At 44.5% G+C, this 121,896-nt stretch overlaps 2 protein-coding genes across 5 annotated transcripts; one reads left to right on the top strand and one right to left on the bottom strand.

Annotated features, from left to right (window-relative positions):
* Positions 1-415: 415 nt before the first annotated feature.
* Positions 416-34,400, bottom strand: KLHL36 (kelch like family member 36). 4 transcript variants are annotated; one of them, XM_073308082.1, is made up of 6 exons: positions 30,500-30,857; positions 22,872-23,066; positions 20,949-21,030; positions 13,510-14,583; positions 12,211-12,368; positions 416-3,886 (listed from the first exon to the last, which is right to left on the bottom strand). In XM_073308082.1, the coding sequence occupies exons 3-6, from the start codon at positions 21,006-21,008 to the stop codon at positions 3,331-3,333; spliced, it is 1,848 nt and encodes a 615-aa protein (XP_073164183.1). In that variant the 5' UTR covers positions 21,009-21,030; positions 22,872-23,066; positions 30,500-30,857; the 3' UTR covers positions 416-3,330. The 4 variants fall into 4 exon arrangements, with proteins under 4 accessions (XP_073164183.1, XP_073164186.1, XP_073164184.1 ...); XM_073308085.1 differs by lacking the exons at positions 22,872-23,066; positions 30,500-30,857 and adding an exon at positions 34,279-34,400; XM_073308083.1 differs by lacking the exon at positions 22,872-23,066.
* COTL1 (coactosin like F-actin binding protein 1) lies at positions 31,032-64,205 on the top strand. The gene is made up of 4 exons (XM_073308087.2): positions 31,032-31,442; positions 31,988-32,070; positions 46,587-46,744; positions 62,650-64,205. The coding sequence occupies exons 1-4, from the start codon at positions 31,366-31,368 to the stop codon at positions 62,758-62,760; spliced, it is 429 nt and encodes a 142-aa protein (XP_073164188.1). The 5' UTR covers positions 31,032-31,365; the 3' UTR covers positions 62,761-64,205.
* The last annotated feature ends 57,691 nt before the right edge of the window (positions 64,206-121,896 follow it).

The raw sequence follows: 121,896 nt of genomic DNA, 5'->3' as shown, positions 1-121,896 counted from the left end.
TACTATGGATTCACTAGGGCTTGATCCAACTCAGTGAAATATTCTTTTTGACTCCATTGGAAACTGAACTGGGTCCTCTACGTTTCGGCTATCAAATGCTTTGCTGAGAAGGGGGGCAAGATCAACTGTTTTTTGGTGTGTTTGGAGTCGCCAGATACAAATTAGTGTGCTTCTACTCCCTCAAAAATGTAATTAATTGAGCCACAGTAGGACTAGCTATACCTTGTCCAATTTAAAAAGTTTGTGCTCACACTATTGAGACCACCTCTGAAATAGTTACAAAAAGAATTGCTTCCTTTCAGGTGATCAATAAAGAGAAAAAACAGTTAGGGTGTAAAACAATTCACACGAAGAGGAATAAAGTCTGAAATTCTTAACATGTTTTATTTTTCAAATTGTAAACACATCAAGAATGTAACACACAAGCATATATAATTAAAACAAAAACCAAAAAATATTAAAAGCAGCCAATTATTAGAAACAAAGAAGCGTCTTGGGGCACCTTTGTTGTGTATTTACACATGAAAAGGGTTGTACAAAGATGAAGTAGGAGTTGCCAGTCAACAAACAAGTTTGCAGATACCTAAATCAGCTATTCGGTTTGTTCTAACTAAAACGTTCCCTTATCTCTTTTTAGGAACAATTAAAAATAACTATTTCCTCATGCAAAGTAAAAGGTATCATTACTGCACACAGAGGACTTTTTGTAACTTGTTAAATGTAATAGTTTCTATTGTTTAAGAAAAACACCCAAAGATATCCAGAGGGTTTTTACACCTTATATACCTCAAGCCAATTTTCTTCAATCTTTTTGTGTCACAAGGCATCATTTGTTTCCTTTCTTTCACTCCAGCTATTCACAAGGTGCCACTTTCAATACAAAAAAAAAAAAAAAAAAATTAAATTGGATTCCTATCAACGGATAAAGAGGACCCAAAATTCCCCAAACTCCAAATGATGTTGAAAATGATTTTTCTTTTATAGTGCAAACAACATTTTCTGAGAAGAATTTTCACATTAATGAGGCAAATACACCCCAGTAGCAAAAAGTAGGCAGGACATCCCTTATACTTGGGATAAAGGGAAAAAGGCAGATCTGAAGTACACAGTTATGTTGCACACTGATGGAGTTGTGGATGGAGGGGTACTTGGAAGGAATTTAGAGAAAATGGATCAATAGCACCAAAGCAGAACTTTAAATCAAGGCTCTTGAAATCCACTCAGTGGATCACCGAATGACAATAAAAGAGCGTTTATCAGCATGTCTGACTATCTGAACTGCCAGTCAAAGCCTTACAATAGTCACAATTATAGACCTGACAATGCTGAGAATGTAAATGCTGCTTTAACAGCTGCATTGCATCACAACTGACTATACACAAAGCCTGAAAGAGCCAACAAATTATGAGTTCCTGACTATAACAATAGGACCACAATTCTAGGGCAGGAACTTCAATAGTAAACAACATAATATGGCAAACTAGAGACTAGGTATTAGCAAAATGTGTTATAAAAGTACAAAAGTTTCAAAAATTTCTAAAAAATTGCTTTGTGTTGGGATGAGAAATAGTAATCTGTGGCACGGAATTATTATTAATTGTTGTTATAAAAATTACAGAGACTGTATGAGATGGCTGGTTCTTAACTTCTTGCAAATCAAACAAAAGGCCCATTTGTAAACTGTTCTGGAGTGAATGCTTGAAGGGTGGCCAGACAGTTGGCAAATTTAAAATACTTGCAGTAGACACAACCCTGCCAGTGGGAGAAGGAATGACAGAAGGATTGTACACGGTGGGTAATGCACTCTACAGGGATCAGAGTAGCAGCCGTGTTAGTCTGTATTCACAAAAAGAAAAGGAGGACTTGTGGCACCTTAGAGACTAAGGTGCCACAAGGACTCTTTTTCTTTCTACAGGGATGTGATTTCTAAACCGCACAAACATGTTGTGCATTAATTAGTCTGTGTTAATCTTGCTGGTGAACTTTAACCCTGTGCCGTTTTAAACAGTCTTGTGTGAAAGTGCACTGGCAGGGTCTACAATCAAAATTTCTTCAGTGTGATGGGCATAAGTCAGATTCCCTTGATATTACTCCAATATATGATTCTCCTACCAGTTCAGTCATCTGTGCCCCAAACGGCATCCCAAGAATCCACCACAACTTTTCCCCATGCTAAGCCCATTCTTCCAAGAGGAACAGTGTTGCAGCCACCTGACCAAGTACTGTGGGGTTAGATTCTCATCCAGAGTCTGTTAATGGCCCCTTGTGCTGACTGGTAGAGGTCATCACTGCTAGACCCATGCTAAATTCAGCAGTTCCCAGCTCCTGCAAACTTTTTTTCCCCCATCCCATTGCCCTTTGTAGGATGGGTTTGCTGTTTATCTCAAGTTCATTTTGAGCTTTTGATTTCAACACCTTCACTTCCCCACCCCCAATAACTCATAGGGAAGTCTACTTGTCTCACCTGGTTTAAAGTAAGGAGCAAGTTCTATGTAACTTCTGCCTAAAATCCATTCAGATTCTCTGAAAGGTTTAAAAAGCCTGGTCCTGAACTAGGAGAAATCAACAAAACCAAACTTGGTATTGGGTTTTGTCATGAAAGTTTTGCACAGTTCTAGTCATTAACAAGTGACGTAAACGTTATGTCACCTCCCCTGCATCTTGTAGACCATTGCACCACTGGAAAGACTGGTGGAGCTCACAAACTGAGCACAGATCAGTTACATGGCCATGTCTGGACCAGAGCACTCACACTTTGGTCACTTAATAATATCCTCTGAAACTTAAGAGTACAGAAGTGTCATTTGCTTACCAAGATGCCTTGGTATATGTATACTTTGAATGGTTACTCATGCATACCAGAAATCTGATACTCACAACTCTAGAACGTATTGTAAATTAAAATTTAATGAAAAAAAAAAATCAGGATTTACAACAAGATCCATATCCGTTTTCAACAGCAACTGCTTCTAGACTTCTCTTTGTAACTTCAAACCGATGTTTGGTCCTCTTTTCCCTCCCCATCATTTAATTTTCTAAGCCAAAAGAAGTTTTCAATTTTTTTAAGTTTTTACCTTTATTACTATTAGTGTGTAAAAGCGAAGAACCAAAGAAGTAACAGACTACACCTAAATGTATGGGATGGGTGGCATAGCACCCTTTGCAACCTCACCACCATTTAGTAGTAGTAGTAACCTTCACGTGACCCTCACCCAAAGATGTTCGACCACATGTTCTCTAAGGTTTCAGAAACGGTTTTCTTTTTTTTCCTTTTCTTAAAAAAAATGAAGATTAGAAAGAGATGATTAGTTACAAGGTTCCCAAGCTGTGTCATCTTCCTCGATCCTGATGCTTCTTCGTTTTTGTCTTTTTCTTTTTGTCCTCCTTTCTGGGTTTCAATGCACAGACGCCCGCAGACACACCAGCAATAGCTTTGGGAAGGTCAGTTCCTCTGTACCACTTGTTTTTCTCCTTGTCATACACCTGGACGGTTTTGGAGAAGACAGTGTCTTCCCAGCTATAACCTCCAAGAATATAAATCTTGCCTTCCCAGACTGCCACTCCAGATTCACTGTTTGCTTGAAACAAGGGAGAGACTCTGGTCCACTGGTTACACTGAGGGCTGTAAGACTCCACGCTCAGAATGTCAAAGCGTGCCATGGTTTCTATGTTGTCATCACTACCGCCAATGGAATAGATATTGTCCTCCAAGGTGCACATGCTGTGCCACCCTCGAGCAGTGATCATTGGCCGCTTTTCCTCCCAGACATCTGTGCGGTAATCATAGCAAAGGAGATTTTTTCTATAGGGACCGATTTGGTAATCGTGGCCCCCTGAGATATAAACAAATTCCTTGTAGACTGTGCCAGCGTGCCCATAGGTAAACCTAGGATAGGCAAACAACAACAACTTAGTGGTTTTGCAGACTAGTGCAAATATTTAACAGTGATTGTTAAATATCAGTGCAGCCCATACAGTGAAAAGGCGAGTTATTTCATATCTGTTACATTTAAAAGTGATATTTAAAATTGAACTAAATTATAATAAAAGTTAGTTAGTTATTCAACAGGGGTCCACTAAAGAGTAGTTTGGGCATATGCTTTTGTGGGTAAAAAACCCACTTCTTCAGATGCATGGAGTGAAAATTACAGATGCAGGCATTAATATACTGACACATGAAGTCAGTATATTTATGCCTGCAGCTGTAATTTTCACTCCATTTATCTGAGGAAGTGGGGCTTTTTACCCACAAAAGCTTATGCCCAAATAAATCTGTGTTAGTCTTTAAGGTGCCACTGGACTCCTCGTTGTTTTTGTGGATACAGACTAACACGGTTACCCCCTCTGATACTAAAGAGTAGTGTTTGTTCAACTTTCTCAGCAGCCTGAAAAAGCTTCAGGCAACAGCAGAAGTAGCATTGCTCTCGCTCGTATTATTAAGTAAGTAAAGTAAAGTGTTTGGGTCTATTAAAGTCCCAAGGAAAGTGTGGAGGGAAAATAAGAAAGGAAGATTTGCTGGGCAAGGAGTAGTTATTAAGGTTTTATGGGAGCAGTGGTATCATCTGAGAGTGTCGTTCCTTTGGCTTCCAGGAGATGGAGTGTAACTCATGGAGAGTCTAGCCTGTGCTAAATTTAGGATTGGTAAAGTGGCGTTATATGAAAATAAAGACAACTCACTAACTGAGTGGTTTTGAAAATCCCACAATCAGCTTTGAATTAACTTGACTTCCATTGACATCAACTCCCATTGACTTCAACAGAAGCAGAGTTAGACCACGATGAGCGTTTTTGAAAATCTCACCCTAAATCTCTATGCCAGAGAGGACTTGCTAACCATAGCATGGGCCAGGTAACATCATCATCCATAGAAAAACAACTCCAAACAACGCCTTAAACTGCTTTATCGCCCTTTTTAAAAAAGGGGATTGGATTCTGACAGAAGCCAGTCACCTCAGAGAGAAGTACCCACAACCGCAAACAACAACTGTAACTTTTTTCTGGGGATTTTTGGTTAGTTTGAGAGTCCTCGATGATAGTCCACAAACTCAATCCTCAGAACTCCCATTCCCAAAATTTAGAAAAACATTGGTTTAGATTTGCCAATCAGAGAAATATTCAAGTTTAAGATCAATCGGGGGGCGGGGGGGGGGGGGGGTTTGTAAGGTTACAGAATAGTTGCAACTAAATAGTGGGTTAAATAAAAAACTGAACTGAAGATGGATAGAAGTATCAGATTATTAGAATTCTCTCACTCACCACCCCCTAAAAAGACAAAACAACCCCCCTACACACACACACACCCCTGCATGCATCTAGTTCAGAAGCAGCTAATTCTTAGACAGTTATATTTCCCCCCATTCTTGCCATATAAGAATTCAACATTTCTATAAGTTCTGCTATAGCAGAAATAGATGATAGTTAAAAACACTTCCCTCCTACCAGAAATCTGGGATTGCCATAAAGGAATTGGCAGAGGATGCGATGATTAGCTCTCTCTACTCTCTCATTTGAGCCCAACATATATCTCTGTAACAAAGACATGGACAGCTGGTAAACTCAGTCTAAAACCAGAAGCGCATGCTTCTTTCTACAGGGTGACGTGCACCCCTCCAGTCCCATCTATTCTTGTAATACAGCCATTAAAAACCATCATTCCTGAAGCAGTTATTTTAGTTATTTTAAACAGTGTTTTATTAGTTATTTTAAACAGTGTTAGGCCTAACCCTATCACAGCTGAATCCATACTAAATCAGTTTAGCGTGAAATGATTTAAAACCATGCTTAAACATGCTCAGGACTCAATATGGACAGAACCTAAGAGTTGTTTTTATTTCACACAGCAAGATTCTCTCTCAGCTACAGACTGCAAACTCTTTGGGCCCACTACCTTGGCACTATACAGATGTGGAAGAAGCTAAGACCAAAGAAACCACGTCCTCTCTACACATGTCCCCCCCTCACAAAACTAACTGACGATGCTGAGCATCCGCTGCCCTCATTTAATACAACGGGAGCTGGAGGTGCTCAGTAGCTTTGAAAAGGAAAACAAAACAAAACAAACCCCATACAGGCCAAATGAGCTGCCCTTACACCCAGTGTTGCATTCTGTGGTTCTGCTGACGTGGACAGGATCAACAATGATCAGCGCCCATCACAGCAAATCAGTCCACCATGGTTTTTTGATTGTTTTTAAGAGACCATTCTACTGACACTGAGTGAACTCAGCTGACTTTTACCTAAACCAACATGTTGGATCATGTTAAAGAAGTTCTATATTAAAATCACAAATGAGTGATTCCCCATAGTTTAAATTCCAAGGTATTACTAATTAAGAGGTCTCTTGGTTTTTGGTGCTGTTTCTCTCCCCCTATGTGTGAAACTTGCAAGCTGCTAATTATGTTAGTACATTCGAAGACAGAGTCTGTTCTCAAAGCAATTCTTTGTAACAACAACTACTCACAGAGAGAGAGGCTCAAAGCAATGCTCTGTAACAAAAGAAACAGCACCCAGAGATTCCCTGTCCTTTTGTTGTATTCATCTCGCTTTGTTAACAATCGTGATTAAAATAGAGATAGAGGATGTATGTGGATGGATGCTTGGTGTGGATAATAACTGAATGATCAGGGAGGTGCCAGCCTAAGAATCCAGTGTCCATCGGCTGAAGAAAGCGTCAAGTGGAAATAACCAGAGGACACCCCCCCCGCCCCCCTGGAGGGCAGACTGGAATCCACCCAACAGCCTCAAGAATAGGAGAACAAAAGAACAAGATAACATCTGGCAGCACGGAGCCGTCAGGAATGTGACATCTGCTGATCGATATAGCAACAGCATGATGAAGCAATTCCCATAGACTGGCATAGGAAGAAATTCCAATAAAAATGGACTCTAGAAAGTGAGAACTTTGGGGTCTGATTCTGGAAACCAACTTCCAGGAGCATCAGATGAGCATCTGACAAGGCCCTGCTCCCTCCTCACGTCCTCTAAGGCTGGTAAGTATGATAACAACCTTGCAGAACATGTGTGTGTGTGTGTGTGAGAATATGAAATTGAATGGAATGTTATAGCTATAACTAACTGCTTACTAGGATTCTTTCTGAATTCACAATAAATGTGGCATTTTGCCTTTTCCCCTTTAATAAGACCCTGCTGGTTTTTATTTCATTGGTATAACAAACAGGACAGCAGAGCTTAGTAATGGCTGAGCAAGGAACCACATTTGACAGCCCCCTTCAGTCACAGCTGGAAAATCTAGCATAGACACAGCCATGGAAAATGCCCTGAGATTTCTCCTTTCTGCCTTCTGACTGCTGAACAACTTCACTGGATAGCATGAGTTCTACTGTAGGCAGATTCCTGTGAAGCATCAAGTTGTCCATCACATCATTACCTTCCAACACAGCAGACAATCTGCCGAAACAGTCTAGTCACGTTTCAGCTAACCTGACTTAAACTGTGCTTGTCCACAGTCACACAAACCAAGCAGACTTTGAAATCATAGCAAATGGCTCAAAACATAGTGTGCACACACTTAGCTTTTGTCACCTTGAATTCTGCGCAAACACCATTGCTTAAGCCTTTGAAACGGACGTGGGGTACAACAGGACTGCAGCTGTTTTAGCAGAACAGGCCCAGTCATGCTCCCACTGAAGGCACCAGGCATTTTGCCATACAGTGTCTAAGGGAATGTGGTCAGACCTGCTGAGCAGAGGTGTTAAGGAGGAAACGGTTTCAAGCCACACTGTCAATCAGAGATGCCATGCCAGTTTCAAAGAACCTTCTCCTGATGCAATGCAGCATGAATTACAGCTTCTACTGCAGTAGAGCCATCTAGCGACTCCGAGAAAACCTCAGGATTTCTCTTAAAAAAAAAAAAAATAATAATAACAGGAAGAGCAGCACACTCTTCACTTGATTTTCTGAGGGCACACAACTCCAAGTCAATGGCAGCTGCAGGTGCTCATTATTCAATGTTAGACGGTGCAGGTCCTGCAAAAATATTCCTGATATTATTAAGGTGGCCTGACACTTCCCATTATAAGATCCTGTTTTCAGCTGCTTATAATTTTGCCAAACTTTAACAATTTGGGCCGAAATTTTCCATGCCAAGTGTCTGCCTCAGGTGAAATTTAAAAATCAGGCAAAAAGGTTTAGCCATTTTCAAGTACCAGGCTGAGGTTTTGTTTTGCTCATGTCAAAAATTCTAGCAACCTTTTCTTTCAACAGCGTGAGCACAACCATACTTTAGATCTGGGACCTAAAATATGGCGGGGGGGAGGGAAGTAGGCCTTTGTATCAAGGTTTCGCAGTATCTAGGAAAATCTTTCCAAATTTGGCAAAAATGTAATATAATTTGCACCTGTCCAGGAGACACTTCTTCAATTTCAGCAGCTATAATCTTCAATGATTCTGCCTCGCTGAGCATGCTCCAAGCCCTCACAGCTCCTACTGCTGATCAGACCACGCATGTGCCACCCACACCGAGTGACTGAGCATGGGCCCTCTAATAGAGGCCTACAGGGGTGAAGCTTTCCTTGCAATTACTGCTCCAGTCCAAGGTGGGGCCAGGCTGGAGGGGGTGTGGGAAACTGACAGAGCAGGAGGGTGTGTGCAAAAATTGAAACTGGCTGAACACGGATACTGGGATTAGGAACCAGGGGAGTATGGGACAGGGGAGACTGGGACTGGTTGGGCAAAGAAACTGGGAGCTAGTCTGTTGTGGGGATGGGTGGGAACAGGACACAGATTGGTGAGGAGCTGGGGGAGAGACTGGAACTGGCTGACAAGAAGACTGGAAGTAAGAACCAGTGTGTGTGTGCTGGGGGAGAAATGGGGCTTGGAGGACGGGAAACCGATCTGACAAAGAAACAGGGAGAACTACCACTGAGTCAGTAAAGAAACAGAGAAGGAACTGGGGGTGGAGGTTGGAGACTGAGTGGGGAGGGAGCGGAGAGACAAATCGGACAAGGAACGTGGAGGAGGAAAACTAGAACTGGCTGGGCAAGGGCAATGGGACTGGTACAAGGAGCCGGAAAGGCAAAGAGAGGACTGGGACAGGGTCAGATTGGAGGGGATGGGACAGACAGGGTCATGGTTGGGGGGGTGGGAGTGGGAGAGGAGATGCAATGATCTGTAACTACTAGAAAACACTCCCCTCCAGAGCCTATAATGGAACTCAAGATTACAGATCCTCACCATTCCTCTGCTGTCAGCAAATAGCTGTGAATCCCACTGGCAAAGCGTGCGTCTGATCCCCCTCTAGTGTTGGTACAAAGAGGATGACGACCTACTACTGCTATCAGTTACTCCTTTAGCTCAAGTGGCAGAAGTCTGTGCAGAAGATCTAAAGGTTCAAATCCTGCTGATGAGCCCATGCGGGTGTCAATATGATGCCACATAATGCAATTTCTATTTTTTTCAGTTTACTTTAAAAACACCCCACAAACCAGGAAATTATACACACAAAAAAACATGTGATCAAATAGTACGTGGACATGTAATTAGCTACTATCATAATGAATATCCACAAGGGGGCCAAATTAAGGCTGAATGAACCCACACATTTGCTAACTTTTGAGTGCTTGACGAGGCTATCTTAATAATGTTCTTTCAATGTAGTGTTTGTGCATGTCTGCAAAATGCTATCCAGTCCCTATTAGTAACTTCTTATCTGAAGGACAAGTTCTCACACGGTGGAGAGAAAGCCAGCTGGTTGAAAGCAGGTGACTCCTCTTCCTTATTCCTAGGCTAGGCAGAATTCAATTTTTGTTTTTGGCCGTTTCAATGATTAATATAGGATTTCTTTTATTTTAAGTTTTACAGTTGTGGGAAAATAAGAGTGGGGGAAGAGTTAAGGTGGCGATGACAGCAAGGCTGCAAGGGGCTCCCTGCACAGCTGTGGGGCCCAGAATATCCAGCTGCAAGGTGTGGGGAAGGCTGTGGTCCTGACCCAGCCGTGTGGAGACCCCCGGCTTGGACTGTGAGGAGGACGACAAGCCCTCAGTGATGAGGCAGACCACCCCACTGCTGAATGGCTCCATCCCCAGGCAGGAGCCATTCAACAGCAGGGTGACTTCCCCTACAGCTGGAGGCTCCTCCTCCTCCTCCTCACAGCCCTAGCCGCCAGTCTCTGCCCTGCCCCACCAGGACCGCAGTCTTCCCCTCATCTTGTGCTTACAGGGATCCAGTTTCACCAGCCCCAAGGCTGTACATGGAGCCGTCTGTAAGCACAAGGTGCAGGGCAAGGAAAGGGGTGGGAGGCTTCACTCAGGCTGACTGTTACTGATGGATTTTTGTTGATTTCAGCACCAGCTGAAATCAAGGTTTACCAACAGCCATTGATTTATATTGAATCCTGCCAGACCTCCTTATTTTCCAGCTGCTAAATTTCCATTAAGACACAGATACAAATATATTGTTCTGAGCTGGATGGAACCTTGTTATGGGTTGAGTTAAAACCCTCCCATAAGGCAAAAACTGCATGGGAACCTGTCCAGGAGCTTTTGGCTGAGTATTGTTTTGGGTGTGGGGGGGAGTGTGGGAAGTCAGAACAGAAAAACTGGGAAAGACAGAGGGAAGGAGAGAGAGCGCGCTCACCTAAAAAGCAGCTGAGAGCCTAGTGGGTGACCCTGAGGAAAGGTTTTCTGGGCCAGAGGGGCAGACTAAAAAGAGCGCTCTTGGTGCTGAGCAAAAGAAGCTGTTTCCTGCTATTTGTTTCCTTCTGCATTCAGAGAGACCTCACTTTGTTCATTCTTTTTGTAATGTAACAAAACCGCAAAGAAAACACCAGACTCCACCAATTTCTACTTCCACCTGGAACATTCCCAAGCCTGCAAAACTTTGACTAGCCACTCAGGTCAAAAAGAGACAGCAATATTAACGTACTTGCAGAACGTCACTTACACATAACAGTAATTGCTGTTGTTGCCACAGGAACATTATTTGACCGTAAAGGGGAGGGTGTGGGTAGGACTGTCCACAACTGTATTAAAATGTCATCCACATGTGCTCTAGGGGGTGGCTTTCCATAGCACAAATGGCAGTTAGGCCGTTAACTCTCACTTGTGCAGAAACCTCTCCCCCATACCCAGGAGGCTGGGGGATTTGATGGTGTTTAATCTCAATGGCCAGACCCGCATACACGTGCAGAAGAATCTCTGCCTCTTCCTTCTCAGGAGCACTGAGCCCTGTGGTTGGTCCAGGTTATATTCACATAGCTACACTTATTCACATATTTACTTATTTACATATTCACATGTCCCACACAGAACTGGAAAAAGGAGTCCTCTCTGCCATCCATGTCCACACTAGCTGTCTAGGACTCTGAAATTTGGCTGAACGGTTAGCATCAGAGAATAAGAAACACACCACGAATTCTAGGCAAAGTAGACTCTGAAGCGTTCTATTGGAGATACCACCTAACAACCACCAAGCAAACGTGACCGCTGCAATCACAGGCTGCTGTGTCCTCTGGTAGCACAACATGAGCAGCAGCTACCTTTACGAACCTCAAAGACTCATGCAGTATCATGACAACATCTGAACGGGCATTTGCCAACGCATATCCAAATGAACGGCCACCACACCAGTGGGAAAGATCTCACTACCACCGCCTCCAAAAGGTCACCACCCTGAAGTTCTAGGTATCGGTTTGGGATATAAGTAAAAGCGAGTGTTAATGGTGCTTACGGTACAATTAAAGCATCCTCGAAAGTGAAACAGCTAAGTTTTAACTTGGACTGCACACCTGTGGCACATCATCTATGCCTGGATCTCTCCATATTGGTACGTGTCCAAGCAGCCGGCATAAAAATACCTGCAAGGAAGAGCAGGTGGCAAAAAGCCCAAAATAGAGGACACAAAATACATGGTGCTAAAGGTACCCACACAAATAACGCCTTGCACAAAGATCTAAACAATCTGAAGGGATTCCACTGAGACCAACCTCAGGAAAGAGTCTACAAACACAGAACATGAAAGGAGAAGGCCCTTTTCCTTGCCCTGTTACAGCAGTAACCTCAAGCTGGAGGCCAAAGACAACCCCAGTGGATCTCAAATTCATGGCCTTGAGGAGACAGCTGCTTGGATATCATGGGCTAAGATTATTCCTCTTTTTCCCCTCCCAGGATACTCACATATAGGACTGAACACAGTGGATCTTGGAGAGTTCTTTTCTTTAAGGAAAACATGGTTTTCTAAACAGACCATTGTTACCTTGGCAAACCTGCTATATAAGACCAGGTGTCTTTTTGAGGGCTATAGGTCTCAGCTGAAGAAAGAGCCCCATTTTCATTCCTCCCACCAACAGCTACCAGCATATCTGCAATGGCTGCAAGGTAGAAATCTACTCGTCGTTGTCTCATGGAGGCAACCTGCAAAATAAAATAAAATAAAATACCGACATCCTCAAACAATCAGTAAGTAAGTTTGAGAAGATTTGTTTCCTCCAATGAGTTTTAAAAAGGGCTGCTATTTGTGTTTGCCATACATATTAAGACAACAATAAAACTTTGCTCTTCTGAGGCACGATACATTAGCATTGAAGTTAAAGGTCACAGAGGGATAATGGAAAGCATCTAAAGCTGTAGCTACCCTTGGAGCTAAGGGTGCGATTCCCAGCTTGCGTAGACATACTCACGCTAGCTCTCTTCGAGCTTGCATGCTAAAAATAGTAGCATAGCTGTGGCAGCACGGGCAACGGCATGGCCTAGCTGCCTTGGGTGCAAACCCACCTGGACTGCATGGATGTGCACTTGGGGCAACTAGTTGCTGCCCGTGCTACTGCGGCTACACGACTATTTTTAGCTAGCTTGATAAAAGCTAGCACAAGTATGTCTACGCAAGCTGGAAATCACACCCCTAGCTCCAAGTGCAGATAAGCCAAAGAGACAAACCACTCTATACCTTAGTGACACACGGCTCATCTCGCAATAGCCTGTGCGCCCAGAGATCAGCTCAAACTGCGATCAGCTCAAACACTGAACCCCAGGGGGTTCTGAGTATACAAAGAATGGGAAGATCAGTCCAAAATGTAGTATCGGTTTAATATTGGGAGGGAGGGGGTTCTCTACTCAGACATGGAAGGGGAAAGACTCGATCCAATAGATGTTTTCCATCTTTAATTATTCTGATCCCTGTATGGCATTAAAATCTTGCATAGTGGTCCTTGCACAGCACTTTGGGCCAGATTTTCATAGGTGCTTTGGCACCTAAAGATGTGGATGGGTGCCAAATGAAATTTTCAAAAGGGTCTAAGCAGGTTAGGTGTGGAAAATCTGGCCCCCCCATCCCTACCAATTTTTGAAATGTCATAATCTTTCACTACCGGTGTAACTACAATATTCACAGCAGTTATCCAATTAGCTGTTTCTACTGAGAGGGGTGTTTGACGATTTCAAACATAAATATGGGGGTATATTTTAGTGCCCACCACGAGTGTTCTTCCACCAACAAAGATAAAAATAAACATTAAGAACTTTAAAAGAATGAGATGTAATACAGCTTGAGTCTCACCTTTATCCACTGGTTACAGCGGGGATCATACCTATATAGAAGATTTGAAGCTGCATCCCCTCCATTGTCTCTTGAAAAGCTGCCTCCAGCTATGAAGATGAAACCTCCCAGCACTGCAACACAGTGATGACTTCGCCTGGCTGGGAGTGGCGTTTCTGTTATCCATTGCCCCTTGTTGGTGTCCAGGAAGCAGGTATCATCACTTAACTCCAGGCACCGTTCCGAAACCTCCCCACCCACAAAGAGGAGCCTCTCTTCGTTTGTACGCAAAGCCGTCCGCTTGTTCTGGAGCACTGGCTGGGCTGTGACGTTGTTATGATAGTTCACCGCTTCTTCTATAAACCCCTCACAGTTTGCTTCCTTTGGGAGAAGAGAGCAGACAGCAGGCTTGACTCGATGGAGGAGGTCACTCTTCGGTATCAAGGGAAAATGAATGTTGTCCAGTACCTGGTAAGCCTCGTTTTCTCTTTCCGGGTATTGTGTCAGCCACTGCAAGGCAGCCTGCAGCAAGTCATGCTCACATTCCTGCTGCACGTTGCTGCTCCCCAGATACTGGCAGAGTTTTTGAATGGAAATGTTCTGCAGGAAGTTAGGCGTGAAAGAGAGCGTGCCAAAGTTCTGCAGGATAAAAGAGTCGATGTAGGAGTCCAGGCGTTTCAGGTTGTAAATAGAGGCCAGCTCTTGAAGGTACAGGTAGTTCTCCTCGCTGACCTCATTTTCGAGATACTCACAACAGAAGTCAACCACCTTCCAGATCTGCAGCAGGTGAGCTGTTTCCAGCACATAATCAATGTTGCCACCATCTAAGGACAGCTCACTTCCATATAGGAAATCCACCACAGCTTTGAGACCAATGTAAGAGGCTCCAAATAGTTCAACCTCTTTTTGATAGGCCTCTCGCATGCCAATGGTGAACATGGAATTGAAGTAGTCACTGCAAACAGCCAGAAGATTCCGGTGGGCAGGGACTCTTTGTTCATCCACCACCAGAATAATATCACAGAAAAGTCCTTGGTGTCTCTGCTCATTCAGACTCTGAAGGACTAGACTAGAGTGGTCAGCCCATCTGTACACCTGAAATAAAGAATTTCACTATATAAATCCATGTAGGCTCACACCTTGAATACTGCATGCAGTTCTGGCCATCCTATCTCAAAAAAGATGTATTAGAAATGGAAAAGGTCAGAGAAGGGCAACAAATGATTAGGGGTATAGAACAGCTTCCATCTGAGGAGAGATTAAAAAGACTAGGACTGTTCATCTTAGAAAAGAGATGAGTGTGGGGGGTGTAATAGAGGTCTATAAAATCATAAACGGTGTGGAGAAAGTGAAAAAGGAAGTCTTATTTACCCCTTCACATAAACGAATGATGGGTCACTCAATGAGATTAATAGGCAGCAGCTTTAAAACAAACATAAGTACTTCATACAATGCACGGTCAGCCTGTGGTGCTGATTACTAGGGGATGCTGTGAAGGCCAAAATTATCACTGGGTTAAAAAAAAAAAAAAATTAGAAAAGTTCATGGCGGATAGGTCCATCAATGGCTATTAGCCAAGATGGTCAGGGATACGACCCCATGCTCCAGGTGTCCCTAAACCTCAAACTGCCAGAAGCTGGGACTGCATGACAGAAGACAGATCACTTGATAATTGCACTGTTCTGTTCAGTCCATCTGAAGCACCGGTCATTGGCTATTGCCAGAAGACAGGATACTGGGCTATATGGACCATTTGTCTGATGCTATATGGCCATTCTTATGTCCTTAGAAATGATATCAGACAGCAGCTTCCTTCAGTAGATGAAGTGTTCATCCTCACAGAAGAGCAGATACTCTTTCACCAGGTATAGTATATAAGGAAAGAAAACATTTTTTTACTCTGGGTTCAATTTACATGCCAATTTGGCGTAGTCAGCCCTGGCAAAAAACGTGAACTTGAAGCACAAGCTTCTTCTTACTTTCAAGAAACTACATAACTTCACCTTTTCCTACGGTACATTTCTGCCATCATTTCCTCCTACTCGGCCAATGCTGTATCTAAACCTTCTTCTTGAATGAAACATTTATAGGGCCAGGTTCCCATTACTGGTACAACTATACCAGAAAAGTACTCTTATAGTATACCAACAGAACACTACTCATGTGGACAGCTTACTCCAGCCACCCCGAGTGAAATACGCTGAATTGCTGGTATAACTGTGTCTACACTAAGCACATTTACCAGCACAGTTCTGTTAGTCACAAATCGCATCTCATCATACCCTGACCAACAGATCTATGCTGGCAAAAGTCTGTAGTATAGACCCGGCCTAACTGACTCCCACTCTGCTCTTCCCACTTTCTTCCAAACATCTGCTTATGTCTGGAACCCCCCCCTCCTGATTCGTGCCCCAAAGTAACCTACGAGGTATATAATATATATTGGGAGTAGACAATGTTCATACAGCAATGCCTGCAGTTGGTCATTCAACCCATGTATAATAATTGTCATGCTGGGTTTGTGTCCGATTTCAGCAGTCACCTGCCAAGACTTACGTAAAGCTATTGCTATGGTAAATCTTGGCAGGATGGCTCATTTGTAAACTCCTTGAGGCACCGATTGTGTCTTCCTCTCCATACAGGTCCAACGCACACCATCTGCACTCAAATAATAATACTGTTCATCCATGTTTAGAGTCACCTAGCATGATGGTAACCCATTCCCAACTGACTGTTGCGATCATCCAGAAGCTAAGGTAGTTTTCATTTTTAATTGTTCCATATTATATATCAGAAGTCTAGAATGTGGTACATGGTCTGTCAAATGCTAGACCAATATAAACCATTATAGATGTAGAGACGGTTACATCAAGGTTGTGAAAGCTTCTATGGATGGGATTCTGCCCCGTGACCATGCCCCTACCTACACTGTAGCACTATATCGGAGATGGAACTGTGCTGCAACGGATTAGAGAAAATTCAAATAAGCATCCCTAAATTGGGGAAGTTTTACCAGTTATATTGATAAGTTTATAGCTATAAACTTGTCATGTGGACACACATTTTCTGGTGTAAGAGTGGCTTTTTTAGGTTTATCTTCAAACCTTTCTTAGGCAACATAAAAAAATACACTGTTCTATTGGAATAAGAGTGTTCACACAGGGAATGAGGGGATTATACCAATAGAACCCTGTCGGTTTAAATTTGCATCTTAAATTATTAAAATTGTCCCCCATGTAGACATGGTCTACGAATTTAAGTTCCTCGGGGCAGGAATTATGTGTTTGCACAGGACCCAGCATCATGGGGCCCTGATCTCAGTCAAGGTCTTCAGGCACTACTATAATACCAGTAATAAATAACAAAAATAGCACTGAAAGGGTCTCATTAATGATAGAAATGTTAAAATGCTGTCAGCAGACTTCAAGGTTAACCCCCAATGACAAATGGAATGTATTTAAAACTTTAAGAAGTTTTTATCTTTGTTAAAGATAATGAGATGTTAAGAGTAACAAGAAGGGTTTCTTCAGGTATGTTAGCAACAAGAAGACAATCAAGGAAAGTGTGGGCCCCTTACTGAATGAGGGAGGCAACCTAGTGACAGAGGATATGGAAAAAGCTAATGTACTCAATGCTTTTTTTGCCTCTGTCTTCACGAACAAGGTCAGCTCCCAGACTACTGCACTGGGCAGCATAGCATGGAGAGGAGGTGAACAGCCCTCTGTGGAGAAAGAAGTGGTTTGGGACTATTTAGAAAAGCTGGATGTGCACAAGTCCATGGGGCCGGATGCGTTGCATCCGAGAGTGCTAAAGGAGTTGGCGGATGTGATTGCAGAGCCATTGGCCATTATCTTTGAAAACTCATGGTGATCGGGGGAAGTCCCGGACGACTGGAAAAAGGCTAATGTAGTGCCCATCTTTAAAAAAAGGGGAGAAGGAGGATCCTGGGAACTACAGGCCAGTCAGCTTCACCTCAGTCGCTGGAAAAATCATGGAGCAGGTCCTCAAGGAATCAATCCTGAAGCACTTAGAGGAGAGGAAAGTGATCAGGAACAGTCAGCATGGATTCACCAAGAGCAAGTCATGCCTGACTAATCTAATTGCCTTCTATGACGAGATAACTGGTTCTGTGGATGAAGGGAAAGCAGTGGACGTGTTGTTCCTTGACTTTAGCAAAGCTTTTGACACTGTCTCCCACAGTATTCTTGCCAGCAAGTTAAAGAAGTATGGGCTGGATGAATGGACGATAAGGTGGATAGAAAGCTGGCTAGATTGTCAGGCTCAACGGGTAGTGATCAATGGCTCCATGTCTAGTTGGCAGCTGGTATCAAGCGGAGTGCCCCAAGGGTCGGTCCTGGGGCCGGTTTTGTTCAATATCTTCATAAATGATCTGGAGGATGGTGTGGATTGCACCCTCAGCAAATTTGCTGATGACACTAAACTGGGAGGAGAGGTAGATACACTGGAGGGTAGGGATAGGATATAGAGGGACCTAGACAAATTGGAGGATTGGGCCAAAAGAAATCTGATGAGGTTCAACAAGGACAAGTGCAGAATCCTGTACTTAGGGTGGAAGAATCCAATGCACCGCTACAGACTAGGGACCGAATGGCTCAGCAGCAGTTCTGCAGAAAAGGACCTAGAATCATAGAATCATAGAATATCAGGGTTGGAAGGGACCTCTGAAGGTCATCTAGTCCAACCCCCTGCTCGAAGCAGGACCAATTCCCAGTTAAATCATCCCAGCCAGGGCTTTGTCAAGCCTGACCTTAAAAACCTCTAAGGAAGGAGATTCTACCACCTCCCTAGGTAACGCATTCCAGTGTTTCACCACCCTCTTAGTGAAAAAGTTTTTCCTAATATCCAACCTAAACCTCCCCCACTGCAACTTGAGACCATTACTCCTCGTTCTGTCATCTGCTACCATTGAGAACAGTCTAGAGCCATCCTCTTTGGAACCCCCTTTCAGGTAGTTGAAAGCAGCTATCAAATCCCCCCTCATTCTTCTCTTCTGCAGGCTAAACAATGCCAGCTCCCTCAGCCTCTCCTCATAACTCATGTGTTCCAGTAACCTAGGGGTTACAGTGGACGAGAAACTGGATATGAGTCAACAGTGTGCCCTTGTTGTCAAGAAGGCCAATGGCATTTTGGGATGTATAAGTAGGGGCATTGCCAGCAGATTGAGGGACGTGATCGTTCCCCTCTATTCGACACTGGTGAGGCCTCATCTGGAGTACTGTGTCCAGTTTTGGGCCCCATACTACAAGAAGGATGTGGAAAAATTGGAAAGAGTCCAGCGGAGGGCAACAAAAATGGTTAGGGGTCTGGAACACATGACTTATGAGGAGAGGCTGAGGGAACTGGGGATGTTTAGTCTACGGAAGAGAAGAATGAGGGGGGATTTGATAGCTGCTTTCAACTACCTGAAAGGGGGTTCCAAAGAGGATGGATCTAGACTGTTCTCCGTGGTAGCAGATGACAGAACGAGGAGTAATGGTCTCAAGTTGCAGTGCGGGAGATTTAGGTTGGATATTAGGAAAAACTTTTTCACTAGGAGGGTGGTGAAACACTGGAATGCGTTACCTAGGGAGGTGGTGGAATCTCCTTCCTTCGAAGTTTTTAAGGTCAGGCTTGACAAAGCCCTGGCTGGGATGATTTAATTGGGGATAGGTCCTGCTTTGAGCAGGGGGTTGGACTAGATGACCTCCTGAGGTCCCTTCCAACCCTGATATTCTATGATTCTATGAAAGCATTTTTCAAAAGCAGACATAAGTAATGTCAAATAAATAAGAGAGCATGCAATGACACGAGTGTGCTATATGGAGTCTCCAAAAGGTAAACCAGTAATTTTGGGCTGGTTCTGCAAGACAAACTTTCATTAGACAACGACCAGATAATAGCAGACAGCTTGTAACACCCTATTCTGAAGTCCTCAGACGTATAGATATTGGATTAAACTAAAAATAATATATGCTCTCTTCCCTTTGTAACGGGAGTATCATCTCTCTCTCTCTAATGTTCTTTAATACCATCGTCTTGCATAAGGAGATTACAGCAGAATTTACAAATTACCAAAGGCTCCTATTTATTGAACATGCTGCAGAGTCATCCGGTAATCCGGAATGCCACTTATGACAATTTGTATTCCCTGACTTCTTGTCTCAGTGGAGAAGTTCTGCCACTTTGAACACTGAGCATAAACTGAGCACACACACGGGACTATGCAGTAATGACGCAGAGTATGTTAATACACTTCACCCGCTTACCAAGGCAGCTAGTCACTCTTAGACCACTGAGAAAAATGGATAGCTGCAAAAGTCAAGACCAAGATGACTTTGACATTAAAAATTAACAGTTTACCCATGCTATTTATATTCTGTATAAGAGGTTTAATATTAACTAGTAATTCTAAAGTTAACAAACAATAATAGCAACGGCATACGCAAAAAGACAAAACAATGCTGTTGAGATTATAGATTTGTAAAGCAATTATTATGCTACAGTTTTTAAATGCTACATGCGATCTGTGCAGTGGTAAAGGGACAAGATTGAAAGTCATGTATTTTAAAAATATTTATCTGTTTCTCAACACTTGTAGTTATTATAGTTGAGAAAAGTTTAAAGATCCATTTTACTCTGGACTATTATTAATGCTTTACTCTTTGGTTTTCATTCAACTTTGACAACAAAGATATTGAAACTGACGAATTTAGCTTTTCTGGCTCCCTTGTACTAGTATAAGGGCATAGTGTTCAGATTGCAAAAACCGCAGAGCAATATTGAAATACAACCCTCCCCCATTTTCACGAAGATTAAATAAAATTAATGGAATCATTGACAACATTATGGATTTACAACATTTAGTCTCCATTTCTGCATCAGAATCTACTAGTATGGACTACCGTGGGATCCCAACTGAAGTCAGTGCAGCCGCGCATAGGTGCAGAAACAGATCCCAACAGTACCCTTAGCCCTTACACAGAAAGTGAACGTTATGCAGGCGAGCAGTCCCACTGAGTTCACAGAGAGTGCTCACACATGTAAGCATTTGCAGGATCAGGGTTCGAGTTCATACAAAACCTAAGCCTGCGCGTAAAATTTAACTTGTCTCTTTAACAAGTCTTAACAAATTTCAATCCAGCAACAAAATTAAATACACCCTCTTTGAATTACTGGAGAAAGACCTCTAGATACAGAGAAGGATTACGTGTTGCCAGTATGTGCCAGTTTTAAAAATCATGAGTCACTCTGAGCAGATGGCCTATTTGCTGCAGGTATTTTTAAATTGGAGACAATGGAACAAACTTGCATTTTAAAATCAGCTTGTTACATGCTACAGTATATACCTAGGAACTAAATATCCAGTTGTTTCATCACCGTTATCTCATCCCCCCCCCCGCCTTTCAAAGTAATCATAATTTTAATTACAAGTTTTAGCCAGCAATGTAGAATTCACTAACCTTGGAGGATTCGCTTATCTTGTGCGGCCGAGAAATTCTCGTTTGTCTGGTTGCCTCCATTATAGGCTGATTTGTGATACTTCTAGAACAGAAAACAGAAAATAAGTTCTCAGCATATGAGCCTAACATCAGCCCCTCAGTGATGGGGTCACATAGTGATAAAAACAGTCACATAGTGATAAAAATAGACAATAGGAACACTTACATATACCTGTATATATTGATCTATACGTTAAAAAGAGTTCAGTGTTGAAAATAGATTCGCTAACCCCCTCTATTGGTCTTATTTTGTCGTTTAGCCAACAATTTGTTTTGCCAAGTTTTATTGATAACTTCAGTGTACATTAATGTATTATCAGAGCTCACCACGACACTTTTAGTTATGTGCCAGTATTATCGATGTCATCGCACCTCTGAAAAGATTGCTTATTGGTTGACTGCTAGTCCCTACCACACCATGAGAAGTCTGAACAGTAATAGGATACAGAGCTTTCCTCTAGGTTGCTGGTTCCAATCCAGCCCAGGGCAGTAGCCCAAGATAGCTGAAGGGAGTCTGGTGGGTTTCAGTCTAGTTTTTATTAGGACTGTGACTATATCACCCAAATCACCACCACAACTAGTTCCCTTATTAGCAGAGAGACGGAGGGCTGCACAAGCCAGAGAAACTGATCTACCAGATTACACCTACAGATGGTCCTTGAGGCACATTGGCAGCGTAGTGTGAAGGAATAAATAGATTACTTCATTTTCTAGTGCTATTAATACAGCATCTTTCACTAGCACTAAAGTCACTTTAAGAGTAAAGAAAAAAATAACCAAAAAACACTGTCTTGGGGTTCTCGTCCCCCGCCCCAGAAGGGGCAGACTGAGTTTGAGCTGACACACTTCGTGTCCATTGATTTATTTTAGGAGCTTGTATGACACAAAAGAGCGTCTCCGACACTTCTAAAGCTACATCGCAGGTTGGAGTCAAAAATCCGAGAGAGAATCCCTCTGAACTATTTAGCTATTACAGGCAGATTCGGCCACAGGGATGGGGTGGGGGCATGGGCTCAAATAGCAATGTGCAGCTACGTCAAACAGTATTTTTGAGCCCAGCAACAGATCAACACACACATCCCATTAAAGACATTTTGTCTCACCACTGACTGGTAGAAATTCACCTGTAGCTGCACAGGTCTGCCTGTCTGAGAACAGGTTAAGTCCTGGAAAGCAATGGAGAGAGGTCACTCACCTCCACTGAGACCTACACCTGCTACCCTGAGCAGAGCTGTCATTTGAAAGAGAGTTGTGGGTCTGGTCCTCTCTATAATAATGAGGCTGAGGAACCACCACATCATTTGGCTCAGGATTTCTTCTACAACAGATATTCACACAGACTCAGATACATGGACAGAGGGACAGTGTCTGAGGGAATCAGCTCTGGTGAAAGGTAAGAGATTCCTCTTCAGTTTTAATTCAAAGATATTGCCTCACCCACCTTGGCTCAGTTTTTCCACACGCATTTCTAATCTGTAGAGCCTGTAAAGAGATCAGGTTCTGCAGGGGTTGGGGGTACGTACGCACACATACACGCCCCCCTCCCCAAGTTAGCTATAGCCAAGCGAGAATCTGGCATGATGCACTGAAGCCCTGAAAGCACAGATAAAAGGGGGGGAGCAGCAGTCTGGATCACTCGAATTGTTCATTGCATTTTATTGCAATGCCTCAGATCACTATTTGGGGGGAGGGGGCCAGGAAGGAAAAGGAACAGAGTTGCCCTGACTAAAGCGGGGGGAGGTTAACTAATGACTCTCAGGCTTTGCTGTGCTCCACTTGGCTCAGTGCTGCAGCATGAGGCATGTTCCTGTTGTTCAGTGCAATTGGGACGCCTGAAAGGCTGGGACCCAATACCATCTAGGTACTAAGAAAAGGAGAGTTTACCACTGTGCAGCGTCCCTACAGTCTCCAGGCCGGAGTGCCAGCTGCCCCAATGGGACTCAGCGCCGCAGGCTGGTGCTGAGGCTGTTCTGGCCGCTGCTGGTGTCTCTCCCTCCTCTCCCTCTGCAGCCATGTCTCATCCAGGAAATGCTGGCTGGATTGAAAGGGGAAGGAGCCAATAGGGAGAGAGGAGCTGTGCTGTTTGGAGGGGAGGAGAAGGGGATAATAAATGGGGTGGGATTAGGAAAGGCTGCTTGACATCAGGCCAAATCACTGCAAACAAACAACAAGCAGCCCCCAAGACAGGCAGCTGCTGCTCTGGCAGCCTGACGCTCAGTGCGTGGGAATTAATATTCCGCTCAGGCAGGACTCTGATTCCTCTCTGCCTTGCTCAGGGAAAAGGTGCAACCTTGGTTTGCAGAAGGCAGGAGGAGAGGGGAAGGGACAGGTCACTGCGGCCTCCTGCTCCCAGTCTTAGCTGGCACACTTCCCCCTGCTCTCAGGGCAACTCCTGGTCACGCTCTTAGGGCCCCGGCCTCTCATTACCTGACCCCCAAAGTCAGTGGAGTTACTCCCCTACAGAAAGTTACCGGCCTGCATTCATTTTTGCATGACCAGGGCTTTATATTGTTCAGTTATCTCCTGCAGGAGGAGATGAGTTAATGACTTTTAAGCTCTTCTAACCTGACCTGCCTCTCTTCTCACCTGCTGCAGGTTGGCCAACGCTCAGGCTCTGGGCTAAGGGCCAGGACTGCTGAAGGGTTGAACCTGGCTGCTGGACTCCCATTTCCAAAAAGATCTCAGCACCCCCTTTCTGGCCAGGCCCCAGCAAGGGATGGGAGTGGAGGGAGGCAGCTCTAAGATGCTGAATATCTCTTGACTTTCCTGGGAGTGGAGGGTTCTCAAATCTTGCAGGATTGGGCCCTGAAGGAGACGTAGACTCCCACCCAGGGCATTTTGAAAGTAGATCCTGGCAGGAGGCAAGCTCGAATAAGCCTTTGTGCTCAGCAGACAGCCGGACGCTTCCTTTAAAATGACTAACTATTATTTTATTATCCTAGAGCACTGGTTCTCAACCAGAGGCCCAGGGGCCCCTGGGGGGACCATGAGCAGGTTTCGCAGGGGCGGGGGGACGCCAAGCAGGGCCAGCATTAAACTCGCTGGGGCCCAGGGCAGAAAGGCAAAGCCCCACTGCATGGGGCTGAAGCCCAGGGCCCTGAGCCCCACCACCTGGGGTTGACGCCGAAGTCTGCGAAATGTAGCTTTGTGGGAGCCCCTGTAGCATGGGGCCCCAGGCAATTGCCCTGCTGGCTACCCTAATGCCAGCCCTGGCTTAATATGCAGAAAACCAATTATTGTGGCACAGGTGGGCTGTGGAGTTTTTATAGCTTGTGTGTGGGGGGGGAGGGTTGGGGGGGGCTCAGAAAGAAAAAGGTTGAAACCCCCTGTCCTAGAGGGTGCCCATTTTTTGAGTAACTCTCCATACCAAATCCCTACCACTTAAAAAGTTATTCCTTGGTAACGGGTTGTATGGCAAATATCTAAACACAGGCAAAACTAATACATCCTGTTAAGTTTTCCTAGCACTTCTTACATGTGATATTTGCAACTATTGTTATAATTCCATGTTTGTTTTGGGGGTTAGCAGCAGTAGGTGTGTAATGCAAATAAGGTAACTGTTGCAAATATTTGAATCAGGACAATCACTATAAGAGACTATACTATTACTTAGGTGATGTGATTACTTAGGTTCAATTTAACATTGTGATTTTAAAAATCTCTGTAAAGGGGTGTGCGCGTACTTAACACGTAGCCAAGCCATCAAAAAGTGTTCATAACAACCCCAGTAACCAGATGGTCTTTTTATTTATCTGGATATGAAACTATATGTCCTCAGGAAAATACAACGAGGACAAAATGCAACAGCACACCTCTTCAGCAACATGGGTTGCCGTCAGCACGCACACCCGTGGTGGCCACAATATCCACCACCCCTGCGTGCACGCACTGACGTATACACACAAGATTTGCAGCCTGACCAGCAGCAATTCCTGGACAGATTTGTGTTTGTATGCACCTGAGGGTGCACAGAGCAGCCATACCACATGCCTTCATTCTCCTAGCCCCTGGCTGCACTGTGCAGAGCAAGCAGGGGTCCTGGTGGAGCCTGGGAGGGAGCAGAGAGAATGCAGCAGACCCACTGCTTCCCCCACCCCACACTATGGGTTCCACCCCTCTTGGGGGTGGGGGATTTTTCCCCTCTGTCCGTGGCCCAGTGTGTGCACCATCATAGCAGGGTCACTTCCTGAAGGGAGGTGCTGCTCTCCCAACAACTCATGCTGAGCTAGAAACAAAAGATGGCCCAGCAGAGTGGTATGGTAGAAATAGCTAGAAAAGAAAGGGCAGTAAAGGAGCAAAGGTGTGATGGATGAGTGGTGAAGGAGCAGGGGCAAGCTGCTAATGATCCATTTTAACTTATAGGTTTCAGAGTAGCAGCCGTGTTAGTCTGTATTCGCAAAAAGAAAAGGAGGACTTGTGGCACCTTAGAGACTAACCAATTTATTTGAGCATGAGCTTTCGTGAGCTACAGCTCACTGCATCCGACGAAAGCTCATGCTCAAATAAATTGGTTAGTCTCTAAGGTGCCACTAGTACTCCTTTTCTTTTTGTTTTAACTTACAGTCTCCCGTGGCCAAAAAGCCTCTGGGAGCCTCAATAGAAATCCCATTAATCATGCAGTATTCCGTCCTCCCACCTCTCCCTCTGGTCCAATGACTGTTCTACTGTGGATAAATCCTTACACCGTCATTGAGTCAGGGAGTGAGTGTGAGTGAGAAGGACTCTGTAGTCCAGTGGTTAGGGCATCCTGGTGGGAGACCCTGGGCCCAGTCCTCCATCTCCAATTACTCTTTCATTATTTATCCCCCATGGAACAGCTTCAGCAGGAGAGAATGAGGGAGCCCCACATCAGACTATCCCATTGCTCAATGGTTAGAGCATCCTCCTGAGAGGTCCTGTCTCCTCTACTGGAGAGAGGGCAATTGAACGTGGATCTCCCATGCAAGCGCTCTAACCACTGGGAAAAACTTATAAGGTGGGCAGTGTTGGCGACACTTGAATGGGACCTGATTCAGTCATCAGCCTTTCAGCACACCTAATGGATTGGGCCCTGCATGCAATGCCTGTCTTCCCCTGGTTTGTGAATTGCTTTCCTGCTTAGGCGGAAGTCAGGCATCTGGATGCTTAGTGTGCAGCAACAGTGGCAGAAACTTAAGAGCCTACTGGTTTTGGTGGATGGTAGTGCAGCCACAAGCGGAGAATATCATCGCTGAAGAACAGGCTGGCTTTCGTGCTGGAAGAAGTACCACAGAGCAGATTTTCAACCTTCGCGTTCTATGTGAGAAGTTCTGGCAACACCAGCAGGACATCAACCACGTCTTTGTTGACTTCAAGAAGGCGTTTGACAGAGTATGGCACGAAGCTCTCTGGGAACCAAGAAGAAGTACAATGTTGGTGATAAGCTTATTCTTACCATTTAACAACTGTGTGCCAAGGCCAGCAGTGCCGTTCTCATCAATGGCACAATAGGAGAGTGGTTTCGCACCACTGTTGGAGTCCGGCAAGGCTGCCTTCTTTCGCCCACACTGTTCAACATCTACTTGGAGCGCATAATGACTGATACCCTAGAAGATCACATATGCACAGTCAGCACTGGGGGGAGAACAATCTCAAATCTTCGGTTCGCTCATGACGTTGACGGCCTGGCAGGCAGCGAAGATGAACTTGCCAACCGTGTGAAACAACTGGATGAAACCTCCTCAAAATACGGCATGGAAATCAGTGCAGAGAAAACCAAGCTGATGACAAACAAACGTGATGGGATCAGCTCAGATATCACTGTGAGTGGACAAGAGCTGGAGACAGTGAAACTGTTCAAGTATTTGGGAACAGTCATCACTGATGAAGGATCAAAGGCAGAAATTCTGGTGAGAACTGTGCAAACAACAGTGGCAAAGCTAAAGCCAAATTGGAGGAATAAGAACATCTCCCTGGAATCCAAACCGAAACTGCTGCACGCACTGGTCATCTCCATTTTTCTGTATGTGTGTGAGACATGGACCCTTATGGCAGAACTTGAAAGGAAAATAAAGGTAGCAGAGATGAGATACTTCTGTAAAATCCTGGGCATCTCCTACTTTGACCACGTCACTAATGAAGAGATCCGCATCACCCAACATGCTAGGTCATATGAAGACCTCCTGAGAACCGTGAAGAAGCGCAAACTGAAGTGGTAGGGCCATGTAACAAGATCATCTGGCCTATCCGAGAGCATCCTCCAAGGGACAGTACAGGGGAAAAGAAGAAGAGGTAGACAGAAGAAGAGATGGACTGACAACATAAAAGAGTGGACAGGAATGGACTTCGCGGAGACTCAAGTACTAACACACAGTTGTCAAGGGTGGAGACAATTGGTTGATTGCTCATCAATGATGGTGCCCCAACGACCAATGCGATTATGGGAGTGATGATGATGGATGAGTGCAGCCAAAATTGGGACTTAGGTGGGTCTGTGTGGATCTGGGTCTGTGTCTTGGCCACACAACATGGTCTGGAGCTATATTATCTTTCCAGTAGCATCTCTGCATCCTTTCCAAATCCATCAAGTTCTCCACTCACATCGCTGGAGCTGCAGCCAGCCTGCCGGGAAAGAGGCAAATGCTGCTGCATATGCAGCTGGCTAGAACTCCCCCTCACCCACCACCATCACCACCCCATGGGAGGAGAAGATCCATGCACAGAGGGGGAGGTGATTGGCCCCAGAATTACCATTAAAAAAGACAATGCCCCAAAATCTCCTTTCAGTTACACAGGTGCAAATTTGGTGCCAACTACCAAAGCAGATAAAGTGGTTACTTTCCTGCCCCCCATTCCAAATTCCCAGGGGTACATCTGAGAGCAGTGTTTCATCCTACATGCCTGTAAAAAAAGGCAGAGAGGGGAAGGAAGGAAAGCGTGTCAGTTAAAAGGCAGGATGCGGTCACATGGTGAGGGCATGAATTTCCAGGACTGACATAATGTTCAGGGATTACTGGCAGTCTAAATATGAACACTGAGGTTCCTGATTCATTGTTCTATCTATGTTAATGTCCCACTTCCCTCGGGGCTTCAAACATTCCAACTACAGAAGAGCAGGGAAGTGTACAATTAAATTGTGGATGGTTGAGACTTGATCAAGCTTGGACTTTTTTCTTTCCAATTATAGTGATATCTGACATCACCTACCTCTCATCTGTGTGACCTCAGTAGCTCAGGAACTAGAAAATGATGAGAATGGTGGACTAGAAAAGTGTTTTGTATATGAGCAATTATCTGTTAAGTAAAATGGACCTCACTCAGGCTTTCAAACAGGTCCGTAAGGAATGGATGGAAAGTTAGCCCTATTGAAGTGTGTGACCACACTGCCACCTAGTGGCTGGAGCCTACCAGAATGTAGGACCTGATCCTCCCAGATGCTGGGTGCCCTCAACTCCCATTGACTTTAATGCAGATTTATCTCTACTCCCACTGACTTTAACTTTACCTAAATCATTGAGATTCACTGCTGGGATTAGCCTGATTCACTGTGATTTGCTCAATCATCTGCTTACAGGGATCTTCTTGCAGGATCAGGGCTCCCAACTGTACAGTGGTAAGCCACATGCTTTATAATTAACACATCAATTGGTGATCTCACCCCCCTTTCCTTTCTCAGCAAATATTTAATAAATGAATGCTGTGGTGGGGCCTTCTACTATGTGATGGGGTGTACTGGTCCCACACCAGAGCAGAAGGGGTTAAGGCAGTGCTCTTAGCAGCAGAAGCCACGGCCCCTCGACCCTGCTGGGCATGCCTCAGCTGTTGGTGCAGTATAAATGGGAGCAGCTCAGTGGGTGTGGACTGCTGAGGAAGAAGGACGTGCCTTGCTGGCTTCAGCTGAGAAGCAGCCAGGCACCTGGACTGAAGGAGCAGGAGACGTCAAGGCCCAGACAGGCACCTTGGCATCGGCAGATGCCCTAGAGCAGTGCTTCTCAAGCTATCTGATGTGGGGGACGGGCAGTTTTTTTTCCAATGTGCGCGCAGACCGGCGGCTGATGGCTCATCCGCGGACCACCACTTTGAGTAGCACTGCCCTAGAGAAACTGACATTGCCACCCGAGGCACCCTGACCCCGAAGGCACTCTGACTTCAGCGACAGGAGACATGTCAGGAAGCAGCCCACGGAGGGACTAGCCAGTGTCCCTGCAGCAGTTAGTGTGTTGCGGGTGACCCACCAAATCCCCCATGGACTCTGGTGATTGGGGTTCTGTTGACTCTGGCCATTGGACTATGCAGCCCTGTGGCTGAGTGCAACCATATTGACTTAACCCTGGGGCAACCACACCCTTACCCCTCCCCTAGGGTGACGGGGGGGGGGGGGACAGGACATGGAACAAACTACTAAAACTTCATCACTTTTACAAAATATACAATAGTGTATTCTACTACTAGTAATTAATGTATATGTAGTGTTGTTGTAGCCAGGTTGGTCCCTTGAAACATGTTTTAACTATTTATGCTAAACAATCACTTCTACTTTGTAGCTGTGCTACTGAGTAAATTTCCCAGACCTGAGGAAGAGCTCTGTGTAAGCTCCAAAGCTCATCTGTTTTGCCAACAGAAGTTGGTCCAATAAAAGAGATTCCCCCACCCACCTTGTCTCACTAATCTAAAACAATGTATAGTTGTCAAGGGAAATGAACAAAGTATGGTGTATACAATCTGATGGAGTAGGCTCTTTTTATTGTGGTTGTTCATTTATTTGAAAAATTCAGTCATTCACAAGGAGTCTCCAAATCTTCAAGAATCAGTGAGCTGTAGCTCACGAAAGCTTAGGCTCAAATAAATGTGTTAGTCTCTAAGGTGTCACAAATCCTCCTGTTCTTTTTTTGCGATTCTACTGTCACTGTCTAGTTTTCAAAACTCTGGTTTTCTTCACTATTAATTACAACCTCTGATTAGCGGGGACACTTTTTCAGGGAGTTTCAGGAGCAGGTATACATCTCCACTGTTGTGAGTGCAGAAAGGCAGGTTCAAATTTTACAGCTGCAAATTCACCTCTTATTCTCTCGCTCTGTGAATCTAGGTCCCAAGTGCCAACATATGCACTGTTCTGGGCTAACACTAGTCTGTCTCTGTAATTTTCAGACCAAGAGGGGGAGCTAGCTGCCTCTGAAACACAGGGGAAAACCTGCCCACAACGCCGAAAGAGCTGGCGCGGCCCCAGTCACAAATTGAGAGCTGGGGTAATCCCGACGGACGGAAATGCGAAATCACCCACACCCAGAGTTCAAGATCTTTAATCTTCCTGCCGTGGTCAAAAGCTTTTGGCGGGCTTCCTTTCTTTCCTGCCAATTTTGTGTGCAGCGCATTATTTTCGCCTTACCATACTTAAAAACAAAAAACCAAAAAACAAAACAAACTTGCATCAGCAGAATCGCCTATTTATTGCATTTATGGCACATTCTCCGGGGGTTTGCTCATGCTCTGGCTCTGGCCCCCCCTTCCCTGTCGTCACCCTCCAGGATCCAGTCCCTGTCTTCCACAGCTCCTACCTGCACCAGCTTGCTCCTTGTCAGGTGTCCTCCCGCTGGGCTACCTCTCGATCTTCTGGAAGCTCTCCTTGACCCCGGGGAGTAACAAGGGGCCGTGTCATCTTGCACAAGGTTTGTCCCTGTTTCCTGACCCCGTGTGTGAGCGACTGTGTAATGCATCACTTTCTGTTCGAGCCCGGGGGGCGGTGAGCCTAACGCATCCCGCCGAAGAGTCTCTCTAGGAGAATCCTCTTCATCGCCCCCAGGCAACACTGACGCCCTGACAGATCTCTGGCAAGATGATTATTATATTTGGGGGGGTCAGTTTCATGGGCTTCCCGCACCCTCTCGCTAAAGCTATTACATCATCGCATTGCAATCCCAGTAATGCTTTGCAGAGGGGAAGGGGGGAAGGGGGGGGGGGGTTGAAAAAAAAAAAGCCGTGGGAGGGAGGGGGTGGTAAGGAAACACCACTGTGCGGCAAAGCGGAGGGGTGTTCCTGCCCTGCTTTCCGTTTGGATGGGCAGAAATGAGTGAGCAGAGGAGGCAAGCTCCCCCTGCCAGCCCCTGAGTTGGGACCAGCAGCCCCAGTGAGGCAGAGCTCTCCGCTCCCGTAGCGAGGCAGGGAAGGGGTTAAGAGCCGCCGGGCCCGAGCATTCAGTCGGGCTCCGAGCAATACCGTGGGACTTCTCAGCGCAAAGCTCCCGCATCATTTCCTTGCGCAGGCTGCAGCTCGTCTGTTGGATCTTTACCAAAGCCTGCACGGGTCCCAGCCCTGGCCTTACAAAGGCTTCCTCTCCGCTGAGTCGTGTGGTGCTTGGAGGGAGAGGGGGGCGCGGGCACGTTCATTCATCTGAAATTCCCTCCTGACTCCAGTTCTCAAGCAAATGGCCACTAAAATCGACAAGGAGGCGTGCAGAGAAGCCTACAACCTCGTGAGGGACGATGGCACGAATATTAACTGGTAAGTTTCCGCGCCCGGTGTTCTTCGTACCCTTCTGGCACCCGCTTCCTCTGAGCCCAGCCTGTAATGAGAGGCAGCCCCGCCGCACTGCCCCGGCCAGCTGACGGATGCGGATTTGTACAGTAAGTGATCATAGAATCATAGAATATCAGGGTTGGAAGGGACCTCAGGAGGTCATCTAGTCCAACCCCCTGCTCAAAGCAGGATCAATCCCCAATTTTTGTCCCAAATGGCCCCCTCCAGGATTGAACTCACAACCCTGGGTTTAGCAAGACAGTGCTCAAACCACTGAGTATCCCTGTGTTTTCAATGTGCTCCCAAGTGAATTTTAAATACTGGGCAGAATTTGCTTGTCGTCTTATTAACAATGACCAGCTACATACAATACACAACTGGGATTGTATTTGTAGTCTGACCCTGCTGGAATCCCTCTAATTTACTCCAGTCTCCATTTGACTATTATTAAATGTCTTAACGCTCTTAAAGAGTCTTCCCCATACAAGCATTAATATTTTATTATTTACCTCCCTTTCCCCTTCCCAAAGGGTGACTTTTAAATATGATGGCTCTACAATAGTCCCCGGAGACCAAGGAACAGACTACGAAGAGTTTACAAGGGAATGCAAAGGTAAGGCCAGTCTCCTTGCTTGTGTAGATGACAGACGACTGCGGCTGCTCCCTGCTTAATAAAAGGGAGAAAAGAATTGGAGTAAACTTGTGTAGGGTGGAATGTGTCCCTGCTTGCTTCCAGAGTTTACTGTCTCATCCTGTCCAGAATGATTGGATTTTCATACTACTACAGAGTATCATGAGCCCAATGCAGTCAAACTCTTTAATACTTCCTTTGTTTTGCCCACATATTTAAATATGTGCCGCTTTTTTTTTCCTTTTGCACAATGGATGAGTTTTGAGTCCCTTCCAGTTTCCCTCTAAACGGGAGGAAACTCTTAGCTCAGATCTTATTGTTTAACCCTAACATTTAAAGGGTGAAATCTCTTAACTGAAGAGAGAGAAATACCCATTTAAGTTATTATGGCTAATACAGCCATAGTATTAAAAAAATAAATCTTTGCTTTATAGAAACCTTCCACAATAAATTATTTGAATAGCACTAATTATGCAGTAAAAACAATAATTTAAAATCACAAAACTTAAGAACTACTAGAATGAGAAATTATATAGGAGACTTGTTTGAACAAATAGAGTGTTGAAAAGAAATTAGTTATGTGACACTGCAAAAGCAGTTGCAGTTCAAGGTTTAAATGTGGCAGCTGTGTGTTGACCTGTGTCACAGAAGTAGAGTGCTAAAGGACTGATGGAAAGTGGTAATGGAATGGTGGAAAGCCAGGAAATAGTTAACTACTACTGACATTAAGACATGCAGCGTTTGCAAAAACTGTCTTTATTACTTTCAAACTAGGCCCATGGGGATATTTTGTATGTGTACTCCGCTTCCCCATGCTCTTGTTGGCTATGTGTCATTTAATTCATATGGTGATGTGCCAGGCTTGAAGTATTTATTGCTAATTGTTCACGTTTAGCCTGGATTCATTTCAAAATGTTGGTCTGTAATTCTGGCAAAGCCTTCCTAGTTTATCTATCCCAGCTATGACTTTCAATTGCCTGTAATATTAATTATCTGTCTCATGGAAGATGAACAAGGTCTGTTCCTCAAGGAGTAATGTAACAGTCCCTGGCCTGCTAAAATGCTAATAACAACTGTGAAGGGGCCTCTCTGTCCAGAATGGGCCCAGGCATGGAACCAGCTAGGGTCAGGTTCTCTCACATCAAATTCAATGCCAAAACTTCCATTGAACTTAAATGCGGGAGGACTGGGACTCTAATCAGTACGTAGCTGTTGGCAGGGAAAGATATTAAATTCCCAGAGGCTAGAAATATGTGTAGTCATTGAATCAAGATGCCTTAATTGCCCTATTCAAACCATTGCTGGAGAATGCTGTCAGGATTGCCTGGATACCTCTTAAAAGAGCAATAGTCCCCAGCTGATCTCATTTACTTTGCAGAGAATCTTAAATTCATGTAGCTCCTATCAGAAGAGTTGGATTCATGGTACCTGGAAGAGAGGACTCTCTCTCTCTCTTTTTTTTTTTTTTTTTTCTATCATTCTGTGACCTTATAAGAAGGTGGGTGGGAGGAGTTAGCAGGCCAAAGGAGACGTTTTAAGAGAGAGGAAAAGGTATTTGTCCTAAGAGAAAAGGAGTACTAGTGGCACCTTAGAGACTAACCAATTTATTTGAGCATAAGCTTTCGTGAGCTACAGCTCACTTCATCGGGTGCTGTAGCTCACGAAAGCTCATGCTCAAATAAATTGGTTAGTCTCTAAGGTGCCACAAGTCCTCCTTTTCTTTTTGCGAATACAGACTAACACGGCTGCTACTCTGAAACCTGTCCTAAGAGAGGTGCCAGAAAAATCCATTTTGAAAGAAGGACACACGTCCAGATGGGGAAGACCAACACAGAGGTGCTGAGCTCCTGCAGCTCCCATTGACATCAGTTGTGTTTCTGTGCACTCAGCTCTTCTGAAATTCAGGCCCACATTGCCTAAGAGCAGGTCAGCCACAGGGCTCTGGGTTGAACAAGGGCGATTACTAGCTGAGACTGCTGAATGCCTTCCATATTTCTCTCCCCAGCCAGTGACTAAGGCAGTCAAACAGCTTCCCAGGCTGGAACCCTTCCACACTTATTTTCTCTACCATTTATTTTTAAAGCTTAAATCTCTTGTTTTGTCTGGCTTGACTCTAACTGCTCTGTCTGGGATGATACTGACTGTGTCTCTTCCTGACCGAGTGCTTCTTACCTGTCATCTCTTCCTTACCTGTTATCCCCTCTGTAACGAGCATCTGGAGCAGAGAGCTGGAGAGAAGAGGCTCTGTCAGAGGCAGCTGACCCCCAGAATTTGTCCCGGGCAGGCTGTAGAGCAGTAGCCACTGGAGTCATGACCTCTTGGGATCATCATCCAATTTCAGTTCCTTGCCAGCAATTTTGTGCATCAAACCCTTACTACAAGCAAGGCACTAAAAGGGACATAGACCAAAGCAGAATTCACCCCACCTCTTCTGCCAGTGAATTTCTCAGTGCAGAGCCGACCCCACTAGCCTTGCAGTTCCTCCAACCTCTTCCAGCTCTATGAAGTGCAGACTATAAAAGGGAGGTTTCATATAAAAGGTGTGGCCAGGGTAGACCTGGGCTCTTGTATTAGCCCATGCTAGGGGCTAGACAGGCCCCTCAATAGGCCTTGACTAAAACAAGGCAAGAGCAGATTAACCCTTGACAATAAAATATCTCTGAAGCACATGTGCTTGAAGCTTTAATAAACCATAGGAAGTGAAGAGGTACCGGGTATACAGACTCGGCCAAGTGTCAGACAGCTAATTCCTCCACCCACAAACTAACGGATGTTACACGAGTTGGGGAAGGAAGATATGCTAGTTTTAGTGACTCTATCTGTGCAACCAGCCTGAGCTGGACCACTAGACATCGGTCAGGAAACTGGATTGGTGCCAGCTGTGAAGACAGCGCTTTCCTTACCATCTGGAGGAAAGGTGACAACTCTTAGTACACCGTAGAGCTGGTTGGAAAACTTCCGCTGAAACAAAAATTCAATGGAAAAATGTGGATTAAAACAAATGCCAGTGGCTTCAAAGTAAACTTTTTTCCTTGTTTTGGATTCCTATTGTCTGAACAATACAGACTTGAAAGACCCTCTTTCTCCTGCCCCCCCCCCCCCAAAGTGCAGCTGCCTTTTGTAAAGCCTCCTATGATTAAGTGGTTGAAGATACAAGTGGGAGCTGGAATACAAAACCTCAGCTCACCAAGCGTAGGCTGAGGCACCTCAGTGCAAATTCGCTCTGCTCTGCTTACCAGGCCATCTGTTACAATATGCGCTCAAACAGAAAGCATCTGTGTCTCCTGTTTTCTCTAATGGCCATTCTTATTAAAAGCACCTTTGGTGTGGTGTGCATATTGCTTCCCTCCTGGGCATTAGATTAGAGGGAAGGCGGAGTCAGTGGGTGCTAATTCACTTGGCTCAAAGATACAGGAAGTTCTTTTGTTCACGCCCCTATGGGGTTGCTTTTTGCACTTCCTGCATTGTGCTAGGAGTTCTCAGTAGTGTTGCCTGCCGCTTAATACAGAGAGTGTCTGTCTCATAGACATCTCCATTCCGAATACCACTGGTGATCCCCGAATGTCTCTGCTGCAACCACAGCAATAGCCTCCATGAGGAAAATCAGGAAATTATGTCGTGGTGTATTTTTGGCTTCTTTTAATTTGACTTACCGTAATGCTGACAGACCCTGGTCGCCGGCGGGCAGGATCGAACCGGGGACCCCTGGAGCTTATTAGTGCATGAGCCTCTACCGCATGAACTGTCTGTTAGCTAAGGCTGTAGAGCAGACTCATTTTATCTCTCTAAGTGGTCTCTGTGCCACTAGATGGGACAGAACGCCACACCTAAAGGTGTGTGGGTTACATTAGCAACTGGCAAAGATACCATGTGACCAGCCAGCTCTCCAGACACTCTGGACTGCCACTTAATAAATATATTAAAGATTAAGTGTTCAGATACAATGGTAAAGGGGATCGTATAAGTCCCATGGATCACAATTTGAGCACTGCTGCACCCAATGTATCTTGTGAGGATTTATTCCTCTGTATATTGTGGATGTACAAGTCCATTCTACCCCAGAGCTTTGCCTTTGATGGCCCTGCACATAGGACCTGTTCCTGAGCCTTCTACCAACCATGGGGTTATCTGCAGAAAAGCATAGCAGTGAAATATGCAATAAACTTCCCATTTTACCCCTTCCCCTTTATTCTGGGACACTGAAACTATATGGGTGACATTTTTAAATAGGAAGAGGAAAACTGGGTGGGAAACTGACACTTACTGCACATGTGTCATTTCCTTTAAGCATAGACCCAGGGCTGTTTTACTGCATTCGCGAATATCTCTGGGGTTCCCCTCCATTAAATGAGGATTTCATTCAAGGCTTTTGATCTGCTTCTTTTTCCAGAGATCGCTCTCCCTTGTGCTTCTGCCGGTGGCATGGATCCAACCAACCACGGCATGAATTTGGCATTAAACACTTCATGCCGTCAATACAGTTTTAGACAAAAAGCTGAGTTGTTGGATTCAGAGCCAGAAAGATAGATGAAGGTTTGGGGTTTTTTTACAACAGAGTGGGAAGGAAAATGTGTGTTTATTTCAAACCCTAATAATGGGGGCTGTGAATGCATGGCTGAGAAGAGTGGAGTGACCTTACCTGGGATCTTGGACTTAAAATAATCCCAGTCAGAAATACAGAGTTAAGGGTTTTGTAAATGTCAGTGATGCCAGACTAACCAATAGCTGAACTTATTTTGCTTTCCCCGATATTATTAAAGGAACAGAGTGGAACAGTCCCTATTTGCAATTTTTTTTTTATGGCTACGCTGCAGTTTAATAGCGTGATGCTTACAAGTTTCTCCGTCCCATTGAGAACCAAATGTTTACAACCATGACAAAAGAACTAACTTAGGCTGCTGTTAGGAAAGTTCCAGTACAGATAAATACCTGTACTGGGACAGCATGAGATGGAAGAGCTATTCATGTGTCTGTAAAGAGCAGACAAAAGGTACTGTGCAGTCCACATTCGGAGGAATTAAAACTCTTGGAATGGAATAGATACAGCATAAGGCATTTCTGGTTAGCATCGGGGAGTGGGGGGGAAAATGGAACCAGCCCCTAAGATTGTGTCCTAGTGCAATGCTCCCTGTATATAGGTGGATTGCAATCAGTAAGGAATAGAATTCAGTAGTTTAAAAACTTAGTCCCAAATTTTTAAAGGTGTTTTGGTGCCTAAAGATGCAGGTAGGTGCCTGGGGAGACTTAGCAATGCACCAAAGCAGCTAAGGTGCCTAACTCACTTAGGTGCTTTTTATAAATCCCAGTCGGTGTCGATTTGCATCTTTATGCACCAAAATACCTTTGTAATTTTGGACTTTACAGGATATTGTTGAGTCTTTCTCGTGCTCATCACCTTCCTTTGCCCGCTTTCCCCTTTAACATATATTTGAAGGGCAAACCTGTGAAAACTGATGATCCGTCCTTTATGGTAATTATTTTTGGGAATTTCACATTGACTGTGCATTCCTGGCTGCAAAGCCTTCCCCCCCTCCCCCACCCCTGCACTGCTGTGTAAAGCATAGCTCCTTGGAGGAGCAGTTAAAGTGGCATCTGTTTGCCAACCACTTCCTTATGGTCATCTGGAACTTTGTCTGCTTCCACCATTCCTGTGTTGAACGGGGTTAAGTCCCCTTTACACTCACTGTATTCTGGAGCCTGTCAGAGGTCTGTCTGGTCCTTGGCATCAGAGCTGCCTCAGGACTGCTCTAATTTAAACTCTGTTTCCAATAAGCTCAAAAAGTAGCCATAGCCTGGGTCCACTCCCAGTCCCTACGTCATCATAATAGCCTGTTTCTACACCTGTCATCTGTAGATCTCCAAGTATTTCAAAATCCCTAATGTATTTATTCTCACAATGCTTCTGTGAGGTAAGAAAATGGTATCCCCTTTTTCCAGATAGGAAACTGAGGCCCAGAGAGGCTAAGTGACTTGGCCATGGTTATACAGGAAGTCCGTGCTGGAGCAGGGAATTAAACCCAGGTCTCCCCTGTCCTAGCTAATGCTCTACCATTGGACCATCCTTCCCCTTACACTAGGAGAGAAGCCAATAGAGGGCCACTATGGCTGGTGGGGGTATTCCCCAAAGTCATTTATATCCCTTAAAGGCCCCTCAACCCTTTAATGCAACAGAAAATCAACCTCAGTATTTGTTTCAATGGGATGTATCAACTCAAGATGCTAATAATGGAACAGCATATGGATTTTTTGTGGAGGTTGTGGGAGGGGGAAGAGTCCACTGCTCACCATCTTGCAGGAGTTTGAAACTTTCTTGACTTTGGGAGACTGCTAGGCATCACTTCCATGAAAACTTATCTGGAGTTGTGCCCTCAGTCAGGCATGTAATAACTATAAGAAACAAAGAGGTTAGCTGTGATACTGCTGGACTCTAGCTTATGCTACTGACAACCCATCTGTGAACAAGTCATGAACACTTTGGCCTTCTTGTCTCTGGACCACATCCTGTCTGTACTGAGGCTTGAGAGCATTTTGGTATTGACTTCAGTGAGACAAGTACTTAGCCCTTTCTTCACTGATGGGTGAGCGCAAAGGAACTCTGCTGTGGCTGATGGCTCATCAATCTCATGAGCTCATGTCCTGGACCTAGCACACTGGATACGTGTTGGATGGACATTAGAATGGATTATTGGCCTTGGTTTTGTCTTGTGTTTATAATCATGATGCTAAACATCAGTCTTTCTTTTAAAGAAGATTATAGGGCCAAAGCCCATTGAAGTTGACTTCAGTGAGCTTTTGATAAAGTTCCAAAGGCCTAACCCTTACCAGGGACTAAGTACTGCACGGGGGCTGGGCCCTCACCAGTGTGGTGATGGGGATAGCTGTTCGAGGAGCATCTCCTCCCAGGTGACTCAGAGCATTGGTGTCTGCATATTGAGGTTTAAGGGGTGAAGAACTGCAACCAAAGCCAGGTGTTCAAAAGAGAAAGCAGGTGTTGGGCTTTTTCCCCCTGCCAAACTGGGCCCATGTCCCTTCCTTCCCCAGTGTCTCCTACACAGTCATGCTTCTCTTAGACAGCCTCAGTTCTGATAGTTTCCTTATAGTAAAAATTTAAAATGTCAGCTTGAACAGTCTTTCTTCCTGTTTGGTTAACCTTAGCTTAACATTCTAGCTTGCATCACGGAGGGTCAAGAGGGGACAGAGTTTGCGTCATGTTAGCAGGAAACCAAGTGGTCTGACACTAAACAACTAGAGGGCCCATGATCTTTACCATGTGGCTCATTTTTTCTTACAGCTTACTCATGACAGGCAGTAGATATCAGTTAACACTGACCAGGCATCTGGCACAAAATGGGTATCCAAGGCCATGAGATGGCGACTTCTGAGTTTGCAGTTTAATGCTACATAATGTTCATATGCAACCCAATGTTCATTGGGACTAGAACCAGTATCTAGCTGCAAGACTACTCAAAATTGGCACCGTGCAAACTAAACTCCCTTTGGTTTCATTGCAAGACAGCCATACTGTTACTTAGGATTATATACACAATTCTTCCCCCAAAGGTTTCTAAAACATTTGCAGATGTATCTTGTTATGCATGCAAAGAGCTGCATCCCAGAAAAGTGGTATATCACTGGAATTAACCTCCTACATATTGTCATGTTTGGGAGCTTCATTTTATTTTCTCCCAGTGTACTTGGGTTGCTATGGTAGGAAAAGTGGTGAGCTTTTTCTAGTTTTGTGTTTTTGGGGTGTGTGTGGTTTTTTTTGTTTTTTTTTTTTTACCCTCAGCAAATTAATCCAAATACAAAATATGTACATCAAATGAGTATCATTTAAGGGGGCGGGAGCTACAATTCTTGCTTCCTGTTTGGAGTAGAGGGGAAAACTCTGGTGTCCCAAAATGTTGGCAAGTATTTGTCAGTGGTAGGCTTTGTGGAAAACACACAGAGGTAGAACTTCAGTGGTTGTAGCTCAACAGTTCACACCATCTGAGGATCTTGCCCCATAATATTCACAGCCTGAAGAGCAGAACTTGAGTTGTACAGTTCTCATTAATATCCTACGTGGCCATATCCGTTAACAGTATGTTAAAAATACGTCCTTGGAGGTTTTTAAAGGTGGTTTTAATTAGCTATAAAAGTGGAGTAGATTTCCTCAGAGCATTTAGAAGAAAAAATTCCTGAGTTAAGAGCAGCTTTCGTTCCTTTTAAACTCACTCCTCGCCCTTTTTACTTGGTGCAACCACGGGAGTATACTCACATTGTGTTGTCGTGGTAAAATGTAGTAAGATGGTATGGCTGCTACAAAAAGTATAGGAAAAGGAACCTGTTCATCCAAGATTCAACTGAACACATAATGAAGAATTTTAACTTTCTCCACACATGCCTCTTTCTTTGAGGATATTAAGTAAGCCAATGTTTTCCAAGTAAAATATGAATAAAGCCAGATGAAAAGCAATAAGAACCAGGATACTTTTGAGGAAATCTGCCACGTTTTCTCTATAACTAGCTCTGTAGGGGCAAGGTATTCATAACACATGGTATGTAAGGACAAAGCGTTCTGTCAGACTTTTCCTTGCAGTCCCTAGGTACAGTAATACTGGGTGAGTAAAGCTAGCAGTGGTGACCTTATCTAAGAATATGATTGGTTTTGCCAGTTTGTTTGAGCAATGGGACTAATGTTATACCTTTCTTGATTCTAGTCAGTGTGAAATGTTGCAGCTTTGTAGTCTGGTGGGGAAACTTTTTTGATTCAATTGTATTAAAATACTTGGGTGGATCAGAATAGGTCCTGTCATCAAGCAAAACCACTGGCAGGGTGGGGAGAGGGAAACACTAACTACTGATAAACAAGGAACAAACACCTGTTACTGTTAAGGTGTTCATTGTATTATTACTTCATTAGTTACGTAGCATCTACCCCACCCTTGGCATGTACAACTGCAAACATCAACGTCCATCTTCTAAAGCCAGTTTAAAGTGTTCTTGGAGAGGCAGAGGAGGAAATTAAAGTGTCTTGGGCTTTTTCAGTTGGGGAGGGGGAGAGGACCAGAGTTCACTAAGGCACTGACTACTTCTATATAAGAACAGCCATACTGCATCAGAGCACTGGTCCACCCAGCCCAGTATCCGGTCTCCTGACCATGGCCAGTGCCATACACTTCAGAGGGAATGAACAGACCAGCACAATTTCAAGTGATCCTTCCCCCTGTTGTCCAGTCCCAGCTTCTGGCAATTGGAGGTTTAGGGACACCTGGGGCATGGGGCTGTATCCCTGACCATCTTGGCTAATAGCTAGTGATAGGTCTATCGCCCACAAATTTATCTAATTATTTTTGAAACCAGTTACACTTTTGGCCTTCACAACATCTCCTGGCAATGAGTTCCACAGGTTGACCGTGCATTGTGTGAAGTACTGCTTCCTTTTGTTTGCTCTAATGCAGAGAAACAATTTGGCAGGATAGCACTGGTTAACTCTGGAAGAGGAAATCCGTGAATATACAGGAACTTAAGCTTGGATCCTGTTTCACTGAATTTGTCACTGTGAACATGCTTCAGACTATTTGTGAAACTCGGCCAGTTCTGCTCGGGGATTCTGACTGCTCTCTCTGAACTCTGCCGGAAAGATCTGCTTCTCTTGTTGGTGAACTGTTAGCAATTATACCAGCTGTTTCTTTTCTGTCTAACCTTTGCACTTGTTAAACACAATGGGTATATCTACGCAGCAATTAAACACCCACGGCTGGCTTGGGTCAGCTGGCTTGCACTGCAGGGCTGTAAAACTGCAGTGTGGACGTCCAGGCTAGGACTGGAGTCTGGGCTCTCGAACTCTGTGAGGCGGGGGGAGGGTCCCGTCTGAGCCCACAGCAGCTGATGTGCACCAGCTGTGGGTGTTCAGCTGTGGGTGTAGACCTACCCAGAGGTGGATTATCTCCTGGGGCCCTGGGCTACAGCAAGTGAGAGGGCCCAGGCATCGGAACCGTGGCCCCACCCCATCTCTTCCGCCTGCAGCCCTGCGCCTATTCTGACCATGGTCCTGCCCCATTCCACCTCCTCCACTGCGGCCCCAAGGGGCCGCAGCAGGGAGTGAGAGCTCCTCCAGTCTGGGGGCCTCAGCTGGGGTCCAGATGCTCGGGCTTCCCCCGCCTGCCTGGCACTTCTGCTGGGGGGTCGGGGCGCTGGGGTTTCCCCTGCCCGCCCCACAGCTTGTGCCAGGACTCTGGGCTTTTGCTGCCCCATGGCGGATTTCTGCTGGGGAGCCCATTTTTCTGCGGGCCCCCAATTGGCCAGGGCCCCTGGGCATGGGCCCCATTGGATAATCTGCCACTGGACATACCTATGAAGACGTAAGATGATATAACAATTGGTGTACTAACAGGATAGTGAGTTGCCTAGTGGGTCATAACTCCACTTTGAGTTGCATTTTGTTAGCTTCAGCATTCATATTAACACAGCTGCTTTCAGAGAGAGATTAAGCGCCTTTCCTTCTGCTGTTCTTCCACTGAGAATCAAGATTGCCCCAGCATCTGTGGCTCTGTGGGTCACAGGTCAAACTGAAGTTCACTCTGTCAGATGGCTTGACTCTTTTTCAAAATGGACCAAGCTTTGTAGGCTCCTCTAGGAACAGGTGCTTAGCAAAATGTGGCTCCCTATGTCTGTGCCTCATATATGTAGTAGAGTTGATATTCACAGTCTGATCTATGTCTGACGAAGCAGGGTTTGTTTTAATTTTTGGTTTGGTTTTGGGTGGTTTTGTTTTGTTTTTTCAATAGTCTCCTTCAAGCCTATATTGAAAGTCACAATGGGGGGTTTGTGCTCACTCTTCACCATAATGTTTATTGTCCATTTCTCCCCACTCTCCACACGCCCTCTTAGGCTTAATCTGTTATTGACTTGAAGATGATTTTCTGGCTGGAATTGGAATTTCTTACTACAGGTTCATCATACCAGCCAGAAATAAAGCCTCTTGAAGAGGCAGGGAAACTCTGCTTGCACATAGTTCTCATAGACATGGCTCTTCTGGTTTGGGTCCTCTTTCAGAAGAGCCAATCAAACTCTTTGGAATGAAAAATATTTTGCTAGAAATTTTGTTTTTTCAAATTTCAAAATTTCCAACATTTGTGGGCATTTCTTTTCTTTTCTTTTTTTTTTTTTCCTATTTTGACAAAACTGGAAAACAACTTTTTTGTTTTTGTTTTTTGTTCTTTCTCTTCCCCATAACTCTGCACTTGCTCAGTGGCAATGTACAAAACATGGAGATGAAAAAGGAAAACTAAAGAAATTAAACCTTTATGGGGGAAAATGTGGTAAGAATGTTTTTGCAAAAAATATTGAATAAACCAAAAATTTTTCCTTTTCTGACTCGGACTTTATCAACAAAGAAGTTTCCATGTTTCCAACCAGCTCTAGCTTTGAGGTGACATTTGTTGGCTTTCAAAGGCTTCTTGTGGTGTTTTCTGTGGAACAGGGGCAGGGGAAATGGTACAGAGCCTTTTACGTTTCTATGGGGCTCCTTTTGTGATGCAATATATATGGTATACAGAGAAATTTTATTATGGATCTAGATGAGGATGGTGTGAATTGGCATCCTGGATGTCTCACATGGTGGTAGTTGGGACAGCATAGGAATAAAACATGCTGAATTGGTTACAGTAAACTTAAGTTGGACCAAGTGTAATGGGCTCCTTTTCCAAAAAGCAAGTGCTCTGATTCATGGTTCTTTTATGTGTCATCTTGTTGCACTAAAAGGACACCAAGTGACCTATTAAATCGATGGAGCAGCTGTGATAGGTATATTCTGTGCTCCCTTGACTGTCCATCTGCTCTGCTTCTCTGGAAGATCAGGGCTGATGTAGGTTTCAGTATCTTGTGCACTCACAAGAAAAGACTGGAAAGGGGTGGCACTATGTATGTGCCTGTGATTGCAAATGCACCCAACAGCTTGGGTTGGTGAATCACCCTGCAGAGAAGGAACACAGAATCTGTCAGACTCCAGAGATGAGATGCTTGTATGCAGATGGTCACTAAATAAATAACCTTAGTTTGGCCTAACAGAGCAGAAGCCAGGCCCTGAAACAAGGATTATGGTGATCTTAAAATCAAAGGGCCTGATGTTCCTGCTCTCTTCTGTCGGTGGAGGGGAATGAAAGAAGGCACATCCTGGAAATGAATGCAGAAATGCCTTTGCTGCTGGCTATCCCTTCTTAGTGGCTGTGTGCATTGGGTGAGTCACAGGTGGTGGTGGGAAGTTAGCTGGGTGGGGGTGGAGCACCCATGCCCTGTGGCATGCTCCCTTCCTGACTCAGTGGACCTTCATGAGGAACTCCCAGGGATCGCTAATACAACGAAACTACGCCTCAGTGGCCCTGTTGTGCTGCTACAGGGGTTTATGCTTGGGCAGTATGACACACTGCTGTGGAGAGGAGAGCAAGCTGTCCTAGATTCCAGGATGGATCCATACGCATGGTGTCCGTTTTCCCCATACATCGCAGGCTCCGAAGGTCGTGCCCATTCTTTCAGGCTGCAAACCCCTTCCCCCTTGGGCAGAGACCATGTGCATACCAATCCTTTCAATCGGGAGTTAGGGAAGGTTCTAGAACTGGGTGTTCTCAAATTGGGAGTCGGGACCACTCAGGGGGTTGTGAGGTTATTACATGGGGGCGGGGGGTGGGGGTCGCAAGCTGGCAACCTCCACCCCAAACCCCGCTTTGCCTCTAGCATTTATAATTGTGTTTTATAAATTAAAAACCCTTTTTTATATATCTAAGGGGGGGTCGCACTCAGAGACTTGCTATGTGAAAGGGGTCACCAGTTAAAATTTTGAGAGCCACTGTTCTAGAAGCTCTCCAGGGAAGCAGAGAGATTTCTCGCGTGATTTCCACACCTCCTTCTCCTCCCCCCACCCCAACTACCCCCATGAGTCTTGCAATACTCATGGTGTGTCTTCTCCAAGCCCCAGCATCTGGAATTGTGAGAGTTGCAGCTGTAATTAATAAAGAAAATTAAATTTCTAGTCTTTGTGGCTGCAGAGAAAAGCTGGAGAACGTGACGCCTAAAGGCTCTCAAACGAGAAGGTAAAAATGGACTCAATTTACTGTTTAGAAATCATTATTTTTAACCCAGTTGTGACTTTTGGGTGGCCTGACTGTTCATTTTTGAACACTTGTTTGCCTTTTTCCAGAAAAAGGGCCTTGTTCCATATCGTGGGGAGGAGAAGTATCTCTTTCTGTGATTCTTTGCCATGGCCAAGTGAAGGAGCAGAGGAAACAAAGGCATTTCTATGAGACGCCTTTTGAAGTTCTTTGCCTCCTGTGGGTTTTTCAGCAGGAGGGAGTGATCTGTCTGCAGGTCATGCAGATCACACACTTAACTGGAACATCCAGAGGTCTCTGACTTCTTGAATTACTCTCAACCGGGCAGCGACTTTGTAGATTAGCCTAATTTGTTATGTGGATCTGCAGGAGTCTCAGGGACAGTAGGGAAGAGTAATAAAGAGTTTGAGAGCTCTCAGTCGAGAGCACTGGTGGTCTAAAGGTATCCAGCACACGCTTTTCAGCATGAGGTACTGTGATAGGGCACAAGGGTAATCGCTAACCCAGACCTTAAAGGATTAATGCAGCCACCAATTAACCCTGACCCATTAATGGGAGCAGGGGAAATATGAAGGGTTGCCTGGGAACATCTCTGTGCGAGTTGGAGCCCTGTCCACAGGTCTGTGTGTGGAGGCTGGTGGTTGTAGTTGCCATTTTTGTCTTGTTTCGGCTGTGTGTGTTGTTGTTCTGTTTGGACTCTTTATAAGTCCCCCCTGGGAAGAAGAGATCACAACTGACTGAAGGCTGCCTAACTGTCTTATTTTGTGGGCTGGGAAACCGATGCGTCTAGCCCTCAGCAACTACTGGTCTTGGTTTTTGATCAGTGAGCTGTTTTCTTGGTCTATATGGTATGGTTCTTTTGGTTGCTGTGCAGTTCTGTTACATAACTTGTGGTCTTGACTAGTCTTTGTCATTGCTTATCCAATCAGGCTTGGGGGTGCATCTGGTCTTAGGTCTCCTCTCCTGCAAAGTGCCTTGCACAGGTGGATTCCTACCTTCCCAGAGCAGCTTGTGGCATAGGGGCCAGTGATCAATGTCTTCCCTTTCCTGCATGCTGAAGACTAAATGCATCATCCAGGTCAGCTGCGTAGACCTGAAAGACCTGGCCAACTGTGAGTGTGTTCCTCACTTCCAAACTTAACAACATAGCAGCTGGCATGGTACAGCTGTGCCAGCCAGGGAACTCCTAGGCCGTGAGAGTGCAATAGCAAAAGGTAGATCCAATATGGGAAGATCCTCTATTCTAACAGCGTTTACATTTGTATAAGTGTTAGTCGATTCTGAGCATCGCCAGGTGGTCCCCTGATCTGAATTACCAAGACATTCTTTAGTGAGGTAATATTTTGGTCTCCCGTCTAATGATAATGATTTCTCCTTTTTTTTTTTTTTGTTTCTTTGTTTTCAAAGATGATATCAGGTTGTTTGGATTTGTCCGATTTACCACTGGGGATGCCATGAGCAAGCGAGTCAAGTTTGCCCTCATCACGTGGATCGGGGAGAGCGTTAGCGGCCTGCAGAGAGCCAAAACTGGGACTGACAAGACTCTGGTCAAAGAAGTAGTGCAGGTAACACCACCTTTCTGCCCTGCTTCTAGCCTTTGAGAGCATGGGGTGGGGGAGGGAAACTGGCTCATCCTTAGAAAACTCTTCTGTTTCTAAAGCTTTAACTTTTCACCCTCCTTCCTGTCACCAAGACCCAATCTGCCCTTCGCGCGCTGCGTTAAAATGAGCGCCTTTTGGACTGTCAGCTGCCACCAAAGCTTGTGGCTGTACGGAGAGCAAGAAAAGTACACAATCCGGTCCTCGCCTGGGTAAATATCTCTTAGCCCCTGTTCCTTCTCTGCCTGATATAAGAACCGCTTAGGGTTAGCCTACACTGGCAAGGCCAAAGCACAGCCGCGGCCGCGCTTTAACATGCCTTGTGTGGTCGCGGCGCTGGGAGAGTGCCCTTAAAAAGCCGCTTCCACGCGGGGCGTAGCCCCCAGCACTGGTGCGCAGTCTGCTCGGGAAGCTTGTTTTTACACATCTCTGAAAGTTGCAGCGCTGTAAATTGCCAGTGTAGACAAGCCCTTAATATTGAGGCATGTATAGCCGTGCGCTGGTAGTTATATTGGATAAAGGTGATAAGGAAATACACTACCACGCTTATCGGTGGTTTTTATTTTAGACCGTCAGAAGGCTCCAGGTTATCCCACTGTGCAGAGACAATAGACTGCAAGGCTGGGCTTGCAGTCGGTATTAATTAACTAACCACTTTTAATAGTTAACTAGATTTGAATAGTTTCCTGTTTGGGATTGGGTGTAACAGGAACATGGAGATGTGTGTACTAAGCACACATCTTGGAAAGTTTCCCCAGTGGAATTTGTCTGTCCAAGCACAAAGTGTAATTTAACCATTTAGAGCATGCGTAGGGCATTCTGATGCAGCATTGTGTTCCCACAAAATTCAAGTTCAATGGACCTTAGTAGACTTAAATCGAGGAGGAGGGGAACTTCAGCTGTTAGCATTCCACAATGCAGTTTTCTGTGAATAAAATATCCAATCCTCTCTTCTAAAATAGAAGCGTAGAGGACACTAGTTTAGGATTTAGGAGACTGGGGTTCTATTCCTGGCTCTTCCAGTTGCCTGCAGAGTAACCTTGGGCAACTCATGTCCCTGCTCCATGCCTCAGTTTCCCCATCTGTAAAATGGGAATAATGATACTGACCCCCTTAGTAAAGGGCTTTGAAATCTATTGCTGAAAGCACTGTCAGAACTAGGTGTTAAAACAGTCTTAGAGTTTAAGGCAAGAAGGGACCACCAAAATGTTCTTATCGCTGTTGTAAGCAAGGGTATACTAGCCACCAGCAGCACAACTATGACTGACTAGATTTACAGTTCAGCATATGCTTCCTCTGAAGAAACGTTTATGGTGGGACCCATTTGATAAACAAGTTCCCTAAATGTACTGCTTCTTTCTGGTGCCTGAGAATATCCTTTCTTGTTGAGCTGTCAGAACAGGCTGAATATTGAAAATCATAGAGGAGATTGGAAGGGACCTCAACAGGTCATCTAGTCCAGTCCTCTGCACTCAGGGCAGAACTAAGTAATAACTAGACCATTCCTGACAGGTGTTTGTCCAACCTGTTCTTAAAAACCTCCAATGGCTGAGATTCCACAACTTCCCTAAGCAATTTGTTCCAGGGCTTAACTACCCTGACAGTTAGGAAGTTTTTTAGCTGGAAGATCAAGGCTTTACTTCAAAGCCAAGAGTGGTTAACACTCAATAGCCTATTAAATCAAATTGCCTATTAAACAGGCAACCACTCAAGTTTCAAATGACATGTAACAGGAAGTTATGGACTATTGTATGGGTCAGTTGTCCACATTATAATTTTTCCTAATGTCCAATCTAAACTGCCCTTGCTGTAATTTAAGCCCATTGCTTATTGTCCTATCCTCGGAGGTTAACAAAAACAGTTTTTCCTCCTCCTCCTTAGTATTTGTCTACATTAAGAAATCTCTTTGAGAGGGGAGTGTGCAGGATGAAAATGAAGGTCCCTTAAATGTACAGTTTAATGTTTGTTTTAATGATTTTAGCCTAAAATAATTCAAAAATGTGACATTCAAACTCCTTCCTAGGAAATACCCATTTGTGCCACACCTCCCAACATGGAAACTACACTTAAGGACTCATGCTGAAACGGAAGATTTACCACTATACATGGTAGTGATGAAGCAAAGCTTTATTAATATGCAGTAGCTGAAACTGTATAATTGTAGTTGAAGCAGAAATTATATAATGCTGACAACTGACCCATACAACAATCTGTAACTTCCTGTTACATGTCATTTGAAACTTGAGTGGTTGCTTGTTTAATAGCTTATTTGATTTGATAGGCTATTGGCATGTTAACCACTCTTGGCTTTGACATAAAGCCTTAAGCTTCTAGTTAATCAATATATACCCAGTAAAAGCTCCGAACCTGAAATATTAACACTATGGAAATTTGTGCTATAAACCAACGTTATTAGGCAAATCCATCTCTTTTGAGATCATCCCCGAAGTATCTCCAAATATATTGACAATTCTCATCCACCTTCTTTAGAAAATTACCTCCATTAAGCAAACTATTTCAAGGGGTCACTTTTAAGGCAATTTGAACTGTAGTTTTGTGCTCTTCTTCCCTTCCCCCCTCCCCCCCGTGGAAGTCATAACTGAATGCCAAAGAATGTAACCCATATCATGGGGGGCGTGTGGGTATGTTCCATTGAATTGATGCATAATGCCAAACAGGCATGTATACATAGGCTTAACTTTGAGATAAACCCCACAGAATCCACAGTGACCTGGAGAAGTAGCCAACTGCAGGACCAAAGGATGCAAGACAGAGGCATAATGCATGGTAGCCCCCAGGTGGATAATCAAGTTGTTAGAGGGCTTCCCCTTCACCCTCCCACTTCCATGGTTTTTGTCACGCAGGCAGCAAAAGACCAGAAATCCGAAGTGCAGACAAAGCGATGTTTATTGGGGTTAGTTTCCAAGCAAGCATATTCCAAAGCCCTTCACACCAGTCAGGCTTAACTCTATAAACCGATAGTCTGTTCCCAGCTCTAATGCTGCAGAGCCTTGCTTTTGTCCCTGATCTCCATTCCCCTCAAGTAGTCCAGTACGATGGCAATGAGGACCACTAAAGGCATGTCTACATTGCAGTGTAAACCTGGTCTCAGACTCAGGTTTGAACCCAACCCCCCACTTCTGTCCACACATGAATCTAGCTGGCTCAGATCACCAGGCACTCAGGACCCAGGTCCCAGGACCCACCCATCTGGTGGGTCTGAGCCCAAGTCCCACTGAGACTTGGGTCCAACCTCTGTCATTTTGCAGTGTGGACACAGCTTAATCTGCAGACCCAAGGCAAAAAGTCTGCATAGTGCAGCATGGACATATTAGCATGGCTGTGAGACCCAGGTCCAGCTATTGTAAGCCCAGATTTACAGTGTAGTGTGGATGCTCAAGCACTGGCTTGTACACACCAAATCCACAAGCCCGGATCCCACACACCCAGGTTTACAGTTCAGTGTACACATACCCTAAGTACTGAGACACAAAGAATCCCATGCACCCACTTCTCAGTGCTAAGCTACATCCTAGCCTATGAAATAACTCAGTTTTATAGTTGTTTTGCAAACTACCTTTTTTATGTTTCTAGATAAATGTGGCTGATTTCCATTGAATGGTTCAGCTACCTGTAGATGTGGACACATTTTTCCCCTCCTCCCTCTTTCAATATCTGTGATTATAGCCAGAGAAAGAAGGGCGAAAAGGGCATTAACGCGGCAAGATTTTTTGTTTTGTTTTTTAAACACAACATACTGATGCTTATTTTCAACTGTTGGGACAATGAATGGACAAACTTCCAGCATGCAATACAAAGCTCTAAGAAATATGGAACTAAATATCTTGCGAACAAGGGGCCACACTTTGCTGCTAGTTTCATTGGTGCAAATCCAGTGTCAACCCGATTGACTTAAGCTCTAGTGGAATGCAAGCAGAAATATTAATCTATTTATTTTGGGTTTTTTTGCCAAGAAAGCACAGGTTTTACACAGTTTTGGTTCATTGGGTGGGGTAACAGGAGCTCTAGAAAGAGAAATAACATTTAAAAAAACCCAGCTGTGAGCTTCTCACTATTTTGTGGCCTCTCTTGCAGCCCAGCCCTTATGTTCACTGAGTTGTGTATTCTACCCATACTTAACATAGGGATGCCTTCAGAATTAGCAGTATGGCACAAGGTGTTTTTTGTATGGCAGATAACAGCTTTGAGCTTTAAATGATAAGAACAAGTCTCTGGGTTTCAAACAGTCCGTGGACCCTGGAGTAAAACGTTAAGGGCATTTGCTGTGGTATAATATTTGTGACAGTCCACCTTTCTCTCTTTAAGACCCAAGTTCCAATGAGAAGGAGTCCTGCTTGGGTATTCTCTGATAGGTAGCAGGGGGGTTAGACTAGATGACCCTGGCCGTACCTTCTAATCCTATGATTAACAGAGGCATAGCATGCAAGTCATGAGAGGTGATATAGTACTGCTCTACTCAGTGCTGGTTAGCCCTCAGCTGGAGTACTATGTCCAATTTTGGTAACCAATATATAGAAAGGATGTAGAGAAACTGGAAAGGATCCAGAGGTGAGCGACAAAGATGATCCAAGGGATGGAATGTAAGCCATATGAGCAAAAGCTGAAGGAACTGGATATGTTTAGTTTGGAAAAGAGGAGATTGAGGGGACATGATAGAGGTCTTCAAATACTTGAAATGCCGCCATAAAAAAGATGGAGAAAAGTTGTTCTCTTTTGCCACAGAGGGCAGGACAAGAGGCAATGGGTTCAAACTACAGCATAGCAGATTTCAATCTCTGGAAAAACTCCCTAACTGTAAGAACAGGAGGACAATGGAACAGACTTCTTGGGAGGTTTTCAAGAGGAGGCTGGATTGCCATCTGTCTTGGATACTTTAGACACAACACATCCTGCATCTTGGCAGGGGCTTAGACTAGATGACCCTTGCGGTCCCTCCTAACCCTATGGTTCTATGATGCACTGTAGACGCATTTACAAGCGGGCTGAGCACTGTTCAAAAGCTGAACAAATGCCAGTAGGCGCTGTACCTCTGCCGAGATCCTGAAAGCTCGTGGAACCCAGCTCGAGGTGATACTTCAAGAATTGTAAAATTACTGGGCCAGATCCTCAGCTGGTGTAAATCAGTGCAGTTGCATTGACTTCAGTGGAGCTGAATTCCCTTATCTTAAACTATGGCAAAAAGTCCAGACACTCTGTGCTTATTTATACTGGAGGAGTTCAAGTAAACCTTGGGTGGGTCCCTTGTCAGGCTATTCAATTTCCACCCCTATCCCTCTACCACAGCTGGAAGGCCACCATTCAGGTGTGTGACGTGCCCCAAACCCTCTGCAATGTCAGCTGAGGATGGGTTTGGAGTAGGGGTGGATGGCATGCAGACACACACCCAGAATGGGCGCCTTTTAAGGTGATATTAAGAGGCTAGTGGATGGAGACTTCCTGCAATATAGCTTCTTGGAATTCAAATGAACTTGATGGAGCTCTGTCAGTATACTCCATCTCATGCTGCATACCTTGTGGTGTGGGAATGTAACAACGCCTTTGGCTGGGTAATTCGTGGGGACTTCTGACTCTAAAAGCATAAATCTCTAGCGCTTAAGCTGGCAGACCAAGTCCATTCAATTAGCAGCAGTAACAGCCTCAAACCTGTGTACATAGTCCAACCACGAGAGGGGGGACAAAGATTTACACTGGACTAGTGTGGATTACATAGTCCCCTGGCTGAAGGGGCTCATCCCGAGTTTCAGAGATTCATTGCAGTTCAAATCCTATTCTAGGCCACCATTTATAATAGCAAAGATCGAACGCAGGACGTTTGGTGCTTTTTCGATGCAAAGGTCCCAATGATAAAGCAGACCCAGGCTGGGTAGATCTGTGGCTGCAGGTTTGGCAGTCTGGTTGAGTAGGCCCCACTTGTTCACTTAAAATTATATACTAGTGGTACACTTTAAGCTTTTCGTGTCGCTTAAAAAGCCAAGCCCTCTCCTAGATTTTTACCTGCTTTTATAATTGAGTTCCATCTCTTGGTGCTTAAAATACACATCCAGCCTCTTGGCTGTCTCCATTTCTGTAGCTATTGTTTTGACCTGCCTTGCTCGGGAGCACCCAGGAGATGTGGAAAGGTACAGCGTACGCTGGGGTAGCTAAGGCTGCTCGTGTTACCATTATGAACCTCTGAGGGCCACAAGTCTTCCCTCCGATTCCTGCACGATGAAACTTGGCATACATGGCCTTAGCACAGGAGGGCTGTCTTTACCTTTTTAAAAAAAAAAAAAAGGCTCCATTTGGGTTTTAAAGGGGACAACTCTGCTGATGCCTAATGACCACCCTGCGCACTGCGGTCCTAACAGTGCCTTGCCCCACACCTTTGGAAGCCAGGCTGTCCTATGCTACCATGCTGATTTTACACCCACTCTGCACTCGCCTTTGAGCTGCTCTAGAGGACTCCATGAGATGCAGGGCCGTGAAGGATCAGGTCCAGCCTCTCTCTGATGTGCTACTTGCCTTCTCTTGCCTATCTGCTCTTGTTTGCAAAAGGGGTGTCAAAGAGAGCAGGAGGCTGGTAGTACCAGCATTTTTCTCTGTGGCCTACTCCCTTTCTGCAGATTGTAGAGATTCATTTAAAGAAAAGTCTTAGTTCTCCTTGCGGCAGGGAAACTCCTTTTTTCTCTTCCTTCATCTGTGTCATTCTCATCTTAAATTAGGGTTTTAAGCTCCTCAGAGTAGGAAATCTTTGTAAACACCAAGCTCTTCCATGGCTCTGTATAAATAAAGGGATTCCAGGCCCTGGTTGGATGCGTGTAACTCTTTTTGAAATCGGGTGCCTGGTACGAATGCTCACATTTGCTAGTTCAGCATTTACCTTCTGGAAACCTTGACTATTCAGTTTCCTCCAGCATTCCTGCCCAGAAGGTCATATGATCTGTTGTCTGTCTAAAGTAAATTTGGGTGAAAAACTGCTCGATTTTTACAGAATTCCTTTGGATGAGGAAATTGCCGGAGTTTGAAGACAAACTTGAAGTGCGGGGGGGGAAGAAGCCTGGCTTCTCATTTGCACTGAGGCTACTCTGCACTGCACCAACTGTGCAGAGCATCCTGACAAGCTGGTGGAATGGCCACTACCGGGTCACTTCCACTCAAGGTCTTCATCTGTGCTATACTGACTGCTGGAAGATCACATAGGGTGATCAACCGCTGGCATAGAGCCACTGTTGCTCCATATCTATTGCCCAGGGGTGGCATAGAGGATGTTGCTGGATAAGAGGATCCACTGATCCCTTAGTTGCTCTGTTGCCTACCTGGAGCTGTTGACAGCTGACACAAGTGAAGGTAACCTTCAGGCAGCTTTCACTTACGTTGTGTGGCCAGAGCTGGCCCAGAACTGGGGCAGTACAAAGGTGCCTTAAGGACACTTTTTTTTTTTTTTTTTTTTACTCACACACTTCCTTGTGCTGTGTCCTCCTGGGCTGCAACCCCAGAGGATCTGGGCCTAAATGTTCACTGCCCTCCTGGGTATGAATAATTCATCATCTCTTCGTTGCTTCTACTGTTGGGGAACTAAAGTGGCTAAAATATTGAAAACAAGATCTGAGGCCACTCTCTCTAAATTTCAAATGAAGCTGTCTTTAGATCAGACCATATCTTCTGCAAAGGTGGAGGTGCGGGGTGATGAAAACGCACTTATGTGGTAAGTGAAGAAAAGCTGCTGACTGTAATTTACCATGATTCATAGAACTAAGTATCCTGAGAGAGGAGCTGCAGGCTTAGCAGATCAACCCATTCAATATTACCAGGCTGAAACCTTATTTCAACGCCACTGAAAACGGCAAGACAAATTACCCTTTTTTTATAGGGGCTGAGGCCGCCTGTCACCATGCAGACTCAGTGAGACTGGGAGGATAGTCTGTTAACTCAAACAATAGTTCTGCTTCTGTCTTAACACGACAATTTTTAATCCTTTTTTCTCTGCTGGTGTTTTAACATAATAGCTATAACAAATGGCTCCACCTCATAGTCCTGGTCTAATAAGGATAGTTCAGGGTCTAATGTTCTCAACCCAGAATAAACAATATTCAGTAATCCAGTCTTTGACACAACTTTTCCTATCTAAGACCTTTTGTAAGAAGTTAGAGATCAGATCAGCTACAGTTGCCATTGGTGGGGTCCACATTTCCTAGAGGATGGTACTGACTTCTCCCTACAGTCAGAATGGGTGGATGCCAAGGTTGGCAAATGTTGCATTTGAAATGGTTTCACCTGTATGGTAGGGCCAGTGCCTTTTGTGGGTGTGGCACTGGCTACAATGCAATAACTCACCTCTATTATTCTAGTGCCTAGAAACCCCATTCAAGATCAAGGCTCCGTTATGCAGGGCACCGCACACAGACATGGTGAGAGATGGTCTTTACCCCAAGCTGCTGGCAAACTAAACAGACAAGACAAAGGGTGAGAGGAAGGAAGTATTCGATCCCCTTTGTACAGATAGGGACTTGAGGCACAGAGAGAGTATATAACTTGCCTGAGGTCACCCAGAACATGTCTCTTCTAGATTGCATCTGAACTGGACATAAACAAGCAGCTGCCTCCAGTAGACGTCAGGGGTGGAATTCTGTACTGTGCTTCTAAGAAGGATTCTGAGCTGCTGTGGGGCCCACTGCAAGCCACCTGGCATAATTTTAAAGCCGCTAGGAGCTGCTATAACTTCTCCCCAGCTGCTTTGCAGCAGTACTGTCCGCGTAGCTGTATGCCAGTGGTTCCCAGACTTGTTCTGCCGCTTGTTCAGGGAAAGCCCCTGGCGGGCCGGGCCGGTTTGTTTACCTGCCGCGTCTGCAGGTTCGGCCGATCATGGCTCCCAGTGGCCGCGGTTCGCTGCTCCAGGCCAATGGGAGCTGCTGGAAGCGGTGGCCAATATGTCCCTCGGCCCGCGCCACTTTCAGCAGCTCCCGTTGGCCTGGAGCGGTGAACCGCGGCCACTGGGAGCCACGATCGGCTGAACCTGCGGACGCGCCAGGTAAACAAACCGGCCCGGCCTGGCAGGGGCTTTCCCCACACAAGTGACGGAACAAGTTTAGGAACCACTGCTGTATGTGATACAACTTTCCTTCTGCCCTTTATGCCAGGATTTATAAGGGGGCCTGTGCAAGGCAACCTAATCTTACACAATACCTGCACCAAGCAAATTCTGCCTTGGTTGGCTAAGGAGCTTTTATGGCCCCTGTATTAGAGCAGTCAGGGGCCATATGAGAGGGAGAATCCTTTGCAAAGTTTCTTCCATACAGATGTTTAATAGAGGAGAGAAGGTCAGAAATGTCACATAAATCCCTTGCGCCTAAGTGGGAGATACAGGCCCCAGTCCTGCAATCTGACCAGATGGGTGGACCCTTGCCTCCATGTAGAGTCCTGAGGAGGTCAGTGGGGCTCCAGGCAGGCAGAAGGGCCTGCCTGCATGGATCAGCTTGCAGGATCTGGGCCTTGGTCTCTATTGCTTTCCCCTCTGCTAAGCACTCAAAAGGCAGAGCAGAGCGTACAATGCATTCCCATATTGTGGTACACTGTGTACACTTTATTTTGTGTATTGTGTAAAATGATTCAAGAGGCAAAGCAAAGATGCTCCGGTTATTGCCGAGTCCTGCTGTCCACGGACATAACAGCCACATTGTTTTCCTTGTCTGTAGGGTCACTGGCTCTGGAGTGAATACAAAAGCTGCAATTCACTCTAAAGGCTCTGCTGATGTTGTGTCTAAAAAAAAAACTTTGTGTGTGGAGGCAAATCAAGAGATTTGCGAACAGCCCCAGGATCCAAGAGTCAGTTCTGCTTTGTGCCTGCATCAGCTATATCTATTCTGATATTTATTTGAAAGGAATTCGAAAACTGGGCATGTACAGAGAGGGAGGACTTTCCTTCCTGTTTCTCGTAGCCCCCTTCTCTTCTTCCCACTACACCCTCTTAGTCTCTTGAAACACATACCGAATTACTCTAGGCCACTCTGCACTGAAGCAGGGCTGCTATAACCAAGCACCGTTCACCATAGGAGTCAGTTTGCTTATTGCCAAATTATTTGAAACAACAAGTAAGTCTCATCCACAATGAGCTGCCTTAAGCCAAGCAAAGATCACTCCTAGGCTATACCAAGAAGGACCATCCTGTATCCTCTCTACAGTCAGGATGGTGAATTCCAGAGGGGGAGAGCCCTCAACTGGGGAAGTCCTGCTGTTGGTCTAATCCCAGGAACTGACAGATCTTCATTGGCATGAAGGAAGATAGGGCAGGAGGTGGTGTCAGCTATATCTGAGATACTTGTATGGCCCCATTGTTGTAATGTGTGAGCATCTCACAATCTAATGTATTTATTCTCTTCTCCCCTCACCCTTGTGGGGAAGGTGGTGTTCCTATTTTACAGAGGGATTAAGGGCCAGATTTTTAAAGGTATTTAGGTGCCTGACTCAACCTTGCCCTAAATGGCATGTACAAGGTCACACAGGACATCTTTAATAGCAGGAAGTTGAACTCAGGTCTCCAGATTCCCAGGCAATCACCCAAACCACTGAACCACACTTCCTCTCTGTCACCTGTGTGCCAGTCTATTCAGGCCTTTAAAGATGTTCCCCAGCAACTAGACTTGCACCTGGAAGTGAACAGGAAGTCAGCACAAAGAACCGTGCACACCCCAGACAGTGTCTGCAAACAGAAAGGTACAAAGTAAAGACTTTAGTATGGCAGTGACCCAGATCGCACTTCTAGGGTAAACGAGCCAACACAGGAGGCATCTCAGCCATTTAATAGGATAGCAATAGCTAAGAAGCACAGAATAAATTGAGGGTGTAAACCTGCCTCGGCAAGTTATATCCTACCCTGATAACTCATGGGAACTCATTCTAACCCTGCATGTTGTGTCTTGTGCATCTGCTCAAACTCTGTCCGATTACAACAAAACATTTCCCTTGTATCTTTTGGGCAGCTGTTTAATGGAGAAACATCATGTGTCCCTCTAACTGCTGCAGATGGGGTCTCATTTATTTTTCTGCTTAGCTTGGTGTAGTTTTTTTTAGAGCAGGTCTAAAAGGAAATACAATTATTCTTTGTTTTATCATGTCCCTTTTCCTCCCGGTTTTTGCTGAAATTTGGGCAAAAAAGGGTCAGTTGAAACTGAGAACATTTTGACCAGCTCCACTTACTGTCTTGGTTGCATTATGCTTTGGGTTTTACTCCACTCTGGTTAATCTTTTTCTTCTCTCACCTTCCCTACCCTTCTCCTATCCCATTCTGTTAAATTCTTTTCAGTCATTGACAACTGACAAAGAGCTGAAATAACTTGTGGTATTCTATATCCTTTAGCACTAATTCTGTCCCAGCTGTGGTTCATAGGTAATGCCTCAGAAGCAACATAACTGCCCCTACTGTATAATACACATCATTTGGCTCATGGTTCCTGATGATGATGCATAAAGCAGGAAAGAACCCAATGTGAATTTCAGAACTTGCAGAACTGGCTGTTTGAGGGAAAGTCTCATTAAGGGACTGGACTAGATGACCCAGTGAGGTCCCTTCCAGTCCTACATTTTTTTGATTCTGTGCTTCATTTGCACATTTTGCATGGAGGCATAGTTTAAAAAAAAAAAGGCATTATAGGCCAGCTACAATGCTCATTAAAGTCTATGTAAAGACTTTTAATGTAACACTAGCAAGCTTTTGTGTTGGAGAGGGGGAAGGTTTACTAACCCAGTGGGGAAACAGACTGAAACTGCTAAACTCACAAGGGGGTGTGGTAATACTTGCACAGTGAACAGCAACTTGATAGGACTCAGTTTGCTTGCGATTAACAAAAGCTGAGCCCCTCTACAGAGCTTCACGCAGAATAATTAGAAGTACAATAGCTCTTTGGGTTTCTTAGAAGGGTAAGTGTCATGGAACTTGAATACCTTAAAATAGTCCCTTCCCCCTTCTGTAATCCAGCCATGCTCAGCAGTCTGGAATAAGTGCTTCTGGGTTTCTCCCTTTTCAACACAAAACACCTAATTTTAAATAGTCACAATCCGTCAGTTACTTTCTGGGAATGTAGTGTTGGCCTGTCCTGTACCAGAAAGGATCTGCTTATGGGGGTAAGGGGGACTGGTTTGATCTGGGAGCCTGAAGGGCTGCCAAATCATTGTCATTTTCCAGAATTCCTTCTGACCGCGATTTAAACTAAAGCAGAGCAGACCAGGCTTCACTTAACTGCTAGAAGCTTTTTTCCTTTTAAGTATCTTTTAAATATCGAGAGTTTCCTGCAGTGAGAAACAGGATCAGTCGCAGCCTGAATGCCTTCCTTTTCCATTGCATGAAAAAAGTGGCAAATCTTTTCCAAACTGACCTTTTCCTCTCCCTTCCCCCACAGTACAATTTGAGACTCTTGAGAAACTGCCAAAATGAAAGCTCTCCATTTGGTGTAGAATTTGATGTCAATATAAAACCCACTTCTTCCCTACACATATACAGAGAGTCTTGGATGGTCTGTTCCAGAACAGTTTACACCCAGACGAGATGACTGCTTCCCCATGAAAGCCTTGCCTAGTTCTGCCAGACTTCCTGTTTTGGGCTTTCATTAATTAGGAATCCTGGCTCTGCTGACTTCTTGATGTGGTCCAGCTGGGAGATCAGGCTTTTTGTCAGCAGTGCTGCTGCTATTAAACATCCACGGCCACACAGAGGACAAGGGAACATACCCTTTTTGTTTAATTGTCTGATAGATGTCAGTGTCCGAAATGGGGAAAGGGTAAATGAAATGTTTCCGGCTGTGGGAAGTGGTTAGGGTTAGGGAGTGAAGGGAAAACGCGAAGCAGGAGGGGGTGGGTGGGTGTGCACACCCAACCCCTGCAGAAGTACATTTCACCAGTGATCTGAAAATGCTGAGTCTGCACCAGTAGACTTGTTTCAGTACCGTAGCAATAGTTCCCAGGAGGCGCTGAGGAGCGTCTTTCATAGTCTGCTCTCTCTCTCTCTCTTGCACAAAACCCACCTCGGCGTGCCGTGTTAGAGCTTCACAGCTGACCTTCTTGTGAGCTATCTGTGCCTCTGCAGCTCTTCTGAATCTCTGTGCTGCGGCGCCCACGGCCAGTGGCCCAAAGAATAGTTTATATTGAGTTCACCTTCAGTAGAGAGACTGTAGAACATTTGGGAATTGTCAGGCCGGATCAGACCCGAGGTCCCTTTAGTCCAGTGTCCGATCTCCTTCAGTGACTGATACTAGATGCTTCAGAGGACGGTTCAAGACGTCCGCTTATCTATTAGATGCTCATAGGGCCCCCACTGCTGTGGCAACTGAGCACCTCACCGATTAATCGATTTATCCTCACAACACCTGTGTGAGGTAGGGCAGTTCTGTTATCCCTATTGTCTCAGTTCCCCCGTCTGTACACAAAGGCTAAGTGATTTGCCCAACATCACACAGGATGTCGGTGGCAGAGCAGGGAATTGATCCTAGTCTCTCAAGTCCAAGGCTAGTGCCCTGGCCACTGGGACAGCCTTCCTCAGCCCAGCAGTCTGCTGGATCGAATGGCAGTAATTCCTGCTCTCCATAACTAATCTGCAGAATGTCTTTGGAACAGCTTTTCTCTTGCATTGGCCAAGCCCAGCCTGGGACGAGTAGAACGATGACAGCAGTTGTTTAAAGTAGCCATGGTGACACTGAGCCAGTGTAAGATCCCAATATCTGATTGTAAAGCAATTAAAAAGTGGGGGAGGGAGGAGGGTTAACTGTCAGTGGATGTGATTTTTTTTTTTTATTCATATCCCAGCAATATGGAAATTAGCCTCCCACACAGAACATGAAATGATTTTTCTGATCAGGATGGCCTCTCGCTAAAAGGTCTCAGAAATACCAATTAAAAACTTCACTTTCAAATTCACATTCACATTTATTCGTGATGACAAAGTATTTCTGATACCTTCAATTTTCAAACAGCCGGTCTTAGCAAAACCGGCCAGCTGTTCTTGCCACAAAGGTTCTGGGGGCAGGGTGATGGGGGTGGGACACCCTGGGAGAGAATGGCAACAAAAATATCTGCAAGAGGTTCGTTCTGCAGGGAACCTAATCATGTTCTGTCTTCAGTCGTACTGGCTTTCCTGCATCGATTGGCCGCATCATTGGACAATCTTATTAATTTATAGATATGATTATGCCGTGTCCAAGATGCTATTAATAGCTTCAATGAAAAAATCTTACCTGTGCATCATTTGGGGTAAGAACTAGTCTTTTTTTCAAAGTCCCATATCTCTAAAAAGGCCTTTCCATCTGTATTACAGTAGCACTTAAAAGCACCAAGCAAGATTGGGACTCCCATTATGCACAGGCATGGTAAGAGATAGTCCAGAGGTGGGCAAACTGTGAGCCCTCAGACCTTTTAATCTGGTCCCTGAGGAGCGGGGTCGGGGGCTTGCCCCGCTCCGGCACTCCCCTGTGCTCAGGACCTGCGTGAGGACATGCGTGTTACTGCGACTGCAGCACCCAAACGTGCCTCAGATGCTATCAGAGCCTGGAACGTGCAAGCTCACATGCCTGCTACTTGTTGGCTTAGGTTTCAGAGTAACAGCCGTGTTAGTCTGTATTCGCAAAAAGAAAAGGAGTACTTGTGGCACCTTAGAGACTAACCAATTTATTTGAGCATGAGCTTTCGTGAGCTACAGCTCACTTCATCGGATGCATGCCGTGGAAACTGCAGAAGACATTATATACACACAGAGACCATGAAACAATACCTCCTCCCACCCCACTGTCCAGCTGGTAATAGCTGATCTAAAGTGATCACCAGGTGGGCCATTTCCAGCACAAATCCAGGTTTTCTGTGGGGGAGATGTGAGAAAACCTGGATTTGTGCTGGAAATGGCCCACCTTAATTATGCACATTGTAGGGAGAATGGTCACTTTGGATGAGCTATTACCAGCAGGATAGTGAGTTTGTGTGTGTGGTTTTTGGGAGGGGGGTGAGGGGGTGAGAGAACCTGGATTTGTGCAGGAAATGGCCCAACTTTATTATCATGCACATTGTGTAAAGAGTTGTCACTTTGGATGGGCTATCACCAGCAGCAGAGTGAATCTGTGTGGGGGGTGGAGGGTGAGAAAACCTTGATTTGTGCTGGAAATGGCCCACCTGGTGATCACTTTAGATAAGCTATTACCAGCTGGACAGTGGGGTGGGAGGAGGTATTTTTTCATATTCTCTGTGTATATATAAAGTCTGCTACAGTTTCCACGGCATGCATCCGATGAAGTGAGCTGTAGCTCACGAAAGCTCATGCTCAAATAAATTGGTTAGTCTCTAAGGTGCCACAAGTACTCCTTTTCTTTTTGTTGGCTTAGGTGACGCTGCTGTTTTAGTAGTGTTAATTTTCCATTGTTGAGGACAAAACAAAGAGTAGGTGGCCAGGAAGTGCCAGCTGCATTGCTCACATGAATCAAAGAGGGCGTGGAAAGGGGTTAAGTTCGGGAATAGGTTGTTTTGTATGTATATTTATAATAGTAAGTAAGGTTTAATGTTTTTTTCCACTAAAATGTATCTTTATTAAATAAAGATACATTTGAATGTCTCTGAATTGTTAATTTCATGAGCATTCATGGCCCGCCATACGATTTCCATACCCAGATGTGGCCCTGAGGCCAAAAAGTTTGTCCACCCCTCAGATAGTCCTTACGCCAAAGAGCTTGCAGGCTAAATAGGCAAAGCGTGGGAGAAAAAGTTGCAATCTGCATCTACCTTAACCTGAGGTGTCCTGGGCCAAAGGAGGTTCCAATGGAAACAGCCTCCCAGTGTTTACACAGCTGAACAGGTTCTGGTCCCCAGGTAATTAACGTCATTACCCTTTTCTCTATCTCTCTTAGAACTTTGCCAAAGAATTTGTGATCAGCGACCACAAAGAGCTGGAGGAGGAGTACATCAAGAATGAGCTGAAGAAAGCAGGGGGTGCTAATTATGATGCCCAGAATGAGTAAATGCACTAGCCACGTGGTACCATCTGCCTGGATCAGGAAGGGAGGGGCAAAGCACAACCACCCAACTAAATTCTGGTGAGGCGAACGAGAGAAGACCCAGCTTATTTGTGTGCACCTAAGAAGTCCCTTCCCTTCTCCCAAAATGGACTTTTTATTTTCCATTCCACTTCCCTCTTCCATATGAGCTGTTCTTATTTTTTACATAAGTTGCACAAGTAACTCAGTCCCCAAACAGATGCTGATGCTTTCTATAGTATGTTGGTTTACCTTTCTGTTTGGCCCCGCACTTGTCATAGTCAACCTTGCTGGTCTTACAGGCCTGCCATGATATCCATTTTTATTTCTATTTTTTTGGTATGTGTTCACATTTGAATGGGGTTCAGAGTAGGCTCAGGTTACCCCCAGGGGAAAAATCTCTAGGAATTGTGCACATACGGCATTTTCTAAAGTTCCTGATGGTATTCTTGGGACTACATAATTTTCCTTCCTCGATGTTCAGATCTACTTGAGTTGACTCCACTTAAATTTGATTAAATTACCTGAGCTTAGCTGTCCAATGGCGATAATGATGCTTAGCTGTTTTAAAAAAAAATAAAAATCTCGTTTTCAACTCTTAATCAATGGGAAGAAGTAAATTTTGCCTTAAAAATTGCTTGATGGTTGCTGTGCTGCACCTCCACCTTCCCCCTTCTGTAAAATTTGATCCAACGTGCTTTGAATGTTTTCAAGTTATCATGGCAACAGTAAACTGGAGAAAAAAAAAAAAAAAGTAAAATGTCTGGACATTTGTTCACTATTTTGTACCCAGCGATCTCTGGGGTTATTTTTTAAACAACTGCAAAAACAACAACTGCTGCATCCAAGCAGCCTTTTTTATTTCCCCCCCCTTGCAAAGGTCAGTTTAAAACGACGTCTTGAGTCATCTGGGGGGCCTTCAGGCAGCTCAGTGATGTTCTAGCTTCATAACCCGAGAGATGGAGCAGAACAGACCTGTCCATTCGGAACAGAACGTTCAACAGCAGTCGGTCAATGCTGAACATTCAGGGATTAATCAAATAACATTGGCACAGTTTTAGTTACCAAACAAAGATCTTTTCTGTATTTTTTCTTTTCTTTCCTTTTTCCCCTCCCCCCCCCATTTATGATGAGTGTCCCCGGAATTAAGTTTAGGGAAAACTGTGTATTGGGGAAAAGAAAAGGAGTACTTGTGGCACCTTAGAGACTAACCAATTTATTTGAGCATAAGCTTTCGTGAGCTACAGCTCACTTCACTGGATGTAGCTCACGAAAGCTTATGCTCAAATAAATTGGTTGTCTCTAAGATGCCACAAGTACTCCTTTTCTTTTTGTGAATACAGACTAACACGGCTGTTACTCTGAAACCTGTGTATTGGGGGTTTGTGAGTTGGCGCTAATAAAAACCAGTAAAGAAATGTTTTTCAAAATAGTGTCCATGACTGTTTAGTTCTTTTAATACAACCTGTTTGGGTTTGGTGGCTCTCTTTATTCTGGGTGTTTGTAGTGGGTGAAGGGAGGTAGGGTGCGGAACAGGCAGCCTCGGTGCTCATTAGTAGAGCATAGCACTGGTTTAAATTCATTTAAGTGTATACCGACCCTGTCTGCACTTCCCCTTCTTGTAAGTGAGAGCTGACCATAGTCAGCTGACACACGCTGTAAAGCTTTGTTCAGGAGCTCTGTGTCTGAATTTCCAGCACTGCAGATACCAGCTGGGAATTGTAATTAGGTCGTAGCATGTTTCACTCTCTCCCAGCAGATGCAGGAAGGTCAGAAACAGATTTCTGAGCGAGGAATGCATTTTTGGAGCAGGCTGCACAGATTTCCATTAATGACTTGTGCCGTGTGTTACCATGCTGGACTACCTGTAGTAAAAACTTACCTAAAAGGTAAATGAAATGGACATTTGTTGACAAGTTAAGATACAACAAAGAGGGCACAGAATGGAGTCTTGACTTTTAGCTCATCAATTCAAATGCAGCCCAGGTCAGTAAGCATTTAAACGCTGTTACGGCCTGAGTGAAATGACTGAGTCAGGTTACAGTCTAGGAACGAGACTGCATCAGAGATTGCACCACATCCAGCTTTGAAGCCTTGTTAGTCGTTACACGGTGACCAAGGGCTGTGTTGGCAAAGCGAACAAGCTGCCCCCTCCCTTGTAGAGCTGCTCCCGTTTGGTCTGCTTTAAGGCACGTCGGCAAGACGGTATGGAGAAGCTAGCGTTACAGCTGCCTGCGCAGTACCTGCTTGATGGCTAGAAGAATTAAAGGCCACGTTCTGGCCACTGCTTTGCTCTGGTCCATGAACACAAGACCACCAGAGCCTTTTTAATCTGCTCCCACAGGCCTGGAGACGGGGGTGGCATAGTACTAGGATAGCAAGCACTAGGTCTTTCCGCCCCGGCACAGGAAGTATCAGGGGTGTGGCTAGAGAAAGTGGGTGTGGTCAGAGTGCCACTGTTCTCCAATGATCCCTCGCTGCCAGACCTGCCCACTGAGACTGCTCTAATTTGCACCCAGTTGAGAGTGAACTTTTAGAGATAAAAGTGATGAACAACCACTTTCTGCCCCTTCACGCTCAGGTCTTGTGCTGCTGTCTCCACACAAAGATCTTCCCTTCAGTGTTCAGAAATGTTAATCCAGCACCTTTCAACCCTAACTCCACTTGAAGAAAATGGGAAGGTAAAGAAATTTATTTATGCCACCTACCAACTCAGGACTAGCTAGCCCTTTGGATCTTTTTGAAACCATTTCGCACCCAGGCTAGAATTCACCAGAATAGAATTAAATGAGTGGAACTGTATAAACAATAGCTATGGCTCAGATTTTCTTAAGCACTGTGTTGACCTTTCTCTGACTTTAGTTTCTACAGTTCTACTCTTTTAATAACAGTGTAACAGAAAATTTAAGGTATCACTGAGCATCAAGTCAATGATTGTCTCCCTCTTAAAATGTAAGGTTTGCTTTATCTCAAAGAAATTTTTCAGTCCACACCCTTTTCTGCCTATACTTCAAGCTGTTGAATGTAACGTTCCAGATGGTGACTTATAAGTCACATGAGGCAAGCTCTTCTTCAGGAATTAAGTCTTTCCCTTGGCCCCTCCCAGCCCCATTTCAATGTAAACTTAATTAAAATTAGAAATTAAAACCTGTACATTTTTAACAGGTTGATTTATACCCCCAACAAAGCAACCCCTTTTTCTAATTTATATCGGTTTCCGAGTTTATTGATAGGAAGCCGAATGCTCCTCCCTTTACTTGTATGATCACTTCCACCAAAGTCGCTGGGGCTCCCTGCGAACACCATTGTTCATAAAATAATGGATGTTATCTCCTCTGCAGACTAAAGCCTCTTTCTGGGGTGTTTGCTGTGCCCTGTCTGGAAGAGCATTCAGCCGGTGTTCTGTGCGTGAGTTCTATTAAACACGTTTCCTCGCTTGATCAGTATAATAGTCAGCCCTAGCTCTTAGAGAACACTTTTCAGCAGGAGATCGCAAAGGGCACGGTATGGGCCACGCCGGGATAGCCTTTCTCACTTTGAATAGGACCTCACACCACACACAGTCCCACTAGGTCAGTGGGGCAACTTGAAAAGTAAAACGGCACTGTGAGTTAGGGCATTCCAGTCTGGCCCTGTGTGTTAGCCTTCTAACGTGTGTGTTCTTCGCATAGTGAGAGCTGTGACCGATTCATACCCCAGTCTGGGGTACATTTTAATGAGTGCAGTGGCGATGTTCAGAGGGTGTGCTTTTTACAAATGCAAGAGTCCTATTCCCCCCACCACCACCACTTTGCATCTGTAGTCCCGGTCTTTCTGCCCTCCCCCCACCTCATACTGGCTTTCATTATGCTTTTGAAGTACTATCTCTGCAGAGAAGTTTCTGGTGCCTTGTTACGATGGCACTTAAGTCTTTAAAGCACCTTCATTACCACAGCATCGCTCATGCTGCGCAGACTTTGTGGGGGTGGAGTTCTCTGCTGAGGATCCCCTCACCCCTCCGTTGAAGCCCAGGAGCGAATTAGCTGGAGTGACAAATTGTTGGGGGCTGCGTTTGGCACCGAACAGACTGAAACTGCTCCATGTTACTTTTACGTTTGGGGTTCCTAAAATCCTCAAAATTACCAGTGCAGCAGATGTAAAAGCAGCAGGAAAACCGCAACGGGGCTCATCATGCCTGGTCGCCAAAGTGCTGAACTAACGTACGTTTTTGTAAGAGAGCACCTCTGACCGCTGTATAATAGCAACCCCTCACTCTGAGTCAGTCTCTCTCGTAAATGACTGGTTCTGTTGCAGGCAAATTCTCACTATGACCCTGAGCAGTGTCCTCCTGAGAACAGAAACTAGCTGCACAAGATGATCCTTGCTGCAAAGACTGGAGCTCACAAGCTGGGGGTAAATAATCAGTGCTGTTTGTATCGTTTTTATGTACCACCGAGCCAAACAGCACATGATGCCAGATCCCTGGCTGGTGTTAAGTAGGCCACATTGTATGGAACCCTGTGGTGAGGTCCTAATCTTGGCAGCACTAAGTGTTGTGGGCATTTAATGCCAGGGCACCAGAGGAGCTGGAGACAAAGGAGAAGAAGAGCTGCAAGATTCCTTGTGAATTACAGACCGGTATGCGTTAATACCCCATACGTATTGTGTCATTGGAGCCAAGACCAGGCCTGCTAATGGATTATTTAGTCCATGATTTCTCTTTGTGAATTGTCCATGTTTGGTGCTTGAATTTCTCAAATTTATTGGGTTTTTCAGACTGATTCACTGGACAAGTTATGCAAATATATTTTTGGTCTGTAGGTTTTGATTGGAAACACATGGGTAGAGCCTCAGCTGCACCAGAGCAGTGATTGGCACACCTGTGGGGACAAGGCTTAAGTAGCTTGACATCACTTTTCCAGCCCCGTGATGGCAGGGGCTGCTGGGGACCAAATTGGCCGATAGTATGAAGTCAGAGCAACTTCACGGCTGCTCTAAGTTGCATCAGCAGATAATGACCTTCAAGGGCTCTCTGTGCCAGCTATCCTAACTGGAGCTCATTGCTCTCTGGCCCCACTGCCTCCCAACGCTGACATGCATAGGGAAACTCCTGGTAATAGACCTTCTGCAGGCAGTGCCAAGGATCTTGTTGGATGGTCTGACAGTGTGGGGATGAGGTATCTCATGCAGAAGACTCCCCCTTACCTCTGGAAGATCCCCCGGGACTAGATCTCATGAGATGCGGGTGGAACTTCCATGTCATGGGGGAAACCACAGAAGGAAAGACTAGAACTGCAAACCTATGCAATCTCCACTCCCATACATGGGTAATTCCTCCTACAGGGGAGCATAAGGAGCTTGGGAGTTCTCAAACAGGAGTGTCATTTCAGAAAAATTCAGGGGAAGGGGCAAAGCCATGTCAGCATATAGACCATCGGATACGATTATCTTATATCCTGCAAAGTCTGGGGTGTGTGTGAGCGGAGCACATAGATCTATGAAAAGTCTGATGGGAAGCAAAGCCAAGCCTAGGGGGAACAACTGCCCCCCTTGACCCACAGCAGATGAGGCCTCCTGTTCTCAAAGGGGCTGATAACCATCACGGATTAGTGACTCAGGTAATGATGGGGGTGAAACAACCTTGGGGGAATGCAAAGTGGCTCAGAATCAGGCAACCGCAGCAGCTATAAAACAAAACAAAGCAGCCTGGAAAAAAGTTCAGAGGGGCCTGCTGGTGCAGGAATGAAAGCTATTGCTGGTGGGCCCCTCTTGGGAAGTGTCACAGTATCTGTTATAGGCCCAACCTAAGAGTTCCAGTGTAAGGCACTGGGCCAGACAGCCGATCAGAGTGTGAGGCAATGGTATTTTTACAACATGATAAACTCTTGTGCTGCTTTGTAGGAGTTAGTGCAATGAAAAGCCATTCACACCCTTCTCGGTCCTACATTGCTGCACAGCTCTGTCATGTTCCCTGCTTTCCTTTGCATACACTACGTAAAAGGATAAATGGACACAAATCAGATATTAGGAATGGCAATATACAAAAGCCTGTAGGAGAACACTTCAACCTCGCTGGACACACAATAGCAGATTTAAAGGTAGTCATCCTGCAGCAAAAAAGATTTCAGGACCAGACTTCAAAGGGAAACTGCCGAGCTTCAGTTCATTTGCAAATTTGCATCATTTGCATCAGCTCAGGATTAAACACAGACTGTGACTGGCTCGCCAACGATAAAAGCAGTTTCTCCTTCCTTGGTGTTCACACCTCAACTGCTAGAAGAGGGCCTCATCCTCCCTGATTTAACTAACCTCCTTATCCCTAGCCTGATTCTTGCTTGCATATTTATACCTGCCTCTGGGAATTTCCACTGCATGCATCTGACGAAGTGGGTATTCACCCACGAAAGCTCATGCTCCAATACGTCTGTTAGTCTATAAGGTGCCACAGGACTCTTTGCCGCTTTTACAGATCCAGACTGACACGGCTACCCCTCTGAAGCTTTGCATACACTCTAGAGGCAACCCAGATGTTCCAAAGACAACCTCTTCAGCTTTCACGTATGGGCCTTAAACTAGCCCTGTTCACCTCACTTGTGTAGGTTTACTGCTGTCATGAAACAAATTGAAACGTATGAGGCTAGTTCACATTTTTTCAATCAGACTGTCCAGTGAGGCTTTTCATTAACCTTAACACTTCTCTAGAATGAGAGCGCCTTTCTATTTCAATACAGCGGACAGAGAATGGATGGCATCTGTTCGGCGCATATGACACTCGGGCACTAGATTAATAGACTTATCTCCTTTACCACGATTGGCCACATTTTTGCCTTGTAATTTGGCCTATCTCTCAGCAAAAACCATAAGCAGGATGTAATGCATCCTATTGGCAAATGACAGCAATGCAGCTGCTCAAAGTGCAGCTGAACCGTTCAACAGTTCCAACGTGGTTTTATTAAGAAGCAAGCGAGATACCCAGGCGAGGTTCCAATAAGCAAAGCAGTTAAATGCTCTAAAAATAATCAGGGTGAAATCTTGGCCCCATGGGAGTCAGTTTTGCCATTAGCAAAAAAAATGAGACGTACTTGTGGCACCTTAGAGACTAACAAATGTATTGCCATCGACTTCCATGGGGCTAGGATCTCATCCTTTGTTGCAAAGCTCTCGTTGACTTCAATGACAGTCCCGTATGGAAGCAGGTGTGTGGTTAAGACAGTCCCTTACAACAGTTGGTGTGTATACTTAAATACAGGTATTGGTCGCTGGGTTCTAGCACAGTTGTCTTTGACTCATGTGCACAAGGATTTTTTTTATGATCGCAGTGTGTTTGTGTGTGTGTGTGTGTGTGTGTGTTTGTGCATAAGTCATGGTTATAAAACCGGGCAGTAGATAACCTGAGGATCAACGTCTGTAGCTGTGTGCTTACCACTGTTTTACCTGTCAAGGAATCCATAGGGACCCTTTCTACCAATAATAACCATGTTAAAGAGTGGATGTAACTAGTATAGTTCAGATCTAAGTGTAGATTTCAATCTCCTAGATCCCTATGGACACTAATGTAATAGATTCATAGATTTTTAAGGGACCACTAGATCATCTAATCCAGTGAGACTCAGACTGAGGCTCGGGAGCTGCAAGTGGTTCTTTAATGTGTCTCCTGTGGCTCTTTGCAGCACATGATCTTAAAAGACTGTGTGATTTAATTAGTAACCCATCTAAGTTATTAACTAATCAGGATGCTTTTATTGTGTTACTAAGCAGTTGTAGAATACTTGGTCAATCATTTTGCTGTGATAATTATATATATTTATAAATAGTCTATATAAATAATAAATCTATCTAAAAAGTAATTGAAATAATGAATTAACATGACTGTGGCTCTTTTAGGTAATGCTGATCGTTAATTTGGCTTCTGAACCAGTGAGGTCTGAGTACCACTGATCTAGTCTGACCTCCTGCATAAGACAGGCCAGAGATTTTCACCCCATTATACCTGCATTGAGCCCCATACTTGTGTTTGACTGAAGCATTTCTATACCTGGCTATACGTACAAGTGCCCCAAAAAGAGTTAAAACATGAACAGTGGCATGATTTGTAATCCTGACTGTGGTCCCAGCTCCTCCATAAACATGAGTGGGCTTTTAATCATGTCAAGGGATTTAGTACGTTGTGATTGGATCCCTCAATACAGGTGAAATTGTGGAGCAGATGAGATAGGCATGTGGTTGATCAACACACACGCATGCATGTGTAACACCAAGAGACCCTGGTCATCATCGAACCTGGGGCCTCTGGAGCTTAATGGATGAGCTTCTACTTCATGAGCTAAAAGCCACATGGCCCTTAGCTAAGGCTGTAGAGCAGACTCATTAATCTCTCTCTAAGTGGTCTCGGTGCCAGTAGATGGAACAGAACACCACACTCACGAGGTGTGTGAGTTACATCCTCTCCCCTAGCTCAGGAAGCACATCCCAAGCTTCAGAGACTTCCCAGTTGAAATCTTGGATGAGCCCCTACTTGTAACACAGGCAGGATCGAACCTGGGGTTTCTGGAGTTTAATGCATGAGCTAAAAGCCATATCGCCCTTAGGTAAGGCTGCAGAGCAAACTCATTAATCTCTCTCTCTAAGACAGAGTTGGGCAAACTGCGGCCCACAGGCCAGACCCTCCTACCCAGCCCCTGAGCGACTGGCCCGGGAGGCTAGCCCCTGGCCCCTCCCCCGTTGTCCCCACACCCCCGCAGCCTCAGCGCACCATGCCGCCGGCGCAAGGCTCTGGGCAGCCGGACAGCGCAGTGGCAGAGCCGCGGCCCGCCCCGGTGCTCTGGGCGGCCTGGCTGCAGCGCCACCAGCCACCAATGCTCCAGGCAGCGCGGTAAGGGGTCAGGGGGCATTGGATAGAGGGCAGAGGAGTTCGGGGGGGGGTCAGGGGTGGATAGGGGTCGGGGCGGTCAGAAGGCAGGGAACAGGGGGGGTTGGATGGGGCAGGGGTCCCGGGGGGGCAGTCAGGAAGGGGCAGGGGGTTGGATGGGGCAGCAGGGGGCAGTCAGGAGTGGGGGTCCGGGGGTGGTCAGGGGACAGGGAGCAGGGGGTGGTGGATGGGGCAGGAGTCCCAGGGGAGCTGACAGGGAATGGGGAAGGGGGTTGATGGGGTAGGAGTCCCGGGGGAGCCGTCAGGGGATAGGGAACAGGGGGGTTTGGATGGAACAGGAGTCCCGGGGGAGCCGTCAGGGGGCGAGAAGTTGGGGGGTCTGATAGGAGGCAGGGACCGGGCCACGCCTGGCTGTTTCATAGAATCATAGAATCATAGAATATCAGGGTTGGAAGGGACCCCAGAAGGTCATCTAGTCCAACCCCCTGCTCAAAGCAGGACCAATTCCCAGTTAAAACACAGCCTCCCCTAACCGTCCCTCCATACAATTTTGTTAACCCGATGCGGCCCTCAGGCCAAAAAGTTTGCCCATCCCTGCTCTAAGAGGTCTTGGTGCCACTGGCTGGGACAGAGCACCACACTCAGGGGTGTCTGGGTTACATGTGCACACTCCCACACCTTGTAAAATCAGAAATCAGCACTTTACCTCTTCCTTCAAACCGCCCTTTCTGCACATCCTTCAGGAACTGCCTTTCCTGTTCTAATACACTTCAGACAAACTATCGGGCGTTTTTTGCTTGGAGAGCTTCATTGCTGCTGGGTTAATTTGGCTACATTTATGAAATGATTTGCTAGAAGATCTCAGTTGTGACCTTGCAGTTTACATCAGAGCCATACATCACTATCACTATAAAAGTTTAGTGTCCTCATCTTCCATCGTTGAAAGCGAGCAACCTGTCAGACAAAAGTAAATCTCTCAGAGCGCCCTTTTGCGGCTGACTACCTCGTTAACATTCCAGATTGTGAATCTGAAAACTCTCCCTCAACATTTTCACTGTCTTCTCTTGCTGATATTTAGCTCCTCAAGTGCTGGAGAAGGGAACCACTGTCTCCAAACAGTGCCTTCCTCCTGCTAACTCTATCTGAGGATTGTTACATGGAGCGAAGGAACGAATGATATATTAGCATGGACATGTGTGCCTAATCGAGAAGGTGTTTTACTTACAGCTTTTGGGATGGTCTACTCCAGGCAGGGAGATGAAATGGGAAGCAGGAAGGGATTCAATAAATGAATGCAAGTGTTGAACAAATCCGCTCTGTTTTAAAGTATAACAACTCTAAGGTGGTTTTAGAGTAGCAGCCGTGTTAGTCTGTATTCGCAAAAAGAAAAGGAGGACTTGTGGCACCTTAGAGACTAACCAATTTATTTGAGCATAAGCTTTCGTGAGCCACAGCTCACTTCATCGGATCTAAGGTGTGCTGCTGTAGCATTTCAGTGTAGATACTACCAATGCTGACGGGAGGGGTTCTCCTGTCGAGGTAGCTAATCCACCTTCCTGAGATGCAGAAGCTAGGCTGACAGAAGAACTTGTCTGTTGACCTAGTGCTGTCTACACCAGGGCTTAGGTAGGTATAGCTATGCCAACGTAAGTTCCCAGTGTAGACCAGGCCAAAGTCAAGCTCCCTGAAGACAGGGAGGGACCAATATATCCTGAGCATCTTGCAATGCACTACAGGACCAGCACAACAGGAGCCAATGGCTGGAAATTGACACCAGATGTCTTCAAATTAGAAATGAAAGAAACATTTTTAAGAGTGAGGGGGGATTAACCACTGGAACAAACTACCAAAGGAAGTGATAGATTCTCCATCTCTTGATGGCTTACAAGACCGGATGCTTTTCTGGAAGATGTACTTTGGTCCAACACAAGGCATTGGACTTCATATAGGGGTAATAGTTTAATGGCCTGTGATATACAGGTCAGACTGGATGATCTCGTGGTCCCTTCTGGCCTAAAACCAGGTAGCACCTCACTGCACTGTCCCAGGGCACAACAGGGATCGAGTTGTGCCTGAAAGTCAGAATTTGATCTCTTGCTTCCCCTGAATGTAAACTGAGCCAGCCCATTCACAGAGCTGATGTCTCCGTAATGCTTCCACGAAGACCAGAGCAGAGCCTGTCCGCACCCAGGGGTGGTGGAACTGAAGAGAGAACAGGGCTCTGTAATGAAAATATTGGGAGGGCCTCAGCCTGTGTAAACTCATGCATGCCTGGGATGGGGGCAGAGGCAAGAGTGGGACCCAGAGGGACTGGAGCAGCTGCCTTGGGGCCCAGGTTTGGGCTGGGGAGACGGGAGCAAAACCCAGAAGGTCAAGAACAGGCCCAAGACAAGTAGGAACTCCCATGATCCAGCTCTCCAGATGGCTGCACCCCCTCTCTCCCATTGAGTCTGAGAACCTCCCCTCACACTATCTCCTATCCCTTCGCCCCCATCCCCAATTGCAGGGAGCTTCTGCTCACCTCCACCCCATCTGCACCTATGTCTCTCTTGTAGCTATAGAAACACTGGAACATGTGTTTGAAATCCTGCTTTCTTTTATTTCCAGCAACATTGTTATTAGAGTAAAGGGCTGAAGGAGGGTGGATGTTTTAAGACAAATGCTACTTTGAGCGCAGCCTTAAAAGCTGAAGCCATCCAGTGTGAAAAGAATGTAGGAATTGACGTAGAATTAAATTCAGTCAGTAAAAGTTCATCCTCTTAAATCTGAAGGGCACGACCCCAAGAGAGTTTGATTTTAAATATATTCAACCACCTTTTAAAAGCACAGCATTTCAGTGAAGCAGCGTGACCTAGTGGACTGAGCACTAGCCTGGATCTCAGAAGACCTCAGTTCTATTCCCAGCTCTGTTGTTAGCCTGCTGTGTAACTCTGGGCCAATCGCTTCCCCCTCTGTGCCTCAGTTTCCCCATTAATAAAATGGGGGTAATGATGCTGACATCCTTTATAACCTGCTTTGAGACCTACTAATGAAGAGTGCTGTATAAGAGAGGAGAATATTATTACTTTACATCAGGTCAGCAATTCTTCCCATGGAGCTCCATGGCATTGATGGGCTAACAGAACATCTATTTACCTCAAACCTTCATAGAACAAAAAGATAAAAACGTAGGGCCTGATTTGCAACCTACCCTTCACCAGGCTGCTTTCTCCCCTTCCTTTTTGTCTGAAGGAAGGGGAGAAAGGAGGTAGTTAGATTTTGTAATGCTGCCACTTAAAACCCCCATCATCAATCAGCATCCAGTGAACAAATGAGAATGTAGCAAAATAATGCAGAGAAACATAAAAAACAAACCCCAAAACTGTAGGATCTTCAGGTTTTTTCCTGCATCAATGATTTTTTCCTCTCCCTGACGTTAAAGCAGGCGTTTTAGAAGATTGTACCGTGTGTGTCTCACTGATACATTTACCTCATCAAACGCAGCAATTTAACAAATTGTTCAGTGCAAACTGGACCCTCCAAGGCTTTGGGGGTGTTCCTGCTCCATGTGATAATCTCTCTTGCTCGAGGAACCATTACTAGGTTGTCTGAGTGAGTAGAAGTGATGTGAATGTGATGGGAATTATCTTTGTGTTTTTCTCCTTTTCTTTGGACCTCGCTGCTCTGCTAACAAGAAAGGAAACAGTGAATGTTGTGTTATGCTTCTGTCTTTTCCATTTCAATATCTAAACTGCCACTAACATCTAGACAGCAAAAAAAAGTACAGTAGCAGACTAAGTCACACACAACTGCCACTTACAAAAGATGCTAAAATGAAGGGGGATGTGGATAGTCACTATACATCTTGCATTCTGTATCCTGTGCAGAGTGACAAAAACTAGTTTCAAAGTTAAAATTCAGACAAATCCTATAGAGGCTACCACCTACATCCCACATTTTACAGCTTTACAATCTATGAAAGACTTCTAAAATGTTGTAAGCAAAAGTAATTCACACTTTGCTTTCCACAGTCTAAAACCACCACATATAGTCCAAAATTCTCCTGAAGCTTGGCGCTTTTTTAAAATTTAAATTACAATAACAAAAATCAAACTTCAGCATAAACTTTCTCTCCAAGCTTGGCTATCCTCACTGTTTCCCAGGAATCCCTTCTCTGTCCTAGTCATTAGTTCCCTCTCTTTTATACTAGATGGAGCTAGCAAGCTCCACCTGCAAGTGTGAGTCAGCAATAATTACTCTGCATCTTTATGCTGGCTTTTGCTCCTGAGCTCAGTATGCCTCAAAAGTCCTGCTAGAAATTGTCATCCTGTTAGAAAGGATCGTCGAGAATATATGTAAACATCATTTTTATTTTGAATTCATGCTTTATTGCAAACTTTGACATCTAGAGAGTCACAAAAAAGAACACACACACACACACACACATATATATATATAATGGAAAACTGGTATTGAGTTCATTTTTGGGAAAAAAATTTTTTAGTAAAATCCATGTTGCTGGCAGGAATAATTTCAAAGCCACTGGTTCTGGCATGTTACATGTTGAAACTAAAGAAGTTTCTTTGACAGAAATGCCACATACCTAGAGGGACAAAAGATCTTTTTGTATGTGTGTGAAAGTTGGCCCGTTACTGGATCAAGCACTCCAAACTAGCAAACAAGGAAATCTGAACCAGCAATAGACCATTTGGGGACTTTTTACAATAGAGTTTTCTAATATCATTCATAGCAGTAATTTTTTGAATTCTTGGCTTTTAAAAGGTTCTTTGTGAGGAAAATGTGGTTTAGATTGAATTAGGGATATGGGAGTTGGACTGAAACACAGTCCACTATTCCCATTAAATAGAAGACTTTTCACATTAGATGGAAGTGGGAATGAATCAGAGATGAATCAGAGATAGGCCTGATTTACAAAGTTTGGATACAAAGCCAGATCTGAACTTCCCCTCTATTCTACGTCTGGGGCAGAGAAAAGAGAGTCATATCTAGGGGTTTGGTTCCAGTCCAACTCTTCAGGGAATCAATTATAGCCACACATGGATAGGTTGATCATAGTGGCATTCACATCTTTACTTACTGGTGATGGTGATGCCATGTGAGCTAAATAAACCTGTGCCAACATTTGCATCTTGAATCACTGATTGAAATTAAATTCATTTCAAATCGCCAGGGGAACTGACTCCAACTAATTTAAACGGCGAAGGAATTTTTCAAAGGGAAAGATGCCAACATCTTAGAGCCAAACATAAGCTACAGCTGCCCGGGGGAATGCGTAGTAGCATGTGCTAATAGCTGTAAATGTTCCCAGGTAAGATGCTGTTTTCCATACATGCAGACCCCTTTGCCTGTGCACGTTAGGCAGCTTCCTTTGAAAATTTGGCCTTTAATGGCCCACTGTCAAAAATGTTCATGGTTTTGTATATTGTACATCAACATTCACCATCCAAAAACCTGCCCACAGTTCAACAATCAGCCTGACGACTAGAGCTAGAAAAACAAATGTCACTATATTTCCACACTCCCCCCAATCCCAAATATCAATTCCATGGAAATGTTCTGTGTCGCTCCACTGACAAAACATCCAGACAGATTCTGTTCTGTAACAGTTCTCTGGGTAATCAATGCCCATATGGTCAGGGTTTAGCTGATCGCCATATTTGGGGTCGGGAAGGAATTTTCCTCCAGGGCAGATTGGAAGAGGCCCTGGGGGTTTTTCGCCTTCCTCTGTAGCATGGGACACAGGTCACTTGCTGGAGGATTCTCTGCTCCTTGAAGTCTTTAAACCACGATTTGAGGACTTCAATAGCTCAGACGTAGGTGAGGTTTTTCACAGGAGTGGGTGGGTGAGATTCTGTAGCCTGCGTTGTGCAGGAGGTCAGACTAGATGATCATAATGGTCCCTTCTGACCTTAGTATCTATGAATCTGTGAATGCCCAGTCACAAAAAACTGAATTCCTGCACCTCTTCTGCCACAGAACATCAGAATGTTGACTTTCCCAGCACTTCTGAATCATTAGGAACATTGTGCTATAAATATTACAAAAATATGGCAGTAAGAACAAGATACCGAAGGAAGGGCAGTTGGATACCAGGCAACCCTCACACTGGATGGGGCTGAGGCTACGTAGTTAAAGAATGAAGAGATGGGAGAGATCTGTTCCTGTAGGTCACCTAATCCATCCCAGTACCAGTGCAAGATTGTTCCCTATTGTGAGGAGAAAAGTGGTCTCCAACAGGTGCCCAGTTATGTGTGTTTATAGTCTCATATCGAATTTCATTGCATGAATTAGGACTGAACTCAGGATCTGTTAAAGAATGCTAGCTGGGAGTCCAATCCTGTGAGGTACTGTGCTCCCTCAGTGCCACTGAAGTCAATGGGATTTTTATAACTGATTTTCATAGGAACAGCCACTCAGCTATCACTATGATGGGTGTTTAGGTAGACAGACAGACAATGACCCTGTGTCAATGAAAGCTGAACTTGCTCAGCTCCTAGCAGGATTGAGTGCTTACTTAGGTTAATAAAAAGAAAAAGGAAAAACAATTTAATTCTCAGGAGACAAGTTATCCATACCTGTTCTTTCATGCCGGAAGATAAGTTTGGTTTCATCAACATAAAATTTTCCCGTTAATATGTTTCTCCCTGGGCCTGGAGAGCTCAAAATTTCATTTCTCTAGACTAGTAGAAACAAGATGAGATCAACCCAGACAACAGCTCCCAGGTGCACTAAGTTAGTTTTTGAGCAGTGAGCCCTACAGAAAAGGCTGCTGGACTTTGGAGCCATACTGGGCAGATGCCAGAATTAAGTGGTACTTCTCAGCCGGATCCTCAAGGAAATACAAGCTGAGACATTCTTCTCCACCAGCGCAGGAAGAAAGGATGACAAAGAGAATGTATTATAGTGCTTCAGGTCTGACGACTTTGTCAGACATCCAGAGATGCACTGGAGCTGAGTTGCATCTTTGCCCTTTTCTTCAGTGTGATGGGTTGATATTCATTTAGGGAGAAGCTTAATGTTGACACTGGCTCAAGTCCATCAATGTTATTTTTACATTAGCCATCATCTTTCTACTTGACACTGTTCCCCTTAGCATATTCCACATGCTGAAGCAGTAAGGCGGTACAGGCCGGTACGGCAAACCGATAAAAAGTGGCCACCAGTACCAGCCCATACCCAGCTGACTTTAAAGTGCTGTTGCGGCAAAGGACCTTGCTTAAAGCACTGCTGTGGCAGTGCTTTAATGTCGTTGCCCCTTTTGCGCCCCCCATCGGCGGGGGAGGGGGGGCGCAAAAGGAGCAGCTGCCCTGGGGTTGGCGATTTAAAAGGGCCCGGGGCTCCGGCCGCCGGAGTCCCAGGCCCTTTAAATCACCACTGGAGCCCTGGGCTATGCGGGCCAGGCAACGTGGAAGGGCTGGCTGGGGAACGCTGACCCCACCAGCCCCGACCCTTCTGCCTGAGGCCCCGCCCTTTCCAGGGGGGGGCTGGAGCTGGCCCCCATACCGGTAAGTCTTCGCCTTTACTTTTGCCCCTGGATATCCAGCAGATAGAGCAGTGTTGCTCAAAGTAATCAACTTTGGCTGGTGTTGGGTTACAAATCACTTTAGTACTGAATGCAGAGGTAGTAAAATGCTGTTACCAATGTTGTTGTCATGAATAAAGAACTGTGCTTAACCTGTCCCAAATGAGGGGCTCCCCTTCCGCTGAAAGGAACTTGGTAAGCCAGGGGCTCGAATGCCAGCACCCTATGAAATTAAGAGAGGTGGGGACAGGTGTCCCAGCCAGAAGGTATGGACACTCCCAAGGGTCCCTGGTCTGGTTTAACCTTTTCCTCCCCACTATTTAAAGAAAGAGCTAAATAGGCTTCATTAGGAGCCTCTTATTTTAAATGCTCAATCAGAGCTGAAAACACTTGTGGTTGTACTGTGTTTCTGCCCAGCCTGCTAAGAGCTAACAATGACAGAAACTGACCTGCAGAGAGTCAGCAGAAGGTGACTGATGGGCGGCTGACTGGAGCAGCTAGTGGGAGCAGCGAGCAGGTGGTTGGAGGGAGCCTGGCTGGTGGGATCTTTGAGCAGGCAGCCAGCAGGAGCAGCCAGCCAGAGCAAGTGCTCAGATGGTGGAGTAAACAAGGTGCCTTCTTCTCCAGGTGGGAGGTGAACTCACACAGATGAACTTCTGAATCCCAGGTCTTCACTGACCAAGGACAACCACTGTGAGTGGGGTATGGTGAGGGAGCAGAGGGGGACACAGTAAAGAAACTTTTCGTTGTAGAACTCAAGAACATGAGGCAGAAGGCACTGCCCCATGCACTCCGGGTCGGTGTCCTGCTCATAATTTTGTTAATGAATCCTGCTTGTGGCACTTTCCCTAATAAATGTCAGGAGATTTCTCTTCTTTCATTAAAAGTTTCTTTTCTACACTCAGACTCTGTGCTTGCGAGAGGGGACGTATTGCTTCTCAGAGGCGCCCAGGTATGGTGTGGAATTTTCCCAGGTGGGGGCTTGAGCTGGTTTTGTGTTGCATTGTTGAAAAGCAACCCCTAGGTATTGAACCCAGCCCTGGTTGCTCCTGGCTCCCCCTGGCAGAAGGGTTACATATGCTAGTAAACCTAAATCAGTACAGGACTCTTTTACATATGTAATCACAGTTCTGAGACAGAAAACTGGGAGCTTGAACTTTAGGTATCCTTATGGATTGAGTGGCTTAGTGGAGGATCACATGACACCGATTCAAATGCTTCAGGAGGCAGATAAAGAATAAACTCCCAGTCAAAATGCATCATAGATGAATAACGACTCCTGTTTCAGGAGTGATGAGTAAGACACACTTAAATCAGAGGCTTGAGTTACCTCATGTCCTGAGGGAACAAGAAGTTCTGGGTCAGGGCTGCATAATTAGCAGGATAGAATGGGAAGACCTTGGCTGCTACTTACTCGGTGGTGCTCTTGTTAATCCCTTTATACCTGCACTGCAGGGTGTGTATAGAGATGAATGTCAATGCTGGGAGCTGCTGGATATGTTAATATTCACTCAGAACATTTGAAGAGATTGACCCCCCCCTCCATGCACCCACACTGCCAGAAGGCACTCCTCACCACCACCATCCCCATCAGAGTGTTGCTGAAGTTGCTCACTTGGTACGATCTGTCCAATATATAGATTGAAAACCTCCCTGTCTTGACTATCCTCAAAATAACCATATCAAGAATTCTATCTATTCAATAGATTTGAGATAGGCTCATAGGAGCTTTGTTTTGACAGAGGAACTTCCATCTGACCTTGGGTGGAGGTAGAAGCAGGGGCTGCGTAGTGTGCCAGTATATAAAAAAGTTAGACAATTTTCTACTATTTGCCTATTGTCTCATAATTTCCATAATTTTTCCACCTGTTGTTTCTTGTCTTTTACTTAGCTTGTCAGCTCTTTGACGCAAAAGCGTTGACGCAAAACCTGGTTCCTGGTTCTTTTTGTTCTGTGTTTGTACAGCGCCTAGCACAACGGGGTCCTGGGCCAGGACTGGGGCTACTACATGCTACAGCAAAACAAATAATAAATCATCATAACTGCTGGCCAGAGCAATAGCCACATGAGGCCAGATTGACAAAGTCATTGGAAAGGGTAAGAGAAATTCAGGGTAAGATGAGGGTGGACCATGAGTGAAACATACTAAGGGAAAACAATTCCCCTGGGAAGTGTCTCTGAAAATCCACCAGCACTCCCGTGGGTGACGAGAAGGATGATATCCAAGAGAACTTGAAAGTCCTCACGAGACCACCACATGGGGGGAATGCTGCTGAAGCACAAATCCATATCAAAGAACTTTTGACCCCAGGTGTAGGATTTTTAAAGATTAAGTTAGTCCACCAGGGAGATTTCCTCATGTTCCCAGCACTCAAGCAAAATACCTGTTGTTGCCATTTATGAAAAGGAAATTTAAATATTGCATAACATGGCTTCGCCGTCACCAGAGCGTTTTTCCTGGTTCTATTTTCAGAGGACTCTGGACTCTCAGATAATACGGCTGTATAATTCAGTACTGCTGCCATAAAGCTAGTCAGTAAGATTTCTTTCAGCTATATTTTTTCTGCAAAGGGGAAAACGTAGATATGGACCATGATATAGTTCAAAAGAAATAGGATCATAGGAGTCAGAGATGGAAAAACCCTATTAGATCAGCCAGCTCCTCTCTCACCTACTGTAGAATATAGGGCCAATTCCTGCTGACAGACTAAAACACAGGCGGTAGAGGCAAAGGTGGTGGAAATCTCATTACGTTACATCCCTGAGCCTCAGGCTGCTGTGTGCAGGGCCATTCTCATTGTGACTGCTTAGAGCAGCCTGATGGTTACTTCAAATGTTGGCTCCTAATGGACCCAAGAGACCATAACCCAGCTGGGGATTGGTACAGGATAGAGGTATCCCAGCCATGTCCTCTTTCCTCCACCGATGTCCCCTCTGATAGCAGCAGGGGAGAGCGGCACAGGAGCTTGTACATCAGCTCTATATCAATGAAGGATCACCCTCCAAAGTCTGAATATACCAATTTTGAGACAAAGCACCCGGTCCCCAGTCAGACTAGCAGGTTAGTCTGTTTTATTCAGAGACAGACAATTCTTCATGGACATGTGTCACTTCACAAACAGGAAAATTGACAGGGTAATTAGCCTATACTTCACAGTATACTTCATACTTCATGTACAGTGCAACAGGAAGCCTTAGTCACACATGCCTAGAAAAGGAAACTGAAGAGCCTTTCAGTTTACTGATCAACCCCACCCCAATGTGAGAGAAGAATCTTGTTCATATATTTGAGTCTATTTTGTCTGTATTCCAAATAACGGAGAGCCCTTTAGCTAAGTGATTTTCATGTGATTTTTGCACAGCTAAAACTCCAGGCAATGCTATCTAAACCTAATTATTTAATCAACTCCTCCTATTATTATTATTATTTACTATTTGTATTGCTTTAGTGCCTAAGTGGTCCAGTCATGGGCCAGGGCTCCATTGAGCAAGGTGCTGTACAAACACAGATAAAAAAGAAACTCCCTTACCCAAGAAAGAAAGAGAACCAAGTAGCATTTATTAACACAATATAATTTCCCACAGATCCTGTTAGGTCTTACTCCTTACTTCCTTGCACAATGTCATACAGATTACAAGTGACTGTGACATTTTCTTTTTACCAGGTTATACATTTACAGGTCTGAGATATGGAAAGTGCCTACTGTTTCTTGTCATTGCTGGTGGTTTTACATGGATAATTGGTAACCCTAGAGCCTTTTCTTGACATCATCTCTTAAACTGAGTACACTTTGAAAAGCTCACACCTGAAAGAACAAGCAGCTTGCCAGGCTGATTTGAACTCAGCATTTTTAAGTTGTTTTTTTAAAGTGTAAAACGATGACTTGTTTATGAAAAATGTACAGCGTATTTAGCTTTCATACGAATAAGACATTTTGCTTCCCTGATATATGGCCAAGTGATTAGTAAACTAGCAAAAGACACTGTCATAAATATAAAGGGAAGGGTAACCACCTTTCTGTATAGAGTGCTATAAAATCCCTCCTGTCCAGAGGCAACATCCTGTTACCTGTGAAGGGTTAAGAAGCTCAGCTAACCTGGCTGGCACCTGACCCAAAGGACCAGTAAGGGGACTTTCAAATCTTGGAGGAAGGGAGGCTTTTGTTGTGCTCTTTGTTTACATGGTGGTTCTCTCTTGGGACTGAGAGAGGCCAGACAGAAATCCATCTTCTCCAACCCATCCTAATCCAAGTCTCCAATATTGCAACCACTATAGGTAAACCAGGCAAGGTGGATTAGTTTATCTTGTTTTATGTGAATTTTCCCTGTGTTAAGAGGGAGGTTCATTCCTGTTTTCTGTAACTTTAAGGTTTTGCCCAGAGGGGGATCCTCTGTGTTTTGAATCTGAATATCCTGTAAAGTATTTTCCATCCTGATTTTACAGGGGTGATTCTTTTAACTTTTCTTTAATTAAAATTCTTCTTTTAAGAATCTGACTGATTTTTCATTGTTCTTAAGATCCAAGGGTTTGGTCTGTGTTCACCTGTACAAATTGGTGAGGATTATTATCAAGCCTTCCCCAGGAGAGGGGGGTGTAAGGCTTGGGGGATATTTTGGGGGAAGACGTCTTCAAGTGGTCTCTTTCCCTGTTCTTTGTTTAAAATGCTTGGTGGTGGCAGCATACTGTTCAAGGACAAGACAAAGTTTGTACCTTGGGGAAGTTTTTAACCTAAGCTGGTAAGAATAAGTTTAGGGGATCTTTCATGCGGGTCCCCACATCTGTACCCTAGAGTTCAGAGTGAGGGAGGAACCCTGACAGACACAGTCCCTTTTGTGCATTAAGAGGTTGGAAGGCAAAATGTACCCTTTTTTTTTTGTCTTTGTGCACCCCTGCACAGCCTGGTACAACCCAAGCCTACCTGCCCACACTGGATATATCAGTTCTGGCCAGCTACCACCCATTCCTAAGCAAGCTCATAGAGAATATAACTAACGGCCAACTTCATGCTCTTTTAATTGAAGTTAATATCCTAGAAGAGGCACAGATTGTGTTCAGGCCAGGACACGGAACTGAAACCGCTTTAGTGGTACTCATGGATGATTTTCTGCTGCCGATGTATAAAAGACAGACATCCATTCACATCCCTCTGGATCTCTCTGAAGCATTCGGTACTGTCAGCCATGAGACACTTCTCTCTCACCTGAGAGAGGGGGAGAGGGAGAAGTCTATGGTGATGTGCTAAAATGGTTTGAGTCCATCCTGGAAGGATGCATCCAATGAGTAATAATAGGAAACTGCCCCCCACCACCAGACCTCTCACTGGTGGAGTCCCACAAAGATCAATTCTCTCTCTGGTCCTGGAGCCATTGATTCAACTGGTCAGATGACATGAACTCAGGTGTCCGCAGCAATATGCAGATGGCACATAGCTCTATGTATAGTTCACCACATATGACACCACTACCACTGAGATGGCCCGCTGCTTGGATAGGTCAGCTCATGGTTGAAAACAGTTGGTTGAAGCTGAACTTGAATAAGATAGAGCTGATGCTGATGGGTTGAGAAAAGCATTTTGAGGAGTTTGCAGTCATCACTACAGTTTTCTTCGGTTGAAGGCACACACCCATAATTGTGCAATTTTGTCTGTAGTTTAGGAGTGCTCCTGGATCCTTCACTGATACTAAACTCTCACATGGCAGCATCCATTAATAACTTTCTACCATCTCCATTTGCCTAGGGGACTCTATCCCATCCTGGTGGATGATGATCGGGCCTGTTATTCATGTCTCTATCACCTCCTGTCTGCAAAACATGGATAGGCAGGCACAAAGCAATGGATTAAAATAGACCTCTCTGCTTGTACAGTTCATAGAATTTATTGGAACAATAAGCCTGATTAGAGGGAATGGTAAATTGAGTACTTGTATTGATCCCAGCACATACTGTGCTTAGACCAGGACTGCCTGTTTGATATGCATAATTGCACAAGTTCACCAAACTGTGGGAGTTTTCAGTAGGGAAAAAAGATAGTTTGCCTTTTGTAAAAGAAACAAATAACAGCTGTTCTCTTGGTTTCCCTTTATCTTGTGACTTCTCTGTACCACTCAGTGTTTTCCAGTGCCAATATTCAGTGGGCTCAGACTCATTGCTACTAAAGACAACTTAATCCTGATCCTCAGCTGGTGTACACTGGGGTAGATCCATTGAAGTCAAAGGAACTAATCCAATTAACACTAGCCAAGGCTCTGCCCCAATGATTTCTAATTCAGTTATTTCCATTTCCATCTATATCTCCAATTTCCTTTCAAAAAACTTTCTCTTAATACCAACCAGTTTCATAGAGGGAATCTTCGAGAAACCTGGTAGCCAGACTCATGCATTTACTTTTCTCTACTTTTCATTGTTCTCATCACATTGCAGCTCTTAGGGTCTGATTTGGCACTTCCTGGCATTCTGTGGAATCATTTACACCCGGCAAAAAGGGACGTTAAGACCACCAGATCAGAATGGCAGCATTTTATACCCACTTGGCACAGGTGCAAATGACCACACCAGGTGCTGGGCACTGAAGAATCAGGCCCACAACCCTTTTGGTGCACATGACAACGTGAAACTTGGGTGCATTGATTGAGGAGGTTGTTTAGCATGCACACAAATCAATGCTTACAAAGTACTTAATCAGGCATACTGTATTACGTTCGCGTAGGGTGAGATGAGTAGCCTTTAAAAGCAGCATTTCCAGTCCCTGCTGCAGAAATACATCTCTGTAGCGTAATGAGTCTTGTAGCTCACGAAAGCTTATGCTCTAATAAATTGGTTAGTCTCTAAGGTGCCACAAGTCCTCCTTTTCTTTTTGCGAATACAGACTAACACGGCTGCTACTCTGAAACCTGTTATACAATAGTGTGTGCTGAGCAACCTACTCTGCTTTTTCTACTGTTTGCCACTATGATTATAGTGGGATTTCAGAGTAATGTACTACATACTTTTAAATATGGGTTATTAACAAATCCTGTGGGTGCTGTGTGCTTCTGACAAAGTGCTGCACATCCCCAATTCCAAGCAGTCTTTAGGTAATTGGAGGGTGCTCAGACCCTCACAAGGTTTGTCACACAGTCCCCTTGCTTTATGTAACTTGGAAGACATCTTTGTGGTGCCTTCCTGTTACTGACACCAATCACCTCTTTAAATGGCACCATTTTCCAGCTGAACACAGTGCTAAGAAACTAGGGCAAAATCCTCCTTTCAGATCTTCACAGAGGATCTTGACTCCAAAATCCTACTCTTCCTCCACATGCAAAACTGATTGGCTCAGAAATCTGATGCTATGGTTGCTAACCCTCCAGGATTGGCCTGGAGTCTCCAGGAATTCAAGACTGATCTTTAATTAAAGATAATGTCATGTGATGAAATCTCCAGGAATACATCCAACCAAAATTGGCAACCTTATCTGATGCAAGTATAAGAGCAAGATTTTGTCCTACAATATTTTGCACTAGTTCAGAGGTACCCAAACTGAGGGCATGCCCCCCCCAGGGGGGCACGGAGTAACGTTCGGAGGGGCAAGCCCCCAGGCCAGCACCCATTGGGGCATTGAGAAAGCAGAACCCAGCTCTGCTCCTGACCCCGGCTGCCAACCCTGAGTGCGGGGCTCCGTTCTCTGTGCCCAGGGCCCCAGCTGCTGCCTTCAACCCCAGCTGTGGACCCAGCCTCAGCCCCCTTATCTCTGTCTGCTTCCCTGCTTCCCAGAGCCGCGGCCCCGCAGACAGTGGTAAGGGGGGATGCGAGGTAAAAAGTTTGGGGACCACTGCACTAGTGTTTGGGGCCAAAGTAGGATGTTCTGTGTCTTCTGAACATGAGCTGCATTCAGGAATTGCTGACTCATATCGAGAGATCAACTCCATCTCCCTGAAATAAGTAATTGAAGAGCTGCTATCAGATCTAATCCCAGCTAAAGGTTCTGTTACATGGAATTGGAGTGAAAAGTTTTCTATGCCCATAAATAGCCACACATTCCTTCACACAAGTAAATCCTTCGTGAAATACTTTGTCTTCTGTTCCTGAGGTGAGGATTATAAACACGTATTGTTAATGAAGAATGGTGAAAAGAGAAGCTGAAGAATGTGGGTTCACCACCAGGTAAACAGCTTGATTTGGGCTCTCTGCTATCTTGCCTTTTGTGGGTGCAATGTGGTAAATATTATCCACTATGCTGTGGGGTGAGTATTTCATAGACAGTGGTCCTATGTGCAAAGCAACTCAATCTGGTATTGTATCTGTTTGCCCCCTCATTGCAACAGCCTGACTTCACGTACCCTTCAGCATTGGCTGACTGGGCTTAAGAACAACACTGGATGCATGAATGTGAACTCTGAAGTGATTGGTGTTTAGGACTGGTACTTTCAGCAGGAATTCCTCCATGCTTATCATGTTCCTGTTCAAGTTCTTGACATGATGTTCCAGTGCTGTTAAATGTATTCATAAATGATCTTGGAAAAGGGATAAACAATGAGGTGGCAAAGTTTGCAGATAATACAAAATTACTCATGATAGTTAAGTCCAAAGCTGACTGCGAAGAGTTACAAAGGGATCCCACCAAACTGGATGAATGGTCAACAAAACGGCAGATGAAATTCAATGTTGCTAAATGCAAAGTAATGCACATTGAAAAACATAATCCAAGCCATACATACAAAATGATGGCATCTAAATAACCACTCCAGAAAGAGATCTTGGAGTCATTGTGGACAGTTCTCTGAAAACATCTGCTCAATGTGCAGTGGCAATTGAAAACGCCAAAAGAATGATAGGAACCATTGGGAAAGGGATAGATATTAAAACATAAAATATCACAACGCCACTACAGAAATCCATGGTATACCCACACCTTGAATACTGCATGCAGTTCTGTTCACCCCATCTCCAAAAAGATATGTTAGAATTGGAAAAATGTACAGAGAAAGGCAACAAAAATGATGAAGGGGATGAAACAGCTTCTATAAGAGGAGAGGTGAAAAAAGACTGGGACTGTTCAGGTTAGATAAGAGACGACTAAGGGGGGACATGAGAGAGGTCTATAAAATCATGACTGGTGTGGAGACAGTGAATCAGGAAGTGTTATTTATCCCTTCACATGAGACAAGAACCAGGGATCTCCCGATTAAATAGGCAGCATGTTTAAAACAAACATATGGAAGTACTTCTTCACACAATGTACAGTCAACCTGTGGAACTCTTCGCAGTTGGATGTTGTGAAGGGCAAAAGTATAAGTGGGTTCAAAAAATAATTAGATACTTTCATGGAAGATGGGTCCATCAATAGCTATTAGCCAAGATGGTCAGGGATGCAACCCCATGCTCTGGGTGTCCCTAAACCTCTGACTGCCAGACGTTTGGACTGGATGACAGAGGATGGATCACTCAATAAATTGCCCTGTTCTATTCATTCCCTCTGAAGCATCTGGCACCAGCCACTGTCAGAAGACAGGATACTGGGCTTGATGGACCACTGGTCTGATCCAGTATGGCCATTCTTATGTTCTTATGATTCTGTTCTGTGGACTGAGTATTCTGCCCAGCAAATATCTTTGTGTTACTAATATTGGACTTCATTGGCTTTGCTAGGTAAGCATGCTCTTTGATATAAGATTGGGTAGAAGTAAAAACCTTCTTCATGAATTTGTCCATTATGGACTTGATCTTAAAGGTGCTGAGTACCTTCAGGTCCCTTTGAAGTCAGTTGGAATTGAGGACATTTAACACCAAACAGAAGTGCAGAGATCCTTGCAGAATCAAGCTCTATTTCTTTTTCCACTTGCATCTACCAGAGCATGTAGACATCTAATATGCTAAATTATACATTCATTCAGTGTCTGAGCAAGCTCTGTTTATTATATTTACTCTATTCCCTGTATTGGAACCAGAATTTCCCTTTCTGGGGACTTTATTGGGAAATTCCACAATTTCAAAACTCAATTCCAAATTGGAATAAAAAGAAATAATTTTGAAATTTCCCATGAAATTAAATTTCTGCAAAAAAATTCATTTTAGGTTAATTAAACTTTTCATTTCTTTTTTGATTTTTAAAAATTATGATATAAAATAGAAACTTTTGAAATGAAAAGTCATTCTGAAACAAAAAACTGAAAACATTCCTATCACGGAGTCCCCTGGCCATGCTCTGGAACTGGTCCCTACAAAGCCAGTCAGGACTCTGGTGAAGTCTCCTCTCTGTGAGCAGACTGTTTTCAGGACAAAAAGCTCACACAGCTTCCACCTTCCTGGGTCTCACCTGGGAGCATTCAGCATCCTCTGCCCCTCCGTGCGCTTCCCACAGTGAGTCCGCCCAGGCAGGGTCCTGGGGAAACCAGAGGGTCCTGCACCCCAACTTCGCAGTCAGACATGACTCTTAGCCAGCCAGTAAAACAGAGGTTTATTAGATGACAGGAACATGGTCTAAAACAGAGCTTGTAGGTACAGAGAACAGGACCCTCAGCTAGGTCCATTTTTGGGGGCAGTGAGCCGACAACCACGTCTGCACGTCACTCCTCGTCCCCGGCCCACCCCAAACTGACTCAACCTCCAGCCCCTCCTCCTCTGGGCTTTGTCCCTTTCCCGGGCAAGGAGGTCACCTGATTCCTTTGTTCTCCAATCCTTTCGCTATCACCTTGCAGGGGGGAAAGGCCCAGGCCATCAGTTGCCAGGAGACAGAGTGTCGGCCATTTATGTAGACTGGCCCTTTGCTCTGCAACAGTTATACCCCCTTATCCCACCACCTAGAGACTTACGAAATGCATAGGGGAAACTGAGGCACACCTACAGTATTCAGAGGAAACATGAAGAAAATCCCACTTCGTCACAATTCCATTCCCAAAAAATGTCAAAACTGAACGTTTTGAAACTTATCGTAACACTTTTTTTATTCCCCCCCCCCCCGCCCCAATGAAATTTTGTCAAAATTGACATGTTCTCCTGGGAAGTTCTGGTTTTGACAAAATGGTATTTTTGATGGGAAAACATTCCATCGGAACATTTGCAACCATCTCTACCCTGTTTTTTTGTTTCACATTGAAAAGGCTTTAATTTTGATCTGTACAGTATTACTTGCTGTTGTTCATACATATTTCCAACAGGCAGAATCACTTACATATGAGGGGTCTGTTAATAACTGGGACTCCAACCCCACATCCAATGTTTTCCCTTACTCATAGCACATTGTAAGATGGGAGAACTGGCATTTTGGACATACTGCTGGCATGAATACAAATGTCTCTCAGACATTAGGTACTGTTGAATTGCTATGGTAACGGTTGTCAAGGAGATTTCTAAAATATTGATTCATTGGGTGCAATGATAATCAGAAAATGTTTTGCTGTAATATGTGTTTCTCAGGGGCTTTGGGCTTCAAACGAAGTGGAATTAACTTGTGTGTTATTTTGATCCTACATTCCTTAGCTGTTGCGGAGAACTTGGCAAAACGCAGTTCATTATCATTCACTTTCACCATCTTCATCCACCGTGAAATTTTTCAACTATCGCATTTGCTTTACTTAGCACAAACTGGCAAGAAATGGCATGGTCCTTAATTTCTGCAGTTGCTGGTTCCTTTGTATGCTAATAGACTGGTGTAAATATTCAAAAAGACTAGAGGCAACAGAATTTATAAGGATTCCCACTGGACACTTTTGCTGTTAAACATTTGACTTGTGCACGTCTCTCTTCTTCTCTTCCACAGTGACAGATGATGGTCTATTTGATGATGATCAAGTAGGAGAAGAAGAGTGGATAGGGCACTGGAGTAGGAGTAAGGAGATGTGGATTCTATTCTTGGCTCTGCCACTAAGCTGCTGTGTGACCACAAACAAATCACTTCACCTCTCTGTCTCTCTTCCCCTTCTTAACCTCTTCCTGTCTTGTCAGTTTGAGTGTAAGCTGTTTGGGGGCAGGGACTGTCTCTATGTATTTGTACAGTGCCTAGAATAATGGGAACTCACTCTGAATAGGAGCCGCTAGTGCTCTCATAATATCAATACAATATAACAATTCCATTTCTTTGTATCATGTATAGAAACTGATCAGTTGCTTGCATCTGAGAGAGAGAGAGAATATTTTGGATGATGTTTATTTTCTACGCCTAGAAACTGTTCTTCTTTTCATGTTCTACAATTATGAATGTGTGTCAGGAATTTTCCAATTCCAAGAGAGCGGTTCCAGTCATTTTGTGGAGTGGGAGGACTTCAAGTCTTGGCTTTGAGTTAATGGAATTTGTTGCATGGGTTTTTCCTTACAAAATTCTATTGCATTTGCCTACAGCTTTGGAGAGAACCATTGTTATAAAGCAAACAGGAGAGCAAGAATAACTGTGGTTTGACTCTAGAATTTGTTTCCCAGTATAATTAAAGACCATATAAATTCCAGTGCGTTATTATGCTAGTCTGTGACAGACCAAAGCTCTTTCTCTTTGGGTTGTTGGAGGCTCATACACTGGGACGTGTAAGGTGTCTGGGTAAGTACTTAATGATCCATTGCATTCACAAGCTTTATTGGCTTGCAAGAACATCACAGGTATTAGCAATAACCTCATTGAAACAGGGTGGCATGGCCCTTAAGGGCTGGGGCTAGCCAACCCTGATTAGAAAATGAGCTGTACCTGAGAAAGATCAACGGGGAGAAAGGCTCAGAGATTAGAGAGATGTAGGTATGAGTAGACTCCAGCAGAAAGTACTGGGAGTTAGGACTGAGACTTCAGCCAAGTAGGGTCTGCCAAAGTGGGAAAGGCTCAAGGGAGGAGGAAGAGAAACCTTTGTTTTATGTGGAATTTTGGATGGACTTGAAAACTTTATTTTGAATGTTTGTTAGTTTAATAAAGCAGAACTGGAGAAGGGCTGAAAATAGACAAAAGTGGTTGAGTTTATTGAACTGTCCAAGAGGGGAAACTGAGGCAGGCCACATGTAGCATGACACGAGATCACAAGGGGGCACGCAGGAGGCAGCCAGACCAGTTACACTCATCAAGCAGTTGATTATTTTTGCCTTTTTATTCTCTCTGCAATTATTTATAGCAGCTAAAGGGAGAAGGAGAAACACAGGGAAGCATGAATGTTGTCAAGGTGCAGATGAAAGACTTTGTTTGGCCCCCAGCTATTGAGATCACTGTCATTCAAAGCAATGAGTTTCATGAGATAAACAGTTATGGTTGGTTTCAGAGTAGCAGCCGTGTTAGTCTGTATCCGTAAAAAGAAAAGAAGGACTTGTGGCACCTTAGAGACGAACAAATTTATTAGAGCATAAGTTTTCGTGAGCGACAGCTCACTTCATTAGAGCATAAGCTTTCGTAGCTCACGAAAGCTTATGCTCTAATAAATTTGTTCGTCTCTAAGGTGCCACAATTCCTCCTATTCTTTTTACAGCTATGGCTGTTACAGATCATGAGTACCCTATCTGAGTATTCACACAAGACTCACTAAACTCTCAGTCCTGTCCCAGCATGAACTGGGCTCTCTGTAAAACCTGGCATGAATTCTTTGCAGGAAGACTCTGCTTTGGTTGTTCCAGGCTCCTTGCCATCTGGAAGAGATACACATTAGAAATGTGCTAACTTTTTGTGTACAGTAACCTAAGATTTCTATATTGTTATTACCAATGCAGCATTTATTAGCGTGGTTTGCCCTTGTTCAAGGACACTAATGACATGGAAAGGTCCCCAGTAAAGACAATATATTCCTAGATTGTCTATGCAGCAGAGTATGGAGCCACTAACTACCATTCAATGAAAAATAGTTCCTTAAGGTTCGAAAATAGCTTTGCTATATGGGTGTTTACTACAGAGATACCTCCTGATTAGAACTGCAGCTACAATTAGAAGCCATGGCTAATTTCTCAATTACACGTTTCTTAAGAAAAAGGGAGATGCATCAAAACGTTGTATTTCATTGTAAGCAAATGTAACAAATACTTCAAGCTATAAAAAAAAGCAGACACGCTTAAGAAAATTTGCAAGCAGGGACCAATCATTTTATTATTAGAAACACAATCTTTCTATGCTAGGCGCTCTGAGTGAAAATGTATTGTATTTGATTAAAATCAGATGCCATTAGCAAAGGAGTCGGACAAATTGTACTAATTGTTTTGTGCAGCCTCTCCCTACTGACTCAGCTAAAATTTATTTAAATCTCTTTCAGCTGTGATTGCTTTAACCCTTTGCAAGGATTCTGGAGCTGCTAGAGAACACTCCACAGAAGCATTTTAGATCTTCATTGTAATGCAATGATTATAAACCGTTCTGATCCAGCCACTGCTCTGGTGTTTCAAAGCTTCTTTGTAGCTTTGTAACATCTCATCACACTTCTCAATCTTTCCACCATTTTTTCAGTGTCCTTTGAAGTGATCTGCATGTGGCCAATATAAAAATCAGAATTACAGCTAGCGTTCTTCCTGCTGAAAGGATTAAGTTCTAATGGCATTGCTACCCTGTACCTGTCCACATTTCCTGTAAGAACATAAAAATAGTAAATAACACATTTCAGGCCTCCCTTTTTGCCGGAAGGACTCGGGGATTTGTAATAGAGATGAGCCTAAACCAAGCCCCAAAGATCCAGTGACAATGGGGAAGGGAGGTGTGTGAGTGGAGATCCTGGCCTCATTGAAGACAATGGCAAAACTCTTCTTGGCTACAATGGAGTCAGGAATTACCCTGAGCTTTGGGTTTAGATCCCAATATGTGTCCAGCCCTTATCTCAATAACTGTGCCTAAGCAAAGCCCTGGATCTGAATAGCCCTGAGCGATGGTGAAGTTACAGCAGAACTTCATGAGTTGGGTCGCTCTCTCATTTGCAATATTTTCTCTACCCTGGGACAGCCTTCCACTTCTGGACAAGAGGAGGTTCCTACACTCTCGTTGTGACTTGTTCGTACATCTGATAGTTGCTGTAGTAAGTTCAAGTGGATGTGATTTTAGTTGCAAATTCCAGATCAATTCAAATCAGAACAAAGACAGATCTACATGTATAGCAAATCCTCCATTACTAAATTTTCAGAACTACTTAACCATAAGAGACTCTGACCTTAGATTCTTTTTATGTTCCTTTGATTAAGGCAGCAATTTTCTTTCAAGCCAGATATGCTTTTTTTCCCACCAAATGAATTGCTATAGAACGGTACATTGCACAGATTCAAAGACAGGTTGATTACAGAATACAATTCAAAAAGGTTCTTGCCTTCATGAATGAGTATGACATAAAAAAATGGTCTCGTTTAAAAACAGGGTTGATACTTTCTCTATTCAACATCATAAAGAATTTCCAAATCACAATATTTTGTTTTCCAGACAATATATTTCTGTTTCGGATGTTCCATTTTTGGGCAAAAAAAAAAAAATTTAAAAAATCAACATTTTTCATGGAAAGCGGACACTTGGTGAAAATTTTCATTTAATTGAAAATCCAGTTGTCCATTAAAAACCAGTTTTGATGGAAAATTTTCAACCAGGCCTCATGATAATTGGCCTTGTGCAGAGGCCCACTGACTTGTGGTTCTGCCTACTCACAAGTTACAGGACCAGGTACTTCATTTGCTCTTGTTTAGAACCCTGTACAGCTCTGGAGGTCCTTTTAAATCTCGACTTCCACTGCATGAGCATTTGATAACGCTGAGGAAATCATCCACAAAAGAATACATTGATTACAAGCTAATTTTTGCCTGTGTGCTCACGACAGGAAGCAAAATAATTTCCTGGGTCATTTTGTTTCATTTCAGTCCACAGTCCACACAGAGAAAGCTGCAAGGCCTCAAATATGTACCAGTGCATTAAAATCTATATGATGAATATAAAAGTGTCAGCTACATTGCCTGAAATTGCTTGTACAGTACATAGAATTATATAACTACACTTATAATTGGTACCCAAAGAAACATCAGATACTGTGAACAAGGCACATGTGTGCACGTTGCTCCGGCAGTTTTCTTCATCAGTTAACCCGTTGTCATCACAACTCTGCACAGCTTCCCAGCCACACCTTTTAAAGGCAAATATCCATGAAATAAACAGCCCATAAGCATGTAGTATTCCTCCATTGCTCCACATGGTTCAGTTGATTTTGGAAGTGCAGTTAGCTCAAGGTCAAATGAGTCATGTTACTGATAGACAAGGTGGATGAGGTGATATCTTTTATTGGACCAACTTCTGTTGGTGAGAGAGACAAGCTTTTGAGCCACACAGAGCTCTTCTTTAGGTCTGTGGGTGAACACTTTTCACAAATTTCAGAGTAGCAGCCGTGTTAGTCTGTATCCGCAAAAAGAAAAGGAGGATTTGTGGCACCTTAGAGACTAACCAATTTATTTGAGCATGAGCTTTCGTGAGCTACAGCTCACTTCATCGGATGCATTCAGCTGTAGCTCATGAAAGCTTATACTCAAATAAATTGGTTAGTCTCTAAGGTGCCACGAGTCCTCCTTTTCACAAAGCAATCATGCCACATCTGACCCATCAGTCCTCATACTCAAAGGAAACCTGCACAACACCCCCAAAAGACAAGCCTGGGAGCTCAAACTCACAACTCTTTCCTCTGGCTAGAGGAAAGGAAGAGCTCTCACTAAACCCTTTCCTGCAAACCTCTGGATGGAATCTATCTCTGTGGAAGGGCAAGGTATGCATCGGAATGCATCCGATGAAGTGAGCTGTAGCTCAGAAAGCTTATGCTCAGATACATTTGTTAGTCTCTAAGGTGCCACAAGTACTCCTTTTCTTTCAGCTGGAAAAATGCTGGATGTGGAATCTTTATCATCCCTTCTTATAACATCATGGTCTTTCCTTAGAGGTTTTTCACTCATGTATTGACCAGACAGACACAATACTGCTTAGCATTCTAGAGCTGACCTACAAAAGCCATAAACTATGGATGAGGATTTTCATCCAAGGGCCGGTGGCTGTTCAGGTAGAAGTTGAATAGCAGTTTTCAAAGCAAGTACAGAAACAACTCTGGCATCTAGGCCTACGTTCCCAGTCGGAAATAAAACCAAGCACTGACTTAACTGGTGCCAGTCTTCATGTCAGTATGTAAGATATTGCTGTCTATACAATGGCAGCCACGTTTATGTATTCTCTTCACTTGTCACTCCTTTACTACTCTATAATTACATGTTTTGTAATGCTCCTTTGGGACATTTGATTATCTGAACAGTTCCATAGAAATGCAATGTGATGTCATTTTTGTACAGCCATCAAAGCTTGAGCCAGAGTGGAAGCTTAGAAAATAGGGCACTTTAACCTTAATTTGACACACTATTCCATCCTAAAAGCATGAGAACAAAACAGTTAGTGAATGGTTAGTGAATAAGTCTTTTTTCCCCCCATAACCTGCTGACAGTAATCAGTATTCAGTTCACTCTGAGGCAGGAATGCTTCCCATCTTATAATTGTGCTTACCACTCCAGTACCAGTTCCTGAGACTGAATTTCTAGGTGTGTGGAGACCAGTGCAAGGTATTAAAACAAAGGAGTGCATTGAGAACCGGTCTTTGGCTCTTGCTTTTAACCTTCAGTGACCCTGTGCTTTGTTATTCTGTTATTTCTAGGCTCCAAAAAGAGAAATAATTTCACCCTTCTGTTATCCAAAATAACAAAATAGGCCAGGATTCTTTGTGAGAGGTTCTGTGTTGTTTAGTGGACTAAGCATTAAACTGGGAGCCAGTAGCTCCTGGCTGTAATTCTTGCTCTGGCACTGATTTGCTGGGTGGCCTTGGGCAAGTCACTTAAGGTAGGTCTAAGCTTGCAGTGGCATGTAGAGGACAGACACTTCACACCCAATGAGCAAGGATAAAAATAGCAGTGTAGATAGTGAGTAGAGTAGAGTAAGTGTACTTCTATATATGTCTACATCCACAAGCAGTGTCTTGCACATCTACACAGCTATTCTTGGCAGTGCAGTGCCCCTCTGCCTCCTCGCTGCTGGAGACTTTCCCTACTACAGTGAAAGGCCCCAGCAATGGGGAAAGGCCCCGGCAGCTGGGGAGGCAAAGGCAAAGGCTCTGGCGGAGAGAAAAGACTCTGGCAGTGGGGAGGCCATGAGGAAAGGCTGCAGGAGGGAAGAAAGGCTCCCAGCAGTGGGGATGCAGAAAGGAAATGCTGTTACATGGGGGAGGCAACGGGGGAAAGGCTCGGGCAGCAGTTCCCTGCTGCCTCCACCCTACCAGAACCTTTTCCCACTGCAAGAACTTTTCACTGTGGTGTGTAGCCTGTGGCTGTACTATAGCCTTAGGGACGGATCCCAGGCAGGTGAATTTCCATTGCCTTCAATAGTTATTGAATCAGGCCTCCTCTAGGCCTCTGCTTCTCTTAAAAAAAACAAAACGATTTACCAATCTGTCAGAGGTCCTGTGAAAATAAAGAAGTGAATGTCTGTAAAGCACTTGGAAGGGGTAAAAGTAGTTATTATTCTATTTCTAAACTCATCAAAGTCATAATGTTGGTGCCTGCAAATAGTGTGTGTGGGGGGGAAATCCACTGCTGGCTTTTGGGTCCTTCTGAGACTGAGATAGTCTTTGCTTCTGCTTATCTTGCTGTGAAAATAGTGTAGGCAATGTCAGAAAAGCAGGAGCGTCTAATTAGAGCTGCAGTGAGCTTCTGACCAGAGAACAAGCCCTCCTGGGATCACTTGCAAAATTCCTGCTGTGTTGGCAAGCAAATGCAAAAATCACCAAAATATTGAAATGTTGCACATTTGCAATGGGTGAGCAAATTTCGCTTTCCCTTACACTAGCAGTATTAGGTATATTGTTGATGGTGAGTCTCTGTAAAAAGGAAAAATAGCACTGGTCTGACTGTTATGACAGTCAACTATTACTGTACTTTGTGAGTCACTGACGGTGTAACCCCAGTGCAGACAAATGGATTTTAACTAGCACCAAGAGGCACTGCTGTGATGTGACCACTTGGCTTTATCCCTTTCTCCTACCCTTCATACATCTTTCTGCACTGAGCTGTGGGGCAAGGTCCTCCAATGGCTTGTACAATAGGGTCCCGGATCCTGAAGGGGACCCTCTGGGCCTACTGCAATATGAATAAATAATAGTAATGCTGAATCCGCTGACCTGTCCCATCCTTCCAGCATGTTTAAGTGCCTTTGTCTTTTCTTCTTAGAGGTTTCCTATTGACTTCATTGAAGCTTTCCCCTAGACTTGCCATCTTGGAAAGATTTAAATCAAACCAATCTAAACAACAGAGGAGACCCAGCCGAACCTTCATTTCAAGACTATCATCACCACTCTCATGTCTTGCTGACCTTTCAGTGAGTCCATTAACAATGGTCACTGAGACATTTTAATCTCCTCAAGCAATAGAAGAAAATTAATGAGGAAGTGTACTCATCTGGCAGAGTTTCAGAATAAGGTACAGGGGAGTATTAACAGAATTGGGGTGTCTGTGGGTTATCCAGGTGTTGTACTTCACGCTGCGCCACCAAAGACAGATCACAACTGACAGGAGTTTGTCATTCTTCTCCTGCAGGGCTCTGAACTCTTCAGAATAACACACATGCTCCTAGCATGGACCTTACTTGGATGGTGCAACAGCCCTTAGAGTACTTACACTATTTAGACCAGCACTGGGAGGTAGATGGGGTATAGCAACTCTCAGTTATTCACCTATGGTCCGATCCTGCATTTTTGGTCTTCAACGGGAGTTGTGGACATTCATGAACATAGGCTCTGAATAAACTGCTCTAAATGGGGTGATTTGACCAGAGCTCCAGTATTTAAAGTGTGCTCACATGCAGTAGAAAACCGAACCTTGGCAAGAATGTTATAGAATGTTGTGTTAATTGCATGAGTTCTAGAACAGCTACAACTTACAAGCCAAGGAGGTCTTATGTTCAATGCATCATCAGTATGGTAACCCTGCATAACAGAGCACATACTGTATATGCTTGGGGTCCCACTGGATTCCCTTTTGCTCACTGTCTGTGTACTAATTACTTGGGGAGATGGGGATGTGACATTATGCTCCACATTCTTAATAGAAATATGCTTATGATATGAATATGGCATAACTAAGATATACTTTATGCAAGATGGCTCATGTAAGATATCATTGAAAGGTTATGATTTACTGAATGTGATTATTCAATATGTATGCATGTATCATTTCTGTATCTAAAGTTAGAAATATTGACTGTATAAGAATTACAACTGTGTGTGTATTTGAGAGACACCCACCAGACAACAGGCCATCAGCTTTGATGGGCCATTAGGAAGAAATAATAAGACTTTAAAGATACTCTCTCCCTCCTGAGAGGCATCCTGGGACCTAGCTGTGACACTATTAGGTCAGGTGGTCCTGTCACCTGGTACTAAAGGGAGGGGGAGGGTCAAGACTGGGAAACAAAAGATTCCCGCCTTATGTAAATCTTATTTAAAGCTGGGGAATAAGGCAAACAGGACTCTTCTCCATTGCCTTCCTGCCCAAGAAGAAAGACAGCTGAAAGTACCTGAAGAGACAAAGGAACTGAGCAGTGGGAAAGGCAAGGACTGAGTCCAGACTATGACAGGAATCTAGTCTGTAAAGAAAAATAACTGGAACTCTAAACTACAGAAACTCAGCAACTTGCCTAAAACAACATTTAGGGTGAGAAATTATTTCTTGAAACCAGTCTCTTTGAGATCTTAAGCTTAGTATGCGTGTTTTATTTTATTTGCTTGGTGATCTGCTTTGTTCTGTTTGCTGTCCATTATAATCACTTAAAATCTGTCTTTTGTAGTTAATAAACTTATTTCTTGTTTATAATATAACGCAGTTTGTGCAATCCATATCTGTGGGGGCAAGAAGCTGTGCATATCTCTCTTCACATTGAGGGAGATGGCAAATTTTTATGAGCTTGCGCTGTGCAGATCTTTCTATACAGCACAAGAGAATATTATCTGGGGTTTATCTCTCCACAGTGGGTGTGCACGTGAGTGCTGGGTGAGTCCTCTCACACAGCTCTGACTGCAGTCTGTGTCTGCAGCTGGGTGTGCTCTTGCCTGGGTGTGTGCTGGAAAGGGGCTTGAGAGCCTGTTACAGCAACCCAGTGCAAGGAAAACCCAGGCTGGCAGGGCTGGAGGGCTGAGTGGGACCCCAGCACATCAAGTGGCATCCCAGAAGGGGGGTCCAACCCGTCACAGGGCAGTTTCAGCCAAAGCTCTTTGAAGTCAATGGGTATCTCCATTGACTTCAGTGGTCTGTAGGTCAGGCCCTAAGTGAGATGTTTTGGCCTGCAGTAGCACCAACGAGGAGATGAGATTCAGATTTATAGCTCTTTTTCATCCAACCTGAACACAGCATGTGCGGTTCTGGGCCTGTGGGGTGGCCAATATCTCCAGGCCACTACCTGGCAGCTGTGATAGGGCTATATGAATTATCTTCACATACACCTGTGGAGATAAATACCACAAGAAGTACCACCTTGGAAGGGTGGAGTGACAGTTTCCCTCATGATCCCTGATTGGCCCAGGCACCCTATTTAAGCCCTAAAGAAGTTTCAGGAAATGTGTGTGCAACTAGATGGACTCTCCAGCCAGCTGTAATGATGAATTTGCCTCTTGACTTACTCCTGCACTTTGACCTGGACGCAGGCCCTTGTCTTCCACCCTTGAACCTTGACTCCGATCCCAACCCCTGGCTTTGTTACTTGAATTCTGATCCTTGTTTTTTGACCCGGGCTTCGGCACTTGAACCCCATCTTAGGCTGTCAAACTCGGACACTGGGACTGACTGCTGGGTCTGACCACCCAAGCCTTGTTCTTGACAGGCAGTTTCTGTGACTTCCCTGGGGGCAGAGGAGAAGGAAGTGGTTGGGAGCAAATTGACAGACTCAATCCAGACAAAACAGAAGCCATGCTAATAGGGAGAGAAACCCTGCTAGGAGGAGGAAGCTAGAGAACTGGCATAGGATGATGAGAGCACTTTCCATTGTGTCCAACCTTTGCCAATAAGGTACATAGCCTGGGGTTCACTGAGGGTTCTTAAAAAGAGAGCAGGAAAGGGAGTGTTGCTAGTCTTCAAGTGGAAAGCCTGATGTATACTGATTTTATAAATGCAAGGCAATCAGGTGGCTCCCATTATAAATCTCTAAATAAATAAAGCCTGTGAGCTAGGTATTTTTATCCCCATTGTACAAAACGGTACATGAGGTACCCAGAAGTTAAATGCATCTATTTTCTCTAACCGCTCCCTTCTGTCAAAATGGACATCGATGTACGCCAGAGGACTGCTGTGAGGTTTCTTTACGTGTGTGAAGCACTTTCAATTCCTCAAATAAAAGACACTAAAGAAAGGCAAAGCCATATTATTATTGCAACTACTATTATTAATCATTATTATCTATAGTGCAGCTACAAAATTGTTCCTATGAAATGGTCCTGCTGCACCTCGCCGTATTGCTTCATATTGGTGTGTATTTTGGATCATATTTTTTTCCTAGCTTAATTGCTCCTTTCCACCTTGAAGGGAGTCTCTTCTCTGTCTCACAACGGAGTTCCTATTTTCGGAAACTACTCTCTGCTGCAAGGTGATTGTGTTATTACAAGTCTGAGCTAACCCAGGGGAAATTCAACCTAGACCATGCCTCCTGGGAGACCAGCCCCCCCCCCCCCGGAGGTTTTTAAAGAGCACACTGGGAAATTAACCCAAAACAAAAGGTAAACAAGGGAATAAAAATGCCCAAACTGAAGAAATCAGCTGAGTTCAAAACAAAGACATTTGCACAGGGGGTTCCGGAGCCTCTTTTTCTCCCCTTACAAGAAACATAACGGAAAGCAATTAACCTGCTTAAAGATATGCTTGTTTAGGACCCTGTGACATCCCATAAACTTCAATGCTAGCAGAATCAGACCCTTATTGTGTAGCCACCTCTTACAGGGATCGTTAAGCACCTGGTGAGTTTTCTTCTCATAACTACATGATTATCCCCTGATAAACTGTCCTTGGCCAGTTCTGCTCTGAATAGAACTGAGCATTTACATACCCGCAATAATAATGGCACAATGAAACGTGTGTACAGGGTCTGCGCTTCTCATAAAACCCCTGGAGTGCCATATCCAAGATATAAAACAATGGGCTAGAATGACAGCTGTGATTATCACAAGTGACTTATCACTAGTGGCCTCAGCTAGCCTCAGTATTAATAATGCATCTTTTCACTACAGTCAGGAAGAAGTAAGTACAATTTGGGCCACGTTCATCCTTGGTTAATACATCAAGGAATGATCTGGCCCATTTTATGCTTCTCAATTTGTTTTACTGTGTAAAAAAAAAGCAACAGTGCTTGTATCTTAGCAAAAGACCAAGTTTTATATAACCAAACATATATAATTCATGGATTTTACTGCACTAATGAAAATGTAATGGCCTTGTAGCTGTGACCTTACATAAAACCATGCACTTTTACTATTAGTAATGGCAGTTTATTTTAGGAGTTACATGGAAATTAATGATACTGAGAATGTCAAGGCTGCTCAAGTCTGTGAGACTGGGTTTCTGACGGTGCTGGATAATTGATAACTTGCATTCCACAATGGCTTCCCTTCTCCTTCCTCATCAGATTCCAGGTCCTTGCCCTGTCCTTTGGGGCTCTGTCCACAACTCTGATCTCATTTCATCCAAGGAACTTCCCCATTTCCTACCCTCCATCTTCCCACTTTCTCCTCCATATACCCTCCTCAAGCTGTATTGCCGTGTCCATCGGTCGGAGCAGCCCCCTGCTTCCTGTGCCCCAACCATTCTCCCTTTCCTCTTCAATACCCACGCTAAGATGGACTTTCCTCATGAGTCCTTCCTACATCAGTCTTCTCTGTATTTTAGGTACTTGTCTCTGACAAGGTCTTGCCTCTGAACTGTTGGCCTGTGTATGGTTATCCTGTGCCTGATTTCAGTTGTAAGGACATAGGGGAAGGGAGGCTGTGGTTTTGTAAAGCGCCAGGTATCTTGATGGTACTAGAGATCTCATGATTCAGAATTTGTAATGAAGGGGAGATGAGGCCCAAACATAAACTGCAGAACAGTGTGGCAGTAACTTTTGCCTCATTATAATATAAGGCATAATGGACAAAGCAATAGCTAAAAGGAGTGCACGTTTCAGAGCCCTACCACCGTGAAATCAAAGTTTGGAAGAAAGGTTGGCTGGCTAAATTCATCCCTTGTGGAACTCCACTGATGTCCATACAGACACCCCAGGGATAAATGCGGCCCATCCATTTTGTCTGTTTCACCCTTTAACAATTTGCTCAGTACCTTATCTTGTATTCTTAGCAGTTCAGTAGTGCGGCCCCACTGACTTTAGTCTGCAGCTGGTGGCGTCCTCATGGAAATTCTAGCAGACTCCATCAGAGCATATCTATTTTTCACTGGTATTTCCTGGGGGTCTCTGATGGATTTCTACTGGAGGAGTAGGAGCCCAAAAGAACCATTGGCTGATCTAAGAGCTAGTTGGCCAACTGGAATCAAGAGGAACCAGTTGAAATTTTCCAACTGAAATTTCCACTGGAGAGTGTAAATGAAAAGAGAATTTGGCCAGGTATGTGGTCAAATAGAACAGAGTTCTGTCTCACCAAGATCTCCAAAAGTTCCACAGAAAGTAAAAATGTAGTAATGCATGCAACAGCACCTATAGTGTTCAGAGTATACTGCGTGCATTTGTGCTAATAGGCCTTATATTCCATAGGAATCAAATCACTGACTTATTTGGTATTTGTTTGAAGCAGCATTTTAATAGGTTGTGTTACTAATCCCACTCATAGCGTATTCATCCCAAAGCACTCTGAAAACTTAACAAACGATCTCAGAACTTTACACAGAAGTTGCTTTACTCACACACAAATGTGCAGCCAACTCCAGGGTGGAACATGGCAACTTTTTAACAGTGTGCAGCACTGTTAAATAGGTTAAATACCTATTTAATTCAGCAAACCAAGAACAGTATCCAACTGAAACAGCAGGAGGCATTTAGGACAGCAGAATGTAAGTACCCAAGTTGGAATTTGTCCAGGACACCTGGATTACTACTGCAAAGAGAAGTGCTATGGGACTTTTAATCTGCACAAGTGGTCAAAACTTGTGTTTAGGGGGAAATTTTTAAAGGCACAAGTGGGAGTTAGGTACAAATGCCAATTGACTTGCTCTTTAGTTAGGCATCTAACTGACTTTCGTGCCTTTAGAACAGTCCCCCTTAATGTCTCAAATGGGGACATTCAGTTGTAATTAACTATATTCTAGGTAAAAGTTAGGCTTAATTGTTTTCATAGAATCATAGAATCATAGAATATCAGGGTTGGAAGGGACCTCAGGAGGTCATCTAGTCCGACCCCCTGCTCAAAGCAGGACCGATCCCCAACTAAATCATCCCAGCCAGGGCTTTGTCAAGCCTGACCTTAAAAACTTCTAGGGAAGGAGATTCCACCACCTCCCGAGGTAACGCATTCCAGTGTTTCACCACCCTCATAGTGAAAAAGTTTTTCCTAATATCCAACCTAAATCTCCCCCACTGCAACTTGAGACCATTACTCCTTGTTCTGTCATCTGCTACCACTGAGAACAGTCTAGATCCATCCTCTTTGGAACCCCCTTTCAGGTAGTTGAAAGCAGCTATCAAATCCCCCCTCATTCTTCTCTTCTGAAGACTAAACATCCCCAGTTCCCTCAGCCTCTCCTCATAAGTCATGTGTTCCAGTCCCCTAATCATTTTTGTTGCCCTCCGCTGCACTCTTTCCAATTTTTCCACATCCTTCTTGTAGTATGGGGCCCAAAACTGGACACAGTACTCCAGATGAGGCCTCACCAATGTCGAATACAGGGGAACAATCACGTCCCTCAATCTGCTGGCAATGCCCCTACTTATACATCCCAAAATGCCATTGGCCTTCTTGGCAACAAGGGCACACTGTTGACTCATGTCCAACTTCTCGTCCACTGTAACTCCTAGGTCCTTTTCTGCAGAACTGCTGCCTAGCCATTCGGTCCCTAGTCTGTAGCAGTGTATGGGATTCTTCCGTCCCAAGTGCAGGACTCTTACTTGTCCTTGTTGAACCTCATCAGATTTCTTTTTGCTCAATCCTCCAATTTGTCTAGGTCCCTCTGTATCCTATCCCTACCCTCCAGTGTATCTACCACTTCTCCCAGTTTAGTGTCATCTGCAAACTTGCTGAGAGTGCAATCCACACCATCCTCCAGATCATTTATGAAGATATTGAACAAAACCGGCCCCAGGATCGACCCCTGGGGCTCTCCACTTGATACCAGCTGCCAACTAGACATGGAGCCATTGATCACTACCCGTTGAGCTGACAATCTATCCACCTTATCATCCATTCATCCAGCCCATACTTCTTTAACTTGCTGGCAAGAATACTGTGGGAGACCGTGTCAAAAGCTTTGCTAAAGTCAAGGAACAACACGTCCACTGCTTTCCCTTCATCCACAGAACCAGTTATCTCGTCATAGAAGGCAATCAGATTAGTCAGGCATCACTTGCTCTTGGTGAATCCATGCTGACTGTTCCTGATCACTTTCCTCTCCTCTAAGTGCTTCAGGATTGATTCCTTGAGGACCTGCTCCATGATTTTTCCAGGGACTGAGGTTAGGTTGACTGGCCTGTAGTTCCCAGGATCCTCATTCTTCCCTTTTTTAAAGATGGGCACTACATTAGCCTTTTTCCAGTCATCTGGGACCTCCCCCGATTGCCATGAGTTTTCAAAGATAATGGCCAATGCCTCTGCAATCACATCGCCAACTCCTTTAGCACTCTCGGATGCAACACATCCAGCCCCATGGACTCGTGCTTGTCCAGCTTTTCTAAATAGTCCCAAACCACTTCTTTCTCCACAGAGCGCTGGTCACCTTCTCCCCATGCTGTGCTGCCCAGTGCAGTAGTCTGGGAGCTGACCTTGTTCGTGAGGACAGAGGCAAAAAAAGCATTGAGTACATTAGCTTTTTCCACATCCTCTGTCACTAGGCTGCCTCCCTCATTCAGTAAGGGGCCCACACTTTCCTTGACTTTCTTCTTGTTGCTAACATACCTGAAGAAACCCTTCTTGTTACTCTTAACATCTCTTGCTAGCTGCAACTCCAGGTGTGATTTGGCCTTCCTGATTTCACTCCTGCAAGCCGGAGCAATATTTTTATATACTCTTCCCTGGTCATCTGTCCAATATTCCACTTCTTGTAAGCTTCTTTTTTGTATTTAAGAGCAGCAAGGATTTCACTGTTAAGCCAAGCTGGTCGCCTGCCATATTTACTATTCTTTCCACACATCGGGATGGTTTGTCCCTGTAACCTCAATAAGGATTCTTTAAAATAAAGCCAGCTCTCCTGGACTTCTTTCCCCCTCATGTTATTCTCCCAGGGGATCTTGCCCATCAGTTCCCTGAGGGAGTCAAAGTCTGCTTTTCTGAAGTCCAGGGTCTGTATTCTGCTGCTCTCCTTTCTTCCTTGTTTTAGGATCCTGAACTTGACCATTTCATGGTCACTGCCTCCCAGGTTCCCATCCACTTTTGCTTCCCCTACTAATTCTTCCCGGTTTGTGAGCAGCAGTTCAAGAAGAGCTCTGCCCCTAGTTGGTTCCTCCAGCACTTTTGTTAAAGGTTTTCAGTATTTAGCAATTGTTCCCCCTCTCCTTCCCCGCCCCCCCCATTTTTTCTTTCTAGCTATATAGAGCAGAGTGCAGGGTTAGATTTCAAAAACCCAAAGAAATATATCTCATGATTGACATGCTACAATATGAACGCCCATCTATAATCTGCATAACTACAGAGAAGCTGGGCTGCCACGTTTTCTATGCGGTAAGGTTTTTACATGCACAAAAGTTCCATAGATCTGCAAGTATTTACCTCTCTTTTCTTTTAGAGAGATTCCTGCTTCCTTGGTATGACTCCAATTCTGCAAGGGACTGAGCAAGATCCTGTGAGCATTGACGTGCCTCAGCACTGACCAGGATCAGGCCCTACACACCCTAGGTTGGGATGTCCAGCTCTATGCCTATTGAAAGATAATTTGGTCGCTGAGAACCTGCAGTGTCTGAAAGACCCCTTTACATTTTCTACACAGAACTCAGCTGAGCTGAAGGGATTTCTATATGAAGAGTAGGAGGGAATATTTGGGGGCATTCTTTACACTTTAGGTAAATTTGCAGACTATCCCTACACATATAACCTTTCTGAGTTCATGCCAGTTCAGTCAGGCTTACCCTCTTTACTATTTATAACCTACAACAAACACTTCTCTTTCCTTTCAGTGTACCTGGCTTAGTAGGGAAACCTATCCCTCATTTGTAGAACTATGATTACTGCTGAAGGGAATACAGCCAGACTTGGGCATTTTCAGGGTTGCATAATCCTCATCAAGTTTCTCTCCAGTGCTAACCTGTCCCTTGCAGTTTTCCACGTTTGCTGACTCACAAATCCTTCGATGTGGCTTCAGTAATGTCTTTACCCAATAATCTGAGCATTAACCACTGCTAGGTTCTAAGCTCCTGCTAGGAACACTGAGGTGCAGTGCACACTTGCATGCTATTACATTCTATTCGGCGGGGGCTAAAGTGTATAGAGTTATTATCGGACATCTGTTGTGTAGTATTTTTGATCTGGTTATTTCCAAGGGCTGTTCTACCATGCCAACCAGAAAGGGCATCTAACCCTACCTACCTAGTTTGCCTTGGTGAATCACATTATTCAGCTGGGACTAGCTGTAGTTTTTTATTTTTTGTGCTGTCTCACTGAATGACTTAGTGCAAGGACCCATAGAAGCCAATACCTTTATCTTCTTAATGTCAGAGGTGGGTTTGCCAGCCATTTCTCAGAACATTTTATTAATGATTGATTATTGATTATTAATTATTATTATTTATTTATTACCGGGATAGATCGTGGTGATCACACAATGGGCCCTGAACAAGAGGAAGCCTAGGTAGGAAATTGTGACTCAAAGAGTCGGACACGGGGAGACAGTAAACTGAGCTGAGTCTGTGCCTGGCAAAGTGTATGCTTTCCCATTGCACCAGCACAGCTCCATTACCAGGTGGGTGGAGAACCACAGTCAAGTCTCTGCAACCGGCTTCCTCCTCTACTCCCACTTCCTCCCACCCCCCCTTCACGGTGGCCAGGGGCATGTAATGGTTTTGGAGCTTATTTCCCCTTTCCCATTATACCCCCTATGTCACTGCACGAGCCAGGCCACGATTTAATCATCATTACCGGGCTGGCAACAGCTGTAAGTTGCCCTGGGGCTGGAGTTGGCCCTGAACATCAGAAAGCGAGAACAAGCTCCCTTCACCTGTCCTGCGCTGAGAATCAGCCCTGGTGTCTATGATACAGAGCCACTTTAAAAATCTAAAGACCTCTCTCGGTCTCTCTGATATCCTTCCTGGCAGACCCAGCTGCTGTCTGTCCTTCCCAGAGCTGAGAGGTGGAGAGGTTCCTAATTCTAGTCAGGGCTCTCCCTGGGTCTAGAGCATGTATCAACAAAGATATAGTTTAGCCTGCATCCACCACATGCTGGGCTCTGTGTTCACAGATCTCACAGGTGGGGTTGAACCTCATAGGTACCCTTGGCTGGTGCCCTGGGAAGTGCTGTTCAGATGAGTGATATTCACCTCCAAAGTAGTGCTGGACCAGTGATACTTTGGCTCCTGAATTTCCAACTTTTGGCTGAGACATAAAAGCAATGCCCTCACTCTTTGTGGCATGCAAGGGGATGGTTTTCGAAAGTACAGAAGCCCAACAATCATGGACCTTGTATGTGGGTTAAGTACTGCTACTGTGTTAACAAACTGGGTATTTGCAAAGGCAAATTATCAGTTAGGAGTCCAACTGGGTGCTTGCATATGCAAATATCCAATCCAAACAGTCATGGTAAATGCATGCACAAATTAGACACTCACTTGTGCCCAAAATTTGCATGTGGATCTCATAACTGAAAATCATGCTCTAGCGATCTCTCAGGACTTTCCATAACAATACTGATATTCATCCCTGTGTCTTGAACAAACTCCAATCTGGATAATATTCTGCCTGCCTGACTTTTCCCCCGCGCAGTTTCAAATGGATGCAGTTTTCTTCCTTGTAGCTTGCCCTAAATTATTACACGGTGTTGCTGGGAACTGATAAACAGTTGCTGTGTTCCACCCTGGAGCTGCCATAGAAGTGCCATAAAAATATAAGTTCTAATTACGGATTTTTGTAGCAAGTTCTACGCTCCATTGTGCTCCTTCCATTGCCAGCAGAGTTCATCTATACTAGAGAGTATCAGCCTGACAGAACAGATTGATCAAGGCTGCTACTACAATAAAAGGAAAGAAATTCCTCTTGGTGCCAATAAGAGTGTTACTGAACTAACATGTAAAACAGTGATTCTTAATCTGGGGTGCACGCACTCCCTGGACGTGTGAGATGCCCTTTCTGGGGGTGTGAGACAGGCCAGATTTTTTTAGAAGGTAAATCATCAAAAATACAAATTAAGCACAGGCACATAAGTACAACTACTTTGTTTCATAAAACCTATGTATTTATTAACATTATACATTTTTTAACGATTACTGTAATATACAAACAAAAAATATATCCAGGTTTAAAGAACTAACCTACTTCAATGATTTTTGATAAGGGGTGCAAGAACATATTTTGATAAGAGGTGCGAGAACATATTTTGAGACCCAAAGGGGTGCAGGCTGCATTAAAGGTTAAGAACCACTGATCTAAACGATCAGTATTAGTGCAGCAAGACCATGAATAGTCTTATATTTTATTATGTAGAAGTTGCTCAGACTGTCATAGGATAACTTCACAGGTTGCCTTAATTAACCTGCTATTTCCAGGAGAAAACACTATGAGCTGTTCCTCAAACTACTCCTATTGATTTTCTGCTGATTTTCAACTTTTTTTTTTTTTAATTCTTCCTTTCTATTATGTGAAGCAAGTAAGATAGTTACAGCAAGCAGAGTCTGGAAACCAACCAAGGAATGTCTTCTAGACAGAGTCGGAGAGGCTTTTTGGCTGAACTTCTCTATTTGCTGTTTCAGCTGATATGATCAAGAAAAAAATCCCCACCAGTACAGCTGTTTCCCCTTTCAGCAGAAGGCTGCACATGTGCAAGTAGATTGTTTCATCATTTCCAACCACAACACCCATTAGTGTAAATTCCCAGCTGTACCCAGATGAGGTTCCATTTCAGCCAATGGCCAGATCCTCAGCTGATGTAAATCAGTGTAATTCCATTGCCATCTATAGAGTTACATCAACTTATATCAGATCTAGCCCCAAACCTCTGGCAGGTAACAACATGCTGAATGAAGTAGCCATTTAGCTGCTGACAACAAGTCAACATGACCAGAGAAATGGAGGGAGCTATTTTCAGTGGCAGAACAGTAGAAATTCATGATTGCTAAGAAGTGGAATACACCAGTGGAGTTTGTGATGGAGTGGGAGGGAACATGTAGGACTGATGCACCTGTCAGCTTCCAGTTTGGAGGGAGCAGGTAGCCCTGAAGAACACTCAGGGCTGTGAGAAGAGGTGAGGAAAGACTCAGGATGTGTCTCATGACAGACAGAGCTATGTGTGTCCAGCGTTAATTGGATAGGTGTTGTGGACCCAAAATAGGGTGATCAGACAGCAAGTGTGAAAAATTGGGATGGGGGTGGGGGAGTAATAGGAGCCTATATAAGAAAAGACTCCAAAATCGGGACTGTCCCTATAAAATCATGACATCTGGTCACCCTAAACCAAAATAATGAGGTATTGAAAGGTTTCCTTCAATGGGTTGGCCATTATTGTGCACAGATTCTAACTTGTGTGTGTGTGTGAATGTCTAAGATAAGCTCAACAGAATCTCAGAGCCATGATTACATTATCCCAAGCACACATGTGGTTCTCCTCTCCTGAGTTAGAGCAGGAGGGGCAGATGATGGCATTACATATAATCTTGTGTGGTCTGTGACTCCTGCATGGGCTTTATCATCTGTGCTGAGGTTCATATGGCAAAAGGTCAGCATGGGAAGTTTCTTAAGATTCTGGCACCCTCCAAACTCACAGAGAGGTCGTTGACAGGAGTCAAGGAGCAGCCTAATACTCCAGGCATCTGTCAGCAATGACAGACCCCACCCCAGCCAACTACTCCGTTGTCTGAGAGTCCAGGTAGGTGAGGTAACAGGAGAGTAGCCACGGGTGGGCCATGGCCCAACCACTTATCTTCCAGGCCCATCACCCCAGTCCCAGTTCTGCTCCTGCCCCAGCACTAGCCCCACTCAGCCTGTCCGGCGCACCAGCCAGGGAGCAGGGTTGGGATGTGAGGGCTTGCAAGCCCCCGCACCCCACTCCCTGGTTGGAGCGGGGTAAGCCCCAATCCCACTCCTTATCTGGAGCACCAGGCGGAGCGGGGCAAAGTGGCAAGCCCCTGTGCCCTGACTTCGCTCCCTAGTGGGAGCGCCCAACAGATGAAGTGGGGCAAGCCCCCGACCCCACTCCCCAGCTAGAGTGCTGGGTGTCGGGGGATGTGGAGGTGTACATTTTTACAGGGCCCCCCAGTTTTTCTGGCCCCCCGGCCAGAGCATCTATCGCCCCCTGAAGGAGCTGGAGGTGGAGGGTAGAGGCAGCCCCGACTGCTCCTATCCCCACCCTCCTGTCATTGCCCACCCACCCTAAGTCGGAGTTCACCCAAGTGTCCCATCCTGGCTATGCCACTGTGAGGTAATATCTTTTATTGGACCAACTTCTGTTGGTGAGAGAGTCAGGCTTCCTGAGGTGACCAGAGGAAGAGCTCTGTGTAGCATAAAAGCTGATCTCAGTGGGAAAAGTCTGTTGATCACTAGGTGGGAAAACACCTGATACTCTGAGTGACTCTGATAATTTGATTCAATGGGAATGACACTCCCTAGGAGCAGGAAACAAAAGACTCACATGAAGGTTGTTCCTGGCCCGTCTGTTCTGAAGCTATTTCCACCAAGGAGGAAAATAAATAAAGGGGAAAAAAAAAACATTAAACAATTTGTGAACTTATTTGTGTTCGTTGTCTGGGCTTGTAGATGAATCCTTTACCGTTGGCGATAGGGGTTGCCATGGCAATCACTTGGGATTTTTGAATGCGGGTTGATATTAAAAGTAACATACAGTGTGTCAAAGCATGAGATCAGTCTGGCGTCTATGTACGCTTAGCATGCCCATCACCATGGGATTTAGGGACCAGTTAGTTTGTGACATCTCTAAGCAGATGATTCTGCAGTAATGTTAATTGTGAGAGGCTTGCTGCTTTGTCAATTATTAGTGCTAGTGAAGCCTTTTTAACAGGGAATCCTACTTCGGGCCCTGTTTGTGATGAGACATGCTGAGCATTTAGTTTCCCAAATCAGAGGGAATTGAAGTCACTCAGCCCCTAGCAGAATGGGGTCCTGAGAGAAGGTTCTTCAAAGGCTCTATCAAAATGGCCTCCTCAGAGTTTATAAATACAACAAACTTGGGGACTAATCCTGCACCCATTGAAGTCAAAAGAAGTTTTACCAGGAGCAGGATTGGACCCTGGATGAGTGAAATACTAAAAATCTAAAACCTTTAGTAACAAACAGTTGCCAGAGGGCCAAATCGGTTACGTGCTGAGTGCTCTCAACTCCTGTTCACTTCAGTAGAATCTGAGGGTGCTCAGCAGCTCGCAGGAGGCGCTCACCATCCCAGACTTTGTAAAGACTGATCTATGTTATCCTGCAGATGCGTTCTCTGAGGTCAAATACAAAGGAAGCCTGTAGTTCTTGTTGCTATAAAGAGCAAAAGTATCCCATAGCAACTTTTATTCTATGATTTACAGAGAGAAACCTTTACAGCACGGCAACTGAGCGCATTGGAGGTGGCTGTGCAATTACACTCATCATGACATGTTTCTCTGTGGGGTATTTGTGTTTCACTGACATTTCCTGGCTCTAGGAGTTTCAGCTGTTTGCCTGAAAGGTGAGGCCAACCTGGCTGCACCTCCACTGCTGTAAGCAGAAACCTTGTGAATGCTCCAGACTGTTCCAGACTCTGAAGTGCTGTTGAAGTTCCACTGTTCGCTTGTACATCGAAAAAAATATAGGACCAGGGTTTCAGCTAGCAGGGGTAGAATGAGTGCCTGCAAGGGAACTGACTATAGCTCCCTGATTTTGAGGCTGGTTCTTTACTAGTCCTGGACCTGGTGTGGATCAGAACAAAGCGGCCCTAGGGCAGTCCACCAGACAGCAAGAGTTGGAAAGCATGCTGAGGACTGATACGGGGATCCAGGAGAGAGTTCTGTCTATGCTGGCGGGGCACTCCTCTCTGTTGTTGCTGTCTGAGATCTAGCTACTTTTGAGAGGGGTCAGAGAATGTAGCTCATTTTTTTTTTTTAAACTTCAAATATGCCCTTTTATCTTTGCTCTAGAAGATCTGCTTGTGGGTGGCATGGACTTGCATGAGGAGGGTCCAAAATCTGTATGATTTTGGGACTATTTCCTAGAGCAGGTTTCTGAGGTTTCCAAAGAGAGACATGATCAAAAGTGGGACCAGGACTCCTGAGTTCTAATTCCATCTGTGACACAGACTCCCTCTATGACCATGGGCTACTAACATAATCTCTCTGTCCCATCAGCAATGGGCAATACTTGCAAAAGGTCAAATTCTGCAGTCCTCACTCAGGCACCCACTTTTTCATGGTTTGTATGTATAAGAACATCTTCTGTATTTTCCACAGTATGCATCTGATGAAGTGAGCTGTAGCTCACGAAAGCTTATGCTCAAATAAATTGGTTAGTCTCTAAGGTGCCACAAGTCCTCCTTTTCTTTTACTCAGGCAAAGCAGCCGCTGAAGCAAATGACATTTTTGTTTAAATGAGGACTCCAGAATTTGCTCTTGGTGAAAACCCACTTGAAGACCCTGGTGTAAGTGGCCGCAGATTTTGACTTGCTGTTTGTAAAGTGCTCGGCAGATAAAACTCCCTGTCTAAATAGTCGGGGTTGTTGTTATGGTGAGAATGGGAAAGACACTGTCTCCCACAGGTGCTCCTTCTCGAACCATTTCCGTTATGGGGCTGCTCTATAAAAGGTGCAAGGGACCTTTGTTCAGAGTCTGATCACTGCAACGTTCCCCCAGAGACAAAAACATTCTTTAGTGAGGATCTCAGAAAACACTTTTGTCCTATCGACTCCTGTGTATTCTCTTGTGAGCTCTCTTCCGTCACCACAGAGTTGGCCTAAACTTTGACTCTGAAGCCAAATGTTTCTTGATCCCAAATTACAAAAAGCACCTCTCTTTTAGCCCAGCCCCTGTTTAATGTTAACCCTGGTATCGTGGCTTTTTAATAACCCCCGGATTCAGCTTGCAGAGTGTTGCTAGACTCCCTGGAAGGTCAGTGATTGTGACCGTTAGACTTAGCACTACATTAGACATATGCTGTGTGAAAGCAGCAGACTTTCCAGCTGAGCAAATTGCTGGGTTTTGTACTGGAGTTGCATTTGGTGCTGTGGTCATTGACTCCCCTGAGAAAGAGACGACAACCGTCCCCCCCCCCCCCCCCATGCGAGTCCTGCTAAGAACCTTTAGTGGATGCCAGCTGTCAGGGTGGGAGTAGCACCGTAATTGGAGTGATTAAAAACTCACAATGGCAACAGCCACGCTTCTCCAGTTAAGGTGGAATGAAGCTGTGTTTTCATACTGAACACAGCTGCACTGTACAGCTTGCAGAGTTTGCTGGGTCATTTTTAATCCTCCAAAGCCCAGTCCTAGCAGCTGGCATTAAGGAACACTTCCGTTTTGTTCTAATATATCTTTAGTTTTGGAGGCTGAAACTTAAAGGGGCCTGTTAACTTTGGTGCAAGATATTGATGTCATTGTACCAAGGGTTTGGGTTTTAAAATGCTCCTGTGCTTGGATGTATCCGAAGAGTAATGGCATTTTTTTGGTCACCCCAGCAGTGAGGTGATTCTGAGACATCTCTCAGGATGGTTCTGAGAAATGGCAAATTCTCCAGTTGTATTTGATGGGACTCCCAATAATATGACCAAAGAGACAAAGGACCAGATCCTCAGTTAGTGTAAACTGGTGTAGCACCACTGAAGTCAATGGAGTTATGGTGATTTACAGCAGCTAAGCTTCTGGCCCAAAGCATGCCTTGGCTTGTGGGATTTAGACAAGTTAAAGATCTGGACCAAAGAGTGTATGGAGAGGGCTATATAGGGGCTTTTTCTGAGTCCAGTATGTTGGCAGGGTTTGCATTTTTCTGCAGGATTTCTCCTTCTCTCTCAGGAACTCCTGGATAGAAAATAGACCCAGGGATAAAAAACACCATCCTGTTCCTCCAGTTGCTTTCTCTCTATGCACATTTCATGCAGGTTAAAAATAGCTTTAAACCCTGGGTTAAGTAAGCTTCTTATATTTGAACCTGCTTGGAGCTAACAAAACTAAGACACCATAAAATGCCTCAGGTTTCAGAGGCTGAGATTTGAATAACTTTATCTGTGTCGTTTCATTTGTCAAGAGGGAACTCAGTAAAACTGAAATGACTAATTTCAGTTTTACTGGGTTCTACTCTACCCTGTTGTGCAGGGCAGAGTAGATCTGAATAAAGGAAATGTATGGAAATAGGGTGTGGGTGTCTAGTTCCCTTTTTTAACTTTCTCTGTCAAGATGAGGTTAAGTTTCTTTTCTAGTCTTACCAGAAGCAGTCTGAAAATTCCTTACTAGGCTATGGTCAAAACCTCTTTTGCTGTACCTCTGAGCTATACATTGGGGGAGGAGGCTAACTTACAAACTGGTCAAGATTTGTTATATAGCCTAGAGGAGGAAAAACAAAAGAGTCATTCTTAGCATTTAATATTTCTAACAGAGAATTGAAAAATTGTCATGCATCTTCCTAATCAACCACTTGGTTTTAAAATTCATTTCTGTATATAGCTGTTTTCTGAGTTACAGTTCAAATTCAACTAGAGGGAGGCAGTGGGGCCCAGTGGGTAGTCACTAAACTAAGAGGAGGGAAGATACGGGTCTCGCCAGCTCTGCTCCTGGTTCGCTATGACACCTTGGGCAAATTGCCTTTCCCGTTTCTGAAAAAAAAGCTGAGTGTGTTGGGGGGGGGTGCTAATACTTTCCTTTGCGAAGCACTGTGAAGTCTATATAAGAGCTAAGGCCCCGATCCTAAAAGGAGCTCTTTGCAGTCTTGGAGACTAAAGTATTTTTTGACTTGCTTTCTTTCATAATCCTTAGGGCCAATTCCGATCTCAGGTCACAGGCACAGGGGGGAATTGTTCTCCAAAGTAACCTATCAAATCTACTTTCATCCCCTGTACGGCACTGGGGGAAGCAGAAAAAACACTGTTCTGTAGTCATTTTAGCTGGGGTTTAAACAGAGATGATTAAAAATTAAGAAGTGTGTGTGTGAGGGGGGGCAAATTCTATTTTCCCTTTGGCTTTGCTGATATCAAGGTAGAGAGCATGAGAGCTCTTAATTAAGACTTCCTAAAGCACAGGACATCTCAAAGTGGGAGATTCTAGGGAGCCTAGGGAAGAGAGGAATGTTTTTCTTCTCTTGCTTGTTTTCACCTGAGTCTCAGCAAAATCCCTGTATACAGAGAATATTCAAGTGAATTCCTGAGCTTCTGCTGAACTCTAAAGTGTAAATTAGCAAGCAACAAGCAAGATTTGCTTTTTATCAGTGTGAGATGGCCAGTTGCCTTAGAGATGGTCAAATATAGGGCTAGAGTCTTACACTGATAAGTACCTTACTACACATTAACCTCCCTGAAAAATCAGTGGGACTCTTACTGTTATACAGTAAGGTAATACTCAGCATGAGCATGGTTGTATCAGGCCCTGCATAGATAAACCAGAAAGAGGAAGCCTCTGTCATCCTGTTTTAAAACACCTTCCTTTAAAAGAAAAGGAGTACTTGTGGCACCTTAGAGACTTACCAAATTATTTGAGCATAAGCTTTCGTGAGCTATAGCTCACTTCATCGGATGCATACTGTGGAAAATACAGAAGATGTTTGTTTTTATACACACAAATCATGAAAAAATGGGTGTTTATCACTACAAAAGGTTCCCCCCCCCAAAACAAACAAACAAACAAACAAACCCACTCTCCTGTTGGTAATAGCTTATCTAAAGTGCCTCCTGGACAAGGCATCTGCATCTACATAGTTTCTCTCTGATCGGTATTGAATGCTGAACTCATAGCTAGCCAAGGCGGCCACCCATCTCTGCCCTGTATCATCCAGCTTAGCACTTGTTAACACATAAGTCAGTGGATTGTTGTCTGTCCACACCTGGAACTGAGCACCATACAAGTAGTCTCGAAATTTCTCAGTGATGGCCCATTTCAAGGCCAAGAATTCCAGCTTGGGTGGGATAGCGAGTTTCACTATCAGACAATCCTCGGCTGGCAAAGGCTACAGGTTTACGTTTGCCTTCCACTTCCTGGTACAGGACGGCTCCCAGACCCTCCAAACTGGCATCAGTATGCAGGATAAATGGTTTGCTTGGGTCAGCAAAAACTAGGACTGGAGCATGAGTTAGGCTCGTAATGATTTCTCGAAAAGCCCTTTCACATCTCTCATCCCACCGTGGCCCAAATGGTTCGAAGGGGCCATAGTGTCTCTGCACAGGAGGCTTTGGAGACCTCCCCTTATTCTTGGTCTTAGATTTGTTCTTGCTGGACTGGTGTCCCCGGGTAAGATCATTCAGAGGCTTTACAATCGTAGCATAGTTTTTCACAAGGTGCCACAAGTCCTCCTTTTCTTTTTGCGAATACAGACTAACACGGCTGTTACTCTGAAACCTTCCTTTAAAAGCTCTCTCTGATGCCTAGCTTTCCGAATGCTTTGATCGAGGGGGAGGTGGTTAAATTTCTGCTCAAGCAGGAATGGTGGAGCAATGACTTAGAAATCCTGATTTTTTTTTTTAGGTTCCCAACAGTATTGCTGGTGGATCATTAGCCATAAGTTAAAGTAGAATAGAGGACTCTATTGATAAAAGATGTGGTGCCTACCCATGCTTGCACCCCCTCCCCCGCCCCTCCAGCATTCCTGATCTCTGACACTGTGGCATTATAACAAGTCTCTGGAACAGATTTTGATCTCTCTTTGTGCTGATGTAAATCACGAATAAATTCATTGAAGTCAAGGTGTTACCCTGGTGTGAATGAGATTTGAATCAAACCCTTTGCATTTGCAGTGAATGTTTCCTAGCTCTGTTAGAAAGGAGGGATGTGTGAAACTGTGCAGCGTGAGTCATGAAGTCTTTGTCTACCATTTTGCCACCTTCTATTGTATGTAACAAACAGAAGAGGTTGATCATATCACATGATACCTTACAAATGGTAGACTTGCGTGAACCAACAGGCTCAGGCAATTATATTGAGGATGAGATGAGAGAGATTCCTATCTGATAAAGTACATACCTTAAACCAGGTACTCTGGCCAGAAATTGGTCTCAAAGAATTGCTGGGGGTTTATCATTGACCAATAATGGGATTTCATTCCTTCACAGGACAGCTTGTTTAAATACACTTACAATACATTGCTTGCTTTGAGGGAGTGGGTCAGTGTGCTAGATAGTGGCATCAGAACTCAAACCAAGATGAGATGGTCTGCACTGAGTGAATCTACTAAGAAGCCAGCTGAGAATGGGATAAGTGAGATCCCCCCAAAGCAGCAGCATCTGATCTGATATTCTCTAAGTGCTTGAAGGAAAAACTGCCCAACCAAAGGCGACTGAAACTCAGAAGTAAAACCACAATGAATGCATGAGATTTATTTCCAAGAGGAAATGCTCATTTACCATGCTCCCAGCACGTGCCCCAGCAACCCACAATTGCACTGTACCAATACATGTAGCATTACATCCTGTCAAGAGCGGGCAGGTTACAGGAAAGTGAGGCAGGCGGGGCTGGTTTAGATGCACTCTCTTTTTGCCAAACGGAAATCGCTTCTTTGTACATGGCTTGCACTTTCCCAGCAACTGACCTCTTTAAGACCTACCTCCGAACTCTGCTTCTTCTTGCCTGGGTTTGTCACCCAGTTCACGTTAAACCTTGACATATTTATGTACTTTTCAAATCAGTGGGGTGGCTTGTCATGTTCATTTTCTAATAACACAGCCAACACCACAAAATGCCACTGAGTGACATATGTGCCCTGAGCACTCTGATCCTGTACTCTCTTGATGTGTGAAAGGCACAGGACACCTTAAAAATCAAAACCTCCCAATTGGCTTTGTCTGTCACAGCCTGATGCATAATTACTGGACTGTTAAAGTTCCAAAGTTAGCTGGCAGGTAGATATTACAGAGGCTTCTAGTTTTTTGACCCCCCCCTTCCCTCCCAATCTTCCTCCTTAAAAATGTAAGCAGGAAAGACCATAGAAATCCCGGAAAAGGACAGTGCCTGTTTGTCTGAGAAATTGGCTGCTGTGCAGAGAGGGATTTCTGCTGCTCTCATGCAGCCCTTGAGTTGATAATTAGGGATGATGGCTAATTTAACAACATGACAGAACAAACTTGAAGCAGACAACTCAGAGCTGTCAAAACAGAGGAATTCCTTCAATCTGTGGTATTATAGATCAGTAGGTTGGGATCTGTTTATGGAAAGTGTTAGCACATCCCACATAAAATGCTGATAATCCAGAACCCCCTTTGAAAAGAAAAGTACAGGGTGGACAGAAAGAAACATGTTGGATGCAGTGTTGTTGTAACCATGTCGGGCCTGGGATATTAGAGAGACAGGGTGGTGGGTGAGGTCATATCTTTTATTGGCCCAACTTCTGTTGGTGAGAAAGACAGCTTGTCTCTCTCACTAACAGAAGCTGGTCCAATAAAAGATATGACCATACCCACCTTGTCTCACAGAAGGAAACATGATTAATTTAAAACTCTCAGGTGAAGTGAATATTGCACATGCTCATAACAGTGTATTGGAGAAAGATACTAGTCAATAAAGTAACTTGATCCTTTTTTTCTCAATTTATAGCTGGCATCTTGACAGTTTTTGCATGATTTCTTAGCTAGTTGAAAATTGCAGGATCCAGCAAGAGTGTTGCAGTTCTAATGCTTTAGAGTGCATAAAACTGGAACTAATGAAGGCATCAAACTGCTGAAAAGGTCTTAGAGTGAACCAGACAAGTCACAGAAAGAGACAGTAGCAACCATTTTCACTTTCCTTAAAAGGGGATTGAACATTAATAGAGTATGTTGATGTTGAAATCTGATTCCTTCCTGAATTTCAGAAGGTCTGAAATCAGTTAGCGTCTTGTCACTAAATATTGTAGTTCTACAGCGGCCATGACATCCATTTCTTCATTGGCTTCTTCGGATATTCATAGTGACAGGGCATTCAATTACTGTTTCTGACTTCAGCATCATCTCGGAATATTTTTGGTCCAGATTAACCTAAATTCATTATGCAACATTCACATAAAACTTAATTTAGGTCCAATATATTTTCCCCAGATCTCTTAAATACCTATAAAAATGTGTATCTCCTGGGAGGACCAGAGGTTTAAGGACATCAGTGAGACTAAAGCAGAAGGACTAGATATAGGGAAACGTATAAGAGGCAGATGATCCTTGACCTTGCGGCAAGAATTATGGGGTGAAATTTTGTGGCCTGTGTCATGCAGGAGGTCAGACTAGATGATTATAATGGTCCCTTTGGACGTAAGAATCTGTGAAGAGTAACATGAATGACAAAGGATAATCTATCTGTTAAGGCACAGGAGAGGAAATTCAGGAGATCTGGATTCAATTGCAAGCTCTGCCCAAATTTCCTCCGTGACCCTTGGCAAGTCACTTAATCTCTTTAGGGGAAATCCTAGTCCATAGCAAAATTTCCATTGACTTCAATGATTCCAGGATTTCACCTTCTGTGCCTGATTTCCCCATCTGCAAATGTGGTAATGCTTAGTCTATCCCACCGTTTGCGTCTTGTCTATTAGATTGTAAACTGGGGGGAAGGGAGGGGGGTGGATGTATTGTGCATAAGGGACAGATTAACTTGGCACACTCACCGTATACAAAGTCAGATACCTTTGTATAAAGCTTAAGCAGTTCCCTATTAGCAATTTTTAGTCTTTTTCTTTGGCTTCAGTGGGAATTTTTTGCCTGCAAAAGGACTGTAGGATCAGGTTGTTAAGTATTAGAAGGGTATAAACCACTAAGCAGGGAAAGGAATGATTTAAGGTGTCAAAGAGCAAGGAAAGGAGTAATTGGAGGTGATGAAAGAGGTTATAACAAGGAATAATAAGACAAAATTGAGAAAAAGAAAATTTAGAATGACTATTAAGAAAACTTTCTTACTGAGAAGATAGACGGACCATAGAATTATCTTCAAAGGTAAATGATGGAGCTGCCAACATTTGAGTAATTTAAAATTAGACCAGCCCCTCCATGCATAGTATATAATACATCTGGGCAAATACCCAAACATTTTTATCACTAATAGTTATTCCTTTTTTTAATAAAAAAATCTTTTTGAAGGTTTTATGCTTCTTTTGTGCTTACTTTCTGCAAATATTCTGACCAATTAGTCCCAGAAAGCCATTCAAGCTTGAATTGCACATTTCGCACTCAACCCCACCATACAAAACTTGTCCTGTTTTTTCAGTTTCCTGATTGAGTGACTAGCCAACAATACCATGTTATATATGTAACTAATGAGCACATCATGAATTTCAAATAGCCAGGATTCTCAATGAGCTGTGAACAAACAATCTGCATGCTGAGAATTGTTTGCTGGAAAGATTTATGAATAAT

The sequence above is a fragment of the Lepidochelys kempii genome, chromosome 12 (genome assembly GCF_965140285.1).
Source record: "Lepidochelys kempii isolate rLepKem1 chromosome 12, rLepKem1.hap1, whole genome shotgun sequence".
Classification (NCBI taxonomy): domain Eukaryota; kingdom Metazoa; phylum Chordata; order Testudines; family Cheloniidae; genus Lepidochelys; species Lepidochelys kempii.
Note: the sequence above shows the minus strand (reverse complement) of the source record. Positions and strands in the feature narration are given on the sequence as shown.

Coding starts and splice junctions, on each gene's coding strand:
- COTL1 (XM_073308087.2), top strand. CDS start 31,366: ATGGCCACTAAAATCGACAAGGAGGCGTGCAGAGAAGCCTACAACCTC. Junction 31,443..31,987: donor GATGGCACGAATATTAACTG/GTAAGTTTCCGC, acceptor CCCTTCCCAAAG/GGTGACTTTTAAATATGATG. Junction 46,745..62,649: donor TGGTCAAAGAAGTAGTGCAG/GTAACACCACCT, acceptor TATCTCTCTTAG/AACTTTGCCAAAGAATTTGT.
- KLHL36 (XM_073308085.1), bottom strand. CDS start 34,400: ATGACTCCAGTGGCTACTGCTCTACAGCCTGCCCGGGACAAATTCTGG. Junction 21,031..34,278: donor CGTTACAGAGGGGATAACAG/GTAAGGAAGAGA, acceptor TTTCTGTTCTAG/AAGTATCACAAATCAGCCTA. Junction 14,584..20,948: donor AGATAAGCGAATCCTCCAAG/GTTAGTGAATTC, acceptor TCTTTATTTCAG/GTGTACAGATGGGCTGACCA.